The sequence below is a fragment of the Aythya marila genome (assembly GCF_965140915.1).
Source record: "Aythya marila genome assembly, chromosome: 15".
In the NCBI taxonomy this organism is placed as follows: domain Eukaryota; kingdom Metazoa; phylum Chordata; class Aves; order Anseriformes; family Anatidae; genus Aythya; species Aythya marila.
Genome location: NC_139056.1, coordinates 10,673,176 through 10,817,354, shown reverse-complemented (window position 1 = coordinate 10,817,354; position 144,179 = coordinate 10,673,176). Strand labels below are relative to the sequence as shown.

Below are 144,179 nucleotides of genomic sequence, written 5' to 3'. Positions count from 1 at the left end.
CAGTTGCCAGAAACGGGAACAAAAGTGAGTCAGAGCTGCTGCTGCTGCTGCGTGCTGGCAGCTTGTGCTCCCAGCGCTGAGCAGATGTGAAGGGATGCTCTCAGGCTTGGAGCTGAGTGGAGCAGTCACTCCTCCCTCCATTAGGGCTTTTACCTGCTCCGGGCTGGGTACTGCTGGCAGGTCAGACACACGTACCTGCAGTTCTGCTGACACACAGGAAGCACATCCATGTACAAGGATGCTCCCACCTGCCACGCTGCAGCTCTGAATCCCACCAGAGTGAATAGGAGAACATAAGAACTGTCTCTGGGTGGGACGTGACTTCCACAGGACTGAAGAGAGAGACTCTATGGATTAAATCCTGCCATTGTTTATAGTGCCAGCACTAAACACATGCTCCACTGAGGAAGAGGTTAACCTTCAGGCCTTTTTTAGATCTCTCTCCTAGGATCCCCTCAGGTCTCTTCCTCTTCCCCTGAGCACCAGTGGGACACAGGGGAAGGCTGGGCCCCAGACAAGAAATCTTTGGTCTGCTATTCCATTCCATTCCATTCCCTAAGTTCCTCTTGTTGCAAAGTTACTTTTCAGATTTCTGAATTGATGATAGGTCTATACCAAGGCCTGGATTTGCAGAAGCACTGAGTATCCACAGCATGGGTCAGGTATTTGAAAACAATTATTTTGATTGCATTGTGAAGACTTCGCAGCCCATTACCCAATTTCATTAATGAGCTAGGTCTTCAGGTTCTTGTGTCTTGCATTCTGCTTCAGTTGAACCTACTGAATCATTGAATCATCAGTGAATCATTGATTTTAACCTCTTAAACAGAATTCTTCTTCCTTCTCCTGCCCTCTCCACGTGAAAGATTCCTTGTAGAAGGGAGCTTTGAATTCCAAAACCTTGCACTGAAAGTGCAGGTGAGCCTGGAAATATTTGAATCCAGACACATCACTGAGTTCAGCAAAAATGCTCACCTAGAAGCAGGTGATGTTACCAAGAGAGTCCCAGCCCATTTGCTACTTCTCATTTTTTCTATCCTCAAGCCTCTACGTGAAATACTTTATTTCTTTCATTTCCTTCCACCTCCCCACATTAGCAGAAGACTACACAGTTCAAGGCCAGATGTGCATTTACTACAACCATGGATTTCAAAGAAACTAGGGTGACTTGCTTGTCCGTACAGCATGTTTTACACCATGGCTTTAAGTATCTGGCACACTGGGGAGTGCTCAGTGCCGGGAATCTGATTCACAATGACACTGCTGCTGGTTTGAGAAAGGGAAACAATGTCAACCTTGTGAGATTTTCTTTCTTTATCTCTGTTTATGTGCTTTCCACAAAGGGAAGAGCCTCACATTCTCGGAGAGTACAAGGCTAATGACTGTTACTGCCTTGCATTATTCAACAGGAAGTACACAATTAGATTCTTATGTTCAATTTGGTGTTCGCATTAGCATCAGGTTATCATAAAATATAATTATGTGAAGCTGTAAATATGTGCTGATCTTTTCTTTGCTGAAAACCAAGGGCAACACTAGTGTTCCAGAGAAAGGGTCACAACAACGCAGAGCAAAACTTCTTCTACAGCAAGTTCCTAAGGCACGTTCCCATGTGGGGGAAGCCAAAAGAATATTTACAACACCTGCTACAAAGAGACTGCAAAAGGCTTCCATTGAGCACTGAGGAACAGCAGTGCAGCTCGCAGTAAGCCAGATGTTGCAACAATACAGGTATTTTCAAGCACATGATTGTGACGACAAGACAGAGAAGGTGGCCTTGCCCTTTACAGGCCACCCTGCCCCAAAGGCAGGCATCATCTGCCTTGTCACCACGCTCCGCTCAGCGATCCTTCTCAGGTCACGGCAGAGTTGTGTAACTCGGGCTGTCCGCCCGTGAAATAGGTGACACGGTGACACTGCTCCTGCCTGACAACACCGTGTACCTGACTACTGAAAGGTGAAGGTGAGAGCAAGGCATTAGCAGCCCATCGTGTGGCTGGGTTTTGTAGCTCTGGCCAGGCTGCCTCCCTGCCCTGGTGTATGGCTCGGGCTGCACGTTATCCTCCCTGATAATAAAGTTATCCTCCCTGATAATAAAGCAGCATCTACCTCCCCCTTGTGGTCCACGGCAAAGCACATCCCAGCAACACGGGTCACTGGGACTATCTAGTAGTCCTCTTGATTGCCGTTCCCTACCAAAGGCCACCTGAAGACAGCAGCATTGTCATACACTGCTGAGACTCCAGAGAGCTGTTCTTGCATGAGTGCATTTCCCTGTGGCTCACTGTCTCCCCGTTACGCCACCGTGTTGCCCTGCTGATGCTTCACGCGCTACGAGGAGTGAGATGAAGCCGTGCCATGCGATACGAACGGCCTTAACACAGCACACTCCTGTGTTAACAGCTTCCTGCAGGTCTAATTCATTAACATAAACTGGCACACGGAGTCTTTGTTAGGAGTGGAGCTGCAGGGAGTAAGCATCTCCACGGGGAAATCTCACCTCAAGTCCAACCAGAGGCCCTACCGATTGCCTCAGTGCTCTCAGGCAGCGACCGCAGACCCCGCGATGGACACGCGCTGAATTGCTCGTCGCTCCAGCCTTCACACCAGGACGTCCTGCAAAGCCTGCAGGAAGCTGTTGATTGCTATGAAACCATTGGGACTTTCATCAATTTGCAGCAAAGCTTTCTGCTTATTGAGTGCAGAAACAAGACAGGGGCAGGAAGGGAAGAGAAGACTGGAGATGCGTTATGTCCTTCAATTCCACCGCCAGGTAACAGAACTATTTGGGAATAATTACAGGGACTATTACAGGACTGAGATGGCTCATTAACCAAAGGCACATGGGTCTGAGCCTCCTGTCTCTCCAGCCTTGTTTCCAGCTTATTCTATTTGTTCACATGTTGAAAAGCAACACATTTCTCTCTTCATCCCCTGCTAATGACAGTATCCATGTTCCCCTTAGAGACCGCAATCACACAGAAAGAAAAGGAACAGAAGAAAGCTTCTCTCTGTATTCTGGTGGTGGCCTCGTTGCATTAAAATGGACCTATGGCTCCAACAAATGGGTTCCTCCCCCACAAGCATCCCAAAGGGCCTTTTAAAGGTGGTCCTACAAAGGCAGAGAGATCACATGGAAGTATATTTTCCCTTCTGTGCTGTGTAGAGCATCATACATAAAACAGTAGACACGGGGCCTTTTAAAGGATTGTTAAAGAAAAAAAATAAGTTGCTAGTTTTTTACCTTGCTTTACAGACGGCTCTGTAGCCTACTAGTACCCTGCACTGCTGGCACTATACCTCCTCAGGTACACAAACGAGTTGAAGGCAGCTGAGACAACATCTACACTGCCGTAGCAGCATTATCGTAAGACACAGGAAGACATTTTCAAATGACCTCCAGGCTATCCCAGACCAGCACAGTTATTTATAAAGAGACCCTGAAATTAAATCAGTCCATGGAACTCCCAGATGAAAGGCTACAGAAAAGAAAGCAGCAATAAATAATACATGGTCTCTTTTCAGTTCAAACGGTTGCTGTTACAGATAAAGCATCACCCCATGCCCAGGAGAACCACACCACACCTGTCCTTGCTTTCTTTCTTCTAAAGCTACAGATACTCTTGTAACATAAAGGTGCAGATGTTCCCAGAAATATGTGATTTTCATGCAGATGATGTCCCTCACAAGACAAAGAAGCCTACTGAAAAATACACCCAAAATGAAACCTGCAAGAAACCTATATTATATTGTAAACACATCTCCTTTTACGTACACAATGGCTAAAGGCCTCGGAGAAGAGACCTGCACTTCATGCAGTCTGTCAGCCAACTTCTCACATGAAGAACATGACGCTTTATCTGGGACCAAACCATTCCCATTTTTGCTTTAATATATTCCTCTTGCCTTTATCCAGGATGAAAATTAAGCAGAGCACTAATTGCAGCCTTGATTATGCTCATAATTACTAACATGTAGACAAAGGAACCAACCCATTGGTTACCAAAATCAAAGCAAAAAATCCACGTTCATTTCAGTGGAATCAGAACTAGCCTGGGTATCACATTTGGACAGCAAATGCCAAAATAAAGAGACAAAAACTGATGTTATTTTCTGTCAGTTCCCCAAATGTCTCAAACATTAGTTTATGGGCAGCAAGTCAGAACAGATACTATGCAAAGTCCCCATTTTAAGCCCTGTTACAGACTAGGTTGGAACCTTTGCTCTAATACATTCACCCCAGAGAGCTGCTGGTGTCCAGGGGCACAGGGAAACGTCTTGAGCTGCTCCGGGACTAGTGAGGCTGAGTCAGGAGCTGGGCAAATCCTAGGGAGAGTCTTGCTGTTTACAACTGATTTGTCCAACTCCCCATCACATGCCAAGAATGGGAAGGAACAAAATATGACAGAAACGTTGCCCCTTGGGGTTCAGAACACACCTACCCACCGCAGATACCTGGAGATGAAGGTGAACAAGCACAGCTGTAGGGAGATATAAGCAAGGAAGCTCCCCTTCCATAAACAGCATTTACACAATGTGTTCCCACCAGCGTGTCACTGCAATTCCACAGGGCCAGAGCTTGTAAGCTCCTCCTCAGGAAAGATCTCCATCTTCTAGGAATGACTAAATACAGCTCCTGAAGGCCATCTCTGCTAAATCCAGGCCTGACTATTGCACGTAAGTGCTTTCCACTGAAACAGCAACAGCAGAGACCCAATGAGATGCAGCTCCTGCTTTTCTTCCTTGGGGGAGAGAGAGGAAAAGAAAAAAAAAAAAGACTTCGAAGTAATGGAAATCTTAGCAAAACATAGCACAAAACCCTGACCCTAATGAGGCGATGGGAGTTTTACCATCACTTGCACTGGAGACATGCCAGGATCTCATTTCCACTGCCTGACTCCAAGCACACCGAGATCAGTTGGAGCCTTCCTGTCTATTGCAGCACACAGAGCCTCAAGTCCCTAACAGTTTGCTATGTATTAATTGCCTTGTAGGGGCATGTTTGAGTTCACCTCTGAACAGCATGCATCGAATTGCAGAAGTCCTATTCTTTTAGCAAATTTATCCAAGGCTATTTAAATAATGTTGTTTGATTTTCTTTGGCATTGAAAATTTTAGAAGAGGGCCTAACAAATACCATATTTATTTATATATTTATATATACATATATATATATATATATTTATATATATATTTGCTCTTCACTATAAGAAAAACTGAAAGCGAGTAAGAGTTTTTCAATGTCTTTGGTTAAGCAAAATAAGTCTATGTTCTCTTCTTTTCACCCAGGCCATTAAAATGTATTAAGTGGATTTTATTTGTTGGGCTATGTTCCAGATAAACTATTGTTTAGATTATTTTAGATTTTTTTTTCCAGGGTTTGAATATTTAATATAGTTTAAAATACTTTTGTGACCTGTACCACCCCCTTGCTGTCTTCAGCATAAGTTTATTATCATTTTATAACCGAGACATTGAACATTTGTGGACCGTGCAATCTTTTATGCATAGAAGTTTCAATTCAGAAAATGTTTAAATAAATGACTTAACTTCAGGCATACCATTAACGCTGAAGTATACACTTAGGAGTTTGCACAGATACAAAGATTAGTTCCTTTAACACGAGGTCTTTCTGTAGATGCTGATGGATAACTCAAGAACACCAGTGTCCATTTTTCACTCCCAGTATTGGTTTCTAAGTGAAAACTGAAAAAATTTGAGCTGATAGTTAGGCAAAAGCTTATTGACCACCTACTACATTGCCTATAGCCCCACTAACAGGAAGAGAACCCAGCAGTATTTTAATTTTACTTTAATCATTTATATGATTAAATATGCAAAGCAGACATTCTCATCAATTCAGTAATGAATGGCAAAATGGATGATAAGAGAGCATAGACACCAGCCTATTTTTCTATTACTCCAGCTTTTCTTTCTCAAGCAGATAGGACAGACCAACTGATTAAAATCCCTTTAATTTCCTCTTCTTTTAATGTCAATTAAACTTTTCAAACATGAAGGGAACACAGGGAAAGGCACAAAGCAACAATGCAATACTAATTACCTAGCATGGGAACAAGATGATAATGATTAACTATGATTTTTTTTTTTTTTTTAATCTGGAATAAAAGGGTTTTGAATTAAGGAGAATTTTGATTGGCCTGTGTGTGTGGCTTATTGATACAGGCTGAAGGAGCCATGCCCCAGCCACCCCTGATGCAGAACTGCTGCCATGGTACCTCTACACGGTGCTGGTTTTCACAGAACAGGATTCCCGTTTTCTGGCTGGTTGTGTTTCAGCTGCAGAATCACTCCACAGCTATGCAAAACTCCTTGCTCTGAGCAGCTGACAACATTTAATCCAAGGTCGGTGATTTGCTTTAATTATTGTCATTTTCTTTTTTTTCCCATCAGCCACACACTGCATGGCTCTCTGCGCTCCCTGATGCACAGATCCGGAAAAACCCACCCCACACCTCTAAACTCCTGAACCACCCTGGGCAAATACTCCTCAGCAAATGGCCGTAATTGTCCCAAAGGTGCACAGAGGAAGAAAGTGGGCATAAAAAAGAGGCAGCCTTCAGGCAGTTTTCACATGGTTATCCTCCCTGCAGTGTCTACCAGCCTCTCCCCTTCCCAGGCCTTAGCCCGGTAGCTCAGAGGGCTGAGAGCCAAGCTGCCTGCTGTCACAGAAGTCTGTAAAGTGAAGAGGAACCCTCTAAGGTTTCCCTCTCATTCTTTCCTCTAAAACAGCCCTTAACAGAGAAAAGCACTTGAGGACCTCTGCTTCTCTTAAGCTCCTGGATTACAGAGCTCTCCCCTGAGAGCAGGCTCTCCTCCCAGGAGGAGCAGGCAGGAGCCCTCCTGCAGCTGGGGTAACGCCTCGCCCCACCTCGCCAGCGCTGGGATCTCACACCCACTTTAGCACCAGCAGGGTTCCCATCTGAGAGGCAAAAGCAGACAGGACCTCAAGGGAGGTAAATGCATTTCCCAGCCCTATTACCTCCCACGTGGGCTCCCATTTGGGGAGCCGGGCGCAGCCAGAGATGGGTGCTGTGAGCAGCAGCTTCTCCCTCGTGCTTCATGTAGAAGTCATCGGGGCTCCCCCGGAGGGGCTCCATGCTGGGACAGGCAGAGGAAACAGTTTTCTCTCCTGGAGTTTATTCAACCCAGGATGCACTTATTATGTCCTCAACAGGAAGCCCCTTCCAGTTATCATTATAATAATGCATGTCTCCATGGATACGTAGCTTTCTTTATAATAATTCACCCATGAAAAGGCAAGAAAAACAGCCAGTAGAAAAAGCACTAAGCTCTCTTCTTTTATTTTTGTTTCAGCCTCAGTGAATAGGAATTCACTTCATGTTTTAGGAGTCATTAAGAGCCTAAAGACTGTAGCAGCTTTTAAAAAATTGGCCACTTAAATCTGAGTTGCAGTGACGTTACTGGTGAGACCGAGCAAAGATGGCCCTGCATGAGAATGAGCAAGTCCCTGCCCGGAGTGAACCACACAGCAAGCACAAGACAAACCCACAAGGCCCAGCTTGTAGCCCCAGCTCACGGGGCAATGCACTTGGCCTGCACAAGGCCCCTGACGTTTCTCCAGCCAGCAGGAATCCCACGCTGGGGGCAGACGCTGTTTCTGTTTCGGTACTGCCCAGGGAGCAAACACACGTCCAGCTAAGCCAGGCAGCTGAGGTGGCCTGATGCTGCCACTTCTCCTTCTCTCAAATCCAAGGCCAGAGAAGCAGCAGGCAGGTATAACTTAGAGCAGCTCATAACATGCTTACATTTGCACTGACTGCTGCCGAGTGAAAGGGCCGACCAGCCAATAAAGCTGCTGGGAAGGAGAGCCCACAGCCCAGGGCACTGCGCGTCCCCGACGATGGCTTCTAAAATGTTGCCAGAACCAAACCTCCAACTCCCACCTTTATAATAAGCCCTAGACTTGTAGACTTGCAGGAGAAGATCCATTTCTTTTTCAAACCCTAATTAACTGAGTCCATCTTCTAATACAAACAATTTCTCCCACTGCAGCTCTTCTAGCCAGATGCCACAGCACACAGGCACTTTGAAGTGGGAACCCTGCAAAGCCCTAAAGGAGCGGGACGTGGACTAATGTTGTTTTATGCAAGGCAGTGGTTTCACATACACTTTAAGCTGGCACAAGCTAGGACAGCCAGCAGATGAGACCGTCCTGCCCTCTCCCCAGGTTCCAGTTGCTCACTCCCAGCTCCACTCCTTCATGTGTGCTGACAAGCATCTGTGTGGCCAAGTGGGGAAGTGGACCGGGAACTTATCTGCATGAAAACAATGTCCTTCACCAAGGAGGGCAGTTCTGGAATGGGAAAAAGCAGCCAGGGGCAGAGGGAGGGTTGAACTGCTTCTCTTGGCAGTAATGTCTGCTTATACTGGCTCAAAGCGCATGTGAAACTACACTTAGGATTATTTAGACAATTAATGGTATTGTTACAGAAATGCCAGCTCTTGGGCAAAACCCCTCTGGCCCCGACTGTTCCCCCATCAAGTCAGTGTAACAGCTACTCACTGAGAGCTACTGTGAAAAATGCAGGTTCCTGAGTCGGGCAGATCCTATTCGGGAGCAGAAAGGAATGAGAAGAAGGCAGGCACTATATCCTACGGATATTTTTTAATTACGGTCAGTACAAAACCCTTAGCTGAAGGAGAAAGATGAGCTTTGTTTCTACATGTGTATGTGGGGCTGGGTGTAAGAGATGCCGCTGGGTGGGCTGTGAAGTTCCTACTGTGTCACAAGAGCTGGAGTTAATGCGCTGGTTACAGCCTCTCTGCTCAGCCTGGCTGCAAATTCACGCAATCCAGCTACACGCTTCCACAGTAGTAAAGCAGAGATCCATGCAAATAAAAGATCAGCTTCAAACAAAAGCCTGAGCAGAGCTAATGAGGGCTTTGATCCTACAATTAGATCCATGCAAACATGCTCCATCCAGGCCCAGAGGTCTGTCACACACAACAGCAGTTGGGCTTGCACCACAGGCAACCACTACAAGAGCTTGGCCTCCATCCAAATGGCCATCAGGAATCGCTGTGGGTGTATGCTGGGGAAACAGCATTAATATACCAATTAAGACGAGAAGCACTAGTTGTTCAAGCCAGGCAGCAATCAAAATACAGAGTTTTCCAACCCCACTGAAGAACGGAATGCACACGACTGAAAACCTGCACAGAACCAGCACGAGGAGACGGGGCAAGGAGGGTGTGCTGGTTTTTTTGTTTGCTTGTTTGTTTGTTTTACTGTTTCATTTTTTATTTAGCTAGGCCATTATTAAACACTGTGAACTGTTGCCATCTATTCCATTCAAACATCACATCCACATTTCTAGAAGTCGAGGTACCCAAATTTCAGGGGACATGTCAAACTGAAACAGCTTAGAAAGTAACTATTTGAACCTGCATCTTGAAACTGCTGACTAGAATTCAAAAAAGAAATCTCAAGATAGAGTTTTTTGGGGTAATACATAAGCAAATCAAACATAGAGCAACAGGAGGAATAGATGAAAAAATGATGAGGCAAGGACAGTGACATAAGCACCACGTTTAAAATGTCAGGATCATCAGCAGTATCACTTATTCTTACCCATGAGTCTTTCAACATTACTGGAGTTCTTTAATGCTACTTTAGTCCTGTCTACAGTGTCTCTGAAAGCTGAATGACACGATACAATCAAGGCAAAAACATGCCAGTTCGTTCCCAGGTTAGTTGCTTTAGGAAACTCGGAGCATTATATACTTACCTGCAACTGGCCAGAGAAAACTGCTTAGTTCCTCTTCTAATTCATTCTGTGGGACATGTAAAGAAGTATTTTATGAATATGCAAATATACCGTGACATTTTATGTAGTACATTGTTACAATATTCAAATGAGTATTAAAGATTATAATAAAAGCAAGATAACTTAGCACCTACAAAACTTTATGCTTTGTTTATGAGAAATTTAAACAAATTAAAAAATTGTTTCTAATTTGTCTGATATTTTGTATAATATCGGAGAGGAGAAGAGAGGGGAGGGGAGGGGAGACATGACCTGAATATACCCTATATTCAAAAATGCGCTTAAAAACAACTGGAACCTTGAAGATGTCTACAGCTTAGTTTGATGCCCAATATTTGATCTTGCTTCAATTTCCTAGATTTAGAGATTAAAATACCTATTTTGATGATCAGGTCTGTAAAAAGACTACCAAAAAGACATGGAGACTTTCTCTTCTAAACCTCAGACAAGCAACAATAAGAAACAAACACTTTTGAATGTCTGTATAGTAACAGACATAAAATGAGTTGGCAGTTTCATTCCCATTCCTAGTTAAGAAATCTACACGTTGCCAAAGCCATCCACCTCTACTGACAATAACTGGCTTTATCTCAGCAGAGAAGATGAGAATTGGAAGAGTCCAAGACTGAACAATCCTCATGTCCTGAGCTGGTTTTATTGCTGCAGAACTAAGGCAGCATCACCAGCACGCTGCCAGATGCACCTCCTTCTGTGGGTAGCTGAAGAGAACACCTTTCTTCAGCTTTTTTGGCCCTCTTCATAACTCTTAGCTAGAGGAGAGAAGAGGAAATAAAGGAGAGAAAGGACTTTGTCAAACCAAAATCTAGGTAAAGGGCTTGCTAACAGCCCATGGTTCCGTGCTCCTTATGTCAACACTGGATGCTTTCTGGCCCCTCTGATGGCCCCACAGCAGCGATTAACTATTAAGCATCCCTGAGCTGTGTCAACATCACTGCTAAAAATGTGGAAACAGAAGACTGGACAAAAAAAAAGCCATGTACCTTTTTAACCTCGTTGGAAATATGAAAAGGTTATTTACCGAGGAGCAAAAATACACTAGAAGAAATATTTAAGTGTATTAAAAGCATTTTGTCAAACAAGGGGAATCTGGAAGTACATCCAAGTAACATGGCACAGAACGTAGTTTACAGAGCACTATCTGCCAAACAGAGCCTCTTGTGTGAGAGGCTGACACAGGCAGCCTGCTCCAAGATTAAGTCTCTCCTGTAAGACACTGATGGTCTAAATAAATTAACTGGGTTAGAAGCTGAACTCTGGAATCCAGAGAGGTACCTAATGAGCTGCTGGCTGCCTGGGTTACTGGAGCACCAAAGGGACAAAAGGGGACGACATTACAGAAACCAGCACAAACCAGCGGTGAAAAGCCAAAGAAAATCCTTGTGGAACTCTGCAGCCATCTCTCCCCCATTTAAAGAGCCATTTCCCACGGACACCTCCTAACAGCCATAATACAATTGGAGATTACTGGCACCACAGTAATAAACGTTGTACCTACAGCCACTATCCTTCATTCTCAATGACCTAAAGCAGCTTCATTTATTACAGAATTTTCACAGAAATAAGAATAGATCCAAGCCCTCTGCAATCAATGGAAATACTTCCAGGAGCTCGAGAGGGCTTTGAATCAGGTTCCTATCTCCCAGCGAGTCCAGGCCTTTGCTTTATCGCAGATTCACAAATACAGGCTCTGACTGAGTTATAACACGCTCCTCTAGAACAAACCAAGGCTCACTTAAATTAAAAGACAACAAAAACTCAGCAAATAAAAAGAAGTTGTTCTTTTACAGTGTGCCATCTACCAGGGGAAATCACTACAAGATGCATCTCTAGCTCTACCTGTAGCAGGGAGAGTGCAGGGCTCAGTGCTCAGCACCACATCCCGCCCCGCAGAGCCCAGCAGCTGCCCCATGTCTGAGCAGAGCCAGCCCCAGCTGCTCCAAAAGGGACCTGCAGCCAGCCAGAGCTGAGCCACGAACGACACTGGTTGGGCTTCTGGAGAGCAGATTGAAGGAAGGGGGAAAAAATAAATTGCTGGGCAACAGCAGCCAGGAGAGAGAGGTGAGAAGCAGCCCTGCAGCCCCCAAGGGCAGTGCAGGAGGCAGCCTGGTGGGAAGGTATGCAAAAAGCCTGGCAACAGGGCTTCCCACAACACAGCCCCTGAGATACAGATTTGTATTAGATTTCCAATGGTACTTACCACCTCTCACAGTGGAACATGCACTGAATACTTACTGATGTAGAAGAACTTCCCCCAGTTTATATTTTTACATCTTTTGTATCAAGCTGCCACACCAAACACTGCTCCCTACAAAGTAACCTCCTGCTTTGCTTAAGCCTTTGGAGGGGAGCGGGAAGAACAGGCCCTTCTTGGTCTTCTTCAGTCACTGCAAACATAAACCTGTGCTTGGGAAACAGCAATTCCCATCTTTCTAAGGTTTGCATAACTATAGTTATTTTCACTGCTTTCACTGCTTTTCTCTATCATAGAGATTCTTCTTTTTTCCTTCACACAACATTAAAGTATGCTAATCTTCCATCCCAAGAAGCCCAGGAATGAACATAACTCATGTTTCCAAAGTCAGCATCCTGATTACTGTTTTGGGTGCTATCTTTTGCATTTCATAATTACACAGGAAACAAACTTCTGCTGGAATTAAATTACCTGTTATCAATCACTCCAATGTATAAGACCAAGGAGCACAATCTCTTATTAGTATGCAGACACGTCCAATGCTTTTAAGAGAAAGATCCCTCTTAAATTGAATTACAGCAAAATGTTTACTTGAAACAAACACATGGAATAGTTTAGCTATCAATATTCCCATACTTACTTAAGGAAAAACAATCCTTTACAACATCAGTAATAAGCTCAAAGCCTCACTGTTCAGTGATCTTACTTTCTTCTAGTCAATACAATCAACATAAAAGTCTATGTGTGAGAAAAATGCAACAGGGGAATAATTCAACTCCAGCAAGAGTGAAGCATTTGAGCACCAAAGATGTGTGTTGTGGCAGCAATCTTTATTGCTTATTGGAAAGAATTTTGTGTATAAATGTATTTCTTTCTCATTATTCAAAACCTACGATGGCACTTTCTTGTACACTGTATGCACGCGTATACAATGTAGGCAGTGTGATCGCCTTCACCAAAGTGCAGGAAAAGCTACGATAAAGGGAAGGAAATGTGTTTATCCGCAGTGAGTAGTTTCATAGCTCCAGCACCCAACCTGGCCAGTAACTACTATCCATAGAGTCTGCTGAAAGAGTGCGTTCTTCCCATTCCCTTGTCTGTTGCAAAAAAACTTGGGTTGATTATGGAATATTTCTTTGATGGCATCAGTAGGTAATGAAACGGCAGCCTGATGCTACAGACTGGGCCAGCTCATGTGCGGGCTGACTCAACACTGCCCAGTGCTTTTGCACCACAAAGAATGGCCAGTTGGGGCTAACCGAAATGTATTTAGAGACAAAACTTGACTAACGATTTGTATCTTTTCCTCTCAGAAGTCATCATTCACTGCTTGGGTTGGAACACCAGCAGTGCAGAGCAGGACTGCATGAAGAAGGCATCTATACAACAAAACTTACCACAACTAGCAATCAAGACGTATAACTTTAAGTCCCAGGAGGTTCTTCCTAATACAACTTATACACACCCCTGTATGAAGTAAGTCTCAGTTCTTCCTATCTTACTGCCTGGGCTGCTGCCTCATGCAGACCACCAGGGACTTCTAGATCCCTGGTTTATACACACCACCTGTTGGTTTTTGTAAAATAATCTTTAATATTTCTGAGAGCAAGTAATGTTTTGCACCAAACAAATGCCTTGGGGCCTTCCAGAATCTGAAAGTATGGTAGAAAAAAAACAGCTAGATGGAAACAACAGGCAGGTGGAGAACTAGAGCAATCCCACTTTTCTGCACTCTAGAATTAAGTTCTATCACACGCAGGTCTTCAGAGTTCTCTGCTGCTCTGTGTGCTGTATTCCTCCAAGGACAACTTTAGAAGAACACAAACAACAGACAGAGGGTTTGTCCAGATAGGTTCTCACCCCCACTCACAATAATTCCTCTGGCACAGACTAAGGGCCATGTCCAACATTCATCTACACCCAGTGAAACTATTATTTGAGGGAACTGGAGAAATTTGTTCATAGAACAACTTTACACCCAATATCAAGGCAACTATAAATAGATTTCCCTGGTATCTGATTAATGGTAGGCACCATCTGATCTTAATTAAGTCAATCTGTTAACTCTACACATTGAGAGCCTTACCCCTCGGTTTGACATACGCACCATATGGTTCATTTTCCAACTGGGAAACCTGCTCTATAAACCAATAGCAGCTCTCCCAGGTGAAATACTGTGTTTATCATTCTATGACATAACACAGCTAAATTACTTACATGATCAACGACTGAACGTGGAGAAATCTTTCCATCTATTTTCAGGTATACACAGCCTATTTATTTATTTTTTAATTCCATTTCATGTTGTCTTTTCTCAGCCAGCATTTGAATCTGTTAACCTGCTCAAGGACGTTCATAAACAGGGAGAGAACCAGTCATCTCCCTGTCTCCTTCCATGCTAAATACTAAACACAAGTAAACAAGTCCAGGATTGAATTAAGTTTTGAAAGTCACTGTATTGCAAAGTTCAATGCAAATGATGGAGTATTGAGAGAGAAGAAAAAAAATGTCCTACCTTTTGCACAAACTTCCTGCTCTACCTCTAGTTTCAGCACATGTGTTTCTCCACCCGCCTTTCAGTGATATTCCCTAATTACACAGTGCAGTAATGAAATACACTCAAAATCAGTCAGAAATCTGCGAAGCAAATAGACTGTGTACAGCACATGGGGAGAAGGGAATCGACTCAGCTCACACTATTCAAACAAAAAAACATGCATTTTCAAACACTCCACCACTGCCAGGCTGCAGCACGGCAAGGATTTCAAGTTAAATCATTGCATAATATGATGGTAATGAGTTTCTCAGCTATCATTATGTCTCTGTCAGATGGTAATAAAATGGAGTATTTGTCTCTGTTCTTGGTGTGCTCAGAGAATATGCAGATATGCCAGTCCTCATTATATCTTGATAGAAACAAAACCTATTAGCACAGGTGCTGTACGTTTTAATGAGGGAGACATGTAGAAACTAATCCAGGTCAATTATAATGAAATGGTTACCCCTAGCTGAAACTGATAAAAATCTAATTACAGCCGTATCAACGGGCTGTTTCATAGATGCATTGTGTTGATCTGTTCATTGTAGAAGTGTATAATGGGTTTTCACCTCAACAACTCTAGGTAATTGGTAGGTAAGGAATTATGTTTGTATGGTAGGTGTTGTTTCTCAAGTGTGTATCAATATGTAATGGATGACTATTCCTTTTAGGAAGAAACATTTTTAAACTGTTTTGTTTCTTACAGTCAAGACAATGACGCTTCCAGAACAGGACAAGTCATATTCCATTGATAAGTTACAATGAAGAAGTTTGCAGCTTTATCCAGGTCACTGAACCTTTAAGTTGAGTCCTAACTGCAATCACAACGACCCTTTTTAGGACCAGATCAAAGTAACCTACAGATAGCCAGATACCAGTGTATTCACTCTTTTCAACTGAACTACAGATGATTTAGCAAGTGGCCCTGCTTAGCCCATTGTTTCAAACCCTGCCACACCAACCTGATCCAGAGCTTGTCCCAACCCACATTCAGGACACAGTGGAAGGCAGTTAAATAAATGCTGTTAAATAAAAAACAGGGACAGAGCACTCTGCTCAGGCAAATACAGGATGCCAGGTTTTTAAGTTAGCATGAGATCAACCCACTCGTGCCACTCACCACGTGGTCAATAACCCCATGCTTAAGTTTTCAGAGAAGAGATTCAGCCTGCCTACAGCAGACATTGGTCTTGTTAGCACGAGGCTGGCCTGGCTGTATTTGCATGGCTTTGCCTTTGTGGGCCTTGCTATCTGCTGAAACTGTCCTGCTTAAGAATACAGGGCTGGGGGGAATAAATATCTGCAGGCTACCCAAAGGTCTGCTTGATGTTACCCTCCGTGAGCAGTAATCAGAATGTGTTTTGTCTTGAGCAGGCCATGTGGAGGGGTGAAATAGCTGCCTAATTTTTTCTTCTTTTATGACTTACATCCTGAAAGGAAATACAAGCTCTGCTATGAGACTGCTCTAAATGAACTCCAGATGAAATCTCTGACTGGCCCAAACTCCCACTGACTTCAGTGGATGCTTTGAACGGGCACAAAGAATGAGAGCCTGATAGCTCTGAGCTTGAAAACGTATTCACATGTGGCTGCCCCATTTGTTTCTAACTCACTGAAAGCAATGGAATTGCTTCCTTGTTATACTTGTGCATAAGCATTTTTCCAGATCACAGCCATAAAGCGCTAGATAAAAACAGTCGTAGAGCCTCATAGCTTTGACAATTGTCTGTACTGGATGATTCAGAGAATTACTTTCTTCCAGTTATCCATGTATGTACTTCCTTTACCTCCTTTAATCCTTCTTTGCCTAAAGTTAAGTTGCTTGAAATTTGTATTTTCAGCTCTTTTAGCTGCTATGCTCAGAGAGTTACAACGTTAGAACAATATTTAGTCTTTCCATTTAGTCTACAAACCCATACATGATACTGAACAGCCCCAGATTTATTTCTGCCATCTAAACACATCTAAATGCATCTCCTTTCCCTCCGTGGCATAGCGAGCAGTTTGCCAAGAGGGCTTTCTGGTTTCTCCAGGCACACAATGCAACATTTTCCTAAAGGATAGTGACAGACAAAAGAACTGAAATCAAGTTTATACATTTCTTTGGAAGTGGGTTATTTAAAATTCAAATTAACATTAAATAATAATTGTTGGAGTAGTAGAAATTCTCTTTTGCACAAGGGAATTTGCTAAGCGGGGATTTACTGGGTCATTTTTGAAAGTGGTTACAAACAATAGCTTCAAGGAAGCATGTTTGTTTTCTTATGTACTGGGATCCTTGCATTCTAGCACTGAAATCTTACAGCTTGTTTTTGGAAAACCTGTCTTCATCGCAGAAGACCTATCCTGATCCCCAAAGCAACTCTAAGCAAGCTGTGCAGCCAGAGCTGGGCCACAAGTACCATGGTCAGAGCAGGGAACATCCCTGGCACACTGTGTTTAGCCCCATCCATCCTTAAGAGTGCAAGCCTTCCTCCAGGTGGTTATCTTGCACTGAAGCCTGTTATCCTGCAACAGCACTGTCCTGTACCTGCTTGCTTCATGGTCTAAGAGACACAAAGTTGCTGTTGAGGATAAGGAGGCTTTAGCAGCCCTCATTTCACACTCCCTTGACACGTCCCCAGCCACTCGCAGGCTCTCAGCAGCCGAGTTGGTCTCAGTGCAGCAAATGTGATGTGGCAGGGCTCTGTCCTGAGCCCTTTTGTGTGATGCAACAAGAGACCAAGAAGGAGGGAGCAGGAAGACAGAGACGAATAACCAGAGATAAGATGTATCCACTACTGAGTGATTCAACAGCAGGGCCAGCCTGAAATGGTTGCTCTATGTGCAACTGAAGGCAAAGCTCAGGTGCTCCTCTGAGTGTGCGTAATTCTAACCAACCTCTCACAGAAACTGACTGCCTGACAAAGAGCACGCCATGTAACACGATGACCCAAATCCTTCTTGCTTACAAGTGCTATACAGGGGCCATAACGCCAGGGAAACGGGCAGAAAATCTTACTTGTGTTGAATGTGCACATATTGCCATATGGGTGTCTATCAAACATCAATCATCTGTCAACAGAGAAGTATGAAAATCACAACATACATGGAACAAATTCCTCTCTCATCTGAAATATGAATCCCCATTTGTTCAATTTCAACAACCTCCTCGCTTCCTCTCTGCCTTTCAACCTCCCCAAACTGCCAGATGATAAATTTTGCAGGAGTTGAACAGGTAGCCAAATTCTTGTCACAATCTGACCGTGGAAAAAATTACTGCACAAGACAATGTTGTCTGCAGCAAAGAGAGCTATAGGTGAGACTTAGAAGTGAAGCTACACTTGCTGCTTATATATGTTCTCAAATTAACAAGAGATAATCTGTGGATGGCCTACTGCCTATGGCATCAGTTCACAATTTTAAATCGGATCTGGGACTTGGCATGTTCCTGATGGAGATCAGATCATGTTGTTACGTAATAACTGATGGCCTTTGTAGAACTGGATCTGTACTGGCAAGGTTAATTCAACACTGATAAATAAATCACATATACATTTCAACAATCAGTGAATAGCCTTACAGATTTACTCAATACTTTATTTCCTCCAGTCCAGACAAGCCATATATAAATTACTGGAGGCTCTTGTCTTCTCTTCTCTTTTTTTTTTTTTTTTAAACACTATCATCATTTATTTTAAAAGAGCTTATTTAGAAGTTATCAAGAATTCATACACACTTATTCACCAGTGTAATTGCCTGGAAACTTTCAGCCTTTCTGGTGTGGCACATCTCACCTTGAAAGGGGCATTTGCATTGAGAGTTGAAAACAATTTTAAAACTCAAGGCTGAGAACACCTAGGATTGCTATTACTCATCTTTACCAGGCACTGACAGTTTTAAACCTCCCGAGTACTCAGATAGCTATGTAATTTCCTAAGGGAGTCAACTATTGTGAGACACCATTGTTTTCATGCGATAGCACTTTCAAATCATTAGCCCACCAGATTCTACACGTATCTGTAAACAGGTATGATTTATAGCTTGTAGGATGGGAAAAAATCAGACTTAAAAATATTATATTTTAACCAAAAAATGTACTCTGAATTTCTGAGGAAAATGCCTCATCACTTCGCTATTTATATTGGGATGGTACAGAAGAGAGATGAGTAAGAACGTCATTGTGGTAGGCACTATGTAAACACAGAAAAAGACAATTCTTTTACAAAGAGCCTAAGCTCTACACTTACATATCAATTTGAGGTATCACAAGGCACTGATAATGCAAAATCAAAGTACAACTAAATACTCTGTTCTACCACACTTCAGGAAAATGGGAATTACAAACAACCTGGAATTCAGACAAGCTTCCTACAGCCACTACGGCTGGATCCACACACCATCAGGGATAATGTCTTCCAAATGCTGGAAAGGTCAACAGGTTTGGGGTGCAAAACCAAGAAAGAAATCAGGCATAGCCATTAGACAATAAAACAAGGGGACCAATAGCCCTTCTAAAAAAAAAAAAAAAAAAAAAAAAAAAAAAGGAGACTAAAATTAATAAGCATGACTTCAGAACTGCATCGCTATATTTAATAAGGGATCATTAAAAAGCAGTAAGTTCTCAAGGAGTCACACTGCAAACAAAACGTAGATGCCAAAAGATGATTTTGAAGGATAAACTAAACTCAGCACTCCCTAAGCCCTGCTAATATTTACTTGGGAGATGTTTAAAGCCCTGCCCCACTTAATGCCAATTTAACTACATTGTTATAATCCATGCCACTTAACTTCTCCTTCACATTTAAACCACCATTTCTACACCCGTTACGTTCGTGTACTGCAGCCAGCGGAAACCAACGCTGTTACAGGAACTTTAGCTGGTGTTATCATTAATAATTGACAGCCACAAAGCAGCTCACAACGCAGCACCACAATTTCTCTCAGCTCTCACTCTGTATGTAGGAGTCACACAAACACCCCCCCACGCTGCAGGATGACAGCTGACTTAATGCTGCTTGGGCTGCGTAACATAGCTTTTACCTGGCATTCGGTACATGTAAAGATTCATGATTTCCTAGATAAATCTTTTCAAATTCTGTCAATCTGTCTTTGCTAAATGAATCCAAGTTAGAAAAACATTGTTTCATCTACAGCACAATTGTACTTTCAGAATTAAAGCCAGTGGGTTATTCTAACATCCTGGTGATCGGCTCTCCCATCCCTGCAGCAGGATCATGTCACGATGCCGTGTTTCAGTGGGTGGCCTCAAGGCAACGCAGGAAAGCACAACGCAGCTCAGAGACCTGTGGGAATACCTCGTGGTTCCTTAAAACATCATCTGTAAGTCAGCTGCCAATACAGGCTGTCAATAGCCCAGTAACAGAAAATGACTTCTCTATTTGTTTGCATTTTCAAAAATAGAATGATACGGTTTGGAATTGGGTTGACGTGAAATGGAATGCCTGTGAAACCGAGAACACCCCAACAAAAAACTGCAATTTGCTTTGTTTCTGGTTGAATTACAGATTCACTTAAGTTAATTGATAAATTTAAAGTTTGAAACTGGTGGTAATTTCGAAATAAATTATTTTTAATCAAAAAATAAGAATACCTTTCATTTGAAAATGGTTAAAAAGAATAGCAATTTGTTTCAGAACACAAAATTTCATAAAATGTGAATTAATTAATGAAAAGCATGGATGTCACCAACTATTTCTCATTTGTTTCTGCTGACATTCTGAGCTGCATTTACCTGGTGTGGCAGAATTTTATCCCCAAATATTTTAACTTGTACCATAAATACATGGAGTGGGTGACTGCTCACAGGACACGGTATTGTTACAATACCACATGCGCAGTCGGTCTGACTGCAGAGCAAGCACTGAAATGCACCAGATCAAAACCTTTAAGTCATCAAGTTCAAACTTCAAAGAGCAAAGCTTCAGGAAAATATCACCCAATGTCAATAACAAAACTCTTCTGGAAGGATACTTATCATACTCAAGAAATACATGATAAGAAATTGAGCCATGCTGTATTCTGCTAGTAACACCACCCTCATTTTGCAATTAGTCTGTCCAAAGGACAGGGAGAGTATGTTTATAAGGCTTATTCCGTCAAACCTCCATCGGTCTTTTTCCTATTTACCCTACACAAAGCAGCAGGAGAAAAAAACATTCCCCTCTGCTGCTATAATCAAAGTAATTGTGTTTCACATCAAAACCGTTTGTTTTATTTACTACATGGATTAAAGGATTAAATTGTAGAGGAGTGCTCTGTCCAACATTTTGTGCTTCTGCTGGAATTCAGCTGCCCTTAATCTGCATATCATTGACACAGTATATTGATAAGATAATTTTCCCATTATGGCTTGTTTGTTTGTGATATATACAGAATTAAAGTAACAAAAAGAAGATTCCCAGGTCTTTTTCTTGAGTGAGGTTAATTCCTCAGCCAGCTTTATTAACAAGCCATGTATCTTGTACCTGCGGATTCTCTCTTGCAGAGGATAGCATGAACTGTTGAAGGCATTGTTACAGGACACTTAAAGGACATTGCCTAAAGGAGAGAAGCAAGGTCTATGCCTGTTCCTAGCTCTGGTACAGTGAAGTGAAACAGAGTTGTAATGTTCTGAACATCAATCTGTGGTTAAATGAACCTTCTGTATGCTCTTTCTCTGCCCTTTTGGGATGTCCAGCAAGACCAAGGGATGTTTGCAGGGCATGGTGGAGCCCCTGCCACACACTACCTATATCATTGGCAAGAAGAATGGATTTCGTTTTGATTTTCAGCTGACTAGAAAATAAATTCCTCTTCCAGGCTGCTCAGGAATCCATTTCTGAATGGAGCTTGAGTGAAGTGAATCTACTCTGCAGGTCAGCAAACTACTTTCAGAGTACCAGCACTGATCAGCCAGACTGCTGTGACAACTGCCACAAGATTGTGACACTTTCTATACCAGATGAGCAGATGTTTTCTGTGCAAGGGGATCCAGAGGCATCCCATGCAGTCACCTATTATTTCTGCAGCCCTTTCTGTCTTAAAGATAAAAGAACGATAACCAGATATACCATACACCCTGCTATGTTCCCAGTGCTCTACAGCTTTTGCTTCAGGAAATACTGACTTCATAGAAGCATACATGGCATTAGAAAAGCTAATCCAGTATTATTGCTTAATGACCATGAATGAGGAAAATATATTAATAATTGTCCCTATTACTCTTTTATTAATATTTTTATATTTTACGGGGCATGCATTGCTGTGGTGCTGTTGTTGTTTACAAAGTATTATGCCTTTAAGGTTTATTTTGCATCTCAGGCTTCTGCTCTTTTGTGATTAAATGCATAAAAGCAAGTGGAAAAATAATTATGTAATTTATGTTCATACACTTCCTCCCACTGGCATGCTACTTCTTGACTGCAATTGTATTTGATTCATGAACAGCCACCTATTACAGATGGGGGGACAGATACTGCAAATCCCTAAAAGCAATCATGAAATAATATTTCAGCTACACCACTGATGTCGGGTCCATTTGCACATTTTTATCACTGATTCATGTTCAGTAATCTACAGTTTCAACTGACAGCATTTATCCCTGTTATTTTTGAATAATATTAGCAGCATGTATAGAGGTGAATCATACCACTCTCATGTGCACTTCGTACCATTGATTCAGGCAAAACAGGAAGATAATTGTTAACCCAATCTACAAATGTAGAGAGAAATTTTGAAACTAAAATAATTAGTTCGTGTGTTTGTGTTGTTTCCCACTCTAGGACAAGTGTAATACTTCAAAAGTGCTAAAAATAACGTATAAACTGAAAGGGAAAAATTCTGTTAAAGGTAAAGATGCAACATTTTTCTTTTACGCCTGCATCTATTTCCTGGGTGAGGAAACTAACCTTAACTGAATAGCAAGATATCATTTACACAGCAACGACACTAATGACATGACTGTGCGGGACTTCCCACTGTGCCAAGCACTGTTCAAGATTTTCCCTTTATGGAAAAGGCAAAAGAGTGGCAGGGAAATCAAAAGCAGAAGGGGTTGAAATAACTTGACCAAGATGATAAGGTGAGTCACTGGCAGAATCAGAAACAGAAGCCAGATCTTGAAGTTTTCCAGCCTGTGCCCTCACTAAGGGACATCAGAGTTTCCTGTGGGTCCTCAGACAGACAGAGGCATTTTAAACTAAGTTACAACTCACTCTGCTGCATTCCACTAAGAATGATCTGCCATCAATTGCAATTCCTCACTTAAACTACACTTAATTCTGCATCAATAAAATGGAGAATTTTAAAGCTTAGATCTGAGAAAATTGCTTAATTCTTTGGCAAATTCATGACCTTCTTTGAGTAAATGACATTTAAAAGTAAGAGAAACTGACAAGCTGAAGGTAATATTTTTTCATTGCAGAGGAAATCCATCAGTGCTTTATCTAATTGGAATCTGGGATGAAGAGTTATGTCATTAAGCTATACATAAGGTGCTATTAACAAAAACACTGAAATCTGATTCTTTTTTTTCCACACAAAGCAGGATTAAAAAAAAATATCAGTGCAAACCTTCTTCTCTAGCACCCCTTACCATCCCTTACCACGCAGCAGTAAATGCCAAGAGCTATACAAACATAAGCTAACCAAGTATCCATGCTTATTCAGCAACAGCCTAAAACTTTACGAACAGATTTCTAGAATAAAACTTTCAGTTAAGAACTGGGGTTTTAGACTTTAAGCTGTGTTCCATCAGCCCCACTAAATGATAACTACTGCATCAATCTATAAATGCATTTTCATAAAGAAGGCACACCATCTATGGGTACAAACACAGTTACCAAAGCCGAGATCTCGTTCTGAGGGGATTTTCGAGAGAGCACAACACGCAGAGCTGAACGCTGTTGTACCTAAGTCCTACTGAAGCAAAGTATCATTTTAAGGACATCAGTCAGGTCACAGAAAAGAACTGATGAATCACATAGTACACATAACTCCTAAAAATAGGTCAGAATGAAAACTAAACTGGACCTTCTAGATAGCTTTCTCTGGGTGAGTAATAGCCTACTCTGTGAGCTGAACACAGAAATTCCTATCTGTACTGAACCAGCCCTCAGCCTCACATCCGTCACAAAAAGAATGAAACACACACTTTGGTGTTCTCAGCAGTTACCTTGTTCACAACCTACCAGCCTAGTGAAATTGCCAAAGCAGAGGCAAACAAGTCATCATTTTATCCCAAACTGGTGTTTATTTTCTTGCAAAGCTGTAGAAGGTTCAGGAGGATAGAGCTTTTTTCCAAAGTCATCATATCAAAGGCAGACAGCGGATGGTCAGAGGAAGCGTCCCCACTATTTCAGCCCCTTGGTGCTCAGTTTAATGATTTTAGACCCATTTCCAGAGCACACAAAAGTCCCAATACATATTTTGACAGGACTTAAAATGTTCTGCTGAAAGAACTGAACACTGAAAGCTATGGACGACTGGACTAGTCTTCATGGTAATTCTTATGACGTACTGTCTTTAATCCACATCTAACCCATTTACTTTTTTATTATTTGTATTATTATTGTTATCTTTCCATGTCCTATGTATCTGTGCACATCTATATATTTAGTCTCTGCTAGTTCATGCAAGATGTGTAGTAGGAAGGGGAAGGAGGCAATAAGGGACCATGGAAGTCTTGAAGTCTAAAAACCCATTTAATTCCAACAAAATTATGGATGGGCTGCCCAGACTATAGTACCTAACAAGAAAGATATGAAGACTAGTTTAACTGAAAGCAACACTATCTACCTATGGACTAAAAAAGGAAACTATGTTTTACATCCATCCCTCTAATTTTCAAACACATTTATTCCATTTACTTCATACCTCAAAGTGTGCAACACTGGCAGAGCTTGACGGGAATCCTGAAGTTCTGACCCACAGTACTCTGCAGAATCTTGCAAAGATGAACAGTGGTGCCCTTGCATGTTCAAGCTTAAAAAAAAAAAAAGGGGGATAGCATAGAATTTATTGCAATAATATATTGCATGAGATTTTAAAAAACAGCCTTTAAAATAATGTATACGCTTAGTTTACAGAATTTTGATAGATATGGCATCTTTCTCTACATGATAATTGCTATTTTTCTTAATGCAGAAAGGAATGGAGACAGCCATTATACAACGAAACAAAATTTCAGTGACACCACCAGACCTCAATTAAAAGTTCTGTGCCACTTACATTGCTTCGAGTGATGGTTAAGCAACAGTGACCCACTATAAAGTGGTTTATGAATTGCTACTGATGAGAACTCTTGCTGAATAAGCAGAAAAGATTCTTTAATGCCACTGTCTTACAAACAGCAGCAAGGACTGGAGAGAGACAATAATTAATGTGTTAGTATCAAGAGAAACAAAGAGCCTGCAAAGGTCTCTGTCCTTTCCCAGATAACAGACTGAGAAAGGTTCTTTAATATAGCTGGCAAAGTAATGGCTCATGGAGGGTGGACTGAGGGCAAACAGTGGTTGATTGATTAAGGTACAATTCTGACAACATCTTAGAGCCTGGATAAATATCTTTTCCTAAAAAAATAAAATTAGGCTGCAGGCAGCAAGAGAGGCCTGGTCATTAGCGCCTAGGGCACACTGATTCTAAAAGTCAAAGCAAATACCACTTCTAAAAATAACAAATGTCTATTCCATGTCCAGAAGCACAGGAATCGGGTGGATTGGAAAAGGGCTTTTATTGGCACTTTGTTATGACAGCTGACTGCCTGGGACAGTTTGAGTATTCCTCCGAGAAATCCAACCGGCACGGATTAAACAGCAAGTTATGTATTTGCACAAAGTGCTGAAGGTGTTCATGTTGTTGAACACAGGAAATAAACAGCCTCTGCCCAAAGGACCTCATAAATCCAGGAGGCTACGCTGCCGAAATACAGGATAAAGGAGAAAGCATCCACAATAGTTATTGCTTCTCCCCTGGAAACGCAGCCCTAGCCGGTCATCAACCACCAGAAACTTTGCCCTGGCAGCAGGGTTCGCACCTCATTTCTTATAAGGAGCGTGATAAAATCCTTAAGGACTATACAAGGTCAGGACCAGTTTTATAGTTCACTCAAAAGAAAAAAATAAAATTCAAGAGCATATTAACTATATGTAGTGCTTCAGCAGGGTCAGAGGAAAAAACACGACCTAGTGAAAAGCCCCAGGGGTGCTTTCTGCAGCACCAAGACCCCCCTTAAGCAGCGCCCAGGACAATGTCCTCAGAGCCCCAGCCACCACAAAGTCACCGTGGCTAAAACCATTTGCCGGGCTGCTTCTTGGTGGCAGCGGCACACTCCTGGAATTTCACTTAATTTAATTTACTGCCGATTAACACGAAACCCCAATTACTGATTCAGTTACTGAGGGAAGAAAGAAGGCCTTCCTTGCCCTCTCGGCAGGCTGGGCGCCAGCCCCGCCGCCTCCTGCCGCGGTCCCCGGGCCTCGCCTCAGCCGTGCCCGGTCCCTGCCCGCCCGGCGGGAGGCCGGGGGCAGCGCGTACCGCCCGGCCAGCCGCACCTGCCTCCTCCTCCTCAGCTCCCTGCTTCTTCCTGCGGTCCCCCCGGGCCTACCTGGCCTGGGAGAGAGCTTCTCCTCCCTGCGGCAGGCCTCCAGCACCGCCACCTTCCGCGCTTCCATCTCGTGTCCCCTCCGGCGCCTCGTGTCGCATCATGGCCGCCGCCCCTCCTCCTGACTGGATTTCCGCGGGCGCCACAGCCGGCCGGGGGCGGCACAGGCCGCTCGGCGGCCCCCTGGGCCCCCAGGTGCTCCATCAGCCCCTGGCACTGACGGCAAAGTTGTTCAGATGTGTGGGGCTTCCCGTGGTATAACTGGAATAGATCTCGTGAAGTAAAACACGGGATTGTAACAACAGAGAGAAGTTGGAGAGCAGTGAGGGGACACAAGATGGCTGACAGGAGCACCCTTTCACCTGCGTTTTTCTTGAAATTCTCAGGGAAAGGCAATGCTAATTTACAGCAAATGAGAAGGCCATAGTCAAGACACAAAATTCTATTTTTCCTCCTGGATTTTACGACATTGCTTCTCCTTTGAAAGAAATCCCACTTAACACACCGCCATTTGACTAACGCCAAGGAGTGGCTCCAGGGTCCCTACACCATGTGGATGCCAAACCCCCTGACATGTTCGATGAATAATGATAAATCACATGCAATACACACCAGTTGTTTCACTTGTGCTCTCTCGAACCTCTTAAATGTGAAATGCACCCACACAGAGCTGATTAGAAGCTCCTGCAAGTGTGAATTCTTCTCCCTGAATAGGTTTCTACACTACAAAAGAACATTTCATACGTCCTATTTGAAATGGATTGGAGCCTTAAAAGCAACTTTATTCTACTCCCATTATGAAACAGAGCTTTCATTGTCTGCTGCTGAAATGCTTTGAGTCATCTTCTTCCAGTAATAACTAATCTCTCGCTTTGTATCTGACAATCCACGGACAACCCAATTACAGGAGAGGAAAACGACATACCAGTTTCAGAGGGTGGACTCCAACACCCAACTCATGTTAAGTAAATTATGCTCCAAACCAAAAATCATTTAAGCAAATGTATTCTGATAATCTACTTCTAGAGCAGACAAAAATAAATGGCTAAATTGCAGCAGCACCATCTCATAAAGATGGAGCCAAATGTTACCACAAAAAAAGACTGAAAAAAGCCCATATGATTTGAAAAACCTGGCAACTATTTATTCTCCATGTCAAATTCCCATCTCACATTTTTGTCCACAGTATTTCATGCCACAGCTTCTTAGCTTCTGAAATTTCCTGTCACTGCAGTCACCTGCCATAACACACACTTCACACCACCACATGGGGAAGCCTGCCTGCCCCAGGAGCTGAACTGTTTACAGGGTGCATCATCCTCTTCGCCTGGGTGCCATTAGCTCCTCAGGGAGCCATGTAACAGCAGGTCTATCACTCACTGAGTACAGAGGCAGAGATTTCATCCAGCAAAACTTGGTACTCAGGAAAATGGAGAATAACTGGTCTGTCTTTAGCAGGCTTGAATTTGGACCTAGCAAAGGCTACTGAAACCACAGCAGAACCAACCAATTGATTTTAACTACTGCCAGTGTTCTAAAAACACGGAATAAGGCACTATTTGTGCAAAGTGCTCAGCAAACTAGTTGGTAATACTCTGGGGCAAATCATGTATTCAACAGTTCCTGGACAGCGCATTCACAAGAAAATAACACATTCACTTGCATTCATTGCATGTCATTTAATATGAAAAACACTAATTTGCTTTCATAGCAATATATGTTTACTCGGCAGTTGATGCAAAACTTCTCATATATTACCAGCATGATGTGAAATTAAAAAAAAATATATATATGCCGGATTCACTTTTTTTTCCTCAGAAAATTTGTTTGGACCTCGCCAAGCTTCAAACTCTTTGATCCAGCTTCTCTTACACTGGGTGACTGCATGGAGCCCAGACTTTTTGATATGTTTTGTTCGGTTTCTTTTGTAAGACATTACTTCAATATAATCTGTTTCATGAAACAAAAGAAAAAAGGCTGTTTAACTGGTAAATTTTGTTTTCCTTTAAAAAAAAAAAAAAAAAAAAGATAATTTATTTGAAATACAAATACATCCCTATGCATTTTATACAGACTTAAAATAAGACTGGCATATCTTTGGTTTTAAGTACTTGTCACTAGTTACCCCTGAAGATCCAGCAAATTTGTCCAGGACTCTTAAAGATGGAGAGAAAGGAAAAAAAAAAAAAAACCAAAAAAAAAACAAAAAAAACAGCAGGAGTTTAAAGAATAGCATGCACATGTTATCAAAGGCAATTTTAAATTTGATCTCTTAATTCTCAAGTGTTTGATTTTGTAGAGTAATAATGCTGAGAGAGGGAGATTGAGAGTCAGATGGAAGAAACCTTAAAGGGGAATTCTTAAGTGAATTGGCAATTAATGGATTTCACTTTTAAGTATCTGCTCAGAAAGATGCATGTTGAGCATCTATCTGAACTAATGAGACAGAGGGAACCTCTATCTACAATCATAAAAAATTGAATGGAGCTAATGGGCATTTTCTTCAAGATAATCAGGAACTTCATATACTTCACATGTCAAATCAGTTACCTGCTAATGGACAGTTGCTGATCATACAAGATACATCAGAAGGTTTTCTCTAGACTGTGAAGAATGTTCACGTACAACTAAAAGCTTTCATGATTTTCTTCCTTGGAGCCAGTGCTGAAACTCTGGATTAAGACTGTATAAGCCTCCTCACACAATAAGGTAAATTCATAGCATATATTCATGAAAGAAAAGATCCAAGTATTAATGTTTGCACATTAACACCACCAGGGACCTCATTAAAATAATTCTCTTTTTCCCCGTTAGCTCTATTTTATCACACCCCACGTTCTCTTTTATGAGTACATTTGAATGAACAAGAGAGATGTCACACAAATCTACAAAGTTTGTCCCCTTTAACTTGCATTTTCACTCTTCCATTGTAAGTTCTACCATGAATAGTAATTATCCGATGATGTCCTTTCAAGGCAATGTTGTCTTCTCACAGAGCTGGACATATCTACGACATACAAATGAATAAGAAAAAATACTGCAACCCCTTTGTTTCAGCATGTGCTATATTTCACAGCTACAAACGTTACAATCTTCAATAAAAGGAAGCCAACAATTCCCTTCAAGTCATAAAAGCACTAAGCTTAGTTGTGAATGACTGCATATAGAGTGTGTTGTGACACATGCAGGAAGTGTTATGTTTTATAAGAAGAAAGTTCAGAATCTTCTTGCCAACATGAGTTTGATATGAAAGCAAGTCTTTGCCAAAAAGAACGCATTTGTTTTCCAAATTCTTATACAGTCTTTATTACTCATGTATTTGAGCTTCCACTTGTAAATAGTGACATTCAGCATGACTCAATCTATCATTCTCTCTTCGATATCTAAGAGCACAAACCAAGGGTGGGAATAAAGAAGCCACAGCTTTATTCATCATACAAGCAAACAAAACCATAATCCAGAACACAAAGTATCTGGTGAGAAGTAATTAACTCTCCCCCCCAACCAAATCCCACAGCTGGGGCCACAGTAAATCCTCTGATTCACATAAGAGCTGTGTTAAGAACAAAGGCTCCGTCCTTTTGATCTAAATCTGTTCATCTCAACTGCACAACCTGACTTACCTGTCACTACATGGCTGTGGCTCACCAACCAGTTTGGCTACCTTTTTTTTTTTTTTTTTTTTTCTCCTTTTTAAACATTTTCCACCAGACCGTATCTGCTGCCAATACTTCTAGACTCAGGGGTCCTAATGGAAAGGCAGTAGTGATTCAGCTGGGAAAAGCTCTGGTCCACCTCATCTAGGAAAGAACAGAAAAAGAAACTCGCATAGGAAATCCTTTAAGTGAAATAATTTTACAGCAATTTATAATACATTACTGCAGCTGCAAATTTAGGCAAGTGAAAAAGTAATTCCAATTAGCTTTTTAATTCAAAACTTCTAGGATTAGATTATTACAATTTCTACACTGAATAAGCTAAACTTATTGCTGTTTCTTAACATTGCGTTGTACTGTATCTTACAAAGAATATGGAATGTTCATTTATTTTCCAGGGTTTTTTTTCCTCAAAAAAAAAAAAAAAACCTGTAATTTTTCCATAAATTATTACACAGTTGTCATTTCTGAGAGCTAAGGGTAAAGATGTTCTTTTCATTTACAAATTAATATCTTAATTTCCATTTTAAAAATTGCATTTTATTTTTCCTGCTATATTATATCCCAAAAACAACAACAACAAAAAGTATTTATGTTGTAGTATCTTTACTTCTAATACTGTATGTACTTGTTATTAACAAAAAGTATAGGTGCAAATGCATAAATTAAACCAGCAAAACTAGACATGATCCTATATATTATGTTTGACACTTATGCATAACTAATATTCAGCAAAGCATTCTGTACTAACTGCCAAAGTCTTCACCCCCAGAACAGCAAACTACATCATCCCAACTGAAGGGCAACGATGCTGGTATCAGAGCTCTGATATGACAAAGCAAAGTCTTCCAGCCAAACATACAGCAGTAACTTACTTAGAACTCAGCCTTCAGATGGGTTTGAAGTCATCAACCTAACTAAACAATTTTGGGTTTGTATTACAATCATGGTTGCCAACTCTACATGTGTGCGTGCATGTATTTACACATATGTACATACATAGAACCTTCTGTCCATCACCTTCACTTCTGTGCCATTTTCAAAGCTGCTTCTGGTGTTGCCAGAAATTTTGCATGAGATGAGTGTCAGAGTAACGTACCCCCTGCACAATGCTGACACTCAGTCTGCATCGGTTGACTGCTTCTGCCAACAGCTGCAAAGGTATAAGGAACGGGTTCTTCTGCAACGCGGTAAGAGAGCTATGGTAAGCATGTGTTGCCCTCCCAGGAATAGTGACTTACTCTGCAGTCATACCTACCGCAAGTCTTGGTCTTCAGTAGCCTATGAGTTGGATGATGTCCATCTGCAAGCTGCCATACCCAGGAGAAGTCATCAGACTGGCTTTTAGAAATTCCCCTTGCCTCAGAGACTGTACATGACTGAATGGTGGTGATTAACTTCAATTATACCTCTCGTGTTGTTCAGAAATCTCTAAAGAACCTTTTGACAGCTTATTAAAAAATTAAAAATAAAAATGAAAAGAGACCCATCCCTTGCTATGGCTCAAAACCACGTTTCTGTGGGAATAGCAGAAATCCCCTAATAGAGTTCATCTCCGTCTGTAATCTTGACCTCTAACACTTACTTAAAAGCTGTATTTCTTGCAAACATTAAATACACTGTTTGAAGGAAGCCTTTTGTAAAAACAAACCATTAACACATGAATTGACTGGCTAGCAAGAAAGACTACACTGACAAAATTCTTGCTATATACATATTTGCAGCTCTTCTAAAAACAATTTAACAGCATACAAAAGTACATCATACATGTTTCATGAATACAGTCATGACCCTTTAACATTCAGGTTGTTTTAGCTGATAAAGGATAATACCTGCTTTTGTGTGGTTTCTATTTATGCCATAGCATTATATTAAAAATATTCTAAATAAACTGAATGCCAGAGAGTTTTACAAAATATTTATTTTGAAAAAATCACTCTGTACAAATTTAACATTCTCAACACTGAAGTTTTATAAAAATGCTAACACAGAAAGACTCACATGAAACATTAAACTGATCTTTTCTTAAATTACAAAGGAACAGAATGATTCTAAAGAAGCTATTGTAATTCTAAACATTAAAAAAAGATAGCTTTATAAGATTTTACTTTTTTTAAATCTATTACAATCAAATACATGTATCAGTGGATGACTTTTCCCATCCTTATTATAAACTTCCCCCCCCAACACTGTTCACAACTAAACCAAATACCCTAAATGGCTTACACTTTCACTGTACATAGCTTGTGCTGAAAGAAAAACTAGCACAATTTGATCATCTTTTTCTCAGTGCCTAACAAAAAGTTACTTCTATACATTTGGTACAAAATTCTCTTTACAAACCAACTTTGCTCATGTAAATTTCTGAAGCAAACTAAAAGGAAGATTTATTTGTGCCTTCAGTTTAGCATAATGAAGGGACAGCGATTAAGTAAAGTTTCCTAAAGTAAAATTCAATAACTGGGAATACTGTCGTTTTTCCTTTTTTTTTTTTTTTTTTTTTTAAAGTAATTATTGCATAAAAACTTTATATACTGCAGATTAGGAAAGGCAAACCCTAAATCTAGCAGTACTAGTTTCATAGTTCCCATCATAAAATAAGATTTTTTTCTGTACATTTTTAAGTTTCCTCTCTTCATTTTTAGCTATTTGTGAGAGCTGTTGTTGCATATTAAGTAACCTTTTTTAAACAGGAGGAAACATGTCCTCATGAAATTAAAAACAGTAAAACTGTCATATTCCTGTAAACATCATTAAAATGAAGACTGACAAAATGCAGTGTGACAGGTAAGCCGTGGTCTGAAAAGATTTTTTTTTTTTTTTCCACATTTTCTTAACACAATATATGGCTCACACCACAAACAGCAGCAAAGAAAAAGCTATTGAAAATTTCAAGTTACAGCCAGGGGTGCCAGGCAGGATCCATACGACAGAGATTATCCAAGCTATTTGCAGCTGCTACCAGAGTGTTGACTTTGCTTTCTCCTCCTTCAAACTGAGCTAGATTATGAAGTCGAGTCATGATAGCAGTAACAGCTTTTTGAACTAGTGAAACGAGCTGCTGGCTGTCCATATTTTCAGGTTGCCCAGCTGCTGAGAGTGGAGAGGAAGTATCCTCTTGTGTTTTTTTGTGCCATGCAATTATTTCATCCCGTAGCACGGTTTTTAGGATACCATCGACCTATACGAAGGAGAAAAGTCAGACTATTATATTTAATCCAGAGAACCATTAGGGCTTACAGACTTCAAACTAAATTCTAGTCAATGACATTTTGACACTTTTGGTTCCATTTTCCAGTCTCAGGTTTTTCAAGATGACTGTGGCTTCCAACTCTTTTTTTTTTTTCCAACTATTTTTTCTGAATGTTTTTCTCCTTATAAAAGACCCTAATTATGAAAATACAATACATTGTTCCCCACATAAATAAATTTTAAAAAAAATCTCAGACATCATATTCAGATCTTCATACACAAATACAGTCAGTTATATTCCATTTTTGAATGACTCCACTAAATGTGACACCCCCTCCCCACCGTCCCCCCAAACACACACAGAAATCTAGTGATCGAGTGCAAAGATTCAGCATCTTTTGCAAAACTGTTTGCCCCCTCTGGCCTCCAATAGTTCAATGATTATATCATCAGCAAGCACTGCTTTCTGACAAAAAGGGAAAAAATGCTGACTGCATTATTCATATATGTGTTTTTTTTTGTTGTTGTTGTTGTTTTTTTCCCCCCTAACACACACACCTATGCACCAACTCTGTCCTTGGTTGAAGAAACAATGCCTGCAAGAAATCATTTCCTGTTTTTTCCTATCACTGATTTACTGATTAATCTGTCAACTTGAGCTTCTAAAGTAAACTTTGAGGTATCCAGTCTGAATTAACTTTTCTGTCTGCAAATAACAAATAAGTATTTTATAACACTTCTAGATATTACGCCAACAATACAACAAACACATATTCAATAGATTTTATAGGCATCTGTAAAAATGGCAAATACAGAAAATGTTAAAAGGTATTCCTCTTAAGTCTAGAAGTCAGATAAGCTAATGCAATAATCACCGCATAGCCGAAATAAGCTGGACACCCATCACTGTAAGAAGAATAAATGCACACCTGTGCTCTGATCCTGTAAATTCAACATGGTAAGTCTAATTGGGCATACATCATTCAGATGTACAAATTACAGACTAAGTCTGCAAACTCATTTACATGTATAGACATGGCTTTTTAAGGTAAAGTGATGAATTATTAAAAAAAATCTAAGCTTTCTGTACTATACATTAAAAAATCACTTCAGGATATTTTCCATCTTTTAAAAAGTAACTAGATCATATGATAGCTACAGTACGTTCTGTGCAATGTCTTTCTGGTGCAAATTGCTGCCTAAGTGCAAGATGATTCGTTTTTGGAAAGCATTAGAATTTAAAAGGAAGTTAGACAGTTTCTTTAGAAAACTACACCCTGCTAAGAGCTAGAATCCATCAAAGCAACAATATATCTTTAGCATTCTGCTCTGCTAACAAAGGGCCAAGACACATCTCTATTCACAGAAGTGTATTATGAAGATTCTAAATGACGTTACATTTGTCATTTAACTATTTACCACTGCCAGAATGTGTAGAGATTTATGAGGCTACGGCATTGAAACAATCACCCTGTATTAACATGCTTTGACAAAAAGGAAAATAAAAGTACAATTACACCTATCTTCCTCCTATTCTTTCCAAAAAGGCGAATTGCAATGACTTCAGCTGGCCTTTGCACTGTCCTTGGGTTAAGATTTAAAAACATAAATATGGACTGTTCAATTTCTATCTTAAGAAAGAAAATGATGTTAGGTTTATCAGCTGATAAATTATAAACATACATTAAACAACTTTTAAATGTAAACAACTTCTGAAAACATATACAAACCTTAAAGTTCGGCTGTGCAAAGCAGCGAGCTACTGCAATCATAGATGCAGTCAGTGGACCAGACACGCCAATGGTGGTAAGAAATTCAGAAATGTTTGGTGTGAGCCGGAATGGAACTGGACGGTTGGCATCCAAGTCTCCAGTAGCATCGTTAATGTCAAAGCGAAAGTAAGCTACATTTAACTTGCCGGTATCCTGGATTTAAAAGCAAAATGCACAAGAGTAATAAAGAAGCAAATTGTCATTAATGAAACTAAAAGAAAATACATTTTTTTTTATATTGTTAATAGTCAGAATAAAACCAGTTACAACTAATCATTTAAGAATCAATGTGTGATTTAGTATTTTCATTTAGCCTTTTCTATTTAAAAAAAATAAATTTTGAAGCTACATAAAAAGTGCTGTATTTGAAACCTAGCTTAATGCAACAGCTTCTTTACTTTCAAACAGTGCTTAAGCAAGAAAAGTTAAAGGCATACACAAAACTTTTACTCTAAAAGTGAGCGTCCAAAAAGCCTGAATATGTATAGACTATTGCACTAAACTTAAGGAATAGATTCTTCTGTGGCAATGTTCTTTAAGGAGTTGTGCAAAGAGACAGATCTTCATTCTCTGAGTGTCTCAACTCTGGGTAAGCATTCTCCATGCATTACTCACTCCAGGTAGGAATTTGAACACCATGGCTGCACGGTGGGGATTAAAGAATCTTAATTGCTATACACAGCATAACCCTCCATGCATTAAAGTGGCATTAAAACTTTAAAATATACCACCTTTGCTCTAGTAAGGTGGCAAGCCTCATTTAAATGTTGGTTTAGAACAGAAAAATCACTATTAATAGGAGTTGTACTTTGACGTAATATCAATGTAAAAAGGAAAATATTATTTGAAAAAGGGTATTCCCCTTTTAGAAAATGAAGCTCTAGATTTTTATTTTTTATTTTTTAATCTGTTTGGTACAGATATATCCAAAGCAGTATATTTGAAGAAAGACTCAAGAGAGAATTACTGGCCATTTACATTAACAGTTCCAGTATCTACTAACAATTTTACAGACTCTGTTCTAAATTACAACCAGAGGGGGTAGAGTTGGCAAAGTGGTCTGCAGTTTAAATTACTACCTACGTCACGTGGAATCACATAATCAAATGAAAAACCTACTGAAATACACTGTTAATTACATATGTCAAATTACCATTTTGACTCATTTCAAACGTAGAGTCCAAATTTCCATTTGATCAAAGAAGACAGCATGCATCAAGGACAAAATAGAGCATACCTGGGCAATCTGCAGCATTTCAGGATTGAGTCTATTTAAATGAAAGATGAATTCTGCGAAGCCAATTAGGGCTAACTGAATAGTGAACATCTTTCGAAATGTCCAGTAATCTGTAGCATTGGGGAATGTATGTAAAGCCCACTCCTTAAGCATACTGCGTGGCACCATGTTACTCTGTACTTCTTTAAGTATATCTCTGAGAACCTAAATATGAAAAATATTAGTTGAAAGAGATTATTTTAATATACTTCCTAGCAACAATTATGCCAAAAGCAACTAAATTCTCTTAACTGCAGTATTCCATTCTAGGAAAACATTTTGAACTTGGAGACTTCTAATCCAAGACCATTTCCCAACTTCCTTGTCAAAATTCACATATTAAGTTCATCTTCTGCATGGCTACAAACTAATCTTCATCTTAAAAGACTGTTTTCTTTTATAAACTGAAAAAGCAACAGAACTGCCATCAGTCTTGTGAAAAAAACTGAGACTGAAAAGTTATGTACTGATTGAAGTATCTCCTATTCAAATCTTTCAAGAAAGTGAGAAGGGAACTAAAGAGACATTCAACCCACAATGCTGCACTTCCTTAGGGCAAGCTATTGGAACATAATCTACTTTTTTATTTTTTTTTTAGTTTCACTTCAAACTGGTTATGGATCTGTCAGCAATAAAACAAAATTCTCTATTTCAAGTCTTAATATATATGTATTTATCCTAATACTTATTTCCAACTTCAGTCATCAATATGCTGAACACTGTACTGAAGGTTATGAGCAGCCTAAATCACATTTTTCACTTTAAAGCACTTAATATCCCCTCACTGAAAGATCCCATTTCCTTATCTAAGGATGTAAATATTACTCAACTCCCAACTGAAAAAGGTTGTTCTGGATCCTACTTTATTTCTACAAATTTCCAAGGGTTTTGGATAAAGTCCTCATGTAAGATAAAGTCAAATTGGTTGCTGCTCAGACTAACACATTACTGAGGAAAGCACAGACCAACAGCAGTGATACAGATTCTTTCCATAGCTGGTCTGCAACCACAACAAAAAAAAGATTAAAACATTACTAATAGCCACAGCTTATTAATCGTTATCAGGTGAAGGTAGTCTGTAGGCAGCACAAAGAGGCAGCTGTTGTAAGTTATGCACACAAATATGACAACAATTTGATAGCTTTTTTTGGAAGGTGTTAATCAAACAAAAAAGCATAATGACAAGATTTGAAATTACACATGGGACCTACAAAGACTACAACCTAAAACCTGTGTGGTTTATTTGTACATAGAGTTGTTTACAGAAAAAGGTAAAAGAATTTTGATTGTACAAAATAGGGAACCACACTGAGTAAAATAATTAGTTTCATGTATTATTACAGCAGAATTACCTCAAAAATACAAAAAGATAAAAGTTGAGATTAGTTTTTGTAAGTGAATATTTTGCAATAGTTTTTCCCTTGATGTAAACATATACAATTTACCAATATATTTCATTACTGTAGCACAGCCTATCCTAATTAATTAGAAAAAGAAATAGTTAGGGTATGTTCTATTGCACCAGAAAGAACGATAGTCAAACTGACTTCAATTAAATGGCCATTAAAGAGTTTTGTAACCTGAAGGAAAAATGCTCAAAGTAGAAACAGATGTTACGTAACACTTCATTTTATTTTGTAACTAAGAAAGCCTTAAAAGATGCTCTAAATAATGTCTGTGATATACTGTGTATCTTCTAATAGTTGTGTTTAAATTGGGATTGAAATTTTATAAAATATTTGCATTAACCTTAAGATAACCGTAAAATAAGCTTATTTATCAGAATTTGATGTTTGATGGAGATTACAGAGAGTTGGAATTTTCTATTTTCCAAGTACTGCCATTTATTAGGGTGAGTTTCGTCAGCTCTTTGGCTTGGGTGAAATGAATCCAGGATAAACATTACAAGAACAAGGGGAAGCCTGCATCACATACCATACTGTAACTGCTTATGTAAAATAGCAATGCTGTTTCCCATGTTATCAATTATTTTCAAAGCACTACACATAAGGGTCTAAAAGCAATCAATCCCTCATCTGTTTTCAGCTGCAGTTATCCAAAACAACCTGAAGCGGAACAAATACAGCTTTTTTTTTTTTGAAGCTTTCAAAAAAAATCTAAAATACTAATGAGCTATAAGAGCTCCCAAAAATACATGAAGTAAAACACAAACAAACAGATTCAAACCACCACCTCTGAGTGATGTATTTGTCACGTATCTAATGGGGCAGCATTGGACACCATGTAGCAGAGCTCTCAAGAAAAGATCTTGAGTGCAACTCATTAAATACTCCCATACCTGATGGCTAGCCTGAGTCCCCCGTGCTTGGACCGTTGCCAGCCTGTCGTAGTACCGAGAAATGGGGTTGTCGTGCTCAATGCCCTTCTTGGCACAGCGCTGCTTATAGATCTCCACCAGGGACAGAGATGAGGGATTGTCTTCAACCAAACGCATCTGTGGAGAAACCGCCACAACCCGGGGGACTAGGAGCGGTTTGAGAAGGTCGAGGAAGGATGGGGGGGAGGGGGGAGGAAACAAAGCAACACAAAACAAAACAGTTAATTTATAACCCAAGTACTCAGGAGAGAATTAGCATGCAACTATCAGTACTGCTGCAATAATCAACTGAAGTGTATCAAGAGAAAATTTTTTATTACTACATTCATAACTAATTCACAAGCTCAGTTAAAAAGAAAGCAAATATGATTTTTTTAATACTGAATAGAAACATCTCAACTACATTAGGAGAGAAAAAAAAAAAGAGCACTCATTCTTTCTGCTTCTCTCTGGCTGCACAGAAGAGAGCAATACTTTGCTCAAATGCAAACGGGGGTTGTGATTGCATGCACTAGCATCACTGCAATAAAAATTAGTCTTAAGAGCAAAACTATTAACCTTGGTACAGTGTTCAAAGCAATTCATAAAAACTGGAGGGAAAAAATCTAAATACTGCTAAGGAATAGATGCATAAGTGACAATGCTTTAAAATAACTGAGGGAAAACAAAGAAAAATGTTCAATAACAAGAAAATTTAAGCCGCTGAACTTTTACTTCAGGAGCTGTAAGCCTGCAAAAACCCTATTTGCACTTTCATGGTGCTTCACAGACATAGCATTCTTATGAGTCTTATGTGCATGGACGAATTGCACCTATGCCCAGAAAGACAAAGCCTCTTCCATTGCCAGCTTTTCCAGTGACACTACAGTTGTACTGTTTGACAGTGACCTCTGGATACCAACAAACCTGTTCTCATTTCCCTTAGAATTTGTAATAATTAAGCTCTGGAATAGAGGAGAAAATTGTTTAAATATCTTTAAGTTGTTTGATGCAATTTCTTCGATCATAAAGAAAAAAAATGCATTCCAGAGAAAGAAGGGGTGTTAATGAGCTATTTCTTCTGGTCTGCTTCCATTAACCTCTGGCAGCAGAGAAACGAATGTTCTTCAGGTTCTTTTAAGTAGTATCAAACCACAAAGAACAGAAATATTTCCAAAGAGAGCATAGTTTAAAAACAGCTCTGTGAAGAAAAACATGTTACTTCCATAATCATGTTATATAGATAATATATTTCGGTGTCAGTGGCCTTTTTAAAAATCATATCATTCAAGATTGTATCTACTATATTTCTCTTAATTTGGCCTTGAAATGATGTAAAAGCATCTTCACCTATAGAGAGATGCTTTATTTACCTTTTGATATAATAAATCCTTCACCAGTATCTTTTAGTCTTTTTAAGGTTGTATCGCAATTATGCATTTCTAGCTCTGTCAACACAACTTGCATCATCTGGCCACCTAAGTTCTTGACAGCAAGTTCATGTCAATAGATACAATGAGCACAAAAATAAAGACTGGTAAAACTACAGCTTTTAAATATTAGATCTGTTTTTTTGTTTGTTTTGTGTTGTGTTTTTTTTTTTTTAAAGAGGTCAATGGCAAAGTAGCAGCATGTTTAGTATCTTTGATTAAAGTTTCCACTATCCATAATATATTTTCTGCTCACCAGCCAAAGATTATTAGAACTGAGTAATGCAATGTACAGAATTTGTTTACATAAAGCTAATAAGTGATTCAATGACCTTCTGAAATGAAAGCTGTTTATATATTTATATGAAGTTATTACACAGCTATAAGCTGGAACTTGCCAAAAGCTTTAATATCTGGAAAACATGAAAGTTTAACTGTTTTAAGGCATTCACATTAGTATTTGAATCACAAGTAGATCAAGTATGTTGCTAAGGGAAGACTCTGTTTTTCATTCCATGAATGAATTATTTATAATCAACACATGAAAAAGCCAAGATGTACAAGGAAAAAGAAAGAATTAAGATTGTGTGTTCAGCACTTGTTCACCATTTCTGCTTTGAAATTGTTAAATATGTGACCATGAGTATTTTGGCAATTCATACACTTAGATCATATTGGAGCATCCCTCAACTCTCCCTATTAAAGCCTATCTAACATTAGGTTTATTGATTCTGTTATGTTCAAGCATTGCCAGGTGGTGCTGTTGGCAAAGTGCACCCTCCAAGCTGAGTAGCCTTGTACAGAATCACAGAAGTACACTCAACAGAAGGCCTGCGTCCAGCATCTAGAATATGAATTGATTTTATTTGGCAACAACCAACCAGCCAATATATTTCAGTTTATTTCCCTAAAATAAACATCACCATGTATAGACGAAGTTATTTCAAACATTATAAAAACATGTTCTCAATGGGAGAACTCAGAAACTATGTATCAAATTCAAATCACTAAAAATAAATAAATAAATAAATAAAGATTCTTCTGTGTTACATGGAAGAGGTAAAAGAAATTCAATATTCAATTATCACAAAGTGGGGAGAAAAATGTTTGTTCTGTCCAGTCCAAACCATCTGTAAATGCTTGCTCTGAAGTACACATACCCATTTCCTCCACAGTGAGCATGCCTCTGCCTTATATACCTGTGAATTTACCTTGTAAATATCCAAAACCTTCAGTATCAGTGACTAGTAGCTGTCAAAAACCTCTAGCAATTACATTCTTTGAGTACAATATATATTTAAAAGAGATTAAAATCTCTCTTTTCAGTACCTGTAAAAAACAGATGTCTTTTTGTGGTTTCCTTCCTTTTCTCTAAGCAGGGGTTTAAAAGGCGAAGGAGCTGTAATACCCGCTCTTCTCTACGAGACTCTGTCAGGCAAGCATCATTCATTACCAGATATGGGTAAATTTTTCCATTGTGGCCTCGGATATAGAGTCTTCTGGCTGCGGTATTGTGTTTCTGAACTATCTCCACTCTGGGCATAAACCTATGAGAAAGGGAGATTAGAGCCCCCAAACCTCTCTCCTTTAGTAACAAATAACAATGTTTAAAAAAAAACAAACAAACAAAAAAATCACAATAACAACAGCAGAAAAAGCAAACAAACAAAAACCCCACCACAGCACAAAGAAATAAGACAGCAGAACTGTATTACAAGGTACAATTTTGTTATCCAGTTAACCCAAGGTTTCTATTATGTTGTAAAATATATATTTTTTATTATTATTTTTTTCCCCCTAAGACAACAGTTCTTGAGCAAAATTAATCATTAGATCAGATCTTGATCACCGTTTTAAAGAGCAGTTCCTCTGTGGACTACAACAGAATAAATACTCACAACTTGTATCAACATAAACCCAAATGTAATCGTCACATACAGTACAGTGGCATAGTGAAGCAATGCAAAATTACCAAAGGAGGATAAAGAAAAAATTCAAGTTGTTATACCCAAAACTGTGACTCCATATATGTACTTTAAATACCTGAAATACACATAATATCTACTTTCTCAGGACAGATAGTTGAAGAACATTTACATTTTCTTCTCCACTGCAGAACTACAACTACCCCTTCTCACCAGTTTTAGTTTACCTTGCTATCTTGATGTAGTAATGTGTTGGCTTTGGCATAAGGAATTCTCCAGGTATCTCTACTTCTGCTGTTTGAGCTGAAAAATTACTTAGAAAGCGGCACTTTTCCTCTATGAGGAAGAACTTCGGAAGCTGTTTAGTTTTTGCCTCTAGAATTTTAATCCACTTCTTCAGTTTCGAGATAAGATTATGAAGTTTCATTGATCCTGGCACACTGAAGTCAAAGTCTAAAAGAGAAAAATATACATACATCCTTAGCACTTTATATTCCATATAGCGTATTTAACTATCGACTGCATGACATTCACACTTTAAAGGAGATTCTTTCAGCCACATGGAAAATACTTTGTTTGAGGAGTCCCACATACAGCTCACACACCTATTACAAAGAAAACAGGTTTTAAATCACCACACTGGTCTTAAACGTTATACAAAAACTGGAAGTTAACTAATAAAATCAGCAGTTAGCACATGAAAAGGAAGACATACTACTAAGGAAGTCTGTCACCGAGACATGGCTATCTATGAACCCCAACCACAAATTATAGGTACAGGATCACCCAACAGCAGTAACACTACAACCGGGTGCTGGAGGTGAGCACATCATACAATTAAACAGTGCAAACCAAACACGCTGAACACAGCTGTGCTACCTTTGAAAGAAAGGCTCTGATGAATATTTCATTACTATAGAATAACCTTTTTCTATAGAGAAGTGCTATAATTATACACAGCTTAAACCAATCAGAATCTAGCACCTCCTCTTTGTGCACAACTTCAAATTATTCTCTATTAAGTAAGGAAGAGTTTATTCCTTCTAGTGTGCTGTTCTGTTACTTAAGCAAAATATTAGGGAACACACAACCCAAAATACTTTATCATCATGTACCCACAATACTGATATGCTAAAAGCTTTCAGTGGAAGTCTGTAGTCAAACAGCCCAAAACAGAGCACAAAACAGCACAAAAACCTTTCCACTTATATAAGACAAAAGTCTACAATGAAAGATGCACTACCTTCTACCTGGTCTGGGCAGTGCCTCCCTTGCAATATTGCTGTAAAACAAACTTATTATAATCTCAAGCCTACCCTCTAGTGAGCAGTGCAAGTAAATCATTCCATGGAAGTGACAAAACTGCCTCTCTTATCTCCTGGCTCCCTGAAGTACACAAAAGAATCCCCAGATTGCAACTAGTTTTTGTGCTAATGTCAGTCAAAGTAGTAAAAATATGCATTAATATTATACATTTCTTTAAATAAAATAAATAAATAAACAAATATTAAAAAGACATTCAGTTCACCATGGGAGTAGCTCTGTTTTTTGAAGTGCTCATTTTAGGATTTTTGTTATTTTGTTACCCAGTAGCAAATGGAAGAAAAAAAGAAAAGAAGGTTAGTCTTTTTTTCTCCCAGAGACAGTATATCTTAGAGAAAAATAATACTCCACTTCAACTGGAATAAAGGAAAATATGACACCAGACATTATTTGCATACAAAATTCCTCTGCTTTGCAAACATCTTAATCCAGATAAACATGTTGTTTCGAACAAATCCACTTTCTCAGTACCTATTAATGGAGAATACTTTCTCAAGCTAACACGCTGGTTTAAAACACCTTACTGATTGTTTCACCTTTTCACACAGAGAATAGGAGTTCACCTCCACATCTGTAATGGAGATGTTCACAGAAGGCTGTGATACTTTACACACTGCACTTCAACTGAAGAAGCTTGCTCTCTGTCCTCAACGATGCTAAAGATTTTACAGTGTGATCCACGAGCTTCAAGCAAACGTGTTCATTCACAGTCTTGAACGCCTCAAAAATTGCCACCTGAATCCATCCAACCAAGCACAACTGGCAAGTTCTTACCACTTCCAATGAGAGGACAAACAGGGGACACACTTCCTGCCTGAGACAGACCTAACAGAAACCTGACAGTTCTTAACACAAAATAAAGCTACATCTTTTTTTTTTGTAGAATCTTAATGCTATTTAAATGAATTTTGTACCGTAACCGCTCATGAAGCAACAAAAAAGGAATACACTTCAGTTAGTAAATTCAGCGTAACAAACCCTTCTGTACACCCAGAACTCTTGACCTACAAAACACAGCATCACAACAATTAAAAAAATATATATACAAAAATAAATAGAAATTAATAAAATGATCAAATGTTAATTTTCTATTTATTTATTTTAAAAGCCCTTCTGCTACCCTGGCATGAAATAGTTCTTATCAGTTAAAAGTAACCGGTAATTAATGCTTTTAGGACCAGCAATAGCTCGTTTGCAAGATTTGAAAGATTTTTCTGCTGCAGACATCATCTGATTCTGCTCAAGTTCAAAATGCAAGGATCTTCAACTGAAGAGGCAGGACACCCATCATGTAAAATGCCACTTAGAACTGAAACGTAAGTTTAATTTCAGAGAGGAGTTCAAATCTCTTGTACTGAAGAATATCCAACTATTCTCCAAGAGAAGAGCTGTCTTGCTCTTCAAGCTATTATTCAGATATGAAATTGCTTTGTGCTTTCTAAAAGGTTCTTTTTAAGCTCATAAGAACTTTTGGAGAGCACTGAAATATGTGAAAAATCTTCGTGGCAGTTAAGAAATAGGAAGCAGAACTTCTGATTTATCACTCAGCTCCATCAAACCAAGACTACATAGACAAGACCAAATTAAACACGATGCTAACTCCAATCTCTTGATCTGAATTTTTTGTTGCCTAAAAATGAGAACAGAAGCAAAGAAACAGCTACCTGAGTAATGCTAGGCTTTCTCTTGAGAAGGAGACAAAGGAGAGGGGACAACAACAAAAAACTTTAAAAAGATGAAAAATAATAAACAGTGCCCCTACCCCTTCCCTTTCCCCATGCTTCAGAGAGAAAACAAGACTTCAAGAAGCTTCCTTCTGATTATAGAACTTCCATTCATGGCAGAGAAATTCATTATGCTGGGTGCCAAAACTGTCAAGAAAGTTATCTTGCCCTTTAAGGGTGTATTTTGGAATTTTCCCTTTGTGTTCAGCTTGAATGGTGAGAAAAGTGCAGGAAGAAGCAGAGATCCAAACTCAGAACTATGATCTGCCCTCAGAAGAACAATCTGGGCAGTTTCTCCCCTCCTTTCACTGCTGAGTGTACTCTCAAAGGGAGCATTTTTCAGTATCTGTCTGTTCTTTGATGTCAAAGGTTTAGCTGAAAAGGATGGAAGGAACAAAGAAAAGATGCTCAAAGGACTAAGTTTTTCAAGTTCCAGAAAAAAAAAAAAAATCCGAAGTAAAATTTGGCTTTACAATACATAATGTTTGGATGGAAAAAGATGACCTATGAGAACTCCAGTGGTCCAGCTGGATGCAGACAAAAATCTTCCAAGTCTAGGAAATGGTGAGAGAGTCCCTAACGACTCCCAGCAGGGGTCAAGATGCAACTCGGATGGTAGTGGAAGAGGTCATGCAACCACACATAGTTGGAAGTGTCTATAGAACATAACTGTTAGCTATATTTTCAAAGCTGTTATTTTGAAATAACCAAACAAAGCAATTTACTCCTAGACAGCTTCTCAGCTTAGATACTTCTAAAACAGAGGGCAACCACCGAAATGATTTGTTCATCATCTAAACACAACTGGTGCTACTAGTCACAAACACAAACATGGAAGAGTCCTAGTGTGAAAAACAGGCACGGCAGGCATGATTTCCTAATGGTTTCTCAATGTTAGAACAGCCTTTAGTTCAGTAGTGTAATTAGTCCTGTTCATTTAGTTATGCACTTTTCACTGTTATTGCAAAACTAATCAAAAACTTATTTTCATTTTCCTCATAATGAATTACATTATAAAAATGCATAATATATCGATCAGTTTAGTTTCATCTCCCACACTTCAGTTGTGATTTAAACAAATTAATTTAATAGATTAAAATAAAATCAAACCCAGCATTAAGCAAAATAAATATTTTAATCCTGTAGAAATCTACGTTTAATTATACTTGAAAAATAAAATGTGAAATCTTAAAAAAACAACAACAACAACAACAAAAAAACATAAGAAATTACTTATTATTCTACTGAAGCTTTCTAAGAAACACTTTGCATTTGATGATGTTACAGGATTTTTATGTTCAGGCCTACGTTCTTCATTGCTTTCTAGGTTGTTCAATACAATTCTCCAAAAAAGCTGTATTTAGGTAGCACACCTGGAAACCTTAAGTGCTATTTATATATGATAAAGATAAGCACAACCAACAAATAACCATATACAAAAACTGAAAATCCTACACATTAAATTTTATTTTTTAACTCAAAAATATAACTGAATTACAACTAAACATTTTAAGGGTTTCTCTAGAGGTGTTCTGAAATATTACTTTAGACTTTTGCAGACTTGAGCCTACTGGCATATTCAGTTTTTGTTTTGAACTTCTGAAACCCCAGACCTCTCTAACACTCATATCTTGAAGGAAATAAATTAAGAGAAACTAGAACAGACCAAAAATAACTCTAAACTGAACAAAAGCTGAGAATACCAACAACATGTGTAGCAATGAAAACGTGACTAGACTATTATTACAACGTAGAGACACAGAAACCATTACTAACAATGAAAAACAAGCCCAAACTTACATTTAATGTATTTTGTTGCCCTGTAAGCTTCAGTCAACAACACACAAAATGTCCCTACTTCTATTTCCCTTCCCAGTAGCCTTCATCCATTAAAAATTTAATCATATGGTTCAGGACTTTCATTATCTGCTGTCATGCAACTGTTGTGCCTCAAAAAGGACATCATGTAATGCATCATGCGAACAAGATATGTAGGTCATATCTACAACCGAGTTACTTTCACGAGATTCCCATCAGTTCACTTACTTTCACAACATTATCAGTGAAATGCTTGAAAAAATACTGCAAGTCTACTTGTCGAACTCTGTAAATGCTCAGTAGCTACATGGACCTCACATAATTTTTCGTTTAGGCAGCTTTATGTAACTTAGAATTCTAAAAAGAATAACTTGTCAGTGCAAGATTCACATTTGCAGAGAAAATGATTTAATGCAGAAAGGGCGTGATTTTTAAATAACTATAAAAGCTAAGATCATGGAGTTTTAACTCATGCCAAAATCATCTAAGTCAGATTTAGAATAATATAAGTAAAAGTGGATTCAGAAAAATATGAAAACAGGTCTTTATAGAAACTCTATCCTTTCAGTTATGAATAACTAATGACTTTGAATTCTGTTCAGGAAAAAAAAAATACTCATTTTTATCTAATTCTACCATTATCTTTAAGGATAAACTAATGTATTTTAGACAGGAATTTATGTAAAACCCAAAATCCTGGTAATCCACAACACTGATGCCAATCACTGTCAAGTTCTGTCATATATAGCTGCATGGCCTTAACACTTTTCAATAAATATATCAAAACCACACTCCTCTGTACACATGCTTTTCTCAGAACTTTAAATCAAGATCAAACACGTAACACCACTGAAGAACGGAAACCAAATGAAGCAAAAAAGCTAATTCTCTGAAATGCCTTTTTTATTAGGGCTAATTAAATGTATTGATTTTAGGTTGGATCTTAGGAAGAACTTCTTTACCGAAAGGGTTGTTAGACATTGGAACAGGCTGCCCAGGGAAGTGGTGGAGTCACCATCCCTGGAAGTCTTTAAAAGATGTTTAGATGTAGAGCTTAGGGATATGGTTTAGTGGGGACTGTTAGCATTAGGTCAGAGGTTGGACTCGATGATCTTAAGGTCTCTTCCAACCTAGAAATTCTGAAATTAAATCACAGAATCACAGAATTAACCTACCAATTATGTGAATTTTTGTATTTTTTCAAAACACTGTTTTGAGCAAGTCAGCTGTTTTGAAAGACTTTAAACGATACTGTGAATTTGGAGTTCTGGAGTGATAATTTCATTAAATTCTGACATTCACCATAAAATAGACATCACTGTCCTCATCTAAGGCAGGTACTTCAGTCAGATTACTTCTAACTGTAATATTTTTGCAATCTAATTCACCTTTAAATACATACTTCGCCACAGTTCTAGGTAATAAAAATGTAACAATAACCTCATTCCCTATGTTGTGGTCTGGCTTAGTTTTTATCACATTTATTGCTCCACAGATTGATGAACCATCCCATGTTACGCTGAATGACAGAAAGGTGCTGTTTTCTATATTTTCTCTCAGAAAAATACTGTAATAGTAATAATATTTTTTTTAAAAAAGCAGAATGCTTTCACAGCTGAACTTTGTGAGGGAAATTTCCCTGGAGATTAAAATATTAGAAAAATAAAAATAAAAACCATTACCTGTTGTAAATTGCCCTTTTAGCTTCTGGAACACAGGATCTTGAGCTGTTGCCTGTGCTCTCCTAGCAAGTGACTCTGAGGCTGCACTGGAAAACATGGTGGACACATTCGACACATTCTCAAGACCTACTCCAAAAGTGCTGACTAACTTCTTGACAAAGTTTAATGTATGAGGAGTGATTTTGGCATCTGAAACAGCTCCACTTTTCTCAAAGGCAACAGAATAGCACTTTGCCAAGCCCTGCTGCAGTTGTCTAAGGACCTAAGGATTAAAAAAAAATAAAGACAAAGTCAGAAAGATCAGGCGTTCTGATTTGACAGCAAGTATTTATTCCCTTACTGTGTTTTATATAATGAAGCTATTCTCTGAGAAGCATTTATTTAAAACTGTATTCTCAAGTTGTATCAGAGGGTCAATCTGAATGACAGCACTGATTCTTACTAGCACTGCAAATAAGCAAACCAGTCAGTCAGAACACTGTACCACAAAGCATTCCTTGCTCTTTCAAAAGCAGAAATGTTTTGATATGATTCATATTTTGTGATATATTAGAAAGTAAGGTGGTATGAGGAAACACTATTAAGTCTCTGCTAGGTAGACAGAACAGAACAGCCTACAGCGCTTTGAAAGACAATTAACAGAAGTGGAATAGCACGTCCACCTGCTCTCTAATTCAAATTTGGACAATAATCACAACCTGTCACAGACCACCAGATCAAGAAGAAAACTGGTATCCATGAAACTTAGAATAAGAATATAAATTTTTAGTTAGTACAAGCAACAGCTTAAATAAATACTAAAGTTAGAAGCATTCATTTAATTGATAATTTGGGGAAATTTTTGTATTGCTTCCAAATACAACTAGCTCCTTAAAAGCTCTTTAAAACAGTTCACTAATCAAAGCAAATAGCTATGTTTTACTGTAGAGAAATCATTCTAGAGAAATATTTTGCAGCTAAGTTTTCCTTAGATGATACACACATATGAAACTATATAAAAGCCAAATACCTCTTCATGCCAATTCTCTCTGAACCAGACCATCTGATCTACAATGCCTTCCAGAGAAGACAACAGCGTTGGGTGTAATTCTCGCTGCATATGCATAATTCGACTGCATCGCCACATTGGTGCAGTGGCTCTGATTGGCCCGGGATCTGAGGCAGAGTGGGACTGATTTCCAACTGAACTTGGCTGTTGTTGGCCAGAATCTGTAAAGCAGAAAAGAAAAATCAAAACAGAAATTTAAAACTTGATAAATTTTATACATGCCTGAATTAAATAAAGAAGAATTTACTTTAGATTTACTTTAAGTATTAATCACGTATTACCTACTGACTATCAGAAAATGTGTTTTTTAGGAAGAAAACACTACTCCATGTGCTGTTCACTGGTACAGGCTTCTCAAAGTTACAGCAATATAAATACTCTTCAAAATTGCAGGGCCCTAGGTTTTACACTACCAACACAAGCTCTTGAAGTAACTGACATCATCTCAGATAGAATCAAATTATTTAAACAATGTTCATTTTGGCCCTGTTTCTTTTTTTTGGTGCAATCTCTCACACAACTGCAGGACTAAACATAGCTGATGCCAATAACACGGATGTTGCTGTAGAGTGCTATCTTCTAGTAAAGCTGATCTCTTGCTTTACAACTCCATTGTACAGTGATTAAGCACTGAGTTTTGGTTTATCAGATAACAACTTACTACTCTGAACAATATCAGCTTTCAGCAAACAGAAACCTCACTTAACCCACCAACAGAACAGCAGCTTGTGGCAGAACCAAAAGGAAAATATTTTATCAGCAATCACTAGATGTGTATGTGATAATATCAAGATTTTGGAACAGAAACCTCTATTGCTTGATTTAACATAGTGAAGTATTATAGTATGTGAGTGCCTCCTCCTCCAAAGGAGTACCCAAAGAGTTCTTTGGTATTTGAAATCCAAGAATTTACTATTTGTCCAACTGTTTTTAATGATAAAAATCCATTAAAGAATGTGTGACTATGAATAGCTAATTGAAATAATAACGTAGATTAAACTCTTCTTGGTGAGTACATTATTCAAGAAACTTCAACACAGTCCAAGTCATCTATAGGCTTCACTTTACAGAAACAAATGTAAATGAAGTTGTTTACAAAGAATTTTTTTCCTTGGTCTTTTGAAGTTGCTATGTTTTCTAGAAAATCTGGGAAGACCCAGTAAATTTAGATGAAAATCAAAATAATGATAAAGTTACAAAGAAACCAAACAATTTTATCAGTATCAAGCTCACCGCTTTTGTAGCGCTCTCGTTGTTCTATCTTCAAGGTCAAATAGAGGGTCCTTATAGGGAAGTAGACAGCCTGGGGATAGACTCTTCCCACCTATTTGGAGATGCATATATACACATTTCTCAGTTACGGAAAATTTACTGCACATCAGGTCAGACACAGATTATCTTTGTAAACGAGTGCAATTCAGTAATAATCAGTTCCTTGTTTTAAATAACAGCTTATGGAAAACTAGAAAATTAAAGATCATTTCAGTAACAGAAAACCAAAGGGAAGAAATGGTGACTCCCTCCACACACTCTGTTAGAGCATTACATAATTAGCACTTCCAGATCGTATTGCCTAATAAATCTGAAAATAGCATAATTCCAGAGTACCTGGGCCAGCTCAGAGATCTTACTCATGTACATAATGGAAGAAAAACAGACATAATGACACCGGTTAGTCTTTAAATTAGGCCACAATTCCCAGCGAGCCCCACAGCAAATGATAAGAAGGCCCATTACAGAGTAGCTTTACTGCACCTAATTGCAGCACTTAATGTAAGGGGATACCAATTTCACCAAAAAAAGATTTTAGCTTCCATGGTGAGGGGAGGAAGGCTAAAGAGATACTAACATTCAGCATCCCTTTTAAAATTAATAAATCTCCGTATCTATTAAAGGAAAGAAATTATGTATCTAAGTACTACCCACAATACAGTGCATCTTAAGACATTATTAGAGGCTTCTCCAGCCACAATTTCATTAAATCATGGATTTTTCTTCCACCCAAATGGATACGACAAGTAGTAGAAGTTTTGCAATGGCATTCAACTGTTCAGCAAAGTATTATTTATGACAGATTACTAACCTGACATACATATGCTTCATGCTGTCATTCAGGAATACTTTATTTACAAGAACTGTGAAGTTCAGGATCTAGCAGTTCAGCAAACTTACAGTTTTTAATTAGTAACACAGAAATATTTTTTATTTTATATTCCTTCTATGAACCCAAAGTTTAAAAGCAAGATAAACACAAATATCTGTGATATTTATGAACCTAAGCTCCACCTATAGTAGGACTTCTGAGTAGCCACTCATTTCTGAAATGTACATACAGGATATGCAGAGGGATCTTGACAGACTAGAGGGCTGGACAATCAGCAACTGTGAAGTTCAGTAAGAGCAAGTGACAGATTCTGCACCTGAGACAGGGCAACCCCAGCTGTATGCATAGACTGCAGGATGGATGGATGGAGAGCCGCCCCAAGGAAAGGGATCAGGGGGTTCTGGTTGACACCAAGTTAAAAATGAGCCAGCAGTGTGCCCAGGCAGCCAAAAGGGGCAACCATACCCTGGAGTGCTTCAGGCACAGCATCACTAGCTGACTTTTGGATGGTCCCTGTGTAGAGCCAGGAGTTAGACACGATGGTCCTTGTGGGTCTTTTCCAACTCAGGACATTCTATGATTCTATGGTTCAAATGGTTCTAAGATCTTAACAAAAAAAAGAGAGTCTCTACAGCTCCTTGAAATTAGTTTTATCTGCCTGCTGTCAGAACACAGCTAAGCACTAGTGTTACAAGAAAATACCAAGCCATGTGTGTCAGAAATCTTGTCTTAAGAACTTTGCTTTCTTAAGCTATCTGGATGTATGGCTCCTTCAAAGTTTCACCTTAATTTTATGGAGATGGAGGGAGAAACACATGCATACACATGCACACTACAGTTATGTACCCAGACCTCAATGCACAAGGCAACTGCAAGAGCTTCCTAGGTCCAGCTGTATGTCAAAAGGACCTCACAGCTGTTTTACCTTAATCGGAATGAACAAACATCAAAAATATTTCCAGGTTCTATGAACACTAAAACACACTTTAAGCTAGACCACGACCAGTTAATGTCTCAGAGAACAGGATGTTTGAACCCTGTTCAAACTAAGCAATACCAAAACAGCATCTAAAAATGCATCAATGGAAAGATGTCACATATTATCCCTGAGTGTAAGGACATGCTGTAAATCAATTTTATGCTGAGATACAGGTACATGTTCTGTTCTTCTGATTCTGCTTCACAACAGATGGTAGTAGACAGTAAAATCTTAAAATCCTGAAGCAAGATCAAAGCTCATTTGTCATTTCAGAGGGACAAATCCAGGAAGTCAGATTCCTCACCTGACTCCCTACACCTTATCCTTATTTTTCTAATCACTTGACATACAAAATTTTCAATTAAAAAGTACAGAGCCTCTGTAGAGATTTCTGACTGTGACAGAGCCTTGACTTTTCAATCAAGTCTAATAAAAAAGCACTAAAATGTCTGCCCTTTAGTCACTAGAGCTAACAATTTTTCAGCCCTACTTCTGTGTTAAGACCATTTAACTATACATTCCTAGATGTGTACTAGTGTTCACAAAAGTGTAATACAGAATGCAGAGGGAAAGCTAAAATGTGTTCCGCACATATGGCATACACTTCCATAAGGTTTAGTCTCATTAAGTAACCCTCTTTGAACTTAAAAACACTCTGCGTATAAAGAGTAATTCACATTTATTAAATAATCAACAGTTGCAAACAACACTATTTTTAAAGCTTTATTGTTTTTAAAAATTCTTATACATCTCATCTTGAAATTAAAGATTACAGACAATAAAGAATTAGTGTTGATCCTCTGTACCTACCTGACTAATGAGGTTCAGAAGAAGTTTGCCCTCTGAGCCAACCAAGCACGTCAACAGCTGTGGAATCCAGGCCAACCACTGAATAGGTGGGACACCAATACAATACTTGTCCACTGCATCCGCTAGTGTGTTCTTATCATCATCAAAACTCAGCAGCCAAAGAACCTAAAACAGAGAGAGTTTCACGAGCCATCTCAGGGCTTAAGTAAGTTCAAGACATGTCAATTGGATTGTGCAGAAAACCAACAGATACTTATTAATATGACACTGGAGTCCTTTTAAGTGTCAAGGCCTACTCAGATGCAAGTACTTCAATCCATTATAACCGGTCAATGTTGTTTTTTCCATCAGAAATGAGATTAAGAGAATGTAAAAAATAAATGCAAGTGTATTTACAGGGAAGGATGGGTTGGGGGACGGGGAACTGAAGCAAGTTTATAGAACCTATAAGTACACTATTCAGATAAGTTAGTTTTGATGCAAGAACTTGAATATTTCTTTGTGTGTTTTTTTTTTTCCCTTAATTTATTTTAACTGACAAACCTCAAAGATACTTTTTCTACAACCATATTTAAATAAAACTATATTAAGCACTGACTGTACATCTTAAGCACTCACAAATAAATGAAGTTATATTTGTGGACTCAACAACAACACTTAGCAGGAGGGCACAAATGTAATAATTGTATTTGGTTAATGAACTAAAAAGAAAAAAGCAGTACAAGAAATTTCAGAAAATGAAACAGTATTTTTGCAGAAGATTGCTTGGGAGAATAAAGATTAAACTAATTACAGCTGACACTGTAGCAGTAGTAATCCACAGTTCCTATCCCTGAGAAAAAAAAACAAACAATTAATGAAGTAGAAAAAGCCATGATGACTTACATGCAATGACAATACAGAAACTGTGTGCATAGTTTCAGCCTAAATTAAAGCTTTCAATCAGTAAATGAAATTCTTCTAATTAAACAAACTTGGGCATATGAACATAATTCCAGCTTTTTGCCGGTAAGTGGTGCTCCAATTATTTTTGAAATATCTCAGTCTTACCTTCGCTAAGTATTTTCTTGATTTGCTCTCATTCTGATGACGACATGCATGCAGATAGCAAGTAATAGCAGACACACCCAGATGAAGCTGACGTTCTTTCACAAAGATATTCTCAAGGTAGTCACCCCACATCGCCCATGCTTTCACTAAGACATCATGCATCTGCACAGCTGCAGAAAAAGCTTTGTTTGCTTCTTCAGACCTGCATTGTGACAAGAATGGATATGAGCTGTATACTAACAAAGTCACTAAATCATGTAAGACTCACACTCCTGACAAGGTATTCAATTACTCTCTTAACACCCAATGATATTTTTCCATGAAGTTCTCTAGTAAGGTCTTACGATTACTTTCTCTTAGCTTTCCTTAATTTCAAGAGCTATGAAAGTAAACCGTTCATAATGGAACCAATTATGCAAATACTTAAGATTCTCAAATACTCCCTGAAGATCGAAAAGACTTCCAGTACAACCCAATCACTAGAGTAAGATTCCAGGAGAAAACAAAGAAAAAATGATAACACAAGAAGAACAGAAGTAAATATGTAAATACACTAAAAATGCTTCTTTACTGATGGGAAGAAAAATACAAAGAGTAAAAAAGAGTAAAACTGGGAAGATACCATATTAGCTACTTTTTGGTGGAATACATCTTAAGTGTTCTCCCAACCAAGTCATTAAAACTACAACTGATGTTATCTGGAAAAAGTTATCTGGAAATCCTCACCCCCACTGCTAAAAAAAACATTTTTTGAGATGGAAAGTGAAGAAATATGAAGGTTAATCATACAGGTCTTGGATTCAGAAAAAAAATAGAATAAAAAATAAAAAAAAAGAAAAATTATTTTGATAACTCTAGGTCTTTGCTAGGTTTCCTCACATGCTCCCAGTTCAAGATTTGGGATGATTCATCCCAATATATATACAGTCCCTCAAAAATATATAATATTTCAGGCATAAGGCTAAAGGATAAGAAATCTCAAATACACATAACAGAAACAAAGGAATTTTTAAAGTATTCCAATATTCCTTATTAAAGGAAAGTGCTCCACATCTCTCTTGCGGAATAAGCATTACAAGAAACAATACAGAAGCAAAGTAATGCTTGTTTGTCTCGTTTTTAAAAACTGTAAAGTTTTTTAAAAGATAAGTTCTTTATAAAAAATATTAGCTGGTAGGGTTACAGTGATAAAACATGGGATTACAGTGATAAATTAAGATGATTAGCTATTGAGATGAAATGATAAGAAGTAACTGTCAGCCAAAATACTTTTGTTTTTATGTTATACAAATATATTTTTTTCAGATGCTTTCTGCATCTTAGGTTGAAGTTTTGAAGCACAGTGCCACAGAAGCAGCCTGGTAAATGACTTTTTATCACTACTTCCCCTTCGTAAAAACAGGACTTTTCAGTAGATTTTCTTTTCTCCCTCTCTACTATCCATCATTCTTGACATCTGAGATGATTTAGAAAAATGGTTTTTATCACCTTCCTCAGCAAATGGGCAACACGGGAGAGATGCAACACCAGAGGTGACCTTTACCTTCTGGTTTAGTTGACATACACATGATCAGTAGTCACACATTCTCAGGTTCAACACTTGGTCATTCTTCCAAAGTGTAACCTTCCTAACATCTTAACCCTGTGCAGTGCTTGAAAACACCTGTATATTTGTTTATTTGCAAGATTAAGAAACTGTAAGTATATCAGAATCATGTTTTAAACAGACTCCAATCTCCCCTGAAATGTATAGATACATTTGTACATGTCTTTAACTGCATAAATTTACTAACAAAATTTAAAAAATGGGGTCAGGGGAGAGGGAGACTTTCTTCTCTTTACACCTCAACTGAAACTAAGCTCATTTATGGCCATAAGGAAGCCCATTGCACTTTCCATCAAAGTAATTACATTCTGCCTATTTAAAATTATCTCTTGCATCCACAGAAGATATTCATCATTTCCTGACTTAAATCGCTACATGTGGTTGCAGTGTACAACTTAAAAACTGATAGATTTCATTTTGTAAGTGTCCACAATGTAGTGGTAAAGGAATTATTCCACCTAATATTTAACATCTAGCAATACTGCCATGAAATACTATACATACAGAAAGCTGCTACAATCTGAAGGTTGTTTTTTCTGTAACCACTCAATAAAATTTGACTACTGAAACACCTGTTTACTAAATTAGAGAGGCATCTTCCTCAAAGTAGTAAGGTGCCTGTCAGCATAAAGCAAAAATACTAGAAAGCTGCTAGTTTGAAAGCAAGACTTAGACCTGTGTTTAATTGTTGTAAATCAAGCTGTCTCCAACGTATACCACATTCATCTTTTCAATTCAATTATTTGAATTGCAGTTGTTGTTGCATTTCCATATTGCATGACACAGCAGATTTTTCTACAGATTCTGATCTATGCCATCACACATTTTCCTATCCCTTGATCAGTTGCAGCTGTTAATAGGACACATACAATGAGCAATGAAATAGAAATGTAGAGAAACAAAGATGTAAGCTAGCTTTGTTTAGGTAGCCTCTAAGCTTGTAGACTGAATAAGGTTTTTTCCTTGGTTTTACAAGCAGCACTTTGAGAACATAATTAAACTAACCTCCTTTTGTCGAATACACTAATTCATTGGTTTGTTAGATTAAGATATCAGTTAGACGTCTGTTCATCTAACTAAGTAGTCACAGAAACAGGAAAAAGGTATCTTATACTGCAAAGTTTTGGACAAAAATCTTCTCCCTGTCTCTTCCTGATGTAATGTCTGCTTTTACTTATTTTTTCCTACAATACTCAGAAATATTACCAATCATTGCATCTTCAAAACAAAAAGGAACTCTCACATACTTTTACTTTCTTATACAGCTGTGCCAAATTTTAGGCTGGTATAAACATATGGAACAACTTTCCTGCTCGAACACTGTGTTGAAATACTTCAGCTGCATTTCTCTCAGATGTGTGTTAATGCCTCTTCCAGCCAACATACTTACTTGTTTATCTGTGCCAAGAACATTCCCTTCAGTGCATAGAACTCAGCAGTCATCTCCTTGGTGAAGTACTTCAAATTAGTTGATTCAATAACTTCAAGACCCTGTTAAAGAAGTCTTAGTGAAAAAAAACTTTCTAAAACTCATGTTTTTCTTAAAATTAAAATACCATTGAAAAAAAAAAAAAAAAAAACAGCCAAAACATCCTCTTGAAATTTCAGTAGAAGATAAATGAATAATAAATAGTATGATTTTTCAGTATTTTTAGTTAAAAAAAATCTAGACTAACAATTCAATTCTAAGTCCCCAATGTTCTATGCAAAACTATTAGATAGTATGGACAGCATTCAGGCAATGGGTTACCATTGCCACCTTGAAGTTTGCTGAGCTTATAATCATATGTCAGGGTTTTCTGCCTACAATCACATTTTTTCTCCTTCCTTCCAACTCATTTTCACTTAATGTGCCAGCACCCTTCACTCATGAGTAAGTCACTCAAAAGCTTCAATCTAGTACTTCAGTCAGTGGTGCAATTGTGCTGTCCTTTTGCAAATCATGTATTTTCAAAGTCCTTTCCATTTGTCTATTTGGTAAGATTTCAAACTACATACTTCCACTTTAGTTTTTATTTGGTTAATTTTTTTTAAATACTCAACAGTATTCAGTTCAAAAAGGACAATGTCTGTCTTTGACTAACAGCTTAATACTAGACGTGGTAAAACATGACCAACAAAATTCTGGCCCTGTTCTGTACACAGGCACTTTATTTAAATCAATACATCTGACATCCCTTATAATCCTCAGTAACAACTTCAGAGATAAAGCTACCATACCTGCATACATTCATTTTTGCCCATAACTCCAGCCAACTGAAGGTAACATTTAACTTGCTGGCGAATCTTCTGAAAGCAGTCCACGATGGGTACGGTTGGAATTGTATGAATGCGACTCAGTATATCCAGAGCTACGTTGACCAGCCCTTGTTTTCGAGCTATCTTTCCATACTGGATAATTGCTGATGCAGAAGCATGAACTCCCAACATAGCATTATTGGAACTAGGATCATGTTGAGAACTATTCTCATATGCAGTTACAATGGCTAAAGACAAAACATGAAACTTCTGTCATTATAAATGAAACCATACATACAGCAAAACCTTACACAATGCATAGGAAATTATGACTTAATGGAACACTTAAATGGAAACCGAATAAAAACAACCTTGTTAAAATCCAGAAGATTATTGCATATATAAATCAAAAGAATATAAATAACTTATTTCAAACAATGTGTTGTCTGGAAAATTACATGATGAATGCATGCTGGACCAGGCAGTTTTACCCTGGTAATGATGTTGTCTCCACATGAAAATGCTGCTCCAGTGGGATAAGTCATCTGACACAATAGGTAACCTGTTCCTCCAGGTCTTTACCACAGTCTTCATATCATGTAAGCTGTTGTTCCTTCCTAGATTAGTTGGTTGCAATCCTGCATTTATTTGGGCTGCTTCTTGAAGTTCAATTATTTGCTGTGCTGCCTGGAAAACATTACACAACAAAAGTTACGCTAACAGACAGTACAATAAGTGAGCCAACAGAAAAAGATCCTTCTGAGGAGTCCACTTTTAAATCATAAAGTAAAGATAAAATTATGCCATTTGGGGTCATTAGTTGCACAAATGACCATTAATCATTCTAAGCATGGGGGGGGGGGGGGGGGGGAACAAACACACAAACAAAACATCAGAATGCAAATTTCACTCAACAAATTGGTTATTGAACAGAAATGCTGTTGAACAGTGTCAGCCATTGAGTCACCAATACAGAACGTATACCAATGGGAGTCTATATCTAACAACCAACCAAATTATTTTATGAAGTATATGAATGTGACAAAGTACTTTCCTACACACTTGCAAAAGGTCACTGCATTAACTTCAGGCTCCCCTCCTCTCCAGTTCATTTCAGGAACACCTCATTCTGACAAAAGCTAAATGCCCTGGTTGCAGACACCACCAACCTGTGGTTAATGGGTTCTTTCTATAACGCTATGAGTTTGCTTCCAAGGTTTCACTTGGGGAAGCAGTGACATGTCTTTCCTTAATGCTAGGCTAGTAAGATCAAAATTCCCTCATTCCTTCTTTCATTTAGGAAGCAAATGCTTTCACAAAATGGTAGCGATCAAAAGAAAATCAAAACTTTTAACAGAACCTACTAGCATAAATTCCCTAATCACAATCTCAACTCTTAACAGAAGCTTGAATGTGCAGCAACTGTGTGTACTCCTGAAATGATTAAGACAATCTCCAAAAAAAACTTAACTGTGAGAAATCACTTAGGTCAAGAATGCTTTTTTTTTCCACAAACATCTACTACCCTCAAATTAATGAAAGGAACAAACAGGAGGTGGCAGTAGCCTCAAACCTACTAAAGTCAGCAGACATTTTGTTAAACTTCAACAAGTTGAAGAAGAGGCCTGCAAACTTTAATGGAATTTAATTACCTGTAGTACAATAAAACCAGTGTAGTATTCTCTAAGCTACCTCCCTGCCAGATAACAGTTGTATTCACTGTTAATCAACCAAATAAGATAACTACTTTAAGAAAAAAAAGCCATCGAAATTTACACAGTGAAATCTCTTGAAACAAAATAAATTAAACAAAGTAATATTTTCCTACAGTCATCTCAGTATCAGCTCTCACAATAGCTTAACCTTCATCCTACACCCATTCATCACATAAATTTAATTTTCTCACAGGTATTTAATCACATACTATCTGATATTAAAAGAAAGTAATTACCGCAGTGCAAATTCATGGCTGCATTTGTACCTCTGTCAGTCATTGCCTAATTTATCATTTCTTCATGAGGGATATATACATATTAGATTATTTAAAAAGCTTATTTTAATTGATATCTGAAAGCATTTAAATGCTTTATTTAGCAATACTAACCCTTTCATGCTGCAGATATTGCCCATCCAGGGGAGAAGAAATTCAAAACCATCAGTGAAAACTTATCAAAAAGGAATTAATTTAGTCAAGAAGTCTTCCAGTCGTATATCAGCTCAAATAAATGAAACCTTGTACAATTATTTATATCTTACCTATTTCTTGACAGCTGCTTCTCAGTATGGAGAATTTTTCTATATTCATTCACTCTGTCTGATGCATCAACATATATTAAAAAAATTCAAAAGCCTGCTGTGTAAGCTCTACCCGCAAGTACAACTTAGTAGAGGTACCTTAGATCATGTGGATTTACGTACTCATGAATCAAACCAGACCTGACACACAGGGTGAATTGTGTCTACAGAATTACAGAAACCTCTAGATTACAAAGAACTACGGAAGTAGTATCCTCTGCATTTCTGTGGGTAAGGTTCATTCACAGTTCTCTGAGCACTGGTCCATCAAGAAACGCATCCCCCATTATCACATCTCAGATCATACTGCACAGAGATATCCCACAGTTTCCCCCTTGGAGATGAAAGGCTTCCTCCACTGTAATGAGAGCTAATCTTTGACAGATGCTTGTTTATCAGGATGCCTAATGAGGGATGCAATCAGCCCTTCAAACAAATTACTGGCATGTTTATTCCCAATCACATACTGCATGACAAAGTGAACACAACTCTCCCCCAGCCCCACTTCCATGCTCTGGGGACAGCTGCACAATCCAAATTGGAAGACACTAGGTTCCTTTTCAAGAAGCTTCTGAAAGCATCTCAAAGCCAAATCCCATTTCTTAGAGATGCATTTAGGCACCTACTTCCATTTGATTATACTTGGCAATAACATCCACTCTCAGAAGTTCTTCTCTTACAGTTGTGAATTACTTACATAATTAAATCCAAGAGAAAGCAAAAGGGTAAGTGTTGACGTTTCATACATTTAAAAGGGAAGAAGTTATCCATTTTTGTTACAGTGAAATGTGTGAAAGGACACAAGCCATACATTTTTCACCACGTTACATGTTATTTCATCTCTTGTAATTAGTAAACTGCATATTCTGTGTGATATCAAAGTTGTACCAGCTGCTTCACAAAAATATTTCTGGAAGTCTGAAAAAAGAAACAGTCTCAGCAAGTTCTCACAAGCTCTTCCTGACAGGACAAGAAACGAGTCTTCCCCTAATTTTCTAAGTGGATCATTTCCCTGAGAAACATTTATGCCAAAGAGAAAGACTAAAAACAGAATTTAAGCATATCTGACGAAGGTCACCACTGTCTCAAATCTTTTAGCTGACCTACTCATAAGTGCTCTCTACTATACTGGAATTAAAATGAGCCAATCAGTTGGAAGCAGTAACCTCTTCCATCAGCACAAACTTGTAAGGCATGCAAGTAAAGACGTGTAGGCACAGCGTATTACTGGAATATGGCCTCCCACTCAGACCAACGACGTTTTATTTCCTGTAGCAGGTGTCAGACTAGCTGAGGGGAGCCATAGTAACTCTGCCCAATGCACAAGGTCTCCCTGACTGTGAAGCAACATGATCTAGCATGGGAATTCTTCATACCTTACTTCAAGATTTTAAGTCAACGTTGATCAGAACTGCCAAATGACCTAGCCAGACAACTAATAATGCTGCAGACCAACACATGAACCTTTGAGGTACGTTAGTTTAACCAATACAATCCACTCTCCTTTACACCAGAAGTTGTATACCAGTCTCTCCCTGTCCAATAAAACATCACATAATTTGGAGATTACATTCCCTCCCGATTCCTTTCCCTAATGCTCTTGATGGCATCTGCTACATTCCCAAGGCCCACTAAAAAAAGAGAAATAACGAATGCACCAAACTGGGCATTTTATGTACAACAGAAGCTTTCTTTCCATCATTATTTTCAACACCAATTTGCTCACAGAACTACACAGCAGGCTCGACCTGCTGTTCTAACTTTCCAACCTGAATGCCCTTGAAGGAGCTCAGAGGGCACACCAACCAAAGTCATCTGAACATCTTCAGATGGCTTCATCCTGCCATAAAAAAGGAACAGACAAAACCATTTCACAGCCTTACCAGTAGAAAATAGGTTCGGGAATGGCAAATCAGAACATTTATCAAAATAATATGAAACTGACAAAAAAAAACAAACAAACAAAAAAAAAACAGTAAGGTTTGCATTTCCCAGAGCTTCATCTGAAAAGTCCTTCACAAACAACAGACCCTTAAAGCCTTCTGGTTCTTTGACCCTAATGCTTAAGCCACAGGGATGTTCAGAACTTGCTCAGCAATAACAGCATTTCTAAATACGCTTTTCCTTTATAGGGCATTGACATTTAGCATAGTTTTAAAAATATAAAATAAAAAAAATTACATGAGTGGGTTACAATTGACAAAATTCCATACTACATTTAACACATTTTCAAACTAACTGAAAAGAACACTTTGGAGGTTATTTCAACATTTCCACAAGTAATATAATGTAATAATATACCTACTCAAAATGGATCTTACTTCAAAACCCACTGAATGTTCAAGAACTCCAAGTACCACAGCACATTACACATTAGCCCACAAAGAAGGCTGAGCCATTTGTCAGTTTTTAAATAGCTACCTCTGTACGCCACAAGCAGAGCAGATTCAGGTGAACTATAAAGACTTTCAAAGGAATCCCAGTCAAAACGCACATTCCACATTTTTTAACAAAGAAATATCATTAGTAGAAACTAATCAGTACTATGCAGCAGAGTATTTTATACTCACGGTTATTAGAAGTCCTGAGACCTGGCACCAGAAAATAACTGATTCAAACAACGCTGAATTCTCACCTGGAGAAGGGGAGTGTGGACATGGGAGACTACGTGAGGAAGCCTTCTCCACTCCCGAATTGCCAGACTACTCGCCATCTCCACCAGGCGCTCAATGAAGTTAAGCTGCTGCTCTTCTGGATGGCAAATTGCTAAGTATCCTCTGTACATGTTCACTTTCCAAGCCATCTCTTTTGGACAGCTCAGTTCCACCTGGTAATGCAAAAAAACCCTGTAATGATTATTCGTCCTAAAATGCAACAGTTCTGAGCTTTTTTTTTTTTTTTTTTTTTTTTTTTTTTTTTTAAAGATTTCTTAAACAGGTTTACTTTTTGTTTTAAAAATACCACACTAAAATATCAATGTTTCTCATTAGAGGAGCTTAGGCACTCTAATAATTATTCGTAAGGGCAGGCTAGCAAATAAATTGCAAATTCAGCACAAGCAGTGCCTTCATATAGCCTGCTGTTAGGGTATTTTTACTCTGACAATGGTAGAGTAGCTCAGAGACAGCTGAGCAAGCTGAAAGCAGTCTTGCAACAGGAGCATGAAGCTCACTGCAAACCAACTCACCCCATAAAGAGAAAAAAGATGCTTCTCAGTAGATAGTCTACCACCACTGAAATGCTTCAGGAGCTCCAGAACAACTAACGTCAACTTCTCACTTAAAAGGATCCCGTCCCTATCTGTCAGCACATTATACCACCATTACACTCCCTAACTGCCTCCTCTAGGATATAACTATGTTGATGAGAATAAAAAAAAAAAATTATCAATTGTTTAATAATCTACAAGTAACCTTCCCATTTATGTCAAAATAATTTCTGAGTACAGGTGCAAAGTCAAGTGGCAGTGATGAAACAATTAAAATATAATTTTAAACTATTTTCTTAAAATCCTGGAAAAACAGAAATATGACAACTAGAAACAGCAAAGCACAATTGTTTAGCAACTAGATTATTATTTTACAGTAAACATACACGTAACTAAATGCGTAACTACTCCCTATCTGACACCACAGGCCTTAAATCCAGAACTTATTTGGTTTCTCATTTTTAATCTTCACATCAAATTTTTTTCGCCCTGATATGCAACACAGAAATTCCTTTACATTATCTCCATGTTGATATACTGTATCTTAAGCATTACAATTGGTTTTTCTGCTTATCCTCAACTGACTTTTATGCCTGAGCCAGCAGAGAGAAACTGCCAGGTAGCAACCTTACACTTACACAGTGAAAATAATCTCTTTTTTATTACATTATCTACTGGATCATTAAACACAGTGGCAATGTGAGCAAATGGAAATGAGTCTTGGGTCCTATCAAAGGCCACATGGTATTTTAATAGCTCAACTTTAATAGGTAGATTATTAAAAATGTTTCCCAAAGATTTATGAAAACTGATGCCATCTTTTCTGACTCTTCTGACCCATGGATCAACAATGAAGCTTCATAAAATCAAAAAAACTTGTATGCTAAGTATTTAAAAACAGACGCATTAAAGAATACCAATAAAATTGGAGTAACCATTGTAGCAGCATAGAAGCAATTATTCTTACACATCCGAATATTTATGCAAACACATGTCCTGACACTTCTTTTATAAGAACCTGAGTAGAACCAAAAAAAAAAGCTCCATTTATGGCTTCAGCAGCATCTTCTCTTTACTCAATTAGTGAATGTCTCATTACTGAAAATATCTCGTGTAATATAACTGCTTCTAGAGCATATCAGCAGTTACTCGTGGTTGTCATTTCTACTCAACTCAATTTCCAAAACCAGAACCTATCTGACATGTTCTATTTCATTCTAACTTAAAATACTGTACAATGTAGTTCTTATTTTAGGCTTTAAACGTTTTTCAAATACTATCACTTCTATAATTACCCAGTAAAGTCGCATACCTTAAACACAAAATACCAATGTTTAAAAGAGAAAAAGAAGTTAATTAAAATGTAAATATGACCTATAGGGTCATTGTTGTAGCTGTAGTACAGCTTGCTACTTACAGATTTAGCTTCATGTGGCCTGAAAAATGATAAAATTCATCTTTGGAGACAACTATTTAATTAGAACCATCAGTACTACAAGTATGGGAAAATTCAATTTCAAATGTTGCAGTGGTTGGACACCCTTAATTTAGGTTCTAACAAAAGACAATGCTGCCTTTAATTAATTAAACAACTTTTTCAGTTTTCACAGTTTACCTTTTAAAAACAAAACATACGGACTGCATACACCCGCTTTGCCTTCTGACAACAGGCAGTGTTATAGAAGAATAAATGCTACATTAAAAAAAACGTAATAGTCTGATTTTGAAGAAAGGAAGAGAGACATGCAATTTGACATATTTATCATGCAAGAATAAGTTGTCAGAATGAAGCATGACATTAGGATATTCTGTATACAGAAACTTAATCCTGCAAGGTACTGAAATTAAAGGATGCTCAGCATTTTTTATGTTTTATCTTTTGCAACTATTATGAAAGTAGACAGCCAACTGACAATTTGACATGCAATATTTTTAACTGCTGGATATTGGTTCAAAACTTAAACAGTAATGATGAAACAATAAAGCCCAATGAAGTGAGGGACTAATTCTCCTGGCTAAGTCTCTGCAACATGAAAAAACGCTGCCTAAGGCTCTGCCCAGAGCTTTGTCAGTAAAATTGTGTTTTAAATATGCAATTTGCTCCCTTATTCCAAGCTCTGACATCTCTAGCAGAGTAATACCAGGAATGTCACAGTATATACCAACAGTGCAACAAAGATCAGCAAGTTCCTTTCTACTTGTGATTTAATGCAGTGTTCTCACCTTTCAGCAATTTGTTCTACTGCAATCAGTCCTACGTCTGATTTACGTTTCTACATTAACTAATCAAAGACAAGTAACTCTACTTACTATGAAAAGAAGGTGTATTTTCTTAAAAATAATAGTTTTTAAAAAAAAAATAAAAAATTCACTCTTCTATAAAACAGTTATTTGGCATACAAAGTTAAAAAAAATAATAATAATAAACCCAGAAAAATCTACTGGCAATACAAATACAGAAGTCTGTCACGACTCCCAAGAAGCCTGAGATGGCTGCACGGCCCTATACTTTATAGGGACCTCAGGAACAATAACCATGGGCCGATCCTCATGGGATGGTTCTTAAACCAGTGGGAAAAAGATGCCTAAGAGAGGGTAAAATGTGGAAGACTTCCTCAAAATTCGCTCTCAGATAGAAAAATATCTACCTATGTATTTTCTGTCGCATTGTCTCAGAAAATAGGGGCTATTTATGCATGTTTACCTAGCCATTTTAACTTTATTAACAGGAAGGAAAAAAAGAAAAAAGATATTACACTTGGAAAGAAAAGGATCTTGAAGATTTTGATCTTTTGATATATTTTCTATATGCAGTGTGCCCCCTGCCTTCAAGCTCTCTTGTAACAGGCAGAACTTTATGGAGCATTCATTCGTCAGGCACACAGCGCAGAACTCACAGTCTCATGAGTGAAACCCAGGAAAGGACAAAGGAAAGGTGAAATGTTTTACAAATGCAAGTTGTTTAGCAAAATGAATCACAAGCGGAACATAATAATGAACTCCATAATGAATCAGGAAGGTCAACAGCAGGAAAGCACAAACTATGTCTTTTATCCGTTACCAAAGGAGGAAGACAACTACTTCACCTGCTACACACAAGTTCCTTAGTTCCTAACTAAAGCTAACTATGGTGCTAGTTTCTAAATGCTATATAACAGGCAGGGCATATCCCTGCTACTTCAGATGAAAACTGTGCCCGGGGAGAATGTAGCATCTCAATCCTTGGAGATACTGGAACTCCACTAGAGTAGACAGCCTGATCTACTTGAGCCTTCTCTGAACAGACCTCCAAAAGTCCCTTCCAACACAAATAACCCTAGGATTCAGTAAGCCTGACATTAAATTATAAAAATATAGTTATCAATGCATTAAAACTTTGAGGAAGCTTTGAAACATAAGAAACATACAAACTTGTGCTTTGATTCCACATATTATGAAATAAGGAAAATATGGAATGTGGAAAAATCAAACAAGTAGTACTCTGTCATAAACGCCTATTTCACCAAATCTGCATAACATTACGATAATTACTTCTAGCACGAAACCTACCACAAATTGTCATGATTTGAAAGGAGAGTAACACACTTGCTAGTTCTTTTTTTTTTTTTTTTTTTGCATCTTTTTTACTTTTGTTTTAAAGACTGTAGAATTAAACAGTGCCACTTCATGGAAGTCTGCTCTTTCTTACAAGTGGTCTATATATATTTTTTATTTTTTTTAAGATTTGCATGTGTTCTGGTTTATATTGTACACCAAAAATAGTTTGGGGAACACATTTGAGAGTTAATTATCTAAAAGCTAAGCATGACCTTGTGCGTATGATTATGATTCTACTTATTTTATAAACCTATTTACGTGGATTCAAATTACTTTTCCCTCAGAAGTAGCCCATCTCTTCCTGCAACCCTGGCTGTCTTCAAATCCAGTCCCCATCTCTCTCACTGCCCATCAGTTCAAAACCTGTCTCCTGCACTGCCAATCTCACCGATGCATGCTGCAGTATTTAATTCAATGCCTCCTCCTCTCTGACAGTTTTACCAAAGGAAATTGCTTTCTTCGTCTCCTTTCTGCAGTCTATTTACCCAATTTTGTCTTCATTAAAATAACAATTAGCAGCATGATCTGCAGCATACACCAGCCATTCCAACCAATGGACACAAACTCAGATTTCATGTGTTGCTTTTTCAGGGATTTTTTTGCTCTTTTAAACACCTAGCAACATTTTGCCCTAAGTGTCTGCATATTAATGATGCACACAGGCTGCATTGCTTCCATTTAAAGTAATGCATGAATGTAAAGCTTCATTTGAAATTATGATGGTTTTAAGCTTTAAACCAGTTCTAGTTTTCTGTCTGATGCCTGGAAGCCACCGTCAAGTTCTTCACATACAAAGTTAACAGCATAGAGAAGGGGGAGAAAAAAACAACCAACAAACTAAACAAAACCAAACTAAACCACAAAACATCACAACTCTGTGGCATTGCAAAAATGCCCTTGACATAAGTCTACAGACGCAGAACTCTATGACTCCAGAAGACAGAAAAATATAGTTCAGGAAAGAGAGGTAAAAAAGGGAAACAATACTGTAAAGAGCAGCTTTCATAACCCAAGTAGCGCTTAACTGAATGCAGTGCTGATCCTAACACACAGGTTCACACAACCTGCTGCACATACATTCAGCAAACAATGGCCACAGCTGGATCTCTGAAAAATGATTTGAAAGATGTTCAAGAAAAAGGCAAGAGACAGGCAGGAGCCACATGTGTATATTCTGAAATCTCTTAACAAGGATTTTGAAATAGTTTTACAAATATGCCTTAGAGAACACTAAGGTATAACATGTAAACCAAATTTAGTTGACAATTCTCTGATTCCCACATTTTTCACACATCATAATCTCCCCTCAAATGCATTGCAGATGAACAGAGTAAATTGTGTTTAGCTGTGTTATATTTGGACAGTGGAAGTCAAGAACACTTTAGCTTTGCCTCTCAGGTGCTTAAGCAAACAAAAACAGAGGCAATTATTTTTATTTTTTTTTTATTCCCTTTTAGACCTAGAAACAGTTATATTGCCAAGGGACAATGAGCCAATGACTGAAGTATTTCCTTATTTTATCCTTTTCATAAAAGTAACGCTTGTTCCCATAAAGGTAAAAGATGTAAAAATGTCCTTCTCATCCCCCATAAACCTTTGAGTTTAGTTTTATCTAATACTTGCAAGGGTCCCATCCTAAGTTTCTCCATATATCACTGCTGGCACACACTTCTATGGGATGCATTTGTAGTTTTTTAATAACTCAGCACCATGCACCAAATCTTTCACCTGCCCCAGCTACATTTCTTACATTGTACATCTTTGTAAAGAGAGAAAAAAAAGAATCAAGTTTGTCTGATGAAATGACATACTTCAATTGCCAAAACACACAGCTGTGTGCTGGTGTATCGGAGAAAACTTCTGACGATCAGTTGACTGTTTCTGTGAAATGAGCTGTAATACTGCCTTGTTAGAAATGTTATCAGTAAAATGAACAAAGAAACTAAACATTAGCATAAAAAGCCCTCACTCACCTGCACCAGAGCCTCCTTCATGGCTGTCCAGTTTGAAACCCGCCATGCACATTCCAGTACTAGGTAAGGATTGATGTGACCTTTTGACTGGCCGTATTCCGTCAAAGGTTCCCACTGATTCAATTCTTTAGAGCAACTACAAAAATTGAAACCATTGTAAATTTATTTACCATCAACAAAAATTCAATAGAAGTGACTACTAATGCTTTGTATTAGAATATTATAGGTATATTTGTTTGTTCGTTTTTTTGTTTGAAAGCACTGAAAATATTTTATCCAGTTGGAAGGATTTCTGTTTTTATATTAATTTATTACCGGCTATAATACAGAAATCTGTGAACAGGAAGAAGCTGCATTTTCTGTCTCCCAGAAAAAACATTTTAAATGGGAAAAAAAAATAAAAATTTTTGCTCCAGTCTGTTTCCACCAATAACAAATTACAATTATACAAGTCTTCAGACATATCTTCTGAGGGTCTGTTAAGGGAGTAAAAAAGTAACTTTTTCATTCCCTTAAGTTTTCACTGTATCTTAAAAGTCCTGAACTAAGCTTTTTCTGGGAAGTAATGCTTTAAACCGGCAGGTTATTCTACTTCGATTGCAGGGCAGCAATACTTCTTCTACATCAGCTTTAGAGTCTTACCGAATCCAATGATCTTCCCAGAGCTGATACTCGGGGAAGATAGAAGGAGAAGCATTGTTCCGTTCATGTTCTTTTTTAGCCTTTTCCATTGCTTTTTCATAAGTTTCTTGTGCCTGAATAAAATTCATACTGGTTTACTTTTCCATCTGCTATATACACATTAACTCAACAGTCACTTTAAGAAAAAATAATATATATATTCAAAGTTTTAATTAAAAAACAAACAATGAGGTGTGTTAACTCATTTCTGAAATAGACCTTACTTAGTAGCTTTACAAATGTGATAAAAAGCTGACGAACATACTCAAAGTCTTACCTTATCTAGGTATTACATGTCCTTAAACTATGTTAGCCAGAAGAGAAGCTGTTTTAACATTTTCTAGTTTAGAAGACTAAAGTCTTCTAAATTACTACTCAGAATATTTTCTTGCTGACCAGTATATTAATCTGAGCATTTTACTGTCGGGATGATTTCCCATATCAAGAGCATACCTGTTCAAAAAAGCCATGTTGTTCATAGGCAATAGCTGTTGCTGTCTCTGGGAATTTACAGCGTTTCTGCCATAGCCCAGCCCACATATCCTCTTCTTGTAACAAAGAGTAGAGCTCAGCAAGGGAATCCAGTATTTCCTAGAACATTAAGAGCAGTGTTTCTCTGCAATCCATCACTACAAAGCATAGTAGTTAGCAAAAACACACTTTCTATACTGAAGCAAGTTGAGAAAGACACAAAAATAAAGATTTGTTCGTGTCTCTTTTTAAAATTCTAGATGGTAAGCTATTAATAATGACCTAGTACTGAGAACAACACAGCACTACATGACAACAACAACAACAAAAAAACGCACACCTATGAACGTACAAACGTGTATTGATTCTTGTTTGGCTTGCTTAAAATATCAGATCAATTCATAGAACAAACTGTTTAACAAACCAACAACTCACCCTTTAACATAAAAATAATCTATAATATTTATCTTCCTCAACTACTCACAAATGCTACCTGACAGACTACTAAACACAACAGTATCTGTTTACAGAGAACTCAATTTTGCTTAGCAAATAACTCCTTAAGGTCATACAACAAGCATGATCTGTTAGGAAAGCATACTCTTCTTTGAAGGAGACAGAGGCGGTAGACACTTCTACATCAGATTTAAAATAAAGGGCAGAAATGGTTTGATCTATTTCTACAGCGCTGAAGATAATTACTTTGAAAACCAGATAGCAAAGAGGGATCAAGAGAGAAAAACATAAAAATATCCATGCCACGTGAAAGAAAGGCAGGAGAAGTAGGTAAGATGCAAAGTAGTCAACATTGCAAGTGACTATGCACGAACATAAAAGTACAGGAATTTCATCATTGAATTAAAAACGGACACTCCTCCAACAAGCTTCTAAAGCTATTGTACTACACTGTCACCATGTTCTTCTCTCCACATTTTATAACCTTTTTCAATTAATATAACATCTCACCTGTTGAGGAGGAGTTATGCTTTCCTGCTCATAGAATTCTGTTGTCTGTTTAGGCTTAATTTGTAGGCTCAGTCCTTTTTCAAAGGCTTGATGTTCCAGCATCAGCGTAGAACGAAACCAGAGATTGTGAGTTTTCCCTAAGTATTTCAGGACACAAGGTCTGATGGGAATGGGAGGAACACACTGTGACATTGCTTCCACAAAGCAATTCAGTGCGCTTGGCTGGCAGTCTCGCTGTACTTGATGGCTACCACTGCACAAGAAAGGGCTTATTTCACCTGCCAGAGCCTGGAACAAAAACATGAAGATAGACAAATCTGAATGAAGAGCTAACTGTTACAGAATTTGGATTCAAAAGCTGGGAACAAATGTTTGATAAGTGTAGTTTCTTAGTAAACTGAAAGGCCCTATTTCTTTCAAAATATGTACTGATGGAGATGTACAGCATTAACTAGTCACAAAAAATGGTAAACTTCTCAAAGCAAGTGAACAAGTCATTTAGCACAAATACATTTTCCTGGAACACCAGTCATTTACAGAGGAATTCATTAAAAGAGATTCTCACATGTTGCTGTCTGTCCGACAAGATCTTCCAAAGTCGTGAAAAAAGCTGGATCCAAGTCTTCTCTGCTAATGGTGTAGAAATATGACATAACTGAACAAAGGCACTCAGCAATGCTCCAGTCTAGAAAGAAAGAGAAAGATCTACATAACATGGGAAAAATTCAATACTACTAAAAAACAGTTCAGTTATATAGCTGTTTAAGCAGTACTGTAAATCCCTTTTCCAACCAACATATCAAAAATGTTTTCTTTAGCACTGAAAACTACCATAAAATCAATTTAATGCTATTTTCATGTTGATCGAGACTTATTCATTATTGTAACCGTTTCAAAAAAAAAAAAAAAAAAAAAAAAAAAAAAAAAAAGGAAGAAAGTTGATGACTTTGGTAATAGAAATGATCCAGTTAATTGGCTAGACATGTTACTCTGAAAATTATTTCAAAATAGCTTTCAGTTAAAATTACTTTCTCATTAATTATTTTAATACAAGATGTGATATACTTTTTTTTGTGCTCTGTCTCTGCCATCACAATTTTCTTAACAGTTAAAAATGAACTTACACAGTTAAATTTCTTCCTCTCCCACCTGTAAGATCGATACAGTAACAAGCAGCAATTAAGTAAACACTTAAGAATTATTTACACTACACAAATAAGAAATTACATCAGATTCTAAGGGTTGTCTGTACAAAAAACATAAGCTAAAAAAATAGAAGATAATTTATGTCAGGTCAGCTTGAACATTTCAGTATTAAAATCATTTATCAGGAAATGAACAACCAAGTACCAACCTTCACTTCTCGAAGAGAGTCAAGAAATTTGTCGTGCCGGTTGGTCAACATGTGCAGCTGATTGCCAATGTCCTTCTCAGAAAGTTCTTTAGTTTTAGGTGTGCTGGTTTGATCTCCCGGAGCCAATTCAATGTCAATTTCAACATCCTATACAGAAATAACGATACAAAGCATGAAGATATTTTCTAAGTACTTTTTTTTTCCCCCTGTACAAATACAAAATATCCTTCTGATCAAACTATTTTAGGTATCACTATTTCTATTAGTTCTTCATGTTCAGAAGTAGAATTGCTAATGCACTGTACTAAAGAAAGGGCTAAATGAATGAATGCAAGTTCTGAGAAAGCCATGCACAGTTAAAATACAACACATTACACACAAGGTATACAGAACGAGCTCTGCACGTCATCTTCAAGGCACTTTCTCCAAATTTATTTAATGAGAAACCAAGAAGAGATGCTTTCATCAAAAACATTATTTTTCTACTGTGCTTTCTGCAAGTTACCTCTTCTTTGGATTCACTGTTTTCCCTTTCCCGAGGCTCTTGTTTGACATGGGTTACCATAGCAAATGCCGCCCTGTCATGGCTGTCAGCAAGGTTGATAACGTTGGTGATGGAGGGCAGCATAGCACCCTGACAACTGGTCCCAATCGTAGTGTTTTTCTCACACACTGCCAATAAGAGCTAAGGCATTAAAAAAAAAAAAAAAAAAAAAAAAAGAAAAAAAAAAAGAGAGAGAACTTTTAAATAGACATTTTACTGAAGTATTTCTGAGAAACCATCCCTATGGTTTCATATTTTTATAAGAGTGGCAATAATGTGTCTAAGGTGTATTTGTCATCTTTATTCAGTAAATATAATACATTTTCATCTTAATTTGATCACGTTGTCAGTAGTTTGAAGTCTGTGACTATACTTTCGAGACTGCCTTTCAAGTCACTCCTGAAAACGCGGAAGGAATAGGACTCTTCTGTGCTTAAACTCTGTATACTTTATATACCTATTTAGTGCCCTCAATCAGGTAATGTAAACAGAAAATCCATGCTGTTTCTTATCTCTCTGGAAGGAGCCCTAATACTTAAGATGCCAAAGTTATCCCCACAGTCACTCTGAATTCTTGTTTTCATATGCGGATTTTAAAAACAAAAAACAACCAACCAACAAAGTTTGGTCCCATTTTGTTTTATATAAGCCAACCAAAAATCCAATTGAATTTCAAGGCAATCCCACCTAAGACTTGTCATACCTTTAGTGCATACACTGTGCATATCCTTGAAAGTTTTCTTGAAATCATCTACAATAACAACTCCTCTATTTTTCCTAATCACCATCACTTGTACAAGATGGGTTTTCTTAAGAAGTATCAACATGACCATTAAGCTTTTCCCAAAGAACATGGATTTTAAAGATTAAGGCTGCTTTCCAAGAACCAGCTTTTTCATGTCTCTGACATATCTGAGGTAACACACTTGATATTTTTATCTTTGACATAGATAATACATATTTCAAAGCATACATAACATAACCCCTTTAAACCCAGACAAGAAAAATGCAGAATATATTTCTAGAATTATAATGGTATTTCTGATAAAAAATAATTTTCCTACCTCGATGCATTGTTTTATCCAAAAGTGATTTCCCATTGCTTCCCAGTTCTGAGAACACGTCACATACAGCAGACGCTCATAAACACGACGTTTCATAGAGTTGTCAAAGACCTCAAAAAATTTAGCTCGTATCAGGGGCTGGGCACAACGCAAACCCGAAAGAAAAGCTGGCTCAAGTTTAGCAGTAAGTTCACTACCAGAAAGATTCTCATCCCTAAAATGAATAAAGATAAAATTACACAGGTATTAGAAAAAGAAGCCTTCTATTTTTTGCAGATAAAATACTAAAATCAAAGGAGCTGATGTCCTGTGGAAGCCTACATGGTGTGGAATGCTTCCAGGTATGCCATTTTGAGTGAAACAGCAAAGAAAATACTACTGCTTGATATTAAAAAAAAAACAAAAAACACTGCCCAGAGCTATCATAAAAGACTCTTTCAGGACAAAATCCTGATTGTCTTAATTGTGAAACAGTATCAAATTTTTGTTTGAAATACCCCATAACATTCATCGATAAAAACTTCTGACCACCATGTTATTTTAAAGTAGATTTCCAAGAAAAATAATCTTTGTACTCTATGGAGGTAAAAGGAGAGAAAGATTATATCTTTCACCACAGCATTTAATATACAATCATGTATGAGGATGCCCTAGTACCTTGGGAAAGACGATATTTGGGCAGATCCAAAATGAAAATCTTTTTAAGCACTTTCCATTATAAAATTGCCTTTAGTAAATATGTATTGTGGTTTAAGTGAAATGAATAAATTCTGCATCTTAGAAAAAAGTCCCTTAACTCAAACCTAAAGAGATTGATGGCATGTTATAAAGGTCATATATGGTACAAATTATGAACCAATAAGCTGCAATAAATGATTAATTGCTATAATTACCTATAGACATAGTTAACAAGGTCTAAGAACTGGGCATTTAATTCAAGGTCTTCTGGAAAACGCTTTTCAATGTAAGTCATCATTTTCACTAGTAAAATGGACTTCTCCCGGAGAGTAGGTGTCTGTGTTAAAAGAAGACGTGATTAATTTTGTCAATTCATCTTAAAACATGCAGAGAAGTAGCATATTCAAAGTACGTCTCAGCTACCATTTTTATCACTCTTTGACTCCTAAAGTATTGAAAAATAGCTTGGTAGAAGGTCACAGTTCTTAAAAAGAAAAGACACAAGCATTTGTCCTAATATAAACTACACAGGTTTAAGTGTTTAAATGGTTACAAAAATCGAATATATATTTTTAAAAGTGTAAGTTTAATATATAAAGCACTAGATTGTCATGCGTTCAACTCTAACTTTGATACAAAATATGGTAAACCGAGGAGGTCACAAAACATTACAAGAATAACATGATTTAAGCCAGCAGTTTCTTCCTCCCGAAGAAACTGTCTATCCAAGTTAACAGAAGACTTACTTTAAACCTTTACTTTAAAAGAAGTTCTAGGCAAAATAGCTTCTGAGATCAAAAATGGGTATGTCTATAAAATGCTAAGCATCTTTAACTCATTACTGTCACATGGGATGCAAAATATTCAAAACCTTATAAAGGACACATAAACTTTTATAACAGATCCTTACAATCCTCACTGTAAATACCTGATGAATTATAGCAGTAGCTTGTATTGATCCAGTATTTGAGCATAGTCATGGTTTTATCTTCCCAATTTACCTGATTAGCTGCCATTGGGGAATTGTTTTTCACCCACTCTTCCACTATTTTTACCACTGCACGAAGAATTTTCGCATCAGTAGACTTTTCAATGAGAGATGTCAGAATAGCTTGTATAAAATTTTTTCTCATTTCCATGCTCATCACAGCCAGGCGTGTTTTCACAAGATCCAGGCTTAGCATTACCAGTTCACTGGTACCTGCTGTGGATACAAAAACAGATGAAAATTGTGTATGTATGTACAAAATGCATAGCAAAGTAGTTTTCAAGATAAGCCACTCGAAGTTTAAAGTAGCAACAACAAAATCTGTTACCCAGAAATAAAGTCCTGTATATTGAAATAACGTTTTCAGAATGACTACTTTCCATCCCTAAACAGAGTCACTCCAAAATAAACAAACAAACAGTCAGAATATTAAAGACAAGCCTGTGAGGTTTTATCTCATTAAAGTAGTTTTGGTAAAAAGGTATTACAGAATTCCAATACTGAAAAATTGTAACTAAGCTTGCGAAAGAAATACATGATGCAACATACCTAATCAGTTCTGTTACTTTCCCGACTCGCCTATCTGTCAAGCTTAATAATTTTCTAATTGTTTCCCATTGTTAGTAAAATTTGAAACGTTCTAGTGTACCTAACAAATATGCTCTGGAAACATAACAGCATCATTTCTTTCAAACCACTTTCTTCAGTAGCTTATTCATTCATAAATTACATGTTCTTTAGTAGGTATGTAAGAACATCTGAATTTTTCAATGACTCATGACCTAATTCATTTGATGATAGACAGAACTGTACAGGCTGGAAAAGAAGCTCTTTTAAGGTAAAAACAAAGGCATCAGTTCCAACAAGTTAATTTCACAAACAGTAGCTCCACTGCTTGTCAGCTCCTCTCCCCGAATACTATAAACTGTTGAAAATTTTCAGTATTTCTATATATATACATACATTCTGTAGCTCCATAAATATTCACTAACCATTCACTAAAATTAATGTATTACATTGGTAATATGAACTTAAAGTACATTTTTATCCTTCAGTACTTCAGCAATATTTCTAATACCGAAGTTATTTTCAATATACACAAGACTCTGCGAAATCATTTCAATCCCTTTAGGATTAAGAGATTTTAATACTTTACACATCTTTTAATCATTAACATCATTAGACTATATAATGAAATACCTGTATTTGCTTCTGCTGTTCCTGCTGTAGCCTGTGGGTTTAAGTGTTCCCTGACCATCTTCTGCAGAGATCGCATAAAAACTGAAATCAACCTGTCAATATAGCTGGGGTTGTTACTGCATGCAGATTTCAGAATCATTAAAGTACCTATTGATAAAAACAACAGTTACAGAAGTAAAGCTTTCATTGAGCATAATATGAATAATATCAAGGTTTTCAATGTGGATGTGCTTTTTCACATAGAAGAACATGGGAAATGTTCTAGCTCTATTTCATACTGTCATGAAAACAGCATGGGGACTACCCAAGTTAAAACAGCTAGGTTGAAAAAGCTTTTACTGTAAGAACAGCTCTTTCGGCACACTTTAGGAATGTATGATGCCTACAGAACCACAACCCCTACAAATTACATAGCTTTTAACAATTCCTATCATAATACAAGCTTATTCACGTTCTGGCAAACCAATCAGTTTAAGCAGTATCTACCCTTTAAAACTCTTAATTCTTTGAAAGGGAAAAAAAAAAAAAAAAAGGTAAAATCTACAGCTCCTCCTTTCCTTACCACAATAAATTCAACAAAAACATACAACATTTACAAAAGTGTGCTTTGTGTAAATGTTGTTTTCAAATTGCTGCTTTGAGAAGTTTAATTTCTTTACTTGCTCAGATATGCATAAGAAATTTGACATACAAAGATAAGCTCCTTAAACAGAATTAAAAAGATCTGCAACATTCGAAGGTTAGATTGTAGTGTTTCTTTTAAATGAGCACTGGATAAATTGCAAAAAGCATCTTTCTGGGTTAGTTTGTTCTAAAGCACATCTTAACACCTCACAAATAGGCAATTCCCAAAGTGAAATTACAACTACCTACACATATCACAGTGAAGGACATTTGCCAATTCAGTCCAGAAAGTTTTCCAGAATTGTGCAATTTCAGGTCTGTATTGCCAACACAAACAGTTCTATGCCAGACCAAATTATTCCAATACATCTCTGTCATTGTCATGTGTGGCTGAGCTTTCTACGAGTTACGTAAGTATGAGTAACAAGAAAAGACAACCATTTTGGCCTTCAGGATGGTAGAGAATAAAAATTCAGACTGCTTACTCAGAAAAAATAGTATTTTTGGAATTCCTTATTTAGTGAAAATTCAAGATCTACAAAAAAATATATCTTTCTACGCTATTCAAATCAGCTGATAAATAACACTTTAAGAAAAGTAAAAAAAAGTAAAAGGTAGTAACACGTAAGCATGTTTACACATATTCTTCGAAATGCTATGAATACCCCAGCCCTTTTCTCCATAGCTGACAGACATCCCAAGCTCATCTTTTCTGCTAGCCCTAACTGCTTCCCACAGCTTCTTCCTGATCATCAGATTTCCATTTCCTTATGGAAAGTAAAAGCCAATGACAGAAAATCATACTAATTAACAGATCAACCTACATACTTCTGCTAGAGATACGGGTAACTTACCGAAGAGCTGAGAAGGATTAGCATTAGTGGCTTTCTCATAATTAGTAAGTCCTTCATAAATAACCTTGCCAACCGCAGCATAAAGGCACTCCAGCTCTTCATACTTCGAAGCTACACTTGAGGTACCTGCAAAGTTTACAGAGTTTGTCTATTTTTGATAAACTTAGCCACAAAACAGGCAAGAACAGTTACACTGTGAATGTACAGTCACCTATAACCATCACCAGAACCTTATCTTGCTAATAAACCAAGACAGCACAAACAGCTCCCTCGCTTGTATAACCTCTTCATTATACAACCAATACCTCTTCCACAGTGTGCCACTAATTCTAAGTAATTCATTTGGATGAGAAGTCTTAGATCACTGAGGCTTTTCTAAAAAGAGTCTATAAAAATGAGTTTGTTTTAGGATAAAGCATATTAAAGCATATAAAGCATATCTCCCTTCATTGTTTTAGCAAAACAGCAAAGCTTAACTACCAAAAATTTTACTTCTGAAGCTGAAGAACTGTGATTGCAAAAATGCATTAGATTTATAGCATGCATTTCTTGAACCAAAATTATGACAACCACAGGTTATTACGGTTTTTTTTTGTCAATAGATAATGATGTATTCCACAATTACTTTTTTCAGCTTTTTTTTTTAAAGAGGTTGAAAGTGCAAACTAAATTGGACCATTAATAGCAGAAATCGAAAAACAATATTAGCACACTGCAGAGTGTCTTTGCCCCACCCTTAATCATTTGAGTTATGTCACAATAAAGGATAAAAGGAGGAAGAAAATACTACATACTCGGTTCTGTAGGGAAAATACCCATTAATCGAGAAAGCAAACTGTGGACTGCTCTCAAAACCTTGGTGTTTCCACAAGTCATACACGCTGCTACACCTCGTTGCATGGGTTTGAAGCTACTCAGGACAGCAGGGGGCTGCAGTACAGTTAACAAGAAACTTAAGACCTCTAAGCCAGTGCAAATGTTGGCAAAGTTGGCTTGATTAGGTTGTTCCTAAAGAGAACACATACAAAGACGCAATGAGCGGGGGAAAACATAGAAGTATTAAACAGATTAGCAATGCTTCCTGTCAGTCTTTTCGGATAAGTCATCCAATATGGAACTCTAAAATACAAGGCATTGTAAAATCTTTAACCATAAACTGTTACTTAGGCATTTACAACTATGTGCCTTATAATGCTTTTTGTGGTCCTCAGCTTTGAAAGCTGCTTGAAACCTTGCTGGTTGGAAACATTTTCAACAAGGGATTATGTTTTACCTCCTTGTCAAATAATTCCTTTACAATTCTGATGCCAAATTTCATGAAACCCATGAAACGCAGTCTAAGAGTGTGTGTACACAAAAAAGAAAAAAAACACAAACAGATTTCTCTGACACACTCATGGCTACAACCTCATCTCTATCGTATATTCATCCCTCCCTAGCCTTGACTTCTGCCCAGTCTTCCCATTCCAAGTCAAGGCCCTTCCTTCTTTTGGCCTTGATCTTTTTGTTAACTCATCTGTACCTCACACTCTGACCATCTCCACTCTGCTTCCTCATTCCTCTTTGGAAGGGAAGCAGCCTCCTGCTCTTCTGTATTGCTTGGGCTTCAGCAAAGACCACAGTAAGAATTCCAGCTTCTGTTACACAAATTCAGGTTCTTGAAGGTTCAGAAGCCACAAAAAAAAAAATTGCTCAGTCACACAACCATAGATAGATAGGCCCTGGACAGATGGCACCTTCAGAGAATTGAGTTATTAAACAAACGCCCTCTTGACAAACACAAACAGGTTTTCAGTACCTGCTTTTTTAATTAACTTTATCAACAGCAACCCAATACACTAGAATTTATTTAACATATTAAATAATAAAATGACTACAGACATTCAACCCCCAAACACCAAATGTTCATATTCAGATGTCTATTCTCAATCACTGACTTTATCCTATTCCATAATACAAAGTCACAAATTACCAGTAGAAAGATATATGGCAATTTAGCTCCAAATCTTCCAAGAAACAATGATGAATGAAATTAGTAATTAAAGAGATAAAGATTTATTTCCATTTCATAATGATGCTACACTACAAAAATAAAATTACAATTTAAAGTTGAAATCATAACAAATGAGCACTCAGAATACATAATCATCAAAAAATATTTCAGTGTGTACCTTAAACATCTGGTTTCAAAAGTATTCAATCAACATACGTGCTAGTCAATCCTAAAGCCCTACAAAACTAGAATGTTACCTACCACTGTCATTAGAAGCTTATCAAACCATTGCAGTTTCAGTTCTGATTTTGGCCACATGTCTGGTCGTAAAGCCGTTTTCAGAAGGTTGACACAGCGACGAGACAGCAATTCCCCAGGAGATCCAGCAGTGTTTGAGTTGTCATTTACCTAGCAATTAATCAGAGTTAACACAATGACAACTTTTTGCAACCAACTCATTAATTTATTATGCGTTCCAAGCAAGCATGTAACTTCTTACTTCTGAAATGGATGAGCTCAAGTAGTTTTATCAGTGGTGTCACAGAGTATTTTACCGCAAATAAAGCTCACAACTAAGAGCAAACATCAGAACTCATGTGCAAACTGGTTCCTTATTACCTGAAATCACCCATCAAAAGTATATATATAAAAAAAAGCTTAATCTGATGGATTATTACTACAACTAAGAAAAGATTAACCAATATTGAACATGTTCAATTTGGATGGTATCCATGTATCCACAAGAATCCAAAGCTTTTTACTAAATCAACCTTTATACTTTAAGAGCATGTCTTTTCTGTGCAAAGGATTGTGTTTCATAAAATACCATGCCATACAGGTTTTTTTTTTGTTTGTTTGTTTGTTTTTATCTTTGAGGTATACCCAGCTAGTTTTTCCCCTTCTAGAAAAGCTAATTCTTAAAATTTGACAAAAAAGTTTTACATGCTACATGAAAAGTAATTCCATGTAGTTGATCTTGAAAATAGTCACAACTGTTATCCTTAGATATGTAATTGACGTAGTCCTTCCCTATTATACTCTCTAAATATATGCAGATCTTGGGTAAAATAAACTTGCCATTAAATCTATTCAATAGAACAAGAATACTTTGTAGCATCAGGCAAGTACATAAATTAAGAAGAAACACTTCTGCGAACTTTTTGAAGTCTTTGGCTGACTTCAACCAAGTTCTACTAAAGTTTATTTCAAGCATGTCACTTCCAATATAGCACTTGCTTGAAAAGAGAAAGTAAAGAACAAACAAAATGCTAGAATTGATCAGCAGCACCGTTAAATGGAGACTCTTTCAATTGCAAGATCTGGCTTGCAATCGCTCACATTTAAATTTGATTTTCCAACTGTATGCAACCTGCATCAAGCTGTAAATATACAATACCACACATGAAGTTAAGCATACCTCTCACGTGACTAACATACATAATTTGTGAAATGAAAAATATGCAAATGCTGGTTATCAAATTAAATTTCTTTCCTCAAAATATTTTATTTTGTGCATTTTTGTTTTAAAATTTCTAACCTTTCAGCAACAGAAAGCAAGTATACAAGCATCGGAATAATCCAAGCATACAAGCACCCTTATGAAAAGAAGTTTTCATGGTTTTAGCTACTCACGCTACATCAGTATTCGCATATCAGAATAACCACACTACCTGGCAAGCAATTCTAATCAAGAAATTCACAACTGTATCTGTATGCTGCTTATCAATTGGCTTGGAAAGAAGTGCATCAGCTCCTGGCAAGGACTGGCTACGTCCAAATACCTGTATGGATATAAAACACAAAAAACAAAGACAACATCATAAGAAGGCAAACAGCAAGAAGAATATAGTTAAAAGAATTTCTAGAAGTATAGCCTTTAATTCAGGGACATTCACGTCAACTGGGAAAACTAAATTGCATAGGTAGTGCAGGTTAAAACTTCTGAGTCTCTGAACAAAACCTGAATTTTTTCTTACAGCACTTATTGCTCCAGTAGCTGTCCTGAATCGTTTCACTTCTTGGCCAGAATCAACAGACAACCCTCTTTTAACAGCAGATGAGGTAGAACTTGCTCCTTCTCCTCCTGCACTTGGATCCATATCTGAATCTGGCTGAAATATCAGCAATATGCATGTTAAAAAAGTATTTAACAGTGTAACAGTTCAATCTTTACTAGTTTATTTAGAATTCCTACCTGCTGGTCTTTAATTCTTTGCAATTCCCATTTAATAACTACTTCAGCAAGATCCACAGCTAATTTTCTTTGCTCTATCGTAACGCTGGGAGTGAAGCCCAGTCTCTGCATGGCACTAACCATATGCTGAACCAAGTGGTGTCTCACTGGGTAATAAACCTGAAAAGATGGTTTCGCACACACATTAGCCAATAACCAAAGACAGTGTTAAAATAAAGTTAAAACAGAATGGTAAAACAGTCTTTAGCCCAGTTTCCCTAAATCCATAGTATGTTCAGATTTCACTATCAGGAAAAGTAACCAGTGCTTTGAAAATAAAATTTTGGCTACAATTTTCAGCATTGACTATTGATTTCAGGTACCCAAATGAAGGTGTTCTTTTGAAGATCTATGATTTCCATGTGTCTGTCTCGCTCTTCCCCCCCAAGGACAAGTGATTCCAGTGTTTTACCAATTCATTTAGGTTGCTAAAATTTCCATTTGAACACGCTCAAATATTTTTTTCCAAAAGTACTAAGCCATCAATTCCTAAAACATAACTTCTAAGTTACATTTTGAGTTTTAACTTCAATCACTATAAACAAATGGAAATTTAACAGAATGGTAGACTCAAAGTCATAATTATAATTAGCAGAGAAAACAAACACCATAAGCTTAGGGAAATGATACTGGAACAATGCAGTATTCTACTTTTAGCAACCAGAATAACAATAAAGCCCATTCTTCCACTACTAAAAGAACAGCCTTGCATCCAAATTTAAACGAGTAAAATAGGATCTTTCTAAACTAAATGAAGCACTCCAATTTTCAAAAAACAATACAGACATTACTTGCATCACCAAGAAGCAACCCAGACAAAAAAAAATACACACATCTATCAGCTGTTCTGTATTGGAACAATACACTGGTAGGTTCACTACTGACCTAAGGTCAGGTATATCTTTTGCTTAAACTAAATTGACATTTCAAATACTTGTGCTCCATGGGGAGCTTGTTTGGCAGCTCACAACACTATACCAAGGAAGTTTTTACAAATAGCTGAGATACAAAAGATGTTTTAGCAAAAAGGGAAAGCACAAAGAACAGAATCAAAAATGAAAACACTTCAGAATTTGCTATATAATGTTAATAGTTGTATTCAGTTTTAAATAAATACCTACACAGACAGCTGATGACTTCTGAAATTAAGCCATTAATTTGGATTACTTCATTTTGTAATCAAGTTGTAGTTTATTTCCTTAGTATCTATGATACAGTAACTACCAGAATAATTAGTACAAGTACCTTGAAGTGTTGTACTATCAAGTGCAAAATATGTACTAGTTGGGGAACTGTATGACCCTCTTCCACAATGATTTTTCTTGTCCAGTGAGTCAGCATCTGATGTCCATCCTCCATTCGGGCAGGCACAGCCGGAGTCAGAATGGCCATCGCTTGCCTGACAATAGCTCGCGCTTCCATTGCATGAGCTTTCAGAAGACTATGAAAAACCTAAAAGTCAAGGTTTCTGGTTAACATTAATAGTATATATATTTACAAAAGTATGGAATCTATAAAAAAAACTACATGTATCTTCTAAATAACACTTTTTTTCTAGAGGCCTGCAGTTCAGTAAATATATGGTGGTACTTCATTAGGCATATACTTCTATATCCTCTGCATTCCCTTTTTTTCGCTCCCTCTCCAATGTCCAACTTCGTTATCCTCTGATCCTCACATTCAGTCTCAGCTGAAATTTATCTCTTTCAGATGAAGAAACATTACTGATTTTGTTAACTCAACCAAAAGGTTTTTTTGTTATGCCCTTTAGCCTCTCTTTTTTTCCCCACTTATCTTCAAACTTCTTTCTATACTTCGCAATCTCCAAATAAATTTGTATTAATATTTGGCTTGGTCCATCTGTACTTGCTTATGGAGGATGAATTTAATTTCTATGTGTATACTAAGTATCCAAAACTACTGTGCCAAATGTAGTTGGCAACCTCCTACACCAACTATGCATTAAAAAAAAAAAAAAAAAAAAAAGAAAGCACACTACAGAACTTAGCAACATACCTTAGAGGTATGAATACTAGCACTGAGTCCATACCTGCAGAACTATCTTCTTATGTATGGCAAATTTTGCAATGATGTGTGCCAAAAGCAAATGTCCACTGTATTTACATGCTGGATCCACACACGCTTTGGACAGGAGGCATGGCCAAGCAAACGTCATCAGGCGTCGTAATTTGCTATTCCGGTTTTTGTTATTGTCGTGAATGTGATGTGGAGCATGTTCAACCAGCAGAGTGGCAAACTGCAAGAGATATATCCTGAGAGAATCCAGCATATCAGCCTGCTTTTCTGGATCAAGTACCTAGTTCCAGGAACAATTAAAAAAAGAAAGGGCAGTGTGAGAAAATAATGTATTAATTATAGAAATCCTATTTTTGCTTGTTGAATGTTTGCTTTTTAAGAAAATAATTAAGTACTTAATAAATAACTAAACACTTCTTGAATGGAGTTTAAGAAATAGAAAACAGCATCCTAAGATGAAAACTTCTTAACAGTCAGTTTGATTTGTACTGGGGTTCAATGAAACCAAAGTAAATTACAAAGATGCTGATGGGCAACCACAGAAAATTTTGCTTATGAAAAGACTGGGATTACAGCCACTTAAGGCTCATTTCTAAAAAAAAAAAAAAAAAAAAAAAAAGACATTTAAATTCTAACGATATCATTAGAAAATAAAAATTGCAGTCCAATCCTATTGATAGTTGGAAGACCATGCAACAGTTCAAAGTTATGATGTGATTTAACTTACTGCAATATTTACAAATAGCACAACAGTCAAATGGGGATTGAAAAGCCAAATGAGAGAAACAACTTATTTTAATTTTCAAATGCTAATGTAAACACTATTACCTTTGTGATAAAAACACTAGTGATGCTTTCTGGATTATCTCCTTCTGGGTTTGGGGGTCCCAACAGCTGTTCACCTTCTCCCTTTTCAAAGCTGTACAAGAAAGCAGGATTCAGGATGTGTTGCAGCACCTACAGAACATCAGCACAAAACAGTTACACTCAAATACTGAACTCTTCTGGCAGCAGTCACCATCCTAGTATTCATATGCAAACCTGCATGTTAGAGACATTTTGTTACAAATGGAAACTATAAATAATACCTTAATAAACAGATGCACACATTTTTTTTCCTCCTTTCTCTCTTTCAAGGGCAAGGATTCTTAGAAAGCATAAACTAAAATAGTCAGCACTGAAAGCAAGATAAATTGCTGTCCCTGTTTATTATCACTCTTCTTCAGGTATGATATTTTCAAGCAAATGGCTCTGCCAATTATCAAACTCGTTGACATTTAAGTAAGTGAGTTTTGTTGCCCTAGTTCCCAAGAAGAAAATTAAATCTAAATACCAGACTACTTTGATCTAATTGCTTTAGTTACCTTGGCTTTGAGCTCATCTCCAAAGTTTGGGTCATTGAAGTCCACAAACCGGAAGAACAAAGCGCGTTTTTGGGGAATACTGTAGTTTTTAGGAATCTCTTCTTCCATGTACTCCTTTAAGAAAGTCATGTTGCAGAGAAAACGACCCGTAAAAGCCCGAAGCAACTGGAAGAGCAGCTCTATGTCACCATAATTCCTTCTGTAAAAACAGAAAAAGAAAAAGCTTCGTTAGGAAAAAAAACAACAAACTACCAAAACTATTATTATCGTGACTTGAAGAAACTAATACCAGTTTTAAATGAGCAGAGAGCCAAGAACAGGTAGTACCTGAGGAGGTCTGGTTTTAGACCTAAAGCAGTATTATGAAATACATTAAACTTTCTCTTCATTAACTACTAATTTTAGTATCCCTGTTTATTCATAATATTTTCAAATTTTATTAAATAAATATACACAAGATATAGAAAATAAATGGTCTTACGTACTTGCAGTAATTCAACAAGCAATATGCTAACAGCTTAGGTTCTTTCCAATTTGTTGCAGCCATATTCTCCTTACGATGTCTCTCCTGAAAAGCTTCACTCACCCACACACGTTTCAGCTGATTCACCAAGGAATGCTGATTTGCTAACCAACATTCATCATTCTTAACAATAATACTTATGATCTGTCAAAACCAAAACAAGACAAATGCACAGTCAACATGCAACAGATCTGTTAGTGGAAACAATGGTATAAAAAGCACTTTTTTTTTCCAGGTCGATTAAGGGTTCTAAAATGATCCAAAGTCATACAAAAAGTAGTTTAGATCAATTCTTAAAGGACTGTTTTGTTTTGTGCTTTTTTTTTTTTTTTTTTTTTAAAGAAAGTTTTCCTTGCCATGTTTCTCTCTCGTATCACAGTTGATTAAAGAAAACTATAGCTCAGTTGAAAGACTGTACAGAAGAGGCCTTTTGCTTTAGAGATTTTAACTATCCAATGAAGACCAACAAAAATAAATGAATACCTTGATAGCCTGAAACTGAAGATCAAGACGCAACGTGGTAGTGCTTGGAGAACCAGGTCTAACAGCTGCTTGGGTACCAACAGGCAACAAAAGAGTGATAAATCGATTTGGATTAGCTGCCAGTACATCTCGTAGAGGTTTGGCATCTCTATGTTTTAAGAAGCTCTGAAAAAAGGAAGAAATAATTTTAATAATGACCTTTAAAAGCAAAAATATCAAGAGGATACATCATCCTGTAGTTTTTATATTCATCACTGAAGTTATAGCGGTTACATTTTATTTATTCATGTATATAAAAAAGCTATACAACTTCAGCGATAAGGCATAAAATTAATAGCTCTAGACCAACAAATATAAAACAGAGAACAGGCAGAATAAGGCCATGCTAAAGTACTATAAAGGTCATATAGACAAAAAAAAAAATAACTTGTAAGAGATCGCAAACATGATGAACCAAAAGTATTTGAAGATGAGGTTTTTTTCCCCCTCTCCTCTGCCCCTACCACTTACCATAAACATTCTGCTCCACTGTGGATCATTTAAAGTGGCTTCCATCATGAACAGCTCTACAGTCTGGGATGGATGACGTGTCAAAAATTTTATCAGAGGTTCCCTGAATGGACTGCCGGCCTGTAAGATTCAAAATGCTTAAATTAAAATTGCAGAGTGCAGAATTTTTGTCTACTAATTTACTAGCACCCAGAGAGATATTTTTAAAAATAAAAATAAATAAATAAAGCAGCACTAGTTTTGGCATTTATGCAGATACAAAACACTCAGAACTTTCATGATTAGGATTTACTGACAATATCAAAACTTTATTTTAAGAAAGTAAGGCAAACATTAACATCTCCTAAGAGGACTGGAGAGCATTTTTTAAAGCAAATATTTATATCACACACTCTTTCCAATATGTGGAAAATTCATGGCATATTTACAAATAATATACAGCAAAAATATCAGCAATGTTAACTTCCACTTTTACCTCAATCAACATTGCTCGTTCTGTTTTCATCACAACTTCCAGCAGAGGTTTAACCAATGTCTGAGGGGCAGCTGGGATAAGATGAAATAGATTTATAATTGCTGAACAAATCTTCATTTCCTACAGGTAAAAAGAAACATAATTAAATTAATATTACCAGCTAAATAGATTACTACAGTATCATACATGCTACTGTTTTTTCCTCTCTACATCAGCAGAGCCAGCAAGGGTTAATATATATACAATATCTACTTACCACAATGTATGGAATAAAGTTCTCTTATGGAACTTTGCCATTCCACTTGCAATATCATGCTTTCATTTTATTTTCTTTGTCAGAAAAGTGATATTTTACAGACAAGAACTAAACTCTGTGTAATGATAACGGTGATGAGGGAGTTGCAGAGCACTCACTGCTGCACTACACCAAGTAGCTCATGCATCAAAAAGCCAAGTCTTCCTTTCTAAACAATTTCTCACGTACAACCCGCAACCCCAGACTAGAAATGAAGAACAAGACAGACAGCTTTCTCCCAGCACTGCTCAGTACATCTTGCAAACAGCTGGCCACTCTGGAGCAGAGTCAGCTCTCTTCTCCCACTACATATTCTCCCCCTAGATAATAAATTCTCTTAAGTCCAAAATACTATTAGACTTTTGTTTCATTGTGCAATTTAAAGTGAACTACATTTCAGTTAATGAGGCGGTGCATCTTCTTCAGTAAGAAAAGGCAGGAAAAAGAAAATCCAACCTTATTCCTCTAAAACTCATTTCTAGTAAGCAGTATGTAACAAAATAGCTACCACATACATTGCATTTCCTCAACCAAATTTACAAAGTATTAGGCCCCCCCACTTTAACATGTTCTGCCTACACAGAACCCCCAAGACTACTCCCATAGATTGAGGCATAAACACATACAGAAGACTTACACCTTCATAGAAACTGAAAATCCTGCTCTTCCTAGTAAAAACACGTTTCACATCCTGAACAGCAACTGTATCAAAATGACTCTGCCACAGACAAACGTAAGACAATTCACAGCACTGCACTCAAAGGCACAATGCACTCTGCCCAAAATACAACAACAAAAATAACATCACAGTTAAGAATAAAAGTAAATCAAAAATAAAACATGAAAAACAAAACACAACAACAGAGAACTTCCTGGTGCCTCCACTGAGTTTCTCACCTCTACCCCTTCCGCGGCAGGCTGAACCAAAACAGAAGTCACAGCATGAAAAGAAAAAGCCCACAAAAATATCAAATAAACGAACAAACCAGCATATGCTATTCTTCAGGCTGCAGTCAGAGACTGACCTCAGTAGGGTTATTTTCTCACCTCAAACTGAAAGCATGGAGACAATGAACCTCTCAGACACTCTGAATTGCTCTCCTAAGAGCTCTCCTAAGAATTAGGATGAAAAGCATCCTTTTTTCTACTTGTATATTGTTTATACATAGCTTCCCAAGTATGTCTAACAGATAAAAAGATATTAGAGATGATTAAGTTAGGGGAAATCAATCTTCTAGCATCTTCAAAGACAAATTTGTTCAACATTGATCATGAAACAACTGTCGATATTTGAACTACCAAGCTACACTCTTACTAATAAGCTGTAACGCAGAATTTCCACCGTGGTGCCCCTGTTCACGAGAAGGAGAGTATGAAGCAACTACCTACTCAAAATTAATTTCTTACATTACTGAACATGACCTAAAAACTAGGTTTCTCCTTGAGGAGGTGGAGAAGAATAGAAGAAGGAATTTAAATGAAAGATCTCAACCATCAGGCCAATAAATTAGATCTCATCTCTACTTAAGCTGTTATGTCCTAATTTGTTCACTTATGTAAACAGGCAAGGCACAATTCAGCAACACAGAAGGACTGTCACAACATCATTTAAGTGAATGAAGAACTTAGTTGTTCTGGCAACAACTGTGAATCTTTACAACAGTTGTTAATTATTATGCCATTCTAACTGAGATGGCTAAAGCTTTTACATTATCTAGAAATGCTATTTGCATATGCAGACTCATTTCTTAGACATTTTGGATGTAGACCATTCCATTAAGAGGCCTTGCTGACTAGCCACTACGTGCAGCATGCTGAAGAAGTGCATAACAACGCCAGCATCGCCACCCAATGGCACCTTCATTACATGCTGCTGGAGGAGAGATGAAAATTCTTCAGGTCAAAGAAATTATTGTAATAGTGCTCTGTGCCATTTCAGCTGCCAAATAAAAAGGTTTCCTGGTACACACAGCAGAGAATGGTGATCATCTCCTACTCTAATCACTCAAACCAAACAATACAACCCACTTCAAGAGCTCTCCCCACCACTGCTTTTATGTGAGTATCGCAGATTTTGGAATCTCAGTGCAGCCTCAATATGGCAAGTGAAAGGCCAGCCGCAACTAAGTCTACCCACTGGTTTTACCATCCAAGTTTTTCCACGTTTATAAGATACGATTACAGCAGCAGTACTCATACATACGGAGATTTGAACACAGACTGCCAGATCACTGGTATGAAGATCACACTGTCTGTGACTGCCTTCAGTTTCCTACAGTTTCTACTCTTAAAGAATCTTTAGAGCAACAACTGGGGAAAAAAAAGTAGCATTTCAATTAGCTTTGCAGCCATACAATTCTATCTGAAAGCATTTTCATGGACTTCTCCTTCAAGACTTGAGGGTTTGTGTTCCTCAAGTTTCTGACGTGCACTTCCCCCTCAACACGTTTTAAGCCAACACTTAATAAAAAATTAAAAAATCACGTTTAGAAGACTAAACACACAACTACACAGAAAACATGAACAGAAAATATTAAATGCAAAAGAATTCACCATTAAATGTTATTTAGTGACAAGTAAAAACTGTTTTACAGGTGCCGCATTGTGGTTAGAAAGACTATTGCTACATGAAGATCTGCAAGACACCTGTAATCACCATGTTTGTGTAAAAATCAATCCTAAAAGAAGAATATGATGGCCTTACAACTACTCTGACCCAAGTAAAACATTAGTGATTAACTGGAAAATGTGCAGTTTCTAAATTTATGAAACAAATTCTACTCCATTAGAGGACCTCTAGGTCAAATATAAAGACTGAATTCAGATTTAAAAGCTCTCTTTGCAATCACAGGAAAGAGTAATGAAAAAACACTAAGGCAATTCCATGTTTTGAGGGAAAAAAAAAAAAAAAAAGCCAATCTATTTTCATTCTAATTTGAGAAACAAAGAAATTAATACAACTCCCCCCAATGTTTCAGTAGTTGCAATAATACAGCTCTACATATATATTAAATTATTAATAAAGTCTTGATATAATTAAAGGACTTCTGGTAACCTACATGAAAACACTCTGAAGCAGGAATTCCTTTAAGTGCAGTATTGCTGAAGAACACACTGTACTGTCATTAAGTTGACAATGGCTTAATGCAATCTCCCATTTACAGGAAAATCTGTCATCTCACAGTTCAACATTGAGACCATTGACTTGGGTGGATGAGAGATTTTGATGTGATCTCAGCTGGTAAACACTGAATTTGTTTTTCACAAATTATAAGTAAAATTAACCGGGATATTATTATTTCACAAAATTTTCAAAAGACTGTTATGAACATCAAACATTAGCGAAAAGAAAGGGATAATGCTGCTGAGCTCATCATCTACTCCAGTGATAAAAATTCTAAGCAGAAAGAACTGAAAAAAGAAGTCAGTGAGCAGTTCCCACACCAAGCAGTACAGAATAGGCTCCACAGTTAACTGTTCTCAGCAGGTAGAAAACTCTACTTACTAAAATTTGTAACATACAATTAATAACATTGTAACATGCCATATATGTAAGTTCATTAGGTTGTAACAAAATATCAGTTTGCAATCAGTTATGGCAGCATTTACAAGTGAGTGAGTTCTGCAATTCCTGAACATTAGCATTGTTTATTTCTTCTTTGTCTTCCCACATAAAAGCATTCATTAACTTACATTTCCATCACTCCTCTGTCCACCTTTGTGTGTGATAACTACAACTTCCATCCATTTACGCAGGTGTTGCTATCAAAAAAGATAATTAATATTATTCTTCTAATTATACCATTCCATTTTAGCAAGTGACAGCATATACTTCAAGAAAAGAAAGAGGCAGAAATGATTGTTTGAGGGAAACAAAGGGAAAAATGATTAGTTACTTTTGTTCCCTCAGATTGAAAAGTTAATTTACTATTTGAAACCATACAGTTTACAACTTCAAATACTTTCAACTCCTTCCAAACTGAAAAGGTAGGAATATCACCTAAAGAAAGCTGTTATTAATCTATATGCAATTAGAAGACTGAGTTTGGGTGTGAAATGTATAGGCATCTTTCTCACATCAAAACCATGGCACTCTCCTGCTAGGAGAGTGCAATAGGGGACTGCTAAAGATTTTTATTAGAATATACCTAGAAACTTTCTTTTTTAATTTAAATCTAAAGCACTCTACAGGAACAGCAAATGCTGAAATTGGTACCAATTCAATTTTTATATAGAACAAGCAAATATGACATTTAATGATTAAAAAAACCTTTCAGCTCTCAATGTAGTTTTACCACTAGCAACTGAAACTAGAATCTGAAACTGAAAGTCAAGTGTGTTGACTTCTAAAGGTTGCCTCAAATTCTCTCCACATTCAAGAAAGCAAGGCTTGTAAGAGTACATACAATAAAAAGCACAAAAATTTGAAGTCAGATAGGCAATGATGATAGGCTTACACCTGTTCAATTATTTGCTACATACATGTACATATAAATATTTAAATAGCCATGGCAAAAGAATAGAGACTTTCCATACACACACTTTAAAAATTGTAAATGAAGTAAGAAAGGAAATACCTTCCACTAAAATGGACTTAGCCTGATAGGAAGTAAAATGCATGTTCAAGGGATTACTTACTATATTATGCTGCTGGCACCTTACTTAGAAAGAAGTATGACCAAGCAGACCTTAATATAATGAGGTATAACGTCACAAGACGAGAACACCTCTTAAATTTTTGGTTTAGCAGTTCTTTAGAAATTAAGACAAACTTTAACCAAGTAAATGTTTGAAGATACTCATTTTTCCTATTAATTGTAAAACAAAAACATTTTACTTGAAATTTATACATCAAGTCACTACTGAATTGTTCTTTGGCTTAAAAAATACTAGTACATGTTAAAAGACAATTTCCTCCGAAGGATCAGAAAAAACAAAACACCGCAATACTTGAGTGGGCTTACCATCATTTGATCACAGAATTTATCGTTAAAAGAGTTTGGAAAAAGTCTAGTGACAGATGTCAGACGATTCACAACATTTAGTGTCAGGCTTCGATAGTCCCCCAGCATCATAAGCAACGGCCTCATGTGTGTATGAATTTGATCAACTTCTATTGTAGCTCCTTCCAAGAACTGCAAGAGAGTATAGGTTCAAAATACAGCACAGAGCTTAGTGACTTCTGTGCAAGCAACTTACTTGAAATAATTTCTGCTGATTTCATTTTTTTCTTTAATTTTGTACTTTCAGAATGCAACAGTTTGAAAGATATTTATTACTAGAAATATATGCAATGAAAAGATGGAAAACACTTTAGTATTCTTGATGTACTGTGGGATATTCCATGAAACAATCAAACAGGAGGCCTTAATTACAGACAAGGATTGAAAAATTGCCGTAGTTATAACTGAAATTTACAGTTATAGACAAACTCCCTAGGCACTACTTTATTAACAAATGGCTGTGAATCTGGCTGAAAGCAATGGAGCAAATGTCTGTTAAAATCCACACGCATAAGTGAGAAACATAAAAGGTGAGAGAAAACCTGGCTGCAAGCAGCCGGACAGAATATTTCCTGTTATAATTAAACATCCTGTGGGCATTGATTTATCACAGGAAAAGGTGGTAGAAATTATTAGAAAAATCTCATACCAAACGCACAGGTCAGAACAACCCTTAGTTGCTACACCTCTTACCTCTCAACTGAACTGTACTGTCAGCAAGTCCTAACTGGTCAGTACTTTTCCTTTCATGACCAAAGTAACATGAAAAGATGAAATCTGATCTCTAATTAGTCAATAGCCTAAGAAAATGTAAACCACCAGCATTACTATACTGACATTCCCTGTAACATACCATCCAGTTTACACCTCATTATGAAGAGGTTGTAAGCATTTTTATCATCATTTTCTACACATGAAGGAAAGGTATTAAATCTTATAAAATCTTGCTGAAGTAGAATTAGGTCTATCTACCAGGCTGCATGTCATAATAAGAGGACATCCTTTTCCCCATCTTTCCAGCTTTTCTCACATTATAGCCTAGCATCCACAGAACAGATGCAGCATAGCACCATTACTAATTCTAAATTAGTAATAGCACACAGACGATGCCGTCCCTTAAGGTAACTGCAATACTGTGATGCAGAGCTTAACTCTACCATATTGCTTCCATTTCCAAAACCAACCATGTCTCTACCAATTCTTTTGGGAACAAAGAGGAAACACAAGAAAAGCTTTTACAATAAAGCCAGACACGCGCATTTGTGAAAATGCTAAGAAAGGCTGATGCATCTTCCCAACTTTCCCAAGAAGATCTGTAATCGACACATAAAGCAGAGAGACCATGAAAGTTGAAAGCAACATTGTTTTAATGCACTAACCTTTCTCATGCATGCTTCTCCTGCCTCCTGCAGTTCATTATTTGTTGAATTAAGTGCCTTGAAAAGTGCAGCAATAATTTTCTCTCTTGACTGAGGTAAGTAATTGCAGGCAGCTAGAGCATCTGCAAATATCAAAGTAAATTTCTCTTTGCTAACTCAATTTCAGAAAGAAAGGAAAAAAAAATAATTCTACATTTATTCTTTTCAAGCTTATTTTACTTCATCTTAAATTACATACCGCTAAAGCCCAGAATGCTTTGCCAAAAACAACAGGCATCATAAAACAAGAAAAGACTGGAAAGTCTATTAACAGAGTTTTAGTTTTCATATATAACATAATTAGTCTAAAAATATTTTGGGTTAATTTCAGAAACTAAATCTTACTCATTAAGGAAGCAGCAATACTTCCCATTATTCTCCATTAAACTGTGACCTCTAGAGAGCAGTCATCAGTCTTCAAGCTCTCAAGTTTTCTGCTGATCTTGGGAAGAAGATTGCCCTTTGCTCACAAGGACACTTATCTACATCTAATTTTGTTTATGAACTTTCACTTACTTAATGCAGCAATGCGAAGAGGTACAAGTGATGGAAGACTTTTGTAACAAGGTAGCTTCATTAAGGCATTATCTTCAGCCTCACACAAATTCAAGAGCTAGGGAAAAAATAAACAATCATTTTAGCACAGCATTATGAATGATGGTTGAAACAGTATTATCAGTCATCCTTTGAGCCTTGTTTCCTTAAAGACACAGGTTTACTCAAATTACAATCCCCAAACTTCACCAACAGGCAAAAATTCTACTTGAAATTAGAGTGTAAGTTTCCATGAAAACTGACAGTTAGCCAGAGACAAGAGAACACACTAATACTGCCACTAAAGAAAAGTCAGGCAAAACTTAGTGTTTTTACAATTTGCCAAAACCTAGCAGGTCTATTTGCAAACATGTTGCACATATGGTACAGGGTGTAAAAGAACGTCTACAGAAAAGTTTGCCTCCTGAATGGCAGCGAAATACTGAAAATACTGAGTACAGGGGTAAGAGAACAGATGGAGATTAAGAGGAAAGAAATATGCTGAAAATGTCTTCAGTAATTCATATGGTCATGGGTCACTGCCCTGAGGGACAGTTCTTTTCTGTAGAACCCTCTTTGCAGAACAGTATTTTCAAAACACGTGTATGTTTCTGTTAGAAAGCAGTGAACAAGTTGTAAAGAAAACAATGCAAGTTAACAATGCCCAAGCTATGTCTATATCCAAGAACATTATTACAGTTGAGATCTTCACAAAATCAATACATCGCTCTCACCTTTATAGACATTTTTTGACACTTTGTCTTAAGGAAAAAAAACGAAGGTCCTCTGCATGGACAACTATATCCCATACTTGCCTTGCTAACTGCAATTGCTGTTGGTATCAAAGCCCTTAACTTACATTTGGGCAATACTGCTAGGAAACCAAGGGACTAGACAGTTACTCCACATTAAATCCACATACTAGGGTTTTGCTTTTATATCTGATGTTATCCAAGCAGTTAGGGACTCAAAAACCTTAACGGAAAATGTATATGTTTTGGTGGTACAACCATTGGTATCATATATATGCTGTGCATAAAATAAGATTTAAATATTAAAATCAGGCCTATTAGGACTAGGAATGTAACATGAAGATTTAACATGTTAGAACATTCTACTTAGCTCAGAGCTAGTCATTCTACTTAGCCAGTCATTCTACTTAGCTCAGAGCTTAGTCATAAAGGCAGACAACTTCATTGGTCCACATTTCAAAAGGCAAATTCTTCATTTCCAGGGGAAGTTTAAAATACATAGAGAAAAATGTATTTGCAGCAATAAGAATTCTGATACCATCGTTACTTCAGAAGCTACATTCAAATATGAGAACATAAAAAGGAAGTACCTCTGTGTAGAAAACCTTGTGTTCCACAACATTTAAATCCATTGTAAACAACCGAGGTTGCAGGGTTGTGCAAAATGTATTCCCCTCCATCAATCCAATCTGGGCATTTGCAGGTTGATGCCTAAGTAAATGCTTTTTAGGAGGAACCATGTCTTGGAGGACCTACACAATGCAATTTCGATTACCAAATTAACACCATATTCAAATGATCCCATAGACCTAGCCACTAATACAACATTAGGCATGACCACATTTCTATTCATTTGCTGCTGGGGCTCCAGATATACCTCTTTAGAAATCACTAAGCAAGAAGAAAAAATGTTTCTCTGATCTAACTGAATTCAGTCAGGGAAAAAACTCAGGGAAAAAATCTCCAAATATTACATATCCTCTGTGAACAGATCTATGGTAGTTTATAACTTCACATAACTTCATAAACATTTTTAAAAAGAAATTCATAGACTCAAGCATTTAAAACATTCAGGTCCAGAAACAAGTATTTTAAGCTCCTAAAACATCAGAAAGGAGAGACATTCAGGTAAGTTTTTTTCCCCCATTACAGCAACTTTTCACTCTCCTCCATAAACACCTTAACAATATAAGGTATCAGCTGGGGGGCTTCTCTGTATGTTCCCAAATTGCAATAATGACATCTATAATTTTATATGCTGTGGAGGCCTTTAGGGCTTATGTATGTTTATACTAGCTTTTCAAGAGAAAAAATGCTATCAGCTAGCAAAAAGTGATTTCAACCAGCTTTGATCTGCGTAGTCTTTCTGGATATGCCTCATACTTAGATATAAAACAGCAAACACAGGTTCAAAATAAAGTATCTATCTGGCCTGCCATCTGATTGGTAGTAGGATGCACAATCCATAACTTCAGGAAGTAAATCACTATCAATGCTGGCTAAGTGATGAGGCAGTACTCCAGCCACAGTGTATTTTAAACAATGAAACACAGTAAATGACAAACATATGCTATCAAGCCACTAAGAACTTAATTCGCTAAGGTGAGAAAATGCACTCAGAAAGACATTTTGAAAAGTCAAACTGGTAAACAACTTTAGACACGCTTGGACTTCCATTAAGTATTTCTGCTTACCTCTTTGTGTGGCTCCATAATCACAGTGACGCTTTTTCCAGTGACCTGCGCAAGTACTTGTAAAGAATGCATAGCCTGTTTTCTCACAGTAGAGTTTGGAGAGGTTACTTCTCGAACTAGATCATGTGTCACATGATGGAAAGACTTCTCCTGTGCTGCTAGGATTTCTTCTGTTTTTTCTTCATCTTTTAAAGGAGTTGCACATCTAATCAAAAGCTGTTCTAGTGTGGTCTTTGCCATAGCAACCGCTCCATTGGAAACCTGAAGTATCATGGATTATTTTTATTTTTTATATTTTTTTAAAGTACAGAACAAAAATAACAAATCTACACACTACTCAACAACAAACTCTGCACTTGTCTGTCATGAATCCTCTGGAAAAGGCACATGTTCGACTAATCTTCCCACCAATCTTCCCAAAGCTGTGAGTTGCAATGAGTGAAATCTAAGAGCTGGAACACCTTAGCAGTGGCGTCACCATATGATTCACAACTGAGAAAAGATCAAGAAGCCAATTCTCTAGGTATCTGTAACTACATACAGTTTTTTAATAAGATGAACACCTTCAAACTAAATGCAGTCCAAGTTACAGTGAATCTAGAGATCTTTCACTAATCTAAATGAGACTTGTACATTTCTACTCTGAATTGAGCAAACGCAATTATTACAGAAACGATACATTTTGAAGTAAAATCAAAATCAGAAAAAGCTCAATTTGTGTGAATTAAGAAAAAAAAAGCTAGTTTCCCCCACATTACTTGATATAATACATTCATTCTTCACCTCTCCAGTTAGATCCATCATAACAAAGAGAAGTGCCTTCAGGAAAGTCTGCTGGTTCTGGAGGACCCAAATTAGTGGAAGCCGTTCCATAAGAAATTTAATTGACACCACGCCTCCTAGTTTAGCATACCAAGCTTGTTCGTAGCAGCAAGCACACAAACGTTCCACAATGTAGGAAAACAAGGGAAGTTGACAAGCCTGGAAAAAAAGAATTCTTTCAGTTTGTTTTGTCAGCTCATTGGTATTTTCTGAAATTTTAGAAACAAAATTCAGCTGTCTGAAACTAGATCATTTAATCATACATTTTTTCTAAATAAGAAAATTATGCATAGTATTACCCTTTCCTTTGACCCCAAGATGATGCTTGCAACATCAAATATCACTGCTAGAGCCACCTCTCCTATTTTGCAGAGCTCCTTCTCCTCATAAGCCATGCAGATTGCTATGGCATCAATAAGCACCAAGGGATCCATGCCTTTCGACCCATTTTCTTCGCTATGAAACATAGCTGTGCTAGGCTGGCTTCCAACCTGATAGCACTGCAGCAGAAAAGGACCTGTAATTTGTATAGGGAGAGGAGGAAGAAAAAGATAAGACAATGGATATTGAAATATGAATAGTCTTTCAATTAAATTTTACTACTTTTCTGACTAGGGGATGGCAAAACTAGTAAGCAATGTGTCAATTTGCATATAAATGGATTGTAAGGTATTCTTCACTCTTAGAAGAAAAAAAGATTACATCTACTTGAATATTTTCTTCTATGCACTACATTACACACTGCAGAGGCTTGCTAAGAAGATTTAATTAGAATGAAGAAACTTAAGAAATTCAGATTATATTAATACACGTTCCAAAAGTCCAATTCCAAACAAGAAGTTTACTTCATAAGTAGAAGATGCTGCATTGCTTTGCATTTACTTAGTTCCTCTAATAGTCCCTCAAAATTGCAAGCAAAAACAACCCAATTAAAAACCACCTGCAAAAATAACGGCATCTAAGTTACACAAATGCTCTGGAGATATACACTGTTCCAAGCCCTATTTATTTTATTTGCTTCAGCATTTTAAGAGTATTATTAGGTGACGTTTTTGAAAACTTGCTTAACAATTTTCACTGCTCTATTATTTACAGATAGTTAAAAATAATTCAGCCACAGAACAAAACCCAACACATCTACCCAGAATATCATGACATACTTGTTATAATTGTCAGTAGCGTTAAGTAAAAAACTTCACCCCTCTCACGACAACAAGATCTTTAGGGCACTTCACTTACCACACTGCTGAGCTACCGCCACCATTGTATAATGGCGGATCAAGCTGGCTACAAAAGGCAGAGCACTTGGTCTCAGATCTTTGATGACTGCTGACATGAATGCCCCTGTCAAAGCCTGCTCAAACGTTTTACGAGCTGGAGTATCCTGAGCTTTGTACCGATGCGAAATGATTACACTGGGTATGGACTTCTCAGTAAAGCTGAAAGACAAAATTAAGTTCATTATAATCCTAAACTTGGCAGTATTGGCAGCTCAACCATGAACATCATCAAGTACTTGATTTACAGTTTGCTCTTGATATCAAACTCCTTTTCCACCTCCCGTTTTCTCGTCACTTTGATAGAGCTAGACCGGTTCACTCAGTTGGTATTAATTTTGTCAACCACTGGTCTCAAACATGATGGATAGCTCAATTTCTTCATGAACATTTAAAGCCAGTGGTTCAGAAGAAGCCACATATATTCCAAATAATAGGTATACAGGCTTCACACTGCAACTCAATTACAGAATGTCATTTTCAATATTTTGACATTTTCCCTTTTTTAAAATGACATTTGATTTTAATCTTTCAAGACTGGAAGATTACTTATCAAATCACTGCCCCAACAGAACCTATTCATTGCAAAACTATATTTATGTCAAGTCTAACAAGTCCCAATTATAATAGCAACTATGATCTTTAGCAACACTTACTATACTGCAACTCAAAGTCAGCACACACTTTGTAGGCAAAGATGTGAAAGTTGTTTAAAAGCAATGAACTTTAGTATTGATGACTCAAATTTTGAAAGATGTAAAAAATAAAAAAAATCCTATACTGCCCTAAGACAAACAAAGTCATACATCAAAACCTATCCATCCATGAACATCAGCTGTGTGTATGTGACTATGCTACAGACTGGTCACTAAATGGAAACTAAATTTTGTATCTCTTTCACTTTGGTAAAAAGTTAGAAGCACGCACAAAACATCACAATCTTATCTTTGAAACACTATTAAACATCGGAACGCTCCAATTACTTAAATATATTAAACTACAATTAAATTTATAAGAAACTGTCTTGTTGTATCTAAAGATTGTGCATTGGACTGTGAGTAGGGGAAGAAAATTAAAATTTGGAACATTAACAGATTGCATTAAGGTTTTTTTAATTGCATAAAAAGATTGCATAAAAAACAGATTTGCATTAAATAACATGCAGACAAAACCAAGAGGAAGATTTGAAAAGTCCTGCATAAATTTGAAAGGAAGCAGGATAAACCAAAAGGTAAAAACATCATGCAGAATACATTGTTTAGACTAACCATTCTCTCTAAATTAGGTTACTCTAAAGACACTATAAATTTTACATACACATTTACGTTTAAAGAATTGTCATACTTGGGATGTGCCAGAAGTTGATATAATGCATGCTTATTATCATCCAAGCTCATCATAGCTACTAAGAAACACTTGATTACTTCCCAGGCTTGCCTCCGATAATACGGCTCTGTGTTAGCACTCTTCAAGCAGTCCAGAGCAGTTTCAATTGCCTACAATCAAGAAAGAAGAAAAAAAGATAGTAATAAAACACTATTTCTTAATATTTATTATAAAGCGATTAATCAAGGGAACAGTATTTTTAATACATAGTCACTTAAAAAACACTTACAATTTAGACTGCCCAAATTAAGAAATACAAAGAATGCCTGTCATCAGTGGAATGATGATTAGCAACTCCTGAAACAACTTTTTGCATTTTTACCTGCAAAGTCTGACAACTCAAAAAAACAAAACAAAAATAAAAATAAATTAACAAAACAAAAAAACAAATACAAGGAAGTGGGTTTATATTCTGTTTCTTCATTACAGAATAAATGAATTAGAAATCTCTGTCTAACTCAAGGGATATCAGAACATATCCATGTGTGTGTGAGGTCCTAAAAACTACTTTTAAGTATGCAATTTCTATAATGTTGAATATTTATTAATTCAAATCTGGAATTGAAGGCAAACATAGCACACATTTCATCAAGTTGTTTTTTTTTTTCTTTATAAGCAAACAAACTTTCAAAAAGTCTGTAATGAAGGAAAACTGAACAAGGTAACTTCTTAGCATAGAATATGTCCTTAATTCTCAAAAAAGTCCTTACTTTTTCCATAGGGAGCTGAATAGATGCTTTACAGTCTGAAAATTCTATTGTAATGCTGGGTCCTTGAATTTCTGTGACCACATATTGTAGTTTCTGTGATTCCTTTAACATTTTCCTGTTACTTCCACCAAATTTACCAAGTACGCGATAAGCCACGTGAGAAATGCTGTCTGCAGGATTGCGCAGTGTACGCCACAAGGCCTGTATTTTTAAACATGACATGGTCAGAACAGCCTCACTTCAGAATTTTTCAACTTATGATGTATAAAAACAAGAAGTAAGAACCAAGCAAAACGTTTATTCTTTTATCTAGGTACTATCTATACAACATAACCTCCAGGAAAAAAAAAAATCTATATGGAATAAAAACAGTAAGTTCACAACAGTTAAACTGTAAACAGATAGTCCTAAACATAATTCTGGATTAGGCTAATATAATCAGATACAAAATCTTTGCAATACTGCAATGTAATTTTGTATTTATGGTTAATATTAGATGGACAATGTCATTAATTTAATTAAAAACAGAACACTAAAAAAACACCACCATGGGCCAAGTTAAATAACCTCAAAGAGCTAGTTTCAACATCCAAAAAGAAAAAAAAGGCAATGTAGACTATATGCTAGCACTGTTAGAGGAAATAGCCACATTTGAAACATTGTTCCAAATTTTAGCCACGCCATCTTCACTGGATATGTAAGATTGTAGTTAGTTGTCAATCACAATATGCTGAAAGCAATTAGTTTTGATTGTCGTTTTCAATAAGTTATCAATTTTTAAACATTTTCTGTACTAATTCATCTTGAACATAGCAATGTTCTTCCTACTGAGTCCCAATTCTTAATTTTAACCTCTCAACAGGGGGTATAGAAGAAAACATTAATTCGCTTTTAAATTTTTCAGAATTTTGAGTTTAGCAGCATAACACCAAATGGTGTTTTGCACTCAAATCAGACAGGCATGGTTCTCACAACAGTTTTTTCAAGTTTTTATAAGCAAAATTTCACATAAAATTCTAATATTTAGTGAATCAACGACCTCTTGTGGTTTAACAGGATACAACACGTTTACCTGCATAAGCTCAGCTCGAACTGGTTGAATATGATCATACAGAAAGTCTGGCTGCAAGTTGTCCACGCACAATTCAAGAGTTCTTAAGCCCTGGCTAACCAGGGTTTGAGATCCGTTGAGAGCTGACACCAAGGGATCCATCAACATTGGCAGGTAAGGGAGCAATGAGCTCAGACGAACTGGCACCGTGAGGCAGAGCTCTACAAACAAGTCCTTCATGTGTTGTTTATGAAGACCACTTTGCAACATATTAAGTCCTGAAAATCATTGATAAATTACGCATTCAATAGAAAATAACAGTCCATAGTTCATTGCTCAAAAATTTCTATTTCCTATACTTAGAATAACCTGGCATTTAAAATTATGTAAAGTTCATATCTCTAAAGAATGTATTTAGAAAATATATTCATAATTACAACTTCCATCTACGGATTTTATGCATTGAATGTTTTTGTAGGTACATGCATATACAGAAAGAATATCTATGCATACACTGAAATTTAGTATTAAATACATGTTAAAATACAGTAGCTTTTGAATACAGTACACGAAAATAAAAAAAGATTGTTGACCCAAACCTCAATTTTGTATCAATTTAAAAAATTTACTTGGAGAAAATTGTTTAAAAAAAATATCTGGATTCTTGAAAATGAAGATGAAAGGTGTATGGGTCATTCACTGTCCCATACACACTAAACATATTCCCCAACTTACTACACAGAGTAGGAAGATTTCATATATTCCACAAACACAGCTAGCAGCTTTACACTGACACGCATTTTACACAATGAGTTATACATAACATACATATTTGCTAGCTACAATAAAAATTGCCCCTGCAAGTTTCTTGATTCTAAATCATGTGCATTTACATTTCAAAAGTGCTTTGTGTAACTTCAGACGACAGAAGATAGACATATGCAAAGTAAACCCAAGGATTTCACTCTCCTGAAATTGCTCTCATTTAGGTTACCCTTAGGTTTAAGTAGTTCTGCATGCTTCCTTGGTCACCTCCAATATCTCTGGATGATAGCCCTTGTAAGCATATATGCTAATTTAATCAAACTGATTCTTATTTCCATTTCTTTTTGGAAACTGACACTACTCGCATTTATATTTATCATGCACCGGCAGGTGTACACACATCCTCAACTCCAGGAGAGCCAGAGCTTCTCTGTAACATTCTTCCCTTAATACTGGTGATGGCCCGGCAACCTCACTTCTGCTACTATCCTTACACCTCACTCTTCATGCTAATAAAATTACCCATTGCAAAACATGAAATAAACAAACACCCAGCAGTCCCAAAAGAGAAAGCAGAAAACAAGCAGCAGAAGTTGTGAAGCAGCCAGAACTATGGAGCCTAAAGCAGCTGAGAGTAAATCCAAGATATTTAATCAAGTGCTAAGCTCAAAGTCAGCAGCTACTTATCGGAGTTAGGGCTTTGTGGTTTTGATGTTTGTTTTTTAATTACATAATATAACTTTATTACTAGTATTCACATAAAAAGATCAGAAACTGGGCAGGGAAATAAAGGTATTGCTCTACCTTGCAGTAAGTTTGGTAACAGCGGCAAGAATTCTTGATATAACAGATCATGACTGCCTCCTCCAATAGATCTGAACAGTGCTCTGAGCAGCAGGAAATAGTTATAGGGCTCTTTGGCAGTCTGTGCAAGTTCCATAGAGCTGTTCACAATCTTGTGTAAATGTGGCTATAAAAAAAATAAAGCTTTAAAATTAATAAATCATCAATTTTATCATCATTGCAGTGTAAGAGTTTAGCATGAGACAAGATTTTCAGATCAAAAACCTTTAGTTATTTCAAGTAAGGTGGTAACACCCTAACCTTATAACCACTCAAGGAATTGTTGAAAAGTAAATCTGTTATTTGAACAGCACCAAGAAACAATAGTATTCTTTAGTTAATTAAATGCTGCTTTCACATTAGCCGAACAATCAAGTCTATTTGCTACTCTAAGCACTAATTGTATTAAAACAGAAAACCTTCTACAAATCTGATGTAATGAAACAGATTTGCTCCAGAGAACATAAGGATTGTAGCATAAATGTCAGAACGACAACAGAAGACATTTCACAATATTAGTTTACTCCAGATCTAACTTCATTAATTCTTAAATGTTGTGAATGTTAAGTTTACTTTAAAGACCAACTTTACAAGGAAAAAACAGTTACAGAACCAAAAATTAAGACTCAGTGGCCTTTTAGAGCAGTGGACATTAACAGTTTGCAGGCAGGAATCATTAAAATCTGTTGCTAAACACAAGGATTCTCCCATATCAGGTAGAAACAGTGACACAATTCTGGATTTTATTAAGATCTAGAAGTATTCTACATTGCTATGCAAATGCTGCAAACAGCCTTCATCATTCAATTAAATTGTCTAGCCAAGGCCCATATCATCAATCCTGATGAAACAAAAACGTAACAAGCATGAAACTGTGAAGGTAGTAAATCACATTATTTAAATTGGATCTCCATCTTATAAAATCCAAATGACCTCGATTTTGATGACAAAAGAGAAGAATTTAACCAAGATTATAAGAATATTGCATCATATTAGTTATGATTATTGCTTCACATTACTTTCATCATTCGAAGAAACAGGGAAAATCATTGTATCTACTGTGTTCTACACAGAAAACAACTACTGAACTAATACTGCTATGGCAAATCATTAAGAAAAGAAAATATTATATAGTTATCAGTATCAGACATTGTGTTTATTTAAAGGTAGGGAGAAAAGAAATGGAGGGTCACGTTGTGAGAAGGAGCAGTGTACTAATACTACTGTAAGTTTTTCTGTATATAAGCAGCTGTCACTTGTACAAAAAAGCACTCTCTTGCTTCAAGCTCAGAATAGTGTTTCTAAGCTCAGCGAAAGAGATGATCCATTTTCAACATACAAAATAGATTTTTGAGTAAACAAACACATTAATAGAAAAATAGAATTCCTCAATGCAAACTTTCAAAACATGACAAAAATATATTTTTAACTCGAGGTACATGTCATCACTGAACATAACATAAAACTAACAAGATTAACCAACACACACAAAAGAGATGCCAATCTAATCAACAAGATTAACCAACACAAAGAAAGAAGTGATGCCAATCTAATCAAAAGCCTTAAGTTACTATGGAAGAACAACAACAACAACAAAAAAAAAACACCTATCCTGACTGTTAAGTTACAAAGATTTGTGACCACAAGCATGATTCGGTCATTTAGACTCAGAATTAGCACATCACTTTAGTTTCAAACGTTCACATAAACTCTTATAAGTAAGGCAATGATGTTACTTGGTGTTTGAACAGTAGTGCTAACAGTGGTTCAAACATGGAAAGACTATCACATGAAAGAGAGAACAAAACAAAGTTTCTTCAAACACCTGAAAATGCATTAAGAGTCAAAAAAGATTATTATTATTATTTTTTTTTTTTTACTCCAAATGACCTTTACCTTAAGCATTTGTTCATTTTCAGCTGCAAACAGTGAAACTGAGCCAAAGACTAACTTGAACAGCTTGAGATACAGATTGGAGAGTTCCACATTAGAGCCCATTTCTGGCAGTCGATCCAGAAGATACTCTACCAAAATCGTTGCAAAGAGTGCAGAGGTAGTAGGGTTTGCCAAGAAGGAATTGGCAACAATCTATAAAAGGGAACCACAAAGGAATTAGTGTCGCCGTAATTGTAAGAACACAGGAAACTGAAACACTACCAATTTAAAACAAAAAAAAAAAGACCAACTTTTTCCCCTATCTTCACTACTGTGCAAGCAATTCAGGTTATTCTCAATGGAAAATAACTGTACATAATTTAAATATCCAAGTTAAAGTTTATATTTTAGATGTATACAATTGGAACTGTGTTCTGTAAAATAGCAGAACAGAACATTAACAAAACAACCTTTCAAACAAAACAGGAATTTCAAGATGTTCAATACCTTTCATGAATAAAAGTCCACTCATATCCCCCCTGCTTATCTGAAGCGCTCATATTTGTATTGCATCACTTTAGAAATTTTTGAAAATCCATCTTTACAAAGCATTTGTATACACTGTTTCAAATCAAATCCAGCATGCTAATTTCAGCATTATTATTTAATAATTCATCTTCAGCCTTACGTACTTTAAGGAACAAGCTATTTTCTACAGGCTGTTTATTACCAATGGGTGGGAAAACAAACAAACAAAATACCTGAAGAGCATAGTTTTTTGAGATTCTCTCCACCATATACGGAACAGTAGTTTGAAAGATTTCTTTAAAAGTTAAAGGGTTCATCATTGTGAAGACACCAGCAAAATGCTCCAGAACTTCCTTTTCCTCTTTCATTCTGACTGTCTGACAGTTGGCTACTCGAACATATGTCTGTCCATTTCCTGCTATTTGAACCTATGGCAATTTAGAAAATACGTGTATTGGTTACAGAATTGGAGCAACGTTTTCCCCACTATTTTTGAAGTATCTTGCAATTAAAACTGACATTATGCAAGACTCACATGCACACCTTATACAATTAAAATCACAAAAGCCAGCATTGACCATAAGAATAATAAAATGGAGTGTGTTCAGCACAGACCTTAAAATCATGGAGTCAGGAGTGGAAAAAGACAACAGCAGGAGATATCAGTGTATTTATAAAATTACTTAATTCGAAGTAATTTACATTTACATTTCAGCAGTGCTTTGTATAATGTCAAAAGATAGACATATGCAAAGTGAATATTTTAATTGACAACTAAACTAAAAAAATTCATTTGAACACCAATAGATTTAATCCACCACATAAAAGATCAAGACTTTTACAGTCTGTTTGCCTTTATGTTGGTAGGCCAATGATAACTACTAAAAAAAAAAAAAATCTTGCAAGTGATAAGTACTTTGAAACTTGTAAGATTTCCCACTAAATGTAGTCCTGAAATTAAAGGCTTCATGAAATATACTACACACAAAATTTGTATTTTAGCTGACAATGAAATCCTTGTTAAAAGTATAACAGAGAAATTGTATAAAATGAAAGTGCCATGTGGTAAGGTTACATACCTGATAAATATCTAAAGCTTGCATTGCATATTTTACTAGTTTTATATAAATTTGAGTCTCCTTAGGTTGCAATTGCTTATTGGGAATGAATTGTGCTTCTGAAAGAAGACAAAATACAACAGTAGTTACTTATTAAAATATAATGTGCTTTAATGCTAGACTTTTAATCATGCAATTGCAAAAGATAAGTGTAATTAAATAGTATGAAGCTTTACCACCAGGAGCTTTGCATGATGTTATGCCCCATGTGATTGTCTTGACACCGCAGACCAAGGTTTTTACTAAGCTTCGGCAGTCTGTGACCTGAAATGTCTGTTTGTCTTCTTTTTCTTTCTCCCCTTGTTTTTCAAACACAGGCACTGGTGCAGGGGCCACTGGAGTGGCCGGGGCAGGAGACGGAACAGGAACAGGTGCTGCGTTTGCTGCTGTTGGTACTCCAGGCAGTGCGGCTTCAGCAGCCCCAAGTTCAGACTGTGGCTTGCATTTTTTAAAAATTACAGAAAGCTGGTATCGTGCTATAGTGTGAAATTTCAGAACAAAAACCTAGGAGCACAAGGAGGAAAGGCCAATAGAAGAGCAGACCAGAGAGGGGGAGGAAAAAAAGAAAGTAGTAAGTTTCTTCTTCACAGATTGTCCTAAATTTAATAATACTAATACTTCATGTCAACGTAAACCAGTAAAATTTACAACTGTATTTCTGGAATCATTCAAACAAATGCAAACATTTTTAAACATATCAAAAAAGTATGTTTCCTTTAAACAAGTTCAAATGATAAAAATATTTGCTGAAAACTAAAAGCTCATCTCTCTACAGTTATATTTAATTTAAAATGAAAAGCAACTTCAGTTTATTTTTAAAATACTTACAATTTCAGTCTATTGACTACTAAGCATAAAAAGCTAGAATCTGTCAGTTAGTAAGATGTCTAAAACTAAAATATAAACTGACAGTGCATGTAGCACATCAAATTTAAAAAGCAACAATCAATCCAGCAGAACATGTCCCCAGCAGAAAATGTCCCCAACATTTTGCCTCTTGGCTGGTAATAAACAAGGCTCGTGTTGCACAGGTATCAGTTCAAAGTTTTCTGTACCTTTCAAATAAAATAAAATAAGCTGTGCTGGGGCAATGTTTAGTAGTTCAAGGATAAAATCAAATAATCTGGAGATTACTAAAATGACTTCCTTAGTGTATTTAGAAGGATGACAGTCTGTAACACAGAAGTGTCAAAGATGGAGGGGACACACTACTTGGCTACATCAAGCAGGTGGTTTCACTTGTACTACACCATGGTTGAGAGCTTTTAGAGCACATCTGATGATTCTATGATTTTTAAAATTAAAAAAAAAAAAAAAAAAAAAAAAAAAAAAAAAAAAAAAACAACCTCCTCCATATAAAAGACAATCCTTAAAAACATCATCATGTCTTGTAAACATGGGGTTTTCACATCTCACAGATTGGTCTATGCCAAAAACCGGTGAGATAGTTGTCTTTCAGGATTTCACTATCCAGAAAAGAAAAAACAAACCATCCAAATAAAAATCATAAGGCATAATAAATATAATCCCTAAATTATAAATTTAAGCAGGGAAAAAGAGGAGATTACAAATACAGCATAAAAAAATAAGAAATTCCTATCAGCATAGGCATTTAGATTCCCACTTTGAACCAAGTCACTCAATAAATAAGCTGAGTTGGCAAAGCATCTCTACTGTACATAAAGGCATTATCCCAGTTGCAGAGAATTTCAAAAAGCCTTTCTCTGAATTACAGAAAATGAAACAGGATGCAGACTGTTTCTATATATTCTCCTTTCTGAATGAGAAGGAAAGTGCAATTTACAATGTCAAATAATAGTATATTCAACTTATTATCAAAAATATGAAACAAATCAATACCTCCAGCATTCTCATAAGTATGTCTCTACCATTTCCATTTTCCTGTTCGCTTTTAGACCGGATACAGTCTACCAAATTTAGCAGAAGCTTGCAAGACATTGTCTGAATACTGCTAGGCAAGGACTCATCGTCAATGTTCTTGGCAAACAACTGGACAGCAAGGGAGAGATCATTGAGTGGTAAATGCTGTCGGACATGATGCACCAGGTCTGCCAGTGTACTGTACGCAAGAGGTCTATCAGTAAAAACAAGAAATGAAGAAAACACTTTGAGGACAATTATAATTGTTGCTAATTGGACTTAACTAATAATTACTGCCTGAAGCTATTTTCAGGATTCTAAACTAAACCTTTCTATTTTATATGCAAACACGGTTCACACAGCTTTTTCAAATACACAAGAAAATTACTGTATAACTCTACCAAAGATGCATTAATCGATTTCACAACACCAACGTTAGAATTACTCCTCTCATCTTTATTCAACCAATGTCGAACATCCTCAGCACACATTTTCATCTACATACAGATGAGAACAAATTAGGATGCTTTAAACCACATACGAAGTAGAGCTGGCAAGCTCTTTCAAATAATCCTTGATGACTCATGATTTCAAAAGTAGTTATGAAAACTGATAAACTCTGAAAATAACTTATTTTCAAATACTAAGTTTAAACATTTAATAGAGAGAACACTCCCAGACCTACTATGTCTTCAATAAGGTACAGTTGGTTCTGAAGCAGAAGGAAATAAGTCTTCTGGTACACATACCTGAGTTTGGTAAGCAAAAGCACCTAAAAACTAGTAGACTGTTGAAGACATAGAAAGTATGCCTTCTCTTTGTTTTTCTTTTTTTTTTTCCCCTCCAATTGTTATGTGAACAATTTTAAGATACTTATTGACAAAACAACTTAAGTCTCATTCAGATTTTATGCTGGACACAAGCTTAGGTAGTAGTTTCATGACATACTGGGAAGATACTGAGTTGGATTTCCTGTGACCATTGTTTTGGTTGCTTTCTGCAAGTCAAGTAATTTTCCTTCACCCGTTCATCTCATTTTGCCTGATGCTCATGCTGTGCTATTCAAGTGCTAAAAAGCAACCGTGCCTTACAGCAGCAGAAGCCCATCCAATATTAGAAACTAATGAGGGAATGTAGAATTATTCAGGGATTTGAGTGATAAGACAAGGGGTAACGGCTTTAAACTACAAGAGGAGAGATTCAGATTAGGTATTGGAAGAAAATCTTTATGAGAGTGGTGAGGCACTGGAACAGGTTTCCCATAGAAGCTGTAGATGCTATCCCTGGAAGTGTTCAAGGTCAGGTTGGATGGGGCTTTGGGCAACCTGATCTAATGGGAGGTGGTCCTGCCTATGACAGGGGGTTGGTACTGGGTGGTCTTTAAGGTCTCTTCCAACCATTCTGTGATTCCATGAAAATGAGTTATGTAAGTATTTTGAACTCTATACAGACATAGTGCTAAGTATCAGTTAATCTGGAAAGAAACCACCCTGGCGGGCACTCAGGAAGATATTCCAACTTTTATGTCATACCTCAGTGTTTCTCGAGCAGTATATCCAGACCCAATTAGTATAGATTCATCAAAGAGCTTGTCCATGCATGGAATAAATTCTATAGTATTAAAAGAAAAAAGAAAAAAAAAAGAAAAAGAAAATGAAAATGAAAATGAAGGCCATACATGATGACTGGCAAAAAAAAAAATCAAAATAACATTAGTTAAGCATTAATCCACTTATCCTAGATATTTAAACCAAAGTCAGGAAGTTTCACTATAAAATTTATCCCCGGAGCTTACAAGAGACAGCTTCATTTGCAAGCAAACTTTCAATTAACCTCTGGTAACTCTACTGGCTCCTTGAGTTAACTTCACAGTATGCAATCAAAGCAACAGCACTAATACAATAAAAGTACAATACAAGTTAGTGTTGGAAAAGAAAAAAATGTTTCCATTAATTTCAACTTCACAGAAATTTTTAAACATAACTAACAAGTTATTGCCCAGGATGAGTTTGGACAACACTGTCCAACATAAAACTCTTGTTTTGTAGGGCATCTACCACATAAGCTCTATCCCAAATATGAGAAAGAATATATGCAACTTGGGATACAAGGAACAAAGGAGAGATAACAGTAACAAGTTCAAATGAAAAAGCAAGATCAAAGAAGCATTTTCTTTCTTTCTAAATACATAACTCAAAAAGTTAATTAGGAAAGTCTACCCTAAAGGCAGATGATGGCAATGAAAGGAAGGGTTGATTGCTCCCACCTTCAAATAACACAGCAAGCTAAAATTTATTAACAAATAAGCAAAAACTCAAAGAGAGAGAGGGGCATCCAGCAACATTTATTCTTCAGATTTCCAAATGATATTCTAGATAAAAATTCAGCATTTTCTGAATGAAACTTGAAATGGCCTACAAATCACTGTGGTCCACTTAAATGAAAGAGATAACACGGTAGACTGTCTGCTTTTACAAGAATGTTACGTTCTGCAAAACTATAGGGGAAGAGAAAAGGAGAGCATCAGCATTGTTTGGGCCACAGGAAAAGAGATCTGGAAGACTTAAGAGTGGAAAACACAAATAAGCTATGGAAATAAAGGCAGACTTTAGATACAAAGACAATTCAATATTTTACAAGGCAACCACCACAGCACTCATGACATGAGATTAACTTCAGTTATAACTAACAACTAATACTGTGGAGGAAAGAGATGGATCAAAAATTTGCTTGGCAGGGAGGGGGAAAGAAAGAAAAAAAAGCAAAAAGGCAAAACAGTCCAAAACAAGTAGTATGCAGTGTACCTCTTAAATACACAGAAATAACTGAAATCTTTCCAGTTTATAAATACGTTATAAAAAAAAAAAGTAGTACATACGGCTCCTCAAGTCTGTTGTTAAAATGTGCTTAGCAGCAATCAGAAGCTCCTTCCGCAGGTGGGCTGTTTCTGCTGGACAGTTGGAGAGTAACTGCAACATTCCTTTTACCATTTGCTGAGAGTATTTAGCCACTAATTCCTATCAAAAAAATCATAAGAATACAATTATTATGACATTCTACTTTAAAGCTCTGCTTTCCATTTGCAAAAAAACATTCAATTAAAATTCACTGACTTCTCTTTAGGAAGATTACTGATAAAAATAGAACACAGTAAATGCAGTAGCCATTCCGTAAGTGCTTGAGGGGGGTACCGCAACATTTTTACTTTGCATTCACATGAGAATACTTCTGAAAGAACAGCCAAGTAAAGGCCTGTGGTTCTACTTGCTACTCATTTGCTCTTATCTCCAACCCCCGATGCACTGCAGCCATTCTAATAGACTTCCCACCATATAGTAACCAATCTGTTGCAGTAAGAATAATAATAAAAATACATCGTACCTGGTAAATTCTTATAATGTAAGCCAAAAAAGACAATGTTTTAATTTGAGCAGCGATAAAATCAGCGTACAATTCCTTGTTATAAAGTTTATGTTGCCTGAAATGAAATTGAACAGTAGTTAACTATTCTTTTCCTCCTCTTTAATACCTTCATCCAGAAAATTCACAGAAGTATCAAATTACATCATCTTAAACAGAGGTTACTGCTTCATAAGGAAATAAATTCACCATGGGAGAGCCCAACTCTCTGCCATTCAAATTCCCAACATTTTATGCTCTAAGTAGAAATGCACAACCCTGAGGCAACCATACAATTTTCAACTCCCTACAGAAAACCAAGCTAATACATTGGCATCAAACAGTTGGCTCCCTTCCCCTAGCTGGGGCCATTTTTTCTCCAAGCAACATTCCCTCCCACAGACTTGTTCGTCTCTTGAGTTTCAACCACTTATTCAGATCATCTGGGAAGATAGGGAAAGACAAAGGTACTACTTCTGCTGCACTTCTCAGCACCACTTGCTCCTCCTTAGAAACATCGCTCTGTAAAGCAGGTAGAACAGTGGCCAGATACCTGCAACATCACAAAGCTTCACCCAAGCTAGGCTTGGAAGCACAAAACTGTATCACCAGTGGCTTCATAAAGATAAGCAACTGCAAAGTCCTACCTAATATGATCACCATTGCATACTATCTGTGGTAATACAGATTTATGTCAGAAACTGTTAAAAAAAAATCAATGTCAAATAAGAAATTGGGATCTACTGCACTACTGCATATATTTTTAGTGACATATGATGGAAATATTCACATTTGCCAATTATTTCAACTACAGAAGTGTTATCGTAGGACAATTTTATGTCAAATAATCATAGTGCATTTGATCTCAAAAGTAGCTAAGACCAGAAGCAAAAACTGAAAAGGTTTGAGACAAAAATATTTTGGGCAATCTTGAATAGCAGGTTAAGAAATTTATTCCATATATCATCAAAATAATACTAAAATGCTTACCTGGCTTGAGCTGAAACTTGTATTATAATAGTGTTCATAATCAAGGGCACAAATTCAGCTACCACATTGTGAATGTTCAGTTTGTAGAGCTTTAAAAAAAAAAGTATTAGAGAAATTTACAACTTGCAATTGCGTTCAACATATTTGAGAACTAATCAGAGAAAATGAAGAAATCTCAATTGATTATTATTACACCATATTTTAATCTTGAAAATAAGGTAATTATTTTTAATAATATGCCAGCCAGCAAAAGTTAGAGAAACAATTCAGTAGTAAGAAGTATTTGCATGCAAAATACTGTACTATACTAACCTGATACATAAGAACAACAATAATAGGTAGCTCAGCCAAGACCTTTAGAGATAAAGATCCTCTGGGTATTATAGAATGCTGAAAAGAGAATACATGTTTTATGAACAATTTAATTATTAATTCAAAAAGGTGTTTTAAACATTTTTAAAGAATTGCTCATTTTTGTAACACTCTATTTAGAGATAACATTTAAGGAGCACAAAGCCTGTTGGCATATGCATTAAATAAAAATTCCTTTAATTATGGTTGCATAGCAAATACCTAAAGAGCTTCAATTAGCTTCTGCAAATAAACCTTGATAAAAGAAATAAACAAACTAAAATCAAGCCTATTACATTTATCTGCCCTCACAACTTGGGGTATTGTGATACATTTAATCCCATAGTTAAAATACAGTTAGAATACTCACTGTTCTTGTTTCACTGTCTTCTCTCTCTGGGTTCACTTTCACCACAATTGTTGTAATCATGCCAACCATTTCAGGAGGAGGCACAGTGTTCTCTGGAATCACCTGAGGATTCTCAAAATACCGATTCTACAAGCAAACAAACAGCAAAAGAAAATATAATAATGTTAGTTATAGTCAAAAGGACATTCATCTCATTAGAACTCTCATTAGAATTGGTATTTGGGTTTCTTTAAAGGGCTATACGTGCAGCCAACAAATTAATATTACATAAACATACCTCCGTTTTCTCACTCTATTAATACTGTGCTACAAATAGAAGGTTTTTCAGTTCAAAGTCTAAATTTCTCCATTTTATGAAGTATTTCTGTTAAACGTTTTTCTTCAGACTACACTAACCATAGCACTAAACAGAAAAGTAATTACGTTCATATCTTTCAGAGGTAAAATTAAGACAAAAATTAGTTTAATGACTATAGCAATGGCAATTTAGGAAATAAACTCACCACTACTTTCGGAAGTTCCTTGTAAATCTGTTTCACAAAGTCCAAAAAATGATGGATCTAGGAAGGAAACATTTGCTTTACCATACAGACAAATTCACAGTTTTGAATCTGTATTAGTGGTACAAGTACATAAAGTCTTTAGCCACTACTAGAGTGCACTTTTCACAAGAGTAAAAGGGAATCTGAAAGTGTTCTTCAGGTCTTTATTCTGTTCCACCATTATTAATTTGAAACGCACTTGGAAAGAAACGGATTTAACTATCACTTCAACATTGTTCCAGTACAGTATCAATAGGAGTAACTGCTATAAAACAACTAAGTCTTCCTAGTAGAAAATGAAGGAGAGAAAGCAGCAGAAGGAAAATGCAAACTTTCCAATAGTTCTCCACAAGTCACAGGAGCAACACAAGTATGGACAGAAAAGGAGAAAAAAGGCAGTTTTCCTTTTCCAGGCGTTTCCTTTCACCGTCTTTCACAAACTAAAAGGGCATCAATTCTCTTCACTTCTGAGGATATTTTATTCTTTTTGGTGGTCCTCTTAAGTCTAACCATATTGCCCATAAACACCTGAAGCAAAAAGAACTAGGCTTTAACAGTTTGTTTTTTTCTCAGGGGTACTAGAATTGTGCAGTCATCTTCTAAGAATTACTTTAAGGTAATTTCATTTTCCTAACACATGATTACAAGAGGTCAGCCAATATAAAATCACACCAGAAATAAAAAAATAAACCTACACATAATTCTGAAAAGAGCACAAGAGTAAGCTCTATATCACATAAGATTTACAACTTACTTCTTGAGTGATTGCTGGTCTGAATTGTTTGTGCAATTCAATAATTATTCTTAAGCAAATCAATACATTTTCTTCATTCTCTGTCTGAAAAAAAATAGAACTTTTAGTGAGTATACTGTTGCATTCTTCAACTACTCCAAGACAACTTCAAAACCCTGCAAAAGTATACTTAGCTGCACAACTCATAAGTGCCCCGTTGATATGAATTTACATGAGCAAGATGCCTTTCATCTGATATAGCTTTACTTTGCATCCTCTAGGTATGGATAAAAGTATATTAAACTGATCTCTACCCCCCCAAGAAAAAAAAAAAGCGAAGTTTCAAGCCCTCTATACTGTCAGACCTGACTACACACCCCACAGACAGAAAAATGTGAATGGGGCTATTCATGCACAGAGACGCCTCCACAATATTTGCTGTGGGCTTTAAACGACAATGTTTTCAATTCCAAGCAAGAAGCAGAACAAGATCTCTAGAAAAAGGTACTTGAATTTATATAAACTAAGCAAGAAAAGTGCTTCTGAATTAAATATTGTCTGAAGTGATAAAGAACAGTTCCATGCATCAATAAGAGACAGGTAAGAATAAAACAGAAATAGAAGAAAAAAGAAAAGCGTGAAGAAATCCTGTAGCTAGTAAGACATCACATCACACTGGTGAAGCCTATGTCGAATGCCTTTCCACTCTTGCTACAGAAGCACAGCCAACGTACCTATTTAAAAACTTACACCCCACAATTTTTGGAGATGAAGAAAGAGAACAACTTTCTAGAAGGCCGAAACAGTTTTAAAAGAATATACATATACACACACAAGTAAGAATAAATACCTCTAGAAATCTAAACATCACAGACAGTATGTTTTTGGTATGAAGACGAAGGTGTTCATTTGTTGGTATTCTATGAATTATTTCAAGCACTAACTTTCGGAGTTGCTGTAAAAAAATAAGAAAGATAAAAGCCCATAAAAACAACAATTCATTATCACATCCTTTTCAACTTTAAGAAAGCCAATTCTATTGCATTGTGTTTTTTTTTTCTCATTGTTCTTAGAAGCCTGTTTGCAAAGTTTATAAGTAATTTATAAATTATTCAGAAATTGGACTTTTTCAATTTCACTCCTAATGACAGATCTGTTTTCAAGAATAAAGTGTATACAGAGATCAGTTCATTGTATTAATCAAGTACTTCACTGAAAAGGAAGTCTACTGCACACATTGGAAAAAGCTAACAGATGCTCTGCACAGTTTACCTGTGCTGGCTTCTCCTGCAGAAACTGAACTTCTCCATCTTGCAAAAAGGTGAGAAACCTGGGGATGATGTGTTCCAGGAATGTAGAATATTGAGGGGATGATGTCACATTCTAATCAAAAACAAAACAAAAACAGGAAGATGACAAAATGGGAATACTACATATTCACAGCCTGTATCAAGTTACGTTCAAAGCCACTAGTAAACGTTATCTGTGACTTTGTAAGAGATTTAGTGTTTAAGCCTCTGCTGACCCACTAGAGTTAGCACTATTACTGAAACAAACAAAAGCAAACAAAAATTAATCTCTTCTCCAATCCCAACGCTGTACTATGAGTTTCTCTATTTTAAGGCACCTCAACATAAAAATAAAAATTGCAAAATGCGCAACTACTGTAAACGAAATAAAACCAACAACCATGCTTATACAACAAGAAGAACCCTCACACACACACTCACATTTCATTACCCTAGGATTCCCAAGACTTCTCAGACACTGTTAAACTGATATTTTACTTATTTCTGACAAGGTGTACACACACACACCATCCAAACTAAGCATTACTTTCCATTGTGAAAATGATCTTACGCTACTGTTTACTTGCTGGAAAGTCAGAAGAAATACTGGATGAACAAGCTTCCTCCATCTGCAATGCTGCCTTAAATCTAACTTGGACATCTTGAGGTTTATTTGCAAACTCATCTGCAGTTTACATATGTGCTGTAAGGCAACTCTCTGAAGTATCTAAGATACAGAAGCATACTGGTCTGTTTAATAAAGGTAGAGATAAGAACACAGCTTGCTTTTGAAAATCTGTACAGTTATTTCAGGGTTTTATTCACATCATTTTTTGTATAATGTAAAAGCTATATAAAACCTTCTGCTCTTATAGGTTTCCATTATTATTCTCTCCTTACTGTAAGATTTCAAAATGTGCAATTGTACACGGTATTACACCAGATGCTGTGCAAAGAAAGTCTTGGGGTTTTTTTTTCAACTGGAGGGTTTTCAAGAAAGTAGAAAGATATACTAAGAATGGCACAAAAACATTTTAAATGCAAGACAGTTGTCAATAGCAGATCAGCCCTTATCTTCTCTTCACCTCAAAGGTCTTCCCCAGAAAGTCTGGCTGCATCTTTTCCTCCTATCTCCCCTATAGTCTCTCCAATTTTGACAGCTCCCTCCTATCCTCCCCAGCTTTAATAAGAATGTTCCTACTTTGGAGGAACAAGAAATAACGCAAGTCCTGCTACATGCCAGGAAAGTGGTTCACAAACCATTCAAAGAAAAGCATAAACTCACAAAACCAGCTTATATTTCTGAAAACAACTTCCCAATACCCTTACAACTAGCCCAACATCTGACAGTGTCAAGCAGTTAACACTACGGTGAAGCATCTCAGTTTAAAATCCCACTTCAAGAAGTCCTCCATCAATTCACATTCAGTTCTACCCCAGCTAGAGAGACATCCCGATTCATAACACAGCCAATAGGACTTGAACACTGTGACACTGAGCAAAGAGCTAAGAAGTGAAAAATAAAACCTGCTGAAATTTATAGTTATTGGAAGCTGAACTAGACAACAGAGAAGAGTAGACATGGAGACTATGGACACAGAAGTTTAAAGGAAACTATCTAACATAACATGCAACAATAATGTCCATACCCTTCACATTTAAAAAATGGGGAGGAGAGAAAAAAAACAACAAAGCCAACGTTAGTGGTTCCTCTTGCACCCTTAAATATTTCCCGATAAACAGAAAGGTTGTTCAGCCTGGAGAACAGTAGGCTCTGGGGAGACCTCACAGTGACTGCAACACCTAAAGGCAGCCTACAGGAAAGCTGTGGAGGGACTCTGTCAGGGAGCGTAGTGACAGGAAAAGGGGGAATGGCTTTAAACTAAAAAAGGGTAGATTTAGATTAGACTTAAGGAAGAAATTCTTCACCCAGAAAGTGGCGAGGCACTGGAACAGGCTACCCAGAGAAGCTGTGGATGCCCTACCCCTGGAGGTGTTCAAGGCCAGGCTGGATGGGGCTTTGGGCAACCTGATCTGGTGGGAGGTGTCCCTGCCCATGGCAGGGGGTTGGAACCAGATGGTCATTAACATCCCTCCCAACCCAAACCATTCTTTGATTCCATGAACTGTACTTCAACAGAAGTTAATTCATCATCTTTTTATGTAGGATCACACTACAAAATCAAGCAAGTTCCAAGAGAAGAAAGCTATTCTATTTCGAACATTATCAAAACAAGTATTGAACAAGTTCTTCCTTAATGAATACAAGAGCAAGGAGAATCAACTAAGCTTTCAGATTCTAAACACATCACTAAACTAAGCTGTTGAAAACTATTATTTTACTCAGGCATCTAATTACACTGACCTGCCATCTATGAAATAAACACATACAAAAATGCCACAAGAATGTTTTTAGTCCCTTTAGTCACTTCAGTTAGTGTTAAGCTCTGCTCAACCTGTGCACATAATGTAAAACAGTCACAGACATCTACTTACTCACTTCCAAATACTAAGGATTAAGTCTTTTAATTTTATTTTTAGCTTTAATAATACAGCTGTAGTTGTATTCCACTACATTAACCTGAACAAAACAATTCACTGGACGGGAAATTCCATTGATAACTCATAAACAACTGAAATTTGCACAGCTTTGCACATCCAGCACAGGCATGATTTAACCTTGCATAAAGCTTACTTAAAAAGATCTAAAGACGTTACACAGCACTGGAATGGGTACTTCTCTGTTCTTACCGCAGACTAAGCAAGATCGCATCAAATAAAGCAGGTAAGGACAGAGTACATTATACAAATAGCTTTTTTTTAAGCAGCAACATAACTGAAAACCTACATACAGGGAGAATTACAGTTATTCTAAGATCTTGCATTTATTTGTTCTACAGAACAAGTTTTCTATAACTTCAGAACAGGCAAGTAGTAACTAAGTATTCAATGAAAGTAGAATTTTATTTTGGTTTAATTAATTTATGGATTTTTTTCTGATGCTCATCTGAACTTGATGGTCTATCACCTAGCAAAAGATGTCACTGGAGTCACCTCCACTCCAGATGTCAGACACTGCATCTGGTAGTATGGAATTATTCAGAGGAGTCACAGAGGACCCTCTGCTTCAGGAGGATAAATGTTCAAAATGAAATAAAATTTCAAATACAGAGATTTCTGATCATACAACAAAACAGAAAAAAAATATCACCTTTATTTAAATGGTTATTGAATAAAGATTATAAAATAAAAGCTCTCTAAATTCAAATGCTGTAGCTCTCCAATAACCTGGATAGTTGCTAAATACATCTGTAACATACGCGACATATAATATAAATCTTAAGTCTCAAGATACATGATCTTTTAACCATATAAAATCAGAAATCAAAGTGACACACTGACACACTGACAAGAAGCACTGACATTCTGGAAGGGTTTTTTGTTTTTAATTACCTCAAAATTTTCGCTGACTTCTTGCATCATTTTCAGTTTAGTTTCATCGGCTGAAAACAGAAATTCAAGCAAAAAAAGTTAAGCATAAGCTAAATAATGAAATAAAACACCAGGTTTGTTGATGAAAGAAGCAGTCAGATCTTATCAGTTTAGCTATCACCGCCAAATTATAAGGCACACAATTCTCACAAACACCCCCCTCATACACCCATCCATACACACAACTCACTCGCTCTTTGACTCAAGCAAATATTGCTCATCATTTTGCTTCTTCAAAAATCAAAGTTTTAACAAAACTTAAACTGAATTCAGCACACTTTTATCAAGTGCGTAAACAATGCCGTGATGCTTATGAAACAAGCTACCGAAGAACTATAACTTGCAATACAAAAGAAATCTTACGTGTATTGACATCTGTGAGAGCAGCCACAAACTGAAGGTATTTTTTCATCAAAGTGGTTTGGTCCACCACTGTAGGCCCTTGTGCTGAAACAAATGCCATCTTGGAGGAGGGGGGGGGAGCAGCTCCCAGCACATAAAATCAAGATCAAAACACCTACAAATACGTATATTTGTTAGTTTATATGGCTGTTTAATAGCAGCAATTGTATTACCTAACCCTCTTCTTTTGATGCATCAAAGTGGACGCATCTTTTTCCAAAAGCCACAGCTGACATCTCTTCAGGTTCATAAATGCAATGCCTACCATTTACAGCACTCGAGATCACAAGCAGGTACTTTTGAGGAGCTAAGGTTACTTGGTTCTTGGCATCTGCTGAAACGCCAATGCATTTTGCTGCTCCCGAGAGCAGCAGCAGGCCCCTGGGTGCTCCCAGCACACCTGACCCCTCACCTCCTGGCCCGGCCGCATCCCAAACCCGCAGCCACCCTTGGGACGCACCTCAGCAGGACTCGCTTCCACAGGCGCCAAAAGTCGTCCCGCCATCTCCAGCTGCCGTTCTCGCTGGTGAGGGAACCTGAAAGCAAATTTCACTTGAGAGGCCGGACACCCCCACCCACCTCAGCACCCCCTGGCAGCTCCCCCGCCCACCCCAAGGCAACCGAGCCCCCTCCGCAGCACCTCAGGGCGCCCCCACCCCCTGGAGCCCCCCCCTTCACCTTCCCCACCTCAGGGCCGGCCGCCCCATCCCCACCACAGGCACCCCGCGAAGAGGGATGCCCGCAACGCCGCAAACCCTCACGGCTCCCACCCGAGGCCTCCGCGCGCGGTGCTGCCGGGGATCCGGCCCCTTCCTCCTCCTCCTCCTCCCCGCGCCGCTCGGGGCCCGCCCCACCGGCCGCGCCGCTCCAGGCCTCGCCTCCCGCCGCTCCCCTGCAGACCCCGCCAGCCCCAGGGCCCCGCCGAGGCCCTACCGCCCCCGGCTCTCCTCACCCCGGCCCCCGCCGCCTCCTTTGTTGCTGCCGGAGGCCGGCGGCAGAGCACGGGCGCAGCGGAAGCTCCGGGCCCAGTTCCGGCCGCCTCCTCCCGCTGCCCGCCTCCCTCACAGCCTCCCCCGGCCTGGGGCGGAGCGGGGAGGGCCCGCGGGAAGGGCCGGCCTCCGGGCCCGACCCCTCAGCCTGAGGGGGGGGACGCGGCGCTGCCCCTCGGCCCTCAGGGCGAGGAGCTGCCCCCCGGGGGGCTTAGGAGGCTGTGGGGGTGAAGCAGCCCGGGAGGAGCAGAGTCACGTCAAAACATTTGAGCCAGGTGTCAGGGCTTCGGAGGCTCTGCTGGCTCTGAGGAGCGATTTACCGTTAATTAATAATTAATCCACTGTCAGCCCCTAAGCCAAACACACGCTCTTCCCCCCCCCCCCCCCCCCCTCCCAGCCCACCTCCTCCACAGACGGGGGGCGTTTGATGCCTCCCAGCCCTGCTCGTTAACATCCCGCCCCGCCGCAGGAACTGCCCCCGGAGGAGGCTGCGGGGGGAGCGGACAGACACACAGACAGACACGCAGCCAGACAGACACACAGACAGGCGGAGGTGCCGCAGTACCGCCGGCAGCCTCGGGCCCCACAGCGCGGCGAGCCCCCAGCCTCCCCGAGCATGCTGCGGCTGAGCGGCCCCATCCTGCTGGTGCTGGGGGTGGCGGTGCTGGGCCGAGCCGTCCCGGCGGCAGGTAAGGGGCCGCCGCTACCGAGAGGAGCCGGGAGGGGTTCGGGGGCGTGAGGCCGCCCCGCTGCTTGTGGAGAGGCTGGGGCAGCCCGGACTGAGGGAGCTGAGGGGGGCTGAGGGGTGCGCTGCCCGAGCTAAAAGCTCTGAAATTATTCCTGCTCCCTGCCCTGGCACCCGGGCAGCCTCCTACTAGAGGGGGGAAAAGGTAGAAGGAAGCCCAGCAGAGGACGAGGTGATGCCTTGCTCCGCTGGGTGACCTTGGGTTAGCCGCTTAATCTCCGGCTGCTGCAGTCACTGGGCTTCAGGGTGGCCCTGGCTGGCGAAGCACCGTGATAACAGCCTCCAAGGAGAAGTGCCAGATAAGCATGAGGCAGCTGACTCTTTTTTTTTTTTTTTTTTTTTTCCCCAAGTATTGCTGAAATGAAGTGGAAGGTGTAGCCTGAATCTTCTAGAGACCTGAAATGTCTCAGCACTGGATTTCATCAAATCGCACACGTTTCTCTGTGAACTCAAAAAAACCCTGAACTCAGGGCAGTTCCTTGTGTTGTGAAATGGGAACAGAGGACTTCTCGTTCGGACACTAATGTGAAAATTACTTTCCACAGTTCTTTTCCAGATTTGTCCAGCACCTGTGATCTGTGGAATGAAAGGAGGATGCTAATGGGATGCTTTGGGTTTCTTTCCATACCATCCCAGCCAGACTGGTGCAGGAAATGCAATGCAGGGGTTAGCTGACCTCAGTGCTCCCCCCTGCCTAAAAAGAAGAAAAAACAAACAAACAAACAAAAATGCATTACGGGCAATTGGTGAATAAGTGCAACTAATGAAGCTCAAAGCTCCAGTCCTCTGTAAGCAATGTCATAGCTGCTGAAGGTGAGGGGCAGGAACCGCAGCCCCAAAGCTGCACTGCTCTGCCCAGCATTGCCCCCTTGCTCACCACAAGAGAGGCAGGCAGAGCAGGGGCACAGGCTTGGGAACAGGGGCAAACCACCGCATCCTGTCCCCAGCTCAACCTTAACTCACAGCTTGCAGTGTTTTATTTTGCTTTAAGGCATACGGGTCATTTAATCTTGTTGCGCTGCTACTTTTTAACCCACAGAAGTACAAAAATGCTTTCCCAGTGCTGAAACCTGGGGATACACGTGAAAACTGAATGTATCCTTTCCACAATACCAAAGTTCACCTGTTTCTGCCCACTGCAGTAGCTGGAAGAGCTGAAGTGGCTTGGGTAACGCAGCAGGGAAGGTGAGGGTGCGTGATCCAGAGCAGCAGGGTGGGTCAGCATCACAGGTCCTGCATCTTGCTGCTTCCAGTCTGGGAAATCAAGAAGTGAAAAAAAAATATTTTTTAGCACTTACAGCTTTCAATACTCAAGTTTTGTTTACATTGGGATTTTTGGCCCTTTCCTCGATGGGGAAATCAGTGGTGGATCATAGAGAAGGAACTGGTACTGAGGTTTTTCCATTAGTTAGGAGTAAGGTGGGGAGAGACCTGTGGGTCAATAGAGCAGGCAGAAGGAAACTGGGGGATGAAATTTTATCTGGGTTTGAAAGTTCATGTTTTTAAAAGTTTTGCTGAGTGAGAGATTTCTTAAGGCTAGCTGGTAACTTTTGTTTTCTGTAGCTGCAGAGGACTCTTCTGTGTCCTCACCTTTGACTTCCTTACTCTGTTCCTCACTAACGCTGCAGAAATCAGAAAGATGTGAAAGGGATATTACTGAAAAGTTCTGCTTTCACCTTCACTTGCATTTGTGCTTGTGACAGTTGTGTTTAATTAGAAATTAATTGGAACAACCAGGATTAGAGCTGAGCCTGGCCTTCTTTCAATAACTGGAAGTTCAGTGACTGCATTGTTAGGATCATTACTGCACCTTCAACCAGAGCCCAGCTCTGCCCATAAAAAACCTCATCAAAGTTTTGGTGATCTAATCCAAGACTCCTTTCTGCTATTGACACATTGACACTTCTAGGACCCATTCTAACAGTTTGTTTAACATTTGAATGCATATATATGTGCAACTGTTTCTGTTCCAGGTTGTTGAATGGCAAAAAAAAAAAAAAAAAAAAAAAGATGGTAAAGTTTTAGAATAATGCTGTTGTGAGTCACATACCTACAGCTGGCTAATTAAAATGTGTATTGCATGTTACTTATTTATGTACTACAAGTTTTGTTTTGTTTTTCCCTCCTCATTTCCACAGAGGAGTATGATCTGGAAATAACCAACAATGGTCCCATCACAACGGGAGCTCAAGCCACTGTTCACGCCACTCTAAGGATTAAGAACAACAGCCTTGCATCAAACTTGTATCACTTTAACTGGATTTATGCTCCTCTGATTCTGATAGAGAAATCCGAGCGGCAGTTGAATTCCATGATTAATGTGACTGGTGAATTTCCTGGGACTTTTCCTGTGTCTGTCTGGGTCACTCACAGAAACTGTTGGTTATGTCGGCCAGTTGCTAGAAATGTCACTGTACTTCAGATCACAGGTAAAAGAGCTTTACAACTTCCACATCTTCAGGGATTCAGTACACATCAGAATTGCCGCTGCCTTTGCTAGCATCAAAAAAAGCTAAGCCAGACGTAAATGTGGCTTCTTCCAACAGGGTTTGATTTGTGTGGCCCTTTACTGAAAGGTGGTTTTGAACAGGCTCTGTACTGACTGGGCCTTGCTGTTGTCTACCTACATCCAGGCAGCAAGTGTGATCCTGCCTGTGTTTTCCTGCTTCTAATGTGTAGGGAAACCAAGCTAGAAACCAGATGCTTCAGTAGCTGTACTTCACACATCAGCATTGTTCAGTGATGTCCAAACTTCCGAAACAAAACTGCCTATATTTTCTTTCAAAGTTCCTGCTCAATCATATTGAAATTGGATGTGAAGTCATGGCTGCACTTCCAAATATCGCAATGTGCAATTTCAGCATATTGGGAATACTCATAACCATAAAACACAGATTTCTTTTTTGTTTTTGTGTGGTTTTGACAAATCGACCAATGGTGCAGCATGGTTAGCCTAATCTCTGATGCAGGGATTGACATGAATATCACCTGAATGCTTCCTACCACCCCTTCATTCAGGGACTAGCAACCATGTCCCTTCAACCACATGTCCTACTGCTCTACTTAGACCCTCCAAAATAGACTCAGCTGCCAGCTGAAGATAAGGATGTGTGAGGACAAAAGAGCTAACCATAGGGCACAGCTGAAGTTTTGGGGAATAGTTATTGAGATTTTCCTTTGAGAAACACCGAGCTCAATGGATAAGCCTTTTTAAAAGGATGTATGGCATCTTTTCTTGCTTCAGAATTGCTGTCTTGCTGAACATTTACTTATTCCTTTCCCTCTTTACACTTACGTTCTCATGCCTTAAGCAAAAGGGATAGAAGCTTTCTATAGCTATGGAAAGTAAGATCCCATTTTACCTTTTTGCCTTCCCTGAACAAAAGCACCCACAAATGCCCAAGGAGGTTGCCAATAACTAATATAAATTACAACTCCAGTGAGTTCGGCGTTATCAGCCCTATTTTTATTTGCACATCAACTGGAGAACAGTTAACCAGTTTTAATTAATTTTAACAGGGTAAGAGTCTGTTACTGATAATTAATATCCCATTAACTTTATAATCTGATTAAGTATATCATCATGATACCTCTTTATTCATAGGTTAGAAAGGGTTTGGTTTTGTTTTTTAATCAACTTTTGCTAGTCCTTGGAAACAAACATAGGCATTGGATATCTGGCAGACATGAAAATCTAAATTTTATCCTTTCTATATTCACAATGTGTAGCGCACCTGTAGTTCACAGTAATAAAAATTTAATTAATGGGAAAGTAACTAAAACTTTAAGAACAAACAAAACCAACGAAGGATACACGTACTCAAAATGAACGTGAAGGAAGTGCATGCACAAAACAGCTTGATTCTGAATCCCTTTTTCTAAACACTTGACATTAATCCCAGTTCTTTTAAAATCAATAGTAAACATTGTTATTGACCTCAATCAGTCCAGGATTCTTCCTCTCAGTCCTACTAGAAGCTTCACATTGACCTTTTGTACAACCTTGATAAAGTCAGTTAATCTCCCAGCATTGCTAACACACGTAACCGGACTGACTAACACATTCAAAATACACTTACTTGTCTGAAAATCCTATGCGATGTATTTCAAATATCATTTTGACACTCACATAGAGCATACTATGAAAATTATATACACTGTCATTCTTTGTCTGCCTTATTTTTCTGCAGAATTTATCACAGGGAATCTTACCATCGCACAGATAGAAGACAGTAGATTTATCAGGCATGGTTCTAGCTCCTCCACGGGTGCTGTGACCCGGATTTCCTTCTGTCTTCATGATCCAAGTGACTACTTCAAGTCAGCAAGATTTGTCTACAACTGGGATTTTGGAGATGGGTAGGTGTGGTTACTTTGCTTGCTTTAATGACTATTCAAGATGCCTCTGATTCAGCTGCTCATCTAGAGAGAGATCCTGATTATATCATAGGACAAAGCATGTGCCTTTACCCATTGGTACACCCTTAAGCCACTTTACAGTAGGGAGGAAGAAATATGTTCAGTTATATTCTTCCTTTTAAGTACAAATATATGTCCAACGCAAATAAGTACGCAAACAGAAATGTAAGATTTAGTTTTTGAATACATTTTTTTCTTTCTTCCTTTCTTTATTCTTTTTAAAATCTTTATCTTTTCCTCTTAGTGTTTCAGTTAGCCTATAGTCCTTATAAAGGTAGCTTTCATCTTTCACTATTTGTATTCCATTCTGTGAATTCCTTTAGCACTATCCTTAATTTCACTGATTAAAAGTGTGTAAATACACTGTGGGTCTGATACTGATGTGATTTTATCAGTTTTACACCAATGTAACGCCACAGGTGTTAATCCTCATAAAGGAGAATTAATCCGTGATCATAAAGGAGAATTAGGATCACAGCTGAATGTAGCACTGGCTATTAAAGAAAATAATTTAACACGTAATGCATTTAAACTTTAAATCATAAATGTGCAAGTACTTGATAAAAACCAATTTTGATTCTATATCTCTTCACACTGCATGCAGAGTTTATCAGATTACCAAGGAACCCTTTGTCTACTGCAACTACTCCACCATGGGGAATCGCACAGTACATCTGAAAGTCATAGCTGAATGGGAGCAAATTGGAAGCATCATACATGAAAAAGAAACTATGCAGAAAACTGGTGATTTTACCACTTCTTTGGAGCTGTTAGGTAAAAAATAAAACATTTTATTCAAAACAGGATTTACTGTATATGTAATGATACAATCTAGGTGGTGGGTTTGTAATGTGATACAGGTTGGGCGTTGGTTTTCGATGTGAAGAGTTTTCTTTGTGAAACAGACTTTGTGCTGTTCTAGTTCACAAAAAATATAAAATCTGTTTCTTCTTAATTTATCAAAAGTTTCGCTGTCTTCTGTTACTGTCTTGCATACAGCTAGAATTTAAAATAATTTGTTTATAATAATTTATGGAGGATTTGTTCAATTTATGCTGACTATCCCTAAAAAATAAATTAGCTAAAACTAGCATTAGGAAAGTTTCATTGATTTGATCAGCTTTAGGAGTAAATGAACTCATATTTAAAAAAAATTAAAGGATTAATGAAGTAGTTGATTATAGCCTAAAAAAAATAAATCACAAAACATTCAGAAAACTTACAACAACTCTACTGACAGGTTTATATTTTGGGTGTGATGGAGGTATTATTATTTGTGTACATGATGCAGCTAAAATCTGCATAGTCTATGAAATCAAACCATACATGGAATTCCAGTGAATTTCAAGTTTACATGTCAAGTGTGATGTGCTTTCTTTCTTCCTCTTAGATGCTGTTAAAGGCATTAATGTAGTGGGCTCCAGAGAGACTCATGTAATGGAAAACTTGAGTTTATCTCTTCATATCAATGGCACGTAAGTAACAAACACTTCTTTCCCCAGAACACATTATCTAAGTTTTTTTTTCCTCCACTGTTTCCTTAAAAGTCAGTTGCACCCAAAGAACTATTTAAAAAAAAAAAAAAAAAAGTTTCCTTTGAAGAAAATACTGTTGAATATTGCTTTTCCTTGACTTAAAGTACTGTGAACTCTAAGAGCCTGACAGAACCCACAGCTTTACAGAGAAGCAGAACGTTAAAATGTACACCTCCTCAGCAAATCCTCATAGGTAAATGAGGATCTTTACATCGTTGTAAACAGAACGTTAAAAGAGAATGAGACAGAGAAAGATAGTGGAAAAAACCAACATTTTCAATTTCCCTTTTGAATTTTTCTCCTTGACCAGTTTCCCCATCGCTAAATTAAACTGTATTCAGAGTCCTGTTGAATAGCAGCAGTTTTTGGCACGTGGGAGTGATGGGTTTGAGGAATAAGTTTGGCAAAGTAAAGGTTGCCACAAGATGAATGAGACAGAGAGGCTCAAAGCAGTGAGGGAAGTTTTTTTTAAACAAACAAACAGACAAAAAACAACAAAACTTTTCCTGTATAGGGAAAAGAGAAATGTCGCAGTGTGAATGTGATACAGTGGGAAAAGGCCAACTTGGGAAACTAATCATTTACTTCTGTAGGAATGCAGGAGAGCCATAAGTACCCTGATTCTAGCAAGAGCTCTCTCAAGCTGAACTATTTAGAACATGAGGGAGTTTTTCATATAGCATAAACATTTCAAATACCATTGAAGCACTCAGAAAAGCTCCTTCGGGGCGGGGGGGGGGGGTAACACGGTTGTAGAAGTCACTTATTCTCCAGAAGAGTGACCCTTATTTGTTCTGCTTTAGGGAGCTGTTTGCCCTAATGGTGGATTTCCAAAAACAAACCTAAAAAGAGCAGGGCTGTTAGGAGGGATGTAGGACAGAGGGAGCAGCACCCTGTGCAGTCATTTGCCAAAGACATAAATAGTACTGATACACAAAGCAGCACAGCTTGCATTCAGAAAGTGAACTGCACATTGACAGGACTGGAAGCTGGAGATAGCATACAAGTAAATATGAATAGCTAAAAACCATTACAGGCAAAGCTGAGATCCCTAAAAGTGGGCTTGGCTCTAGGATGGGCAATGCTTGCCAGATCTAACCTCTAGCAGCGGGGTGGGACTGCTGTGATAGGAGTTGGTGACAGAAAACCAGTAACAAAGGTTTGAGAGACATGTGATCAGAAACAAAGCTAGAAAATGAGCTAAACACAGAACCATGCTGCTTTCTTTAGCAGAGAATATCCTGAGCAGATAAGGAACAAAATGCTAATGCGGTAAAGAAAAGCTCTGTTGTCTGAATCAAAGTCCATAGTGTGTAAGGAGAGTCCAGGCAGAATCAGTTGGAGCAAGGATCTGAAAATGTAAATAAACGGCATCAGCTAGACACAGTGAGAAGACACACAGCCATAAAGTGGACTGCACATAGATCATTTGATAGCAACTAAAAAGCTTTTTGTTATCGTAAGGGAATAACATGGTCCTTGTAATTTATTTAACTTTCCTGACTTAGTCTGTTGTACTCAGCTTACACTTTTTTGTTTTGTTTTGGTAAATCAGAAGTCTTGGGTGTACTTCAATAGCACAAACAGTGATCCCCACTGTGAAAAGAACAAAGAAAACCAACCTATACTCCCTTAGAAGGGGAAGAAGATTGCTTTTGTCTCTGTTGGAGCAGGACTGTGGGTTTTTCTACACAGTGGCCTGCCTATGACCCACACAGGTATCTAGCTCTCAGCTGAAAGGCTTGTTGTTTGCAGAAGCATCACAAAGACCTTTTTCAATTGACAAATGCTATGAACCAAGCGAATGTGTTGTTAATTACTTCTCTATTTGTAGTTAGCATAACAGCTTTGAAAATAATGAAGTTAATCTATTTTATCCAAGTGATTCATCAGCTCCTAACTGGAAATTTTGCAGCTTTTAATTTCTTTTTATGTCATTTCAGCCCACCGCTGTCGTTATGCTGGCTTATAAAGTCCGAGTGCATTCCACTGGAAGGTGAAAAATGCCATCTGGTGGTGATTAATGGCTCCTGCTACAATCTCAGCCATACCTTCAGCGATGCTGGGCAGTATTGCCTCAGCGTCCGAGTGGAGAATGGCGTGACGATGCTGCAGACCTACCATGAAATAAAAGTGTGGCCGACAGGTGAGCTGCAGCCAGCTTGAGCCGCACAAATTCCCAATTGTCTGGGAATCTGACAGTCTCTAACACATCAGGGATTAACTGGCCTGCAGATGAGGTTTCTGGAAACTAGTATGGATCCCCAAAAGCATTGGAAACATGAAGAGAAAGGAAACCCTATAATGTGCCTACTGTAATTGCTCTGAGCTTCTTGTATCCTGCTGAACCCTTAGTCTCAAGAGCATCTTGAAGCTAACGAGTTCCCTGGGAAGACTGAGTTACTTAAATTACATATTTTTCAGTTTAAATAGTCTCTTGCTCTTGTAGTTAGGATAACTGGGAAAACATATGCATCTGTACCACTGTTTTAATTAAGCAGTCTCAATTCTTCTTTTAGTATTTTTGTTGTTGTTGTTAAGGGTAGATTTTTCTACAACTCCATTTCATTCCATGTTTCTGTTCCCCCTACCAGCAGTCTCTGCTGGCTTCCCCGTACCTGCTTGCACCCCTATGGGGTCCCTGAGTCAGATGAGAAAGTGGTTAGGTAGCCAAATAAAGAGGACCTGACAAGATGACAACAGAACTGTGATAACGTAACAGTTCTGCCATCCTACCATGGGCCAGCACTTCTGTAAATACAGGGCAGCTGACGCCAGAAGGCACTGGTGTGCACTCAGGGCTAGGAGGCAAAAATTCTTTTTGCTGGAGGCTGCCAGTTGCTGTGAAAATTATGCTGATCAAGGTTCCTTCCTATCCACTTGGGGTATCACAGAGGTTCAGACATCCTTCACAGTTAGGGCTATCTAGCTCAGGTGTTTGTTTGTTTTTTATGCTGTTTAAACAAAAAGAAAGCAGGGAAAAATAAAAAGAATGACCCTTACAGTCCTGTATTCCTACTTCTGTGACTTCTGAAAGACCTGAAGTGAGCTGGGCTGAAAAATCTGTTCCCTGATGCACCCGTGGCCTTTGTTCTAAGAAAGTGAAAAGTTCTTCTAAAACATCTATTTCTTCTCACCGTTACCTCTTCTCAGTGTATTGTATCACTCCAGGAATGTCACCTTGTGCTCTTTCCCAGGGCTCCAGCCAGCTTTCTTTGTCCTGCTCTGCGTCGCTCTGGTTTCAGTGATGGTAGGACTGGTGCTGTACACGACCTTTCGAAGTAACACACAACAGAAAGACCTCGTGGAGGTACTCGGTTACTCTTACTTTGAGCTGAGATAGTAATTAGATACCTCTCAGCCATGCCCCTTCTTTCATCCCCAAGCAAACGGAGCAGGGAGGGAGCATTTCCCTGGTATCTGTCTGACTTGGCAAACATTTTAAGCAACAGGCATGCTTCTGTCTTAGGGAGAAATAAAAACATAATTCAAGCTACCAGGGCTGTTATGGGTAGTTAACGATGCCAAGCACCTGCTTGCACTGAAGTATGCCTTCCAGAGGATCTATCAAGTGATTCCATGGAAGAAAGCAGAGAGCGGATAATAAGAAAGGTTGGGTGTGTTACCTTGAAGTGGCACTAAATGGGGACCCAACATTAGATGTGACCTTCATCTCCCCAGTGCCCTTCCATCTCCCTGGTATAGCTTGTTACATTATCATATGTATAATAAACATGAGCTCCTAAGTTAAAGATAGCTTTCCTGGCCCTTTGGAAAATACTTAATACATTTTACATTATGCAGCACTATGCATGATACACCTCTAGGGGGACTGCTGCGAGCCACATGTCTAGCTGGTAAAAGTCAGAAATCTATTTAAAGTTGGTTGCCGAATGAAACTGGTTGAGGACCAGGTACTACTTCTGGCCCAAACTATTCTTGCTTGTCTTAGTTGAACAGGTAAGACTGGAATTAAAAGTGCTCTCTTCAATGTTCCTTTTCCAGGTAGCTGACTTCGACTTTTCTCCACTGTCTGATAAAAACCTGTCTTCTCATTCGGAGCCAGGCTGTTGCCAAATATGTTGCAGATCATGTTTTCTTCAGTCACCTCAAGAAACTGCCAGGGAGAGTCATGAACTTCTACTTTCTTTTTACAAGCCAGTCAAAATGTACACAGTGTGAAGAACACAATTGCACTTTGGTTACAGTAACTCCAAGTTTAACTTTCTCACTTACGGTGAGTTACAAGCCCAGTGCTGCATGAATGATTTATTTTTGCCAATGTGATGAGGTTAACCACTTTGCTAAGTCCAGCACTTGAGCGTTTCATTGTGTGATCCAAAAAAGAAAGAGCCTGAAACACAGTAAAAATAGCTTTGTTTTTTTAAATTATACGGGTGTATACATTTACAGCTGTAAAAGCATTTTATTCTTATGAAAAAAATATTTTATGTGCAGGTTTGCTAAACTCACTACCTCTTATAATTTCTCTGTTCCTTTTGCTGTCTATTTCAAAGAAGATAATGCTTAAAACGAACATACCTCTCTTTCTTATGCCATAAAAAATATTAATGGAAATGCAAGTTATCCAGAAGGCTGCTGACTATACATTTGTTCTAAAAGGGAACCGACTTGTCCAGGTTGGGAAAGGGTTTAGTCTAGATGCTTCCAATGAAGCAGGCTCTCTAATTATGTTGTGTTTTTTCCTCCATCTTAAAGGAGCCCTTTTCTAAGTTAACGAGACGCTGTGGGACCACAGTGGCTGCTGACCTGCTCATGGAGAGCTAGCTGCTCACAGGGCTCCTGGGGGATGGCAGCACCTGCCGTGAAAGCCTCCCCATCTCCAGGACTTGCATGCAGTAGTGCACCACTTCAATCTGTTTAGCGTTTTTTTTCAGAACATTCATTCTTTTTTTCCTTACGTTACTATCCAGGTAGTCACCAAAGCTCCACTTTCAAAAATGCAATAACCAGTAGCTCAAAGCTGCTCAGCAAAACAGTCAATTTATAGTCAATGTTCAAGGCTGTATAAACTTCTTGCCTGATAAAAACTATCTTCCGTGATCAGCTTCCTCCTCAGCCAGCTTTTGCCTCCTGCTATGAAGTATTTCAGAGTACCCTGGAGGCTTTCATGCAGAACTGCATTTGGGGCCATTTCTTTTCTTAAACATGACACTTACATTTTCCCCACCTCTGAGTTAAAGCCTATGGGTATTGTGGGCTTGGGGTTTTTCATGTATGTCATAATTTCTCAGGTGCACTGAATGGGAGGGGATTTACCATTAGATTTCAGGGTTTTTATTTCACGCATCCAACTTCTGCATTTCCTTAGAGAAGGCCAGAGTCTCGGTTCGTCTGTGAATAGAATTATATAACCTCTGAAGGGCTTTGATAATTAATACATGCAAAATGGATTATCTAAAATAACTGATCCAGTAAATCCAAGGTTTTGTCAAAAAAAGTTCTTTCCAGGGCAGAGCTTATTTTGGCTTTATAAGAGAAGATGTATTTATAAGTGAACTTGTTGATTAGGAGTGGTGTCCTTTGTGTTCCTTCTCAGTGCCCCAGTGTCAAGCTCTTATCTTCAGTCATATTCAGTCACTGTTAAGAATGTGCCTCTCCTTAGGCTAGCAAAGAAGCTATTGTTCTTAGGAGCTTCAGTTTTATTGCTTATTCCTGAGATAGCAGCCACCTGAGCCATTGCCAAAGGTACGTGACTTGTACCGGGACATCAGTGTGTTCTGTAAATGGCTACACGGTCATTGGGCACTGGGAATACCAGATTTCCAATATGAAAAACACAACTCAGAGTGACAGTGGCCCTAAACAAACTGCACAGTGACTCTGCACTAGTTTGGGCTTTTTTTTTTTTTTTTTTTTTTTTAAGTTTGGGACAGATGTGTGACACTTCCTGGGATAATACACCTGGAAAACAACCCCTTGGCACCTTAAAGAGTCTAGAAGAAGTCCTTCCTCCTCCATATTTCACTCCCAGAAAGGCACTAACTATGAGACAGCAAAGAGTGCCAGGTGTAGGTACCTGAAATGGTGGTAACTTTGGATGGAGGATGAGGATACCCAAAGGCACATGCTCTGCCCAATTTACCATTCATACCTAACTTTGGCAAAGGGTCTCATGTGGTATTAGGCTACACACATCACTTTGGGGTTTTTGTGTCTATGTGCTCTCCCCATTATGTCTGAGTTATGGCTGATTGTGCCAAACCTCCCACCATCCCACTCTCAGTCAAAAACCAAGGGACACAAGTTAGTGATATGGCAGGTAAAATATAGGCCTAAGAAAATCCTCAATTTCTTATGGAAGAAAACAGAGCAAATGCCCTTCAGAGGAACATTGGTTTCCTAAAATGACCAAAGGATGGCAAAGGAGTCAAACTATTCAGAAGAGCAGAAAAGATAAAGGGCTGCAAGGCAGAAAGTCAACGCTACCAAATAGTAGAAGATATTACTGGAGAGCAGACAGAAATGAATAGAGGTTAGAAAGACAGACATCTCTTGCAAAAAAAAGAAGCAGTGGAAAAAGTACACATAAAAGGGCATGTCAAGAAGCAAATTAGCCAAGAAAATTTAAACAACCTTAACAAATTGAGGTATAAGAAATATTCTCATGAACATGTTCCTGAATCTAAAGTTAAACTGTTTCCTGCACAAAAGACTGATCTGTGGGTTCAATAAACGCCTCTGAAACTGAAGACAAAAGGTAATTGAGCGGTTCAGGATATAGCAAGGAGATTAGTGGAACGTAACGAGGATCAGCAGGAGGATTCATTTTGTTAACCTTAGAAATCAATGACCTGGAAGAAGGAATGTTCAGCAAAACGATGAAACTCACTGATACAAAACAAGAGTCCAGCGAGTACAAAGCCAAGGAGCAATTAAATTCAGGTGATAAGCAAGAGTGGAAGCAGATAAGAAGTTTATGCAACTAAGAATTATTGTCAAGGAAATGCATCTGAGGACAAAAATGTCCCAGAAAGGCATAGTATGAATATGTATGGTAAAAGTTAAAAAAAAATAAAAATAAAAAAAATGCCGTGCTTCTCTAATTTGTCTCATATACACTGGTGCAGTAGATGTGGGGCCAAATTAGCCCTTCATCTTAACAGCAGAGCGTAAGGTTCAGCGTCTGACCAGGTCAAAGCTGAAATCTGTCTTTCTGGAAGGCAGATTACACAGCCCAAGCTGTGGCAACATTTTGAATTCACAAGACCTCTATAGCACTTGCTGGATGCTGTAGGAACAGCAATTGTTTGAGCAAGAGGAGGGTGAAAAAAATCATATTTAAATGCTCAGCATTATTATTAGATAATCAGCCAACACTTCACCTTGATTTTGGAGAGCCACTGCCAGTTTCCGTGGAAACTGAAGTGCTATCCTGCAGCTGTCACAAAACTGTTCAATCCTGCAGACCTCAACTCTGACAGCTCACTAAGCACTACAAACGGGGATTTTTGTATTGAAGACACCAACATGGGGAACACAGAAGCTCCAGAAACTTCTTTCTGAGCTGGGTATGCTCATTGCCAGCGTGTGCAATTCCTACAGCAGTGTGCACAAGCAGAGCAGTTGCAATATATAGTTTTTTTGGGGTAGAAAATGCCATAGTTAAACAACTGACAATTCCAAGAGCAAATTACACTGGAGCACTAGCAGAAAGCTTCGGTGGTCCCAGGGCTACCCCAGCCAAATGCATTTACTCACAGTGGTCTTGGGAGACAGGGAAGTGCCATATCACAGTTTACAGGAGGCAAAAGGGAGCTGTACAGAGATACAGAGCTTGCTGCACAGTGCCAAGCAAGGCAGCTGTAGACACCTGTCTAAAATCCGTGATTAAAAAGCTGCAGATCCACTGAGCCCACCTGCCCAGCCCTGCTTCTTGTGCAGCCCGAGGGCGTGCTGCGCAGCAGGGGGCTCCCCACGCACAGTAATCCTGCTCCACCAGGGCAGCGGGAGCTGCTGCCGGAGGCTCCAGTGATGATTTTTTATGAGCTCCTCGCTGTGGCATGCAAGCTGAATGCACAACCAGGTTCGATAAAACAACTCGAGTTGTTTGCAAGACAAATACCGCAGGTTTGGGTGCCACCCCGAGCAGCTATGCAAAATGACTCGGTGTCGGTCCCTACGCAAATAGACTCTTGCCCCACGCGGGGTGAGCTCCGTGGCTCTGGCTGGAAGCGGGTGGATGGACAGATTGAGCAAGCTATGCAGGCTGTAACACTCGTGGGAGAGGGCTTTCTGTAGCTTACTCAATGCACTTGGCAAGACAACACCCCGCTCTGCGGGACCCAACATCAGCGTCCGAGTCCCTCACAGGCTGCATGAGCAGACATTTGGTGGGGCTAGGCCCACCCCTGATGGAAAACAATACAGTTTTTCATAAAGGACAGTAACTGTGAAGTGTCAATCCACAATGACTTACCTTAAATTAAGGAAAATGAAGAAGAAAGCAGCCCACAGTAAAACACAGAAGCACTGTGTGCACAGAGCTGACACAAACAGCTCCTGAAAGCACCTGGAGCCCCTCTTACTTGCTGGGTAGGTCTCAGAACAGGGAAGCAGAAGCAGCAGCAAACAGGCACGTTCTGGTTCAACAGCTCCATGAGCTCAGGCCTTCCTGGTAACACAAATGTCAGTTAAAGTCCCTTTTCAGCTACAGTTTAAGTACAAAATGAGAACGGACAACGGCAACAAAATCTCTTATTGGATCAATAGCATGTGTTTAACAGCTAAATAAAGTGATAGAGCTTTTTAATTGTCTTTTCAGCTTCCTATCCTTAATCTATTTTCTTTCATTATATACAAATTATTTATTGTAATATTTTGAATTAAATCAAAAAGAAAATAAATCAAAAAATCCAAACACATTGCCTAATTAAATAGCAATACCCTTGCTTTCATTCAATCTTGATAAATCACAGTCTTCCCTTACTAATTAACTTCTAGTTTAATGCATTTCTCTCACCACCCCAAGCTACCTAACAAAACACTCAGCTTAATAAAAACAAGCTAATATTGAAACCGGGCAGGTTTCATTCTGCTTCAGCACAGCACCCCAGCACCTAAGTGCAGACACAGAATCAGGCTCCTGGGGCTGGTGGAAAGGCCAGCAGGAAAGGCCAGCAGCTGAGTCTCAGTGACCCCCCGAAATGGGGTGAGCACCCAAACCTGGGGAGCTGGTGTGCAACGCAAAAAGCATTTCCTAGGCAATATTGAATTTTCCTAGGCAATACTGAATTTCTTCCACGTGCGAGGAACTCACTTGTGATCACACTTGAATCCAGCGCATTTGCACAGGTCATGGCAGACGAGGAGGGCTCCATCTTAGGACGGAGGGCGCAGCAGGTTCCTCACTGCCTGAGGAGGTTTAGGATGTAGGGTGCAGTGGGTTTCCCACTGTCCTGTACTGGCTGCTGCAGTCACAAAGGCAGAGTTGCTCTGCTCCGCTCCCCAGCAGCACCTGGCAGCTCCTGGGAGGCTCTGTATCTGCATGGTGAAGTGTCTTACCGTATTTAAAGTAAGGCATTTCTGTTACTAAATAATGTATGCATTTGTGGAGTTAATCAAGGTTACAATAGAGTAAATCTCAGTGGAAAAAATATAGGAAAATAGGAGAGCTGTTGGCTACAACAGTATTAGAAAGTGAGTGTCAGCCCCTGAGCTGCCAGGGGAAGACTCGAGTTTTTGTTCCAGCTTGAGTTTCAAGTCTAAATTATTCCAGGTAGCTCTACCTGTGATATTTTGAGCTCTTTCTTGTGATTTTTCTCTCTTTAACAGCAGTAGAATAGTGTTGCTGAACCCTGACAAACAACTGCAAGATTTCACTTGTGGATAAAATTATTCATACTCAGTAACACAAGTGTTTCATATCACAGGTCCACCCCCACAGAAGGAGTGAGGCATCCATTTCCCATCCACGTCTCATCACAGATAGGAGTTGCTTTCTGAAGTATCCTCGAGACCGATCCAGGCCACGCAGCTTGGATCGGGAGGGGAAACTTTCAGAGGCAAGTGGATTTGCAAATAGCTGTTATTTTATTCTGCTTTTATTCTCTTCTCTCTGTTCTGTTCTTTCCTTTCTTTGGGCTTGGTGATGAGTAGTAGGGAAAACCTTCTTGCAGACAGGAAGGCAGCGTGTAATTAAAGGTAAAGAATTGCATTTAGTTCTGTAGGAGTGACATCCTTTCTCATAAGGCAGTCTGTGAGAAATCAGGTAAGCAGCACATACATTTTTGATGAACAGGAGGACCCTCACCTATTACTGACGAAGTACAGAAAGAAAAGACAGGACTCACAGTAGGGAAATATCATCCATTAAATGCCTCCCTGGGGATCAAATGGCACTTACAATTGAGAGAGAGTAACTGCCTCCTACATTTCAATCGGTACCAGCAGGATGCCTATTTGTAAAGATTTGTGCTGCCTGCATTCTGTTAGTGTAAGATGCCACGTAAATATTTTCTGACCTTTACGGTAGACGTTACCTTTTTTGTTTTCCACAGACCAGTGGCCTGATTTTACTTTTTCAAACTGGTGATCCTGCTAAAGAATGAGCACAAGAGCAACCCCCTAAGTGTGCACAGACCTGCTGAAATTGAAGGACCTGCTGAACATGTGTTTTCAGTGTTTTCTGATCAGGGCTTTAAATAAGTCAACCTTTACAACAAGACTGCTGTGGTTCTTTTTGTAAAATCATACCTGCCTTGCACTAAATACCTAGCACCAAAGATCAAAAGGCTTTTGAAATATGTCCCCTTAAAAAAAGGAAAAAAACGAGAACTTGAAATTCTTTCATTTCCAAACTGATTAATCAAAGGCAGCTCTTTGATCCAGTACAGAAAAGTTCTCTGTTCCAAAACAACAAGCACGGTAATAGAGAGCAATTACGGCTCTGTGTGTATAGTCCTTCAGGCACACACAGGGTGCTGGTGGGTGTCACCACCAGGGCTGCCCAGACTCCAAGCACGTCTACTTTTCATTATCATACCACCTGAAAACTCAACAGCTCCATCCCATGCACTAACGGATGGGTCCATTTGGCTTTCCCAGAGCTTGCAGTAACCCTTCCACTAGCTCACCCTGGGGTCTGACATATACATACGTGTATTTGTTCAATTTGTGCATTCAAATGAGAAATGCACAGTGATTCCTTCCCATGGCGGATTTTACATAACTCCTGGAAAAAAAAATGTAGTCACAAATAGCGGAGATTAGGCAGCAATGTCAAGGTCTGAGAGGAGAGATTACACGTCCCGTATCAGCAGATGCTTGCAGCCACTGACAGCCCTGTGATTTAAAGAGCTGTTCTCCATTCAGGAGCTTCCCACATTGTTACAGGACAAGCAAACAAGCAAATAACCAGCAATGGAGCCAGCCCTGCCCAGGGCTTCATCCAGGTCAGACGGAGCTGTGCAAAACCCCCCATGCCCATTCCACAGCAGGCACAGTTCAGTGACAGGTGAACTGAAAGCACCCTCCAGGTGTCCAGCCTCAGCAGGATGTCAGACACAAGGATGCTGAGCTGCCGCACCAAAACAGCAACCTTGCACCCATTATACACATCACATTTTGAGCTGCTACAGCGATGAATTGTCAATGAGTTTGGGAGGGTTGCAGTGGCACGAGGCAAGTGACAGATGTATGGTTATTGGCATGGACGGTTATCAGCAAGCAGCACTCTGCTGGTGTTCACCACACAGACAGAACACAGGCAGGCGAATCATGTGAAAACAAACAATTCCAGGGGAACAACTGCCAGGGATGGAGAAACAACTCCAAAACAAACTTTTCAATTAAAAAAGGAAAAAAAACAGTGGCAAAATCATGATGGTACAAAGGGACTTTCTATCCAAAAGGAGGCAGAAGAAGGCATAGCTTCCTTTAGGGAAATTTCAAAGTGAAGCAAAAAGCATAAAAAAGTAGGAGGCAATTCCATACTTTGGGATTTTTCTGTTACATATGGGCTTCTGTAGAATGTATTTCTGAGAGCCAAGGAGAAGGACAAGGGTAATCAAGGCCTGTGTACGACATCACAGCAAGCTTTCAGAAAGGTGTGTGCCATTCCCTGGCAGTGACACACAGCAAGCTCACCATCTCCTAACAAGAGGCAGCTACCGCACAGAGATGGGTGTGAATTCATGGCTCATTACCCCCTCTGCACTCACCTTTCAGGTACTGCTCTTCCATGCCAGGTGTCCTCAGCCTCAGGGCTGCCCTCTGCCCTCTCCAGCCGGGCACTCCCCAGCGCTTGTCCCTGCCCCTGCTCTGGCCCTGTTGAGCAACCCAGAGGAGCACTCCCAAATTCCCATCAGCCAAGTCCCCAGCCCACTTGGTCAGTTTGCACTAACCCTGCTGCTGCTGCATGAGCTAAGGGTGTGCTCATGCAAACCCCTGTAAGAGGGCAGCAACCTCTGGCACAGAAGCACTGAGACACATCTGGACCATCAGCATCTGCTGGTGGCTCAGCTGGGCCTGTGGAAGGGCAGCTGTCTGGGGCCTTATCACGCTCCCGAGTAAAAAAAAAAGCTGCTTCATGCGAAGGCATTCAGGGCGTCAGCTCATGCTCTGTCCTTTCACACCCTGGTTTACTTGCTATCAAGTGTTTACACAAGCCTTGAGCCAAGCTTTCTGTTTTCTTGCCCTTTCCCTAAAGCAGTGCCCTCGCTCAGTAATGCAGGCAGTGGAACATCTCCTGGGTACCACGAGCACACAGAGCCCCTCGCAGGCCCCAGGTGTGGGGCTGTGCTCTGCTGCTTCCTACAGTAATGCAGCACAGTGCCCGATGGTCAGCAGAGAAATATGAAAGAAAACAAGAAGGGTTACTTGATGCAAAGGCCATAAAGCATTCAGATATCGCCACACATCCCCTTCAGCAGCACCAAACACAAGTGAGGTTGAGAAGTATGAACAGTCAGAGCATCTTTGTTTCATAGAGACGCTGTGCAGCATGTGGGCCATGGGTTGGGTGGGCCACTGAGCCCCCTCCGAGGTGAGCAGGACCTACCAGGTCATAGGGCCCAGTCGTGAGATGAGATAAAGCACTTCCGTCACAAAATCAGACCTTAAAGCAGTTTGTTATTAGCACTAAAAGCAAATTAGGCAATGAGTGTATTTAACAGACTGCTTCAAGAAGAGACATACAAAATCATTGTTTGGAAATCTGTTACCCTAGAAGTTGCTATTTCTCATACAACATCCCAAATTTTGATGCATACTGGGGCACATTCTTCATGCTGTATAATTTTTAAAACAGATGGGGCCTGTTTAGTTCCAAAGCTCTTGAGTATCTCAATTTTTAAATACAAATCTGGAAAATTTCCACCTAATTTATGCCTCAAAGTTAGCATGATTTCACAGCAGCTGGACCTGTTTCCGTAACTCGCAGGCTCCATGAGCACAGCCTGATGTAAAAACACCCATCTAGGTCCAAGAGGGGCAGAGACCCCCACAGAATGCAAAATGTTTTCCCCAGTGTGCATGTGGACACAATTACTACCTGATTTTACTCAAGGCTTTAGGCAGGCTATGCCATTAAAGATTCATGTTTACTTCTGTAACTGTTCTGCACATGCCACACTTTTCTGGAAAGCTATTGTAGAAATTTTTGAGAGCTGACTTTCACATTTTAAGTAAGAGCATTTTTCATATTCCTTTCACATTGTAACGAAGTGCCTTAGTACCATCTGTTGAATTACTCACATGGAGCCATAAAAACATTCTCAAATAATCTAATATGCCTTTTATTTGCTGGCGAATGCCACTATTTGAAATATTTCTAATTCAGATTTGACACGGCTACTAATCAGTGCTCAACCCAGAGGGTAAACAAGTATTTCCTTTTTCCAGTGATATGCAGCATTATAACTTTTAAAATAAATAAATGCAATGTGTGTTAGAAGCCCAGCACTGAATCTTAAAGGCCATGAAGTTCTGGAGCATGACATTGCACTGTTCAGAGGTGTGAGAGCCTGCAGAGCCACAGTCACATCTTAAATGTGCTGCAATTTTTAGCCTAGAAATTCTGGAATATATATGGCTATGTATTTTTTCAGTGGCTTCCTTTCTCCTGAAACAGAGGAAAGATTGTTAAGTGTTTTATAACGGCACAAAGGGAATCACGTTGGCTCTGAGAGGAAACAACACTGCAATCAAAAAGCCTTCAACAGCGTACCAAGGATCCAGAGAGCTGCACTGAGACCACCCCTCAGCTTCCTCCCCATGTTCAGTGTGTCACAGGAGCCAGAAGCACCATGAAGGGCATGAGGAAAACAGAGTCCTTGCATCTCAACAGCTTAAACAAATCCTGGTGGCCTGACAATCTGCAACATACTCTAAAAGCTAAAGCGTTCATAGCTATTATCCATTATTCCCGTTTCTCTAACACCTTAATAGAGCATTTAATGCCACCCCAACTGTCACAGCCTGAACGAGCACTGACACACAGGGTCCTGTAGGAACAACTCTCGCTCTGCTTCTGGAAGTTTTCCTGCTGGATTCCTGTTTATCAGGATGGCTTTTGTGAAGAAAGTAACCCAGGGCTGCATCGCTGCCAGAATTTCACTCATCTTTAATCCACCTTTACTGGTTTTGGTCTTTGCTGAGACTTTTATAGCAGCTCTGTTCCAAATAAAGGTTGCCAGAATATTGCGTTAGCTGCATCTTTTCAGGCATTTGGTAGCACTGGAGGTCTGCCAGGCCAAGTAGCACAGACGCTCTTCGATCACGAAGCTCTGCAGATGTATGGT

The 144,179-nt window shown here is 38.1% G+C and overlaps 2 protein-coding genes across 7 annotated transcripts; one reads left to right on the top strand and one right to left on the bottom strand.

Moving 5' to 3' along the window:
* Positions 1–31,709: 31,709 nt before the first annotated feature.
* On the bottom strand, positions 31,710–137,966 carry TRRAP (transformation/transcription domain associated protein). Of its 6 annotated transcripts, XM_082772282.1 has the most exons (73): positions 137,858–137,966; positions 124,587–124,717; positions 122,190–122,265; positions 121,691–121,844; positions 121,289–121,338; positions 117,819–117,929; positions 117,397–117,501; positions 116,568–116,651; positions 115,775–115,831; positions 115,272–115,397; positions 114,863–114,940; positions 114,551–114,639; positions 113,543–113,639; positions 113,040–113,178; positions 111,694–111,772; positions 110,141–110,375; positions 108,457–108,784; positions 108,242–108,339; positions 107,396–107,590; positions 106,656–106,847; positions 104,721–104,886; positions 103,173–103,429; positions 102,101–102,301; positions 101,322–101,500; positions 99,967–100,166; positions 99,027–99,244; positions 98,689–98,886; positions 97,906–98,166; positions 96,802–96,963; positions 95,442–95,538; positions 94,887–95,008; positions 93,469–93,639; positions 92,198–92,266; positions 88,210–88,329; positions 87,735–87,854; positions 87,225–87,389; positions 86,704–86,885; positions 86,219–86,417; positions 85,683–85,811; positions 84,868–85,134; positions 84,063–84,269; positions 82,779–82,937; positions 82,561–82,695; positions 82,255–82,365; positions 80,846–80,992; positions 79,386–79,599; positions 78,592–78,717; positions 77,114–77,260; positions 75,927–76,129; positions 75,141–75,262; positions 74,248–74,461; positions 73,145–73,324; positions 72,640–72,786; positions 71,851–71,970; positions 71,286–71,573; positions 70,302–70,439; positions 69,810–69,922; positions 69,168–69,303; positions 63,025–63,216; positions 58,553–58,781; positions 58,077–58,342; positions 57,247–57,347; positions 54,251–54,452; positions 53,201–53,365; positions 50,541–50,631; positions 49,269–49,468; positions 48,260–48,521; positions 41,940–42,165; positions 41,117–41,334; positions 38,340–38,524; positions 36,002–36,205; positions 34,723–34,917; positions 31,710–32,981 (listed from the first exon to the last, which is right to left on the bottom strand). In XM_082772282.1, exons 4-73 carry the CDS (start codon positions 121,788–121,790, stop codon positions 32,697–32,699), a joined length of 11,574 nt encoding a protein of 3,857 aa, XP_082628408.1. In that variant the 5' UTR covers positions 121,791–121,844; positions 122,190–122,265; positions 124,587–124,717; positions 137,858–137,966; the 3' UTR covers positions 31,710–32,696. The 6 variants fall into 6 exon arrangements, with proteins under 6 accessions (XP_082628408.1, XP_082628407.1, XP_082628411.1 ...); XM_082772281.1 differs by lacking the exons at positions 124,587–124,717; positions 137,858–137,966 and adding an exon at positions 122,682–122,789; XM_082772285.1 differs by lacking the exons at positions 124,587–124,717; positions 137,858–137,966 and adding an exon at positions 122,682–122,789 and having other exon boundaries at positions 58,586–58,781.
* Positions 123,191–133,978, top strand: TMEM130 (transmembrane protein 130). Its single transcript, XM_082772287.1, has 8 exons — positions 123,191–123,407; positions 125,602–125,892; positions 127,654–127,822; positions 128,487–128,656; positions 129,273–129,357; positions 131,361–131,563; positions 132,615–132,727; positions 133,423–133,978. The coding sequence occupies exons 1-8, from the start codon at positions 123,335–123,337 to the stop codon at positions 133,597–133,599; spliced, it is 1,281 nt and encodes a 426-aa protein (XP_082628413.1). The 5' UTR covers positions 123,191–123,334; the 3' UTR covers positions 133,600–133,978.
* Positions 137,967–144,179: the final 6,213 nt, after the last annotated feature.

What these genes read in the sequence shown, in the direction of transcription:
- TRRAP (XM_082772282.1), bottom strand. Translation starts at nt 121,790, where the DNA reads ATGGCATTTGTTTCAGCACAAGGGCCTACAGTGGTGGACCAAACCACT. An exon ending in ATCATGCAAAGCTCCTGGTG is followed by an intron (nt 108,340 to 108,456) that starts GTAAAGCTTCAT and finishes GTCTTCTTTCAG; the next exon opens with AAGCACAATTCATTCCCAAT. An exon ending in TTCTTGGCACAGATAAACAA is followed by an intron (nt 54,453 to 57,246) that starts GTAAGTATGTTG and finishes GTCACAATGCAG; the next exon opens with GTCTGAAGAAGCAAACAAAG.
- TMEM130 (XM_082772287.1), top strand. Translation starts at nt 123,335, where the DNA reads ATGCTGCGGCTGAGCGGCCCCATCCTGCTGGTGCTGGGGGTGGCGGTG. An exon ending in CACTGTACTTCAGATCACAG is followed by an intron (nt 125,893 to 127,653) that starts GTAAAAGAGCTT and finishes ATTTTTCTGCAG; the next exon opens with AATTTATCACAGGGAATCTT. An exon ending in TCTCTTCATATCAATGGCAC is followed by an intron (nt 129,358 to 131,360) that starts GTAAGTAACAAA and finishes ATGTCATTTCAG; the next exon opens with CCCACCGCTGTCGTTATGCT.